The sequence below is a fragment of the Chiloscyllium punctatum genome, chromosome 10 (genome assembly GCF_047496795.1).
Source record: "Chiloscyllium punctatum isolate Juve2018m chromosome 10, sChiPun1.3, whole genome shotgun sequence".
In the NCBI taxonomy this organism is placed as follows: Eukaryota; Metazoa; Chordata; class Chondrichthyes; order Orectolobiformes; family Hemiscylliidae; genus Chiloscyllium; species Chiloscyllium punctatum.
In genome coordinates, this window is record NC_092748.1 from 10,895,879 (window position 1) to 11,018,081 (window position 122,203).

General features: G+C 42.9%; 2 protein-coding genes across 2 annotated transcripts; one reads left to right on the plus strand and one right to left on the minus strand.

Annotated features, from left to right (window-relative positions):
* Positions 1-2,719: 2,719 nt before the first annotated feature.
* On the minus strand, positions 2,720-34,645 carry pofut2 (protein O-fucosyltransferase 2). The gene is made up of 9 exons (XM_072578513.1): positions 34,481-34,645; positions 32,111-32,361; positions 30,343-30,487; positions 15,544-15,654; positions 8,791-8,857; positions 7,945-8,070; positions 6,228-6,408; positions 5,023-5,146; positions 2,720-4,062 (listed from the first exon to the last, which is right to left on the minus strand). Exons 1-9 carry the CDS (start codon positions 34,615-34,617, stop codon positions 3,909-3,911), a joined length of 1,296 nt encoding a protein of 431 aa, XP_072434614.1. The 5' UTR covers positions 34,618-34,645; the 3' UTR covers positions 2,720-3,908.
* Positions 34,646-34,698: 53 nt separating this feature from the next.
* ube2g2 (ubiquitin-conjugating enzyme E2G 2 (UBC7 homolog, yeast)) lies at positions 34,699-82,416 on the plus strand. Its single transcript, XM_072578514.1, has 6 exons — positions 34,699-34,836; positions 51,903-51,938; positions 56,900-56,945; positions 66,796-66,914; positions 67,048-67,188; positions 76,419-82,416. The coding sequence occupies exons 1-6, from the start codon at positions 34,794-34,796 to the stop codon at positions 76,529-76,531; spliced, it is 498 nt and encodes a 165-aa protein (XP_072434615.1). The 5' UTR covers positions 34,699-34,793; the 3' UTR covers positions 76,532-82,416.
* Positions 82,417-122,203: the final 39,787 nt, after the last annotated feature.

Sequence of the window (122,203 nt, forward strand, 5' to 3'; positions counted from 1 at the left end):
CATAGAGGCCATTGCTTGTGATGCCTGGAGATGCTATGTACACCCTCAAGACTCAGCAAAGAGCGAGTTTGAACGAGAAAATAGGAGGCAAAGGATAGATTAATCAGTCTCCAGCAGTAACTCCACCTCCACTTTCTGTGGGAGAATCTGCTGGATAGGCCTAATTGAGACCAGCAATCCTCCAACTGATGAATGCAACCTTGTAAAATCCTCATGTACAAAGAAATGCAAAGAGACATTAGATCCTTGTATATTAGGGAAGAAGAATGAGTTGTGAACTTTAGTGCTATCATTTCCAGCTTTTTTTTTATTTTAGCAAAATTAACAAATCAGTTTTGATAGTCAGTGATTATATCAAGGATCAGAACAGCATGGTGCTCTAACCCATTCATGTCACAATGTACAGAGAACGTCTGGGAATTAATCCCACTGAAAGGCCAAAAGCACAAAGAGCTTCAGTTCTTGGTTTGATTGCTCACAGTGAACTCCAAAATAATGAGATGGGATCAGAACTATCGACTGAACAAGAGGGAAACATGATAGATGGAGAATAATTAAGTCTCCACCTGGAAATGTTATAACTTAGAAGGAAACAGGAGAAAACGCAAACAAACAGTCTAACCTGTGCTAAAACGTACTAAAACTATATATGGGAGCCCTAGAGCAGCCCAGCGAGTATTAGTATTCAAAGGGTGGACCAGATTGTATCAATACTCTGGGACAGGAGAGTCATAGGGTCATACAGTATGGAGGGTCTTACCAAAGAGTCTGTTTCCAAGCTGAACATAATCCCAAGCAAAATAGTCCCACGTGCCTACTCCTGGCCCATATCCCACCAAACCTATCCTATTCTTGTATCTAACCAAATGTCTTTTAAATTTTTTATTTGTACCCCCATCCACCACTTTCTCATTCCACACGTGAACTACTCTGTGTAATAAGGTTGCCTCTTAGGTCTTCTTAGAATCTTTCTCCTCACACCTTAAAAATATGCTCCCTAGTCTTGAAATTTCCTCATTCTAGGGAAAAGACAACTACCGTTAACTCTATCTACACTTCTATAAGGTCACCTCTCAACCTCCTGTGCTCCAGTGAAAAAGGTCCCAGCCTAGCCAGCCTTTCTTTATAACACAAGCCTTCCAAATTCAGCAACATCCTGCTAAATCTCTTCTGAAGCCTCTCCAGCTTAATAATATCCTTCCTATAACTGGGTGACCTGAACTGGACACAGTATTCCAGAAGAGGCCTCAATAATGTCCTGTATAAACCTCAACATGACTTCACAACTCTCCTACTCAAAGGACTAAAAAATGAAGGCAAGCATGCTAAATGCCTTTAATCACCCTGTCTATATATGACGCAAACTTACTTCAAAGAATTATGTACCTGCACCCCTAGGTCCCTCTATTCTATAACACTACCCAAGGCCTAACCATTAATTGTCTAAGTCCTACGCTTGTTTTTGTAATACCTTGCATTTATCCAGATTGAACTCCACCTGCCATTTTTCAGCCCATTTGATCAAAGATTCCTTTGCAATCTTTAGATAACGTTCTTCACTGTCTAGAGTGCCACTAAATTTGGCGTCATCCGCAAACTTACTAACTATGCCTTCTATATGCTCATCCAAATCATTTTTATAAACAACAAACAAGAGGACCCAGACTGATTCCTGTGGAACACCGCTGGTCACAGGCCTCCAGTCCGAAAAGCAAGCCTCCACCATTATTTTCTTTCTTAAGGTGAAGAACAACAAGTGTGACAAGCAGTGCCCTTCTCAGAGGGCAATGCTGCGTGATCGAACAGTAAGGGGGGGGGGGGGGGTAGGAAATAATACACTCCAACCCCTACAGTGCCCACCCTTTCCTGAAACTCGAGGGTTTTGGTGGACACGGTGTTCTCCTTCAGGGACACCTGGGCTCCCCTCCACTATTATTTCTCTACCTGCTGCCGTTAAGACAATTATGGATCTAATTGGGAAGCTCACCCTGAATCCCATGTGACCTTACTTTACTATTTAGTCTACTATGCAGAACCTTGTCAAAGGCTTTTCTAAAATCCAAAATACATCTACTGCTCTGCCATCAATAACCTTTTTGGTAACTTGCTCAAAAAACTCAATCAAGTTTGTGAGTCACAATTTTATTCACACAAAACCATGCTGACTATCCCTGATCAAAAGTTTTGCCTCTCTAAATGTCCATAAATCCTATCTTTTATAATCACTGCCAATAATTTACCGACAACAGGAAGTCAGACCCACAGGTCTATAGTCCTCTGGTTTCTCCTTACAACCTTTCTTCAACAAAGGTACAACCCTCCAGTCAGCAGGTACCTCACCCTGTAGTTATAAATGCGAATATTTCAGCAAGGGGTCTTGTAATTTCCTCTCTTACTTCCCACAATGTTCTGGGATACATTAGATCAGGTCCTGAAGATTTATCTACCTTTATATTCTCTAAGACCTTCCGAACATCCTCTTCTGTAATGTAAACTGTTTTTAAAACATCAAAGTTTATTTCTCTGCTCTCTCTGGACTCCATTTCTTTCTCCACTAAAAACTTTAACATTTTTAAAAAAATAAAATACACATCAGTCAATGTAATGCTTTCCACTGCAACAGCTCAAAGATAGCTGACAGAAGCAACATGTTCACTCCTACAAATGAATACAGTTCATCCAAAAAAACCTCCAAATAATAAGAGCAGTGTAAACACTATATGATATAAATAGCATTTAATATCCCATAATTTATACAATGAAAGTATAAAATACTTAGTGTTTGAGAATTCTTATAGACCAGATGGGTCCTGTTAAGTTAGTTTCAGTAGTTCAGAGTTGCAGTTCTTTCTGGGAGATGATCAGGGCTACAGTGGGCAATTGTGTGACTTTAGTACATCCATACTAAAATCACTGTCTTTTGACTCATCCAAGATCCTGGATTATAAATCAGTCTTGTCTTCTAATTCAGAATATTATCACAAAGACAGCATTTGTAAATTGTACGTCAGTTAAAAAGAAACTGGATGAACTAATGATTGAACCCATTTTTGGAATGTGACAGATTAATTTGTTTGGATTAGTTCTCAACTCAAATATTTCTGAATCACCAACACTGCAAAACTGAATGGAAGAAAATTCAAACTTCGGCCCAAGGGAACATTAAACAAAAAAATACAGAAGCATTAGATTACAACTCAATAAATGACCTCTGTCTGGCTTGGAGAACCTGAAATTATTCAATTTATTAGGCACTAAAGGATTTGTAGGCTCTGGTGAACCCAGAGCAGACACTTAGTCATTTTCATTGATTGCACTACCAGCCAATTACATTCAGCAGTAGTCTCTTTGTTTCTAATACTGAGAGGCTAAGTTTACATTTGTAAAACATGTCTTTTGTATCTACAAGTAGTAATTACCAATGTTGAAGACTTGCCACAGGAAAAAAAAACGAAACTGGCAGAGAAGAGTGTACCCTGGCAATAATATTGTTGTTGAAACCGGTCCAGGGAGCAGTCTTACAGAGATTAAGAGAAGGATGATAAAGCTGCCTCTTATACCTATGTTGAATTTCAGCTCTGTGGGAGCATGAGTAGAGAAATGTCATGCTACTTTGAGAAATTATTTTGTGTTTATCCCTTCACACTCCTGGCAGGAGCCAATGAGGGAAGGCAACTTCATTATCTTTACCCAGCAGCGGTTCCTGCTGGGAAAGCTTGGCTTTGGGATTCTTGCTTCCGTGGCACCAGGGAGCATGTATTTTGATGGACCAAAAAAAAAGCTTTGGAAAATTTAAACTTCAAGGAAGTGGTTGAATTGTAGATAAGGCCTCCTTATAAAGAGTGAGTTTGAATCCGTGATGTCACTCAATATGGTTCAATTCCTATGACAGTGAGAGTCCATGCTGCTCAGTATACAATCTTCCAATGTGTTGGCTGCTCACATTCCTTTTCTTCATCACCACAGAATCTGTTGTATGTGGTTTTGGGATCAAAGCCCAGAATCTCTCGCTCCTCATGGATACGGAATGAGAACGTTGACACTGATGTTCCAATGAAATACCTTCAGGAAAAACAGATGATTAGTTACGGGAACTTTAAATCTGCAGGCACTGATTTGCCAAGCAAAGTAACCTAAAGGAACATAGATCAAGGATGGAGAAATTTCGACATGTAGCACATTATTACACTGTGGAATTCACTGCCAAAAAGGGAAGGGAAATGGATTGAAATGCAATTTTCAAAAGGAAATTAATAAATACTTGGGGTAAAAAAAAAATATGCAGGCACCTTGGACCAATTGTTTAGCTTGGTAAAAGAGCAGTCAAAGATACGATGCTGTAAGATTCCATAGCGAGTACTTTATATTGAATTATAATGGTGCTCTTCCTCTCACTGCTCTACAATCTCCTCTTTCTTATTTCTTAGAAAAACTAATGCATTGTATCTGTGGCTGCGGTCCAAGATCCATAAAAGCACACACCTGCAAAATCCAATCCCAGATCCTGATTGTGGTGAGTGGGTCACAGAGTCATACAGCACGGAAATAGACCCTTCGGCCCATATCCCTCTAAACCCTTCCTATTTAATGTTGTATTTGTAGAACATGTCATTAGCTGAACAGCCCCCAGAATATTGCTAAGACATGTTATACACACAGGGCTTTCCAATTGCAATGCATTGAAAGTCATCATCAATATCTGGAATTGCTGTACGTGACCTGATTCGAAGCCACTTTATGTTCTTACCTTTTTTGGGGTGTCCACACAACATTTATTCCATTGTTACTTACAGCATGCAGTTTGGCTGTGGTGGTTTTGCCACATTATACCAGTGACTTCATTGGCTGTGAAAGGCCTCTGGTAACACAGAGGATTTTAATTCCCTGTTTTAATGAAGCCCTGTCTTTATTCAAAGTTTCCTGAGAGAGTTTCTGATGCTGAGCCAGTCAGAGCAGGTACAGAATTGTGCTAAATTGGCATGATCCAATTGGGCGGCTCATGCCACAACCCTTTGCCGCTACCTGGCATGGGCACAGATCCACTGGTCAATGATTGCAACGCCCCCGTCTTTGTACAACTGTAGTTCCTCCTGGGTCGGTTCAAATCGTAGCATGTTTGGAAGGCGGCGTTTCAGCTCCTTCAGCTCTAGAGTATAAAGATACAAAATGTAGGTGACAGCCAATTCTAGTGGAATCGAAGAAACTGAATGCACACCTTTATCTGAAACACCCTTTTCATTGGATATTAATTTCCTTACATTTGACATTACCGTCATTTTTGTAAAGGAATTGCAATTTACAAGTTTCTTCTGCACCCCAATTTATGTATTTTCAGTTGAATGCTCTCTTATTAAAAGCTTACAGGAGTCATAAATGAGAGTTTCAGACTTTATCATTAAACAAAAAAACCCAAGAGAATTGTGAATGCTGGAAATCAAAGCACCGGAAAAATTCAGCAGATTTGGCAGCATCTGTGGAGAGAAATCAGAGCAAACGATTTGGATCCAGTGACCCTTCTTCTGTTCTGATGCTGCCAGACCTGCTGTGTTTTTTCAGCAATCTCTGTTTTTGTCTGTGATACCATCAAATCCCGGCCTGGCACAACAATAATAAACACTGCCTTTGATCATTAGCATTGTCATCTGGCCTACTGTTCTGAAATGGCCTGGAAGGGTGATTAAATAAGTAGATAATAAGATAAGTTATTTCTCTAGTAGGGAAAGTTCAAAACAAGGGAGCAAGACCTCAGAATAGAAGCCGGGCATTTCAGGGAAGATGTCAAGAAGTACACAATGCTGGGTCAGCCTGAAATGTTCAAAATGGATACCAGTAGCCAACGAAAATGTGAGGATATTAAGGGATAAGGGACCGGGGTGCATACAAATAGAGAAAGGAAATAGATCAGCCATGACCTGACTGACTGTCAGCTGTTCCTTTTAAGTAAGGCAGCCCATCTGCTTTTTTTAAAAAAAACACTTCCCTTCCTGAAGGGTAATGAAATGGATGATGTGGCAAGATTAGATCTCCATCACATAATTGTGTGGGCAAGTGCTGGATACATCTAAAACAATAAGAACGAATTGTGCCCAAAATAAATCCAAGGCAAGGTGGGATTGAGGTTGGTACCATCACAATTGGTGCTGGGCACTTGCAGTCTGGCGAAGTACACAGAGTTCCTTGCCCAGGAATGCTCCATCAACGGTAACAGACCACACCAAGATTATTACCATCCTCATCAGCGTCAGTAGCCACAAACACTTTGTCTAACTTCAGCTCTTTCAACAGGCTGTGAATCTTTTCAGCTGTTCCTTTAATGCTGGGCACATCCTTTCTGTGGCCCCAGATAAAGTCCTTCCTCCGCAGGTGCACACTCAAGTATGGGCCACCCCTGGCAGTGCCCAACTTCACCTGGAACAAATGGAAGAGCTTAGGATCAGATCTGGTGGTGCGTAGCCTACACTAAGAACCATAAGGTTCACAATCACAATGCTCTAAAACAAACTCACTGACACTCTCAATCTCCCAAAATACTTTACAGTTAATGAAGTACTTTCTTTACAAGAGTTGTCACTTGGAATATTGAAAAGTAGAATCATACAGCACAGAAACAGACCCTTTGGTCCAACCAGTCCATACCTACCATAATCCCAAACTAAACTGGTCCCACCTGCCTAATCTTGGTCCATCTCCCTCCAAACATTTAACCATACCTTCAATCTGCTGCTTCCCCTGGCTGTTCATTCCACATATGAACCACACGGTGTAAAGAAAGTTGCCCCTCATATCTTTTTAAGTCTTTCTTCTCCTCACCTATGATTTTATACACCTCCATAAAAGGTCACCCCCTCAACCTCCTACACTCCAGTGAAGAAAGTCCCAGCCTCTCCTTATAACTCAACCCCGCCCCCCCCGCCCCCATTCCCGGCAAATCTTTTCTGAACTCTCTGTAGCTTAATAATATCCTTCCTATAACAGGGCGACCAGAACTGGGCACAGTACTCCAGAAGAGGCCTTACCAACATTCTGTACAACCTCAACATTTAATTCCAACTCCTGTATTCCAAAGTGTGAGCAATGTAAGAAAGCATGCTAAATGCCTCCTTAACCACCCTGTCTACATGTGATGTCAAAGAATTATGTACCTGAACTTCTAGGTGTCTCTGTTTTACAACATTACCCAAGGCACTACTTTTAATTGTATAATTTGTGCCCTTGCTAGTTTTATCTAAATGCAACACCTCACATTTATCCAAATTAAACTCCTCCTACCACCCCTCTGGCTATTGACCCAATTGATCAAAATTTCTTTGTAATCTTGGATAATCCACTATACCACCAATTTTTGTGTCATCTGCAAATTTACTAACTATGCATTCTATAATCTCATCTAAATCATTTATATAAAATGACAAACAAAAAAGAGGACCCTGTACTGATCTCTGTGGAAAACCACTGGTCAAAGGCCTCCAGTCTGAAAAATAACCATTCACCATTACTGTTTTGTGCCATTAATCCAATTTTGTATCCAGTTAGCAAGCACACCGTGAATTCCGTGTGATCTAACTTTACTAATTAGTCAACGATGCAGAACCTTGTCAAAGACTACTAAATTCCAAGTAAACAACATCTACTGTTCTGTCCTCATCAGTCATCTTGGTTACTTCCTCAAAAACTCAATTGAATTTGAGAGACACAATTTTCCTGGCACAGTTGCATGCATAGTAAAATAAACAAACAGGGGTGAGCTAATGACCAAATATTTTGCTTTTAGTTGTCAGTTAAATATTGGCCAGAATACCAGATTCTTTTTGGCATGGGGAGAACTGATCATGCCTTTAATTCACAGGGGAAAGGATATAGTTCAACCCATTGTGTGCCCTGTGCCAAGTTTTTGTCGATCCTTCAAAGTGAGGCAATTTGTTGCAGTACTTAATTGCAGCTCACCTTCATCCTTGTCCAGTCCTCATTGTAAATAGTCTTGTCCAATTCATCTGTAGAGTTTAGGTATGTTGCCCTAAATTCATCGCCGGCCATACGTAGATGTTTGCCAAACACCATGCTTCTCCGAGCCTGCAAAGAAAAAACCAAAACCGTATTTGCGCTTTACAGCTTTGATCACTATGTCAGGACTTCTGAAATAGCTCAGATATGTTGGAAAAGTGACATGCACAGCAAGATCTGACAAAACCAATCCAATATAAATGACTGCTTATGATGGATATGTTTATTACAAGTTTAAAACATAAAACACAGCAAATTTTTGTTGCTGGATTCTTAAGTGTAAGAATCGTGTGGAGATCTGTGGTGTGATCTGAGATGGTCTCAAAATATCTTAGGAGGATGAATCAAGGAGCACAGCCCAAGGAACTTAATAAAAGCAACGCCAACATCTTACATCGATATAGCATTTCACAGGAGTAATATTAAACAAAACTCGACATTAAAGACACATAAGATATTAGGAAGGTTTTAAGGAGATGCTTCCAGCTGAAAAGAGGTTAAGGAAGGGAATTCCACAGCTTAGCTGAAGGCAAGTCCTCCAATGGCAAAGCAAAGGAAAACAAGAAGGTACAAGAGGCAAGAATTGGACAAAGGCAGAGATCCTGGAGGGCTGTCGGAAATTGTTATAATGACTGTATGTTTGAATTATGCAGACAGTGTATAATTCAAACAAAGTGCTAAGCCACAGAAAAGGAAGATTTCTACTACCCTATGAGTTTAGGAAAAGTCTCTTTTCTGGACTGTTGCTGCTAAATCTCCAAATTTCATCCACATGAATACAATACTCACATCCCAGTAACTTTTGCCTGCATAATGGTCATGAAGTAGGTTTTCTGCTCTGTCTAACATTACAGACCTAGAACATAATCAGATGATATCTGGTCAGGAATCCTTCTAACATGTAGCAAAATTCTAAAATGACAAGAATTTGGATTTCCAGCTCCCCTTACAGCACAGTTGGGTACATCAGGCCAAAACCAATACAACATTTACAATCTAAAGAATGAATTTTCATTCATACAGCACCTTTGACAGCCTCAGGACATCCCAAAGTGTTCGGAGTCAATAAAGTACATTTGAATTACAGTCAACATTGATGTAGGAATACTGCCAGCCAATCTGCAAAAGAGGCGTCAGCAGACCAGAAAATGATAAATAGTTGGTCTTTTGATGGAGGTTTGTCCAAGAACATATTGAGGGGCTCCACTTTTGAGGGCCAATGGAAGATCGAGTCACAATAGCACTGGAGAAAGAACTCAAACTGTACATCCAAAAGAACCATAGGGAGTTTAAAAGAATGACAAGTGGACTAACACTGAAAATGGTAGAAATTAAGAAATCTAAAGTGATGGAGATCAGAGGCTAAAAGTAAGAGGAGGGTTATCTCACAATGAACCTTTTACTATCTGATGCCCGGATACGGAAACAGTATTGAGACCTTGCAGAGGGAATGCTTCACTGGGAGTTGAATGTTTTTAAGGAGTGTTGCAATAGAAAGAGGAAATAAAGTTCCATGGCAGTAGATATTTACTGGAAATGGCAACCTTGTGGTAATGTTTCTGGAATAGTATTCCAGATGCCTGAACTCATGCTCCAAAGACATATTCAAATTCCACCATGGAATTTCCACTCCACTGTCACGTTCACCTGGTCCAACTCCAATTCCTTCCTTTCTCAAACCCTCTGTTTCCATTTTTGGGGATAGGCTAACTACCAGTATCTACTACAAACTCACCGACTCTGTTGCCTTGACAATACATCCTCACACCCAGTTTGCTGTAAAGACTCTATTCCATTCTCCCAGTTCCTCGGTCTCTGTCACATCTGTTCCGATGGTGCCAACTTTGACAAGGGAGCCTCTGAAATGTCCACCTTCTTCCTCAACCAAGGATTCCCCAGCACTATGGTTGACAGGGCCCTCAGCCAGATCCAATCCATTTCTCATACTCTGGCCCTCTCATCTCTTCCACAACAGTGATAGGGTCCCCCCTAATCCCTACCTCCCATCCCACTAGCATCCACATCCAGTGGATCATAGCCTTCCCAAGGGCCCATTCCCTCCAAGACACCCTGCTCCACACCTCCCCCACCAACAGCCCCTTCCCCTGTAACCAAAAAAGGTGTATTACCCGCCTGTTTACTTCCTCCCTCCTCAGTATCCAAGGGCCCAAACACACCTTCCAGGTGAAGCAGCACTCTATGTGCACTTCACTCAATCTAGTCTACACATTCGATGCTCACAATGTGGTCTCCTCTACACTGGTGGAACAAAGCGTAGACTGGGTGACCACTTTGCAGAACACCTCACATTGTGTCCACAAAAAAGACTGAGCTTCCAGTTGCCTGCTAATTCAACACACCATCCTGTTCCCTGGCCAACATCTGTCTCAGGCTTACTGCAGTACTCCAGTGGAGCTCAGCGCAAGCTGGAAGAACAGCACCTCATTTTCTGTTTGGGAAACTCTACAGCCTTCTGTACGTAATATCAAATTCAACAACTTTAGGGTTTGAGCCTCTCTCACGTCCTTACCCCAACTCCCACACATCAAGTCTTAATATTACACACAATCCATTGTTAGCCACTAACAGTCTCCATTAATAGCTATTCATTCTCCTAGCCTGACTGTTATTCACTCCTTTGTCTGTCCAACTGTTCTTATCACTGTTTGGGCTCTTCCTTACCCCCTCCTACCACCCTATCTTCTGCTTCAAAAAAAAACATTATCCTAGCTACCATTAGTTTGGAGGACCAAAAACGGTAAACTGATTTCTCTCCACAGATGCTGCCAGATCTGTTGAGCTTCTCCATCTTGTCTGTTTTGGTTCTCCCATGGCAACTGCTGAATTCAAGTTCAATGAATTTAAATAAATCAGGAATAAAACATTAGCTTCAATAACAATGCTCAAATGAAATGACTGAAAATCCATCTGATTGACTGACATTCTTCTGTCATTTGAAGGGTGTTCTGAAATGTCCTGGCAAGACACTTAATTCAAGATGTGTTTAGAAATGGACAATAAATGTTAGTCTTGCCAGTGACATCTGCGTCATAAGAACAAATAACAAAACAGTTTAACCATGGAAGAGATGTCAGACTCTATTCAAAGTCAAAGGGGAGATGACACCAAGCAAATGGACATAGCCAAAGTTAAGGAATGATAGCTGTTTGTTAGACTTGGGAGCTTGATGAAATTAGTCATATTCCACCCAGGCCTGCACTCTGATAAAAGGTACCTGAAGAAAGGACTTACTATTAACAGCTCTAGGACTGCTGGGGAAAAACGAACATGCTATCAAAGCTTCTTGTCTTGCAATTTATCAGGTCAAGGAGCAAGAATGCCAAATTTCAAAGGTGCCAACAATTTACATTATATGGGAAAGTAGGCAGAATGGTTGACAAGGCAGAGGTGGGTACTGCAGATATTGGAGATTAGAGTCAAGATTAGAATGGTGTTGGAAAAGTACAGCAGAGGTCAGGCAGCATCTGAGGAGCAGGAAAATCGATGTTTCGGGCAAAAGCCCTTCGTCGGGAGATGGTTCACAAGTTGACCTTGATTGGTCAAGGAGTTGCCATGGAACCTGCACTAGGGACCTCTTATACCCCACACTTTTGTTTAATTTTTTAAAATGTCCTTTTTCCTACAGAGGACAGGTTGCTGTCAATGAATATATGTACTCTCCACTTCACAGAACACCAATGTTCTTTCTGCAAAAAAATACTCAGTTTCCAGTTGCCTGTCACTTCAATACCCCACCTTGTTTGCTGGCCAATACCCCTGTCTTGGGCTTTTTGGAGTGCTCGAGCAAACATACTGTCAGCCCCACTGATGATCTTATATCTGATGTTAGTGTAATTCTTAACACATTCAGAATTGTTCAGCAAGTGCTGTCTGATCACAGAAGCATATCCAACATTAGATATTACAGAGTCACAGAAGGACAATTCAGTCCATTGTATTTTCATCAATCTCTCAAAGAGTAGCTTACCTAGTGCCATGTTCCTGCCTTCTCCCCATAACCTTGCATATTGTTCCTTTTCAAATAATCATCTAATTCCCCTTCGAATGCCTCCACTATACTCTCAGGCAGTACATTCTAGACCCTAACCACACTCTGTATGAAACAAGTTTCTCTATGTACTATTTGTGCCCTCTTGTTCTTGATCCTTTCTTGAGTCAGAACATTTCTCTTTATTTACTCTGAAGTATTCAAAATCATGAGGGGTCTGGATAAATTACATTTCCTCTCAGCCGTCTCTCTTCCCACACTCCCAGCTTCTCCAATCTCCCTTTATAATTGAAATGCCTCCTCATCCCTCAAACCATTCTGGTACATGTCTTTTGCCCTTGCCCCAATGCCTTCACATCCACCCTAAAGTTCGACATTTCAAACAGAATGCAACACTCCAGCCAGTATCCAACTAGCACCTTATAAGAATTCAACAGAACCCCTTTGTTCTTGTACTCTATGCACCTGTTAAGAAAGCTATATGCTTTGATATTTCTTAACCTGCCCCTATACTTTTAGTTAGAGTCATAGAGATATACAGCACGGAAACAGATTCTTTGGTCCAACTCGTCCACGCCAACCAGATTATCCGAAATTAATCTAGTCCTATTCTGTGTCTGAATTTTCCTTTTTTTTTTGCCAAGGGATGCGTTTATGGGATGTTACTAATATTAGAACAGTTAATGAGTAATAGCTATTGTACTTCTTATTCTGTTACATTTCCAATAGAATAAATCATTTGAACTTCCCCTTTCTTTGGTTGTCCTTTATGTAAATTTTGTTCTGCTTAATGTCAAGTAGTTTGAACAGTCGCATCACATCGGGAACAGACACTTCCCATCTGCCTTTAAAATAAGAAAACGTTAGGGTCTAGGCTATCTTCTGAAAGTATTTTGAGGGGGTCTGATCTAGTCTATAACAATCTATATTGCTATTTTCCATTTTATTAAATGAATGCTTACTTAGTTCCCAAGTCTGCTATTGTTACACTGTATCAAAAAGCATTCTAGAAATCCGCAAACAAAACATCAAAAAAGTCCAACATTTCCTCTTAGAAAATCCATGCTGACTCTCATTAACCCACATTTTTCAGAATTCTGACAGAGCAGAAAGAGGCCACTCAGCCTATCAAGCCTGCACCAACCCTCCGAAAGGCACCAAGACCCAGCCCGAGCCCCCTACACTGTAACCCTGCATTTACCATTGCTAATGCACCTAGGTTGCACATGCCTGGACACTATGGGCAATTTAGCTTGGCCAACCAACCTAATTTGTAAATCTTTGCATTACAGGAGGAAAGAGAAAAACCCGGCAGAAACCCACACAGGCAGTTACCCAGCAAGGAATTCAACCCAGGTCCCTGGTGCTGTGAGGTAGCAGTGCTAACAACTGAGTCACCAAGCCACCCAGTTTGTCCTTGTTATTATTAATTTTTGTTTTTTAGAAGTTTTGCAACCCCTAAAAATAATCTGACTGGGACATAATTGTTTGGCTCATCCTTACACCCTTTTTTGAACAAGTTGTAACATTTGAAATTCTCGAGTACTCAGGAACTACCCATTAATCTAGCAAGAAAAATTATTGCTAGTGCCTCTGCAATTTCCATTCTCATTTCCCTTGGTATCCTTGGACTATTTTCATCTGGTCTCAATGCCGTATCTATTTTAAGTACAGACAGTCTATCCAATACCACTTCCTCAGAGTCTGAAGCCTTCCAGTGATGATAACTGGAGTAGCACTGTCTTCTTTGATAAAGACAGCTGCACAATAGTCATTTAATAGTTCAGCCATGCCCTCGGCCTTCATGTGTAAATCGCCTCTTTGGTCCTTAATTGGCCCATTCACCCTTTTACTATTTGCAACCTGTAGAAGACACAGGATTTTCTCTAATGCTGGCAATGTCTTTTCTTACTCCAGGTGAAAGGGAGGACTGCAGATGCTGGGGATCAGTGTCAAGATTAGAGTGGTGCTGAAGCATTCCTGATGAAGGGCTCCTGCCCGAAACGTTGATTTTCCTGCTCCTCGGATGCTGCCTGACCTGCTGTGCTTTTCTAGCACCAGACTAATCTTGACTCTTTTCTTACTCCCTCTTGTTTGCTTTTCCATCACTTTTATAACCTTCTACATTCAGACTTGTTCCCAATTGTATTTTTTAACCTGAGCACACTTTAATTTTCATCATAATTTCTACCTCTTTTTTCCATCCATAGTACTCTGAGCTGGTTTGTTCTACCCTTTCCTTGCAAGAGAACTAGAATCTCAACGGTGCCTGAACTGTCTCCTCTTTGAAGGTCCTGTCAATTTCAAACATTTGTCTCCAACTTGTTTGACCAAGATCCATTTTTACCCCACTGAAGTTGGTATACCCCTACCGGATTATTCTTATCCTGGATTGTTCATTATCCTTTCCTGTAGTTACCGTAAAACTTATGATACAATAATTGCTTTCCCTCGAATGTTTCCCACTGACATTTGATCGACCTAGACCATCTTATTCCCAACAACTAGGTCTAGCAGTGCTTCCTTTCTCACTATACTGGTACACATGTAAAAAAACACTCCCAAACAAGCTCCAGGAACTCCTGTCACCCTCTGTCCTTTACACTACTACTATACCAAGTCTATAATTGGATAATTTTCTGGCAAATTTATTCCTGTATTTCTTTCCCACTAGTTAGTGGCTGAGCGATATAATAAGGTTATCTTTTTTGTTCCTTAGGTCAAGCTAAATTGGTTCAGTCCTTGATCATTCTGGGACAACCCCTCTCTCCAGCTTTGCAACGCTCCCACCCTTCCACATATTTCTTAACACCTTGAAACAAAAAATTCAACACAGACAGGGGTCTCTGGTACAGCTAGATCATATTTGCGTACTGCTGAAAAGAAAACACATTTTGTCAAAGCTTTTCATCTTGCACTCAAAGACAATTCACAAGAAAAACTAAATGGGAAAATAACATCTGCAATTAGCATGCCTGCAACTCAATCTTACGTACCACACTCCCTTTCATTCACAGACAGCGCAGTAACCCTGATAGACTTTATAATTTTCTCCCTTACTCTGACCTCATCTATCAACCATTCTCTAATCTAGTGCCGCCTTCTTCTCACGGCATTTCTCTCTGATATCATTTCCTGATACTCGCACCCCCTCCCTTGTTTATACCCTCGCCAATGGCACAAGCAAAATGTCCTGTAAGGATCTCAGTTCGGGCTCTGTTCAGGTCCCATCTCTCCTTCAGCCAGTTCCAATGTCCCAAAAATCAAAAAAGGTCTCCCACTTGCACCAACTCTCTAACTACGCGTTCATCTGACTTACAATCTTATTCATGCGCACGTCACACTTGGAGTAATCCATAGATGATACTTTGGAGGTCCTACCTGCTAACTGTGTACTTGGCTGCCTAGTTCTGATTGCAGTACCACATCCCCTTGCTATTTGCGTCTTTGGTTCCATGCTGGACTATCACGGCTGGCTGTACCCATAGAAACAAATACATTTTGCAGCCCTTCAGTTCTGGTCACTCACTCACTGTGCAGTGGTGTTTTTCAGAAGAACTGGCACCATGATGGAAGCTGAGCCTTGCACAGACACGCAGGCAACACCGAGGCCTCTTGTCTCCTCATGACCCCAAAACCAGCCCCTGTCAAAAAGGAAACAAATGCAACGGAGGTTAGTGGCACAATCTAAGGTTACACCAATTCCTCTACTATCTTTGATTTCACAGATCCTGACCTCCACAACATGGTCAGTTTAAAATAACCAGCTTCGCATTATATATCAGTTAAAAAGACAAAAATAAAACTTGCATTTCTACAGCCCTTTTCTTAACAATCCAAAGCACTTCACAGTTCATGAAGAACTTTTTAAAGTCACTGTCATAACGTCGGAACTGTAATTGGCAAGTTATATGATGCTTGTTTCCACAAGCAGCTATGTCACCCTGACCAAATCTTCAGTGATATAAGTTGAGAGATGAACACTGGGCAGGACATTAGGCAAAATTCTCCTACTGTGCACTTCACAAAATATGGCTGTGGGATCTTTCTCATCTACCTAATAGCAGACAAGGACTTGGGTTTTATGTCTTATTGGAAATACTGCACCTTAGAACAATAGAAACGATACAACACAGAAGAAGGCCATTCAGCCCATCTGGTCCATACCGACCCAGGCACCCTTTCTAATCCCATCTTCCTGCACACGCCTCATAGCCCTGCAGTTTGGACTATTATGGGGCAGGGGAAGGTCGTTTTTTTTATATATAAAAAAGAAGAGTTCAGGGCCTCTGCATTCACCACCAACTCGGTCAATGAATTCTAGACACCCATCACTTCCTGCATTGGTAAGACCACTTCTGGAATATTGCATTCAATTCTGGTCTCCCTGCTATCGGACAGATATTGTGAAACTTGAAAGGTTGCAGAAAAGACTTACAAGGGTGTTGCCTGGGTTGGTGATAGGGGTTTAAGATATTGGGAGAGGCTGAATAGGCTGGGGACATTTTCCCTGGAGCATCGGAGGCTGAGGGGTGACCCGATAGAGATTTTAAAAATCATGGATAGGGTTATTAGTCAAGGTCTTTTTCCCATGATAGGGAATCCAAAAATACAGGACATAGAGTTAAGGTGAGATGGGAAAGATTTAAAAGGGACCCAATGGGCAACTATTTCATGCAGGGGATGGTGATTGTATGGAAGAGCTGCTAGGGGAGGTGGTGGAGCATGATACAATTACAACATTTAAAAGGCATTTGGATGGGTATAAGAATAGGAAGGGTTTGGAGGGATATGGGTTGGGTGCTGGCAAATGGGGCAACATTGGGTTGAGATAACTGGTCGGTCAGGAAGAGTTGGGGCAAAGAGTCTGTTTCCATGATGTATATCTCTATGATGTATGTTGCCCCTCAGCCTTCTCTGTTCCAAGGAAAACAATCCCAATCTCTCCTCATAGCTAGAAATCTCCAGTGCTAGCAACATTCTAGTAAGTTCTTCTCTCATTTCTTTACAGCAATTACATCCTTCCTGTCATGTGGTGACCAGAACTACAAACAAATACTCCAGCTTCATTTTCTCGACAGCAGTTGCAGTGGGAGGAGCAACAGCGAGGACCAGAGGCCTGATGGGAAGGTAAATCTAAAGTATAAAAACTTACCTCGTGTATAGGCAGAGCGCACGCTGAGCAAAAGCGGACATGGGTGAGTAAAGTTATATAAATTTGGGCAGTTGCTTTACCTGAAACACTACTCAGGTAGTGTCTCCCACCTACCCTCCACCTCTCACCAAAAGTAAATGGTTCTGTGCACCAGATTGGTAAGGTGACGGGTTTTTATGTTTTGTTTAGTTTTCAGCAGTCTCGGGAATTTAGAATAGTGGGAATGGATGGTAAGGCAGTTGAATGTTCCTTCTGCAGAATGTGGGAGGTAAGGGTCACCACTAGTGTCCCTGCTGACTGCATCTGTGGGAAGTGCACCCAACTCCAGTTCCTCGAAAACTGCGTTAGGGAATTGAAGCTGGATGCACGCTGGATCATTTGGAGGCAGAGGGGGTTATTGAGAGGAATTATAGGGAGGTAGTCACACCTCAGGTACAAGAAGGTAGATGGGTTACAGTCAGGGGTTGGAAAGGGAACTGGCAGGCAGTGCAGGGATCCCCTGTGGCCATTCCCCTCAACAACAAGTATACTGTTTCGGATACTATTGAGGGGGATGTCATGGCAGGGGTAAGCAATGGGGCACAAGTCTCTGGCACAGAGTCTGTCCTTGTTGTTCAGAAGGGAAGAGGGAAGAGGAGCAGAGCATTAGTCATTAGGGACTCCATAGTTAGGGGGAAGGTTCTGTGGGAACAAGAGACACTAATGGTTGGTGTGTTGCCTCCCAGGTGCCAGGGATCATGATGTCTCTGATCATGTTTTCGGAACCCTTGAGGGGGAGGGAAGCAGCCCCAAGTTGTGGTCCACATAGGCACCAATGCCATAGGTAGGAAGAGAGATGGAGATTTAAGGCAGAAGTTCAGGGAACTATGGTGGAAGTTTAGAGCTAGAACAAAGAGTTGTTATCTCAGGTTTGTTGCCCTTGCCTTGTGCTCGCGAAGCAAGGAATAGATTGAGAGAGATCGAGAGAGAGAGGTAGAGAGAGAGAGAGAGAGAGAGGTAGAGAGAGAGAGAGAGAGAGGTAGAGAGAGAGAGAGAGAGAGGTAGAGAGAGAGAGAGAGAGAGAGAAAACACGTGGCTACAGGGAAGGTGCAGGAGGGTGGGTTTTGGATTCCTGGATAATTGGGATTCTTTCTAGGGTATGTGTGACCTCTCCAAACAGGATGGTCTTCACCTGAACCAGAGGGGTACCAATATCCTGGGGGGAAATTTGCTAATGCTCTTTGGGAGGGTTTAAACTAATTCAGCAGGGGGGTGGGAACCTAAATTGTAGTGCCATTGTACAGGAGGTTGAGAGTAGTGAGGTCAGAAGTGACATTTCAAGATCGCAAGAGAGCACCAGCAAGCAAGAAGTTGGTTTGAAGTGTGTCTACTTTAACACCAGGAGTATCCAGAGTAAGGTGGATGAATCTGCAGTATGGGTTGGAGCATGGATAGGAATGGTCATTGCAGGTTCTGGAATTTAGATGTTTCAGTAAGAACAGGGAAGATAGTAAAAGAGGGGGTGGTCTGGCATTGTTAGTCAAGGACAGTATTATAGTGATAGAAAGGATGTTTGAGGACTCGTCTACTGAGATAGTATGGGCTGAGGTGAGAAATAGGAAAGGAGAGGTCACCCTTTTGGGAGTTTTCTATAACCCTCCGAATAGTGCCAGAGATGGAGAGGAAAGGATAGTAAAGATGATTCTCAGTAGGAGCAAGTGTGACAGGGTAGTTGTTCTGGGGGGCTTTAACTTTCCAAATATTGATGGGAATACTATAGTTAGAGTACTTTAGATGGTTCAGTTTTGTCCAATGTGTGCAGAGACTTTCCTGACACAGTATGTAGATAGGCTAACAAGGTGCAAGGGCACATTGGATTTGGTATTGGGGAATGAACCTGGCCAGATGCTAGATTTGGAGGTAGGTGAGATTGACTAGAGTAAGATTAGGGCCAAGCAAGGATAGTAGTGGGCAATTGTGCGTGGAGTCAAAGGAGATAGGGGAAGCGTTAAATCAATGTTTTTCATCCGTATTCACACTGGAAAAAGACTATGCTGTTGAGGAGAATTCTGAGGTACAGGCTACTAGAATAGATGGGATTGAGATGCATAAGGAGGAGGTGTTAGCAATTCTGTAAACTGTGAAAATAGATAGATCCCCTAGGCCGGAGGGGATTTATGCTTGGATTCTCTTGGAAGCCAGGGAGGAGATAAGAGTGTCTTTGGTTTTGATTTTAATCTCGTCATTGTCTACAGGATAGCAAATGTTGTTTCCTTGTTCAAGAAGGGGAGTAGAGACAACCCTGGTAATTACAGACCAAAGGTAAAAATCACACAACACCAGGTTATAGTCAAACAGGTTTAATTGGAAGCACTAGCTTTGGGAGCACCGCTCCTTCATCAGATGGTTGATGAAGGAGCAGTGCTCTGAAAGCTAGTGCTTCCAATTAAACTTGTTGGACTATAACTTGGTGTTGCGTGATTTTTAACTTTGTACACCCCAGTCCAACACCAGTATCTCCAAATCATATTTACAGACTAGTGAGCCTTATTTCGGTTGTGGGCAAAGTGTTGGAAAGGTTATGAGAGATAGGATTTATAATCATCTAGAGAGGAATAAGTTGATTTGGGATAGTCACAGTTTTGTGAAGGGTAGGTCATGCCTCATAAACCTTATTGAATTCTTTGAGTAGGTGACCAAACAGGTGGATGAGGGTAAAATGGTTGATGTGCAGTATATGGATTTCAGTAAGGCATTTGATAAGGTTCCTCACAGTAGGATATTGCAGACTATACAGAGGCATGGGGTTGAAGGTGATTTAGTGGTTAGGATCAGAAATTGGTTACCTGAAAGAAGACGGGGTGGTGATTGATGTGAAATGTTCATCCTGGAGTTCAGTTACCAGTGGGTACTGCAGGGATGTGTTTTGGGACCACTGCTGTTGTCATTTTTATAAATGACCTGGATAAGGGCTTAGAAAGATGGGTTAGTACATTTGCAGATGATACTAAGGTTGGTAGAGTTGTGGACAGTGCCAAAGGACACAGATAAGCTGCAGAGCTGAGCTGAGAGGTGGCAAATGGAGTTTAATGTGGATAAGTGTGAGGGGATTCACTTTGGAAGGAGCAACAGGAATAAAGAGTACTGGGCTAATGGTAAGGTTCTTGGTAGTGTCGATGAGCAGAGAGATCTCTGTGTCCATATTGCCACCCAGATTGATAGGGTTGCTGAGAAGGCATACAATGTGTTAACTTCTATTGGTAGAATGATTGGGTTTCATCGCCATGAGGTCATGCTGTAGCTGTACAAAGCTCTGGTGCAACCGCACTTTGGAGTATTGCTTACAGTTCTGGTCACTGCATTGTAGGAAGGATGTGGAAGTTTGGAAAAGGTTCAGAGGAAATTTAGTAGGATGTTGCCTGATTTGGAGGAAAGGTCTTATGAGGAAAGGCCGAGGGATTGGAGGCTGTTTTCATTAGAGAAGAAGTTTGAGAGGTGACTTAATTGACACATACAAGATAATTAGACGGTTAGATAGGGTGGATAGTGAAAGCCTTTTTCCTTGGATGGTGATGGCTATCACGAAGGGATATAGGTTTAAATTGAGGGGTGATAGATCGAAGACAGATGTCAGAGGTAGTTCCTTTACTCAGTGTAGTAGGGGCATGGAATGGCCTGCCTGTAACTGTAGTAGACTTGCCAACTTTATGGGCATCTAAATGGCCATTGGATAGACATATGAATGAAAATGGAATAGTGCAGGTTAGATGCCCTTCAGATTGGTTCCACAGGTCGGCGCAACATCGAGGGCCAAAGGGCCTATACTGCGCTGTTATGTTCTACGTACTCCAGTTGTAGCCTCACCAATTTCTTACACAGTTTCATTATCACATTCCTACGTTTGAATTCTAAACATCTACCAATGAAGGAGAGCATCCAACATGTGTTTTATAGTCCTATATATATATATATATATATTCCCATTTATTCCCTTTTACTGTTTGACCTCCCTAAATACATTACCTCACACTTGTCAGAGTTGAACTCCATCTGCCACTTTTCTATCTACTTCACCAAAATTTCTACTTCATTTTGGAGCTTACAGCTATTCTCTACACTGTCCATTACATTGCAAGTTTCCCAATTGTATCCCCTAGTTCAAGTGGAAATCATCAATGTATAAAACAACAGCAGGGATCTAACTCGATGTTATGCAAAACATTTGAAACAGCTTTCCATTTGCAAGGGCAGCTACCAACCAATCAGCATCCTTTGTTTCCTGTTACCAAGGCAATTTTCATAGTTTTCATGGTAATAGAAGCAGAAGTAGGCCATTTGGCCCATCGGGCCTGCTCCCCCATCATGGTTGATCTATCCATCACCTCAGCTCTTCCTACCTGCATTGTCCCCATAATCCTTAATTCCCCTACCATGAAAAAACCCAGCCAACTGTGTCTTGAATATATTTAATGAAGCTGCTTCTACTGCATCCTGGAAGAACATAGCAAGCCAAGCAGCATCAGGAGGTTCATAAGTCAATGTTTCGGTTGTAACCTTTCTTCAAGACTGGGAGTGGGTGTGGACGAAGCTGCAGATAAAGGGGGAAGCAGGGGAAGGGTGGTGAAGTGGGGATAGGTGAAGGCAGGTAGAGGGTACGACCTGGTTGGTCAATGGGAGGAATTAATCCGGTTGGTGGCAGGGAGCAGTGGAAGGGAGGGGGAGGGGCTGGGAAGGGAGTCGAGCGATAGAGTGGGAAGTTATTTGAAATTGGAGGACTCAATGTTGAGTCCTCTGGGCTGTAGGGTGCCCAGGCAGAAGATGAGGTGTTGTTCCTCCATTAGGAGCTGTGGTTTGTCTTGGCAATGGAGGAGGCCAAAGATGGCCGACCAGACTATTTTAATCCCCCCCGACCATTCCCTTTCTGACACGACTTTATCTGCAGCTCCCTCCATGAAGATCTGGACCCAGGGAGGATGGGGGAGGTGGTCTCTCTGTTCCATGATCGGTCAATAAACACTTGCAATCAGTCTGGTCCTTTAAGACTTCACACGTTATTTCTCGTATGGCCGAGCACAGATTGTCCAGAAACAGAGGTTAAACACTTCGGTGTTCCTCAGAGGAGCTGCTCACATGGCTTAAAAACAGACATTTTTATACTTTTCTTTAAGAAAGGTACAAGCCATAATCATATAGTACATTCAGACAATTACCAATCAATTAACAAAATAGCTTTATTGACAGCAACTCAGCCCACTGATATTTCCTGGGAACCAACTTTGTTTTCCAACCCTTAAGCCACTCTTGGCGCACAAAACCAAGTCTCTGTACCTGGACTTGAAGGTTAGTTAGGACGGCCAGTAATGTCTTATCTAGTCATTTCTATGCTGTAAAAGAAGCATTGTTTGCTAATCTTTGTTGAGGCAGACTATGGTTCGTTAATTACGCAGCTTTAGCAGGGTTAAAAGCCATTTTATGCAGCTTTAAGCAGAATTGTCAGTTTGCAGCCTAGAAGCCATTTTGTCATGTTATTTGCATTAAGAAGCCATTCTATTGCCACCTAAGTTAATAAGAGCATGTATTAAGTGGTTGTTCCCGACGACGAATTCTCTCAGCCTGTATTCAGGTTTCAGATCCTCATCCACATCCACCCCCCAGCCCTGAAGGAGGGTTACAGCCGAAACGTCGACTTCTTCACCTCCTGATGCTGCTTGGCTTGCGGTATTCCTCCTGCCTCCTACCTTTCTACTTTGGATTCCAGCATCTGCAGTATTTTTTTTGTTTCCACTGCTTCCTTGGGTAGACAATTCCATATTTTCACTACTCTCTGGGAAAAGCAATTCCTCTTCATCTCTGTCCTTCGGATCCAATTCAGCACATGGCTCTGTACGCCATGGGCTTTTACTTTTTTGACCAGTCTGCCACATGGGACCTTGTCAAATCCATGTAGACAATATTTACTGCGCTACCCTCATCCATCCTCCTGTCACTTCCTCAAATAATTCAATCACATGTGTAAGGCATGACCTTCCCTTCGCAAAGTCATGCTGACAATCCCAGACTAGTCAATGCCTTTCTAAGTGACAGTTTATCTGATCTCTTGAGATTGTTAGAATCAATTTGCCCAGCACTGAAGAAAGACTAAAGGGCTAACAATTGTTCAGCATTTCCTTTGTGTCCTTTTTAAAGAACAGAACCATGTTTGCATTTCTCTAGTCACCTCACTTGTATATAGTCAAGTTTGGAAAACAATCCTCAGGGCATCTGCTATTTCATCCCTGACCTCCTTCAACATCCTAGGGAACAATCCATTCGGCCCTGGCAATTTACCCACTTACAAGAATTTCAACTCTTCTACCATTTCCCCCCTCGTTAAGATTTATTTTGTTCAGTATTTCACTTTGCTGTTCTTGGATTACTTTATCTACATCATCCCTTTCCTTTGTGAATACAGAGACAAAACCATTCATTTAAGATTCTTCCTATATCCTCTGCACCTTCACACAAGTTCCCTTCTTCATCTCTGATAAGTCCCACTTTTTCCTTAACTATTCTTTAGTTCTTTATATACCGATAAAACATTTTTGGGTTTTCCTTTATCTTGTTTGCTAATATTTTTTCATGCCCTTTTGTTGATTTCCTCTTTTTTTTTGAAACCTGATCTCGTATTTTCTATTCTCCTCTAGGTTATCCGCAGTGTTGAGTAAAAGTTTTGTAATACTGAGAGCTTTCTTTTTCTGTTTAATCTTCCCCTATATTTTTCTAGACAACTGTGAGAGTCTACATTTGGCAATAACATTCTTATTTTTGATCAAGACATGCCTGCTTTGTGCCCCAGTGGCCTCACATTTTATTGCCTCCCACTGTTTTCACACAGATTTATCCTGTAGTGCCCTGTCCAGTCCACCTCAGCCAAATCACTTCACAGTTTTGTGAAATCTACCTTCCACCAATTAAAAACTTTTATTCCTTATTGATCTCGTCCTTTTCTTTGACCTGCTGTGCCTTTTCAGCACCACACTCTCGAGTCTGATCTCCAGCATCTGCAGTCCTCACTTTCCCCTAATTCATCTAATCTTATTCCTGCTGTCACTAGCACATGGCAATGGGAATAATCCAGAGATTACTACATTTGAGGTCTTCCACTTTAATTCATTCTCTAACTTGCTATATTCAGTTTTCAGGTCCTCATCCTCTTGTTCACCTATACCATTGGTACCCCCCCACTGGTTCCAGAATGTCCTGCAGCCACTGTGTGTCATCCCTGACCTTGGCACCAAGGAGGCAACAGGATTCACACCTGCAGCCACAGAATTGCCTGTCTGTACCCCTTACAATTGAATCCCATAATCACTGCCATTCATTTTCCTCCCCTTTCCGTGTAGCAGAGTCACCCGTGGTGCCATGAACCCGAATGCTGCTGCCTTCTCCTGAGAGACCATCCCCCTCGACTGTATCCAAAATGGTATATTTGCTTGAGAAGGGGGATAATTACAGATGACTTGTGCACTTCCTCCCTGAGCCTATTGCTTTTACCATTCCCTTTCTGCCCATGTAGTCCTCACCTGCAGTGTGAATGCCCTCCTAAATGTGACATTCTCAGCATCGCGGATGCACCACCAACAGCTGCACCTCTGAAAAGTGGTTAGCCAGTAGTTTCAGCTGGACAGACCTCTCGCACACATAGTCTTCAGAGGCACCAGAAGTGTCCCTCATCACCCACACTGCACAAAGGGGAGCACACCATGGGTCTGAGGTCTCCCATCGTGACTTCTCTCTAGATTAAGCGAGTTACCCCCTTTCAGAGAATTTAGTTAAGCTCGGGTCTTCCTTCATTTCAAACTCTTATTACAATCAATAGTCCCTCCCTTTTTTTGAAGCTGATATATTATGCTTTAAAAATGAAGAAAATACTCTGCTGGTATCATTTACCAATTGGCTGTTTCTGTTGGGACTGTGTCACTTTCTTAAGTGCGCAGACTGAAACTGAGCAGCACACTCAAATTTTCAGCTTTACCTACTCCCTGTTTTTAACCCAAATCCAAAGCGCACTCGTTTAGCCAAGCAGTACTGCGGCTCCCTCCTTTTTAATAGGCCCCAAAAACAACGCTCCTGAACTGGATCAAACTAGTTGTTCAGTTAACCACCTGTGCCTGAGAGTGATTCAGCTGACTCCTACTTCAGAAATGTGGCTAAAACTACACCCAGACAGAGCAGCTTTTAGTTACTAGATTAAAAAAAACTAACTTGTCTTGAAGATTTAGGCCTGAAATTAAAATTCATTACCACTTATCCTTGATATTCCCTGTTTTCACCCAACTCCCTTTTAACCCAGCAACACACACAGTGCAGCAAGCAGCACTATGCTTCCTGCTTTTTATAGGCATCAATAACAATGCTCCTGAACTGAATCAAGCTAGTTGTTCAGTTAACCCCCTATGTCTATCTAGGCACATACAAGGAAAGGGTCATCATAATAATACTTGTTATATCTTACTGTAAGTGGGCTGTCACAACTCCAATACTAAAAACTTCAAATGTATTTCAATGGCTGTAATGCACTTCAAGACACTATGAACTTAAACGTTACATTATGCATAAAACAAATCTGGATAGGAGTAAATCAGTGATACATAGTAAATGTTGCATACTTTGATAAACTCGTTGCTTGTGCTCCCCCATCTCCAACAGTTTGTAAAGTAACAGCACAGGACTGTGTTGCATGTTACTATGAATCAACAAAAGAATAAGCAAGTGTCGCAGATTTTAAGTTACAAATTTATACTTAAATTCTCAGCCAGTTCCAAAAGACATTTATGAAGTTCTCTGTAATAACTTCACCTGGACCAGCGATCATGACAGAAGAATTTATACATTAAGTTGCAATATCAGATTTTCTGCATGGATTTCTCAGCATCTGAAAGCAGGAATCCACAAAACCATCTAAAGCCAGATAATGGTTACATTCACTGCACTCAAACTGGGAAAGGAGTATCAATATCACCTTTCACAGTTGTGTGAAGCTTTTCCCCTGTTTTAAAAGCATCATTCTGCTTCCAGAAATGTCTTCGCACCTTTCACCCATCTCAGGACAGGGCTGAGCTACAACAGACATTTCTGCAGAACTGCCCAGGCAGTGAAAAAATTAGGATTACTCAGACTGCCCTGAAGACTGCTAACATTACATTGCTATTGATTTCTTTTTAGAACATAGAACAGGACAGGCCCTTCGGCCCATGTTGTTGTGCCAAGCAATTTTTTAAAATCTAAGATCAACGTAACCTACACACCCTTCAATTTGCTGCCATCCATGTGCTTGTCCAGCAGTCACTTAAATGTCCTGACTCTACTACCACCGCTGGCAGGGCATTCCACATGCCCACCACCCTCTGTGTAAAGAACCTACCTCTGATATCTCCCCTATACCTTCCTCCAATCATCGTAAAATTATGACCCCTTGTGACAGCCATTTCTGCCCTGGGGAAAAGTCTCTGCCTATCTATTCTATCTATGCCTCTCATTACCTTGTACACCTCTATCAAGTCACCTCTCTTCCTTCTTCTCTCCAGTGTGAAAAGCCCGAGCTCACTCAACCTCTCTTCACAAGACAAGCCCTCCAATCCAGGCAGCATCCTGGTTCATCTCCTCTGCACCCTCGCTAAAACATCTACATCCTTCCTATATGAGGTGACCAGAACTGGTCACAATATTCCAATTGTGGTCTAACCAGCATTTTGTAGAGCTACAGCAAAACCTCACGGCTCTTAACTCAATCCCCCTGTTAATGAAAGCCAAAACACCAAACGCCTTCTTAACAACCCTATCAACTTGGGTGCCAACTTTGAGAGATCTATGTATGTGGACCCCAAAATTCTGCTGTTCCTCCACACTGCCAAAATCCTGTCTTTAAGCTTGTATTCAGCATTCAAATTCGACCTTCCAAAATGAATCACTTCACATTTATCCAAGGAGAAATTCATCTGCCACTTCTCAGCTCAGCATTCCATCAATACCTGTTGTAGTCTGCAACAGCCCAAAACACTATCTACAACACCACCAACCTTTGTATCATCAGCAAACTTACTGACCCACCCTTCCATTTTTTCTTCTAAGTCATTTATAAAAACTAAAAAGAGCAGAGGCCCAAGAACAGATCCCTGTGGGACACTACTGGTCACTGACCTCCAGGCAGAATACTTTCTATCCACTACCATGTCTTCTTTCGGCCATCCAATTCCATATCCAGACAGCCAAATTTCCCGACTTCCCATACCTCCTAACTTTCTGATGAGTCTACCGTGGGGAACCTTATCAAAGGCCTTACTGAAATCCATATACACAACATCCACTGCTCGACCATCAACTTATCTCGCCACATCCTCAAAGGACTCAATAAGGCTTGTGAGGCATGACCTGCCCCTCACAAAGCCATGCTGAATATCTTTAATCAAACTATGCTGTTCCAAACTGTCATAAATCCCATCTCTCAGAATCCTTTCCAGTACTTTGCTTGTGATGAATGTAAGACTGACTGATCTGTAATTCCCAGGGGTTTGCCCAATTCCTTTCTTGAACAGAGGAACAACATTAGCCTCTCTTCAATCATCTGGAACTACTCTCATGGAGAGCGAGGATGCAAAGATCATTACCAGAGGCGCAGCAATCTCATTCCTCACTTGCCATTGTAACCTTGGATTTATCTGGTTCAGCCCTGGAGACTTACCTTGATGCTTCTCAGAATTTCCAGCACATCCACTTTCTTAATACTGATCTGTTCAAGTTTATTAACCTGGTCCACAGTGTTCTTACTATCAACAAGATCCCTCTCTCTCTACTGAGTACTGAAGCAATAAACTCAATTAGGGCCTCCCCTACCTCTTCAGACTCCAGGCACAAGTTACCCTCACTATCCCTGATCAGCCCTACTCTCTCTCTGATCATTCTCTTATTCCTCACATATGTGTAGAACGCCTTTGGATTTTCCCTAATCCTTCCTGTCAAGGCTTTTTCGTGCCCCCTCCTACCTCTCCTCAGTCCATTTTTGAGTTCTTTCCTAGCTACCCTGCAATCCTCTAAAGATGTGCCAGATCCTTGCTTCCTCAACCTGAAGCAAGCTTCCTTGTTCCTCCTGACGAGAAGCTCTTCTCTTGTCATCCAGGGCTCCTTCACCTTACCACTCCTTGTCTGTCTCAGTGGGACAAAGTTATCCAATACTTGCAACAAGTGCTCCTTAAACAGCCTCTACATTTCTGTTGTGTGTTCCCTGTAGAACAATTGTTCCTAATTTATACACCAGAGCTCCTATCTAATAGCACTATAATTTCCCCTCCCCCAATTAAAAACCTTCCTATTCTGGCTGTTTCTATCCCTCTCCAGGGCTATAGTAAAGGTGAAGCAGTTGTGGTCACTATCACCGAAATGCTCTCCCACCAAGAGACCTGACACCTGGCCTGGCCCGTTGCCTAGCACCAAATCCACTATGGCCACTCCCATAGTCGGCCTATCTACATATTGTGTCCAGGAAGAATTCCTGATTCACCTGACAAAATCAGCCCCATCCAGACTATCTGCACTAAGGGGGATCCAGTCAATACTGGGGAAGTTGAAGTCATCTATGACAACAACTCTGTTACATCTGCACGTTTCCAAGATCTACTGTCCAATCTGTTCTTGCATCTTTCTGCTGCTATTGGGGGAGAATCTCTGGAAAACACCCAATAAAGTGACTGCTCCTTTCCTGTTACCGCCTTCCACCCATACTGACTCAGTAGCCAAACCCTCCTCAACAACCACCTTTTCTGCACTCTCTAATTAATAATGCTAGTCCCCCTCCTCTTTTACCCTCTTCCCTCCTATCCTGTTATTTTTAAAAGATCTGAACCTTGGAACATCCAGCAACCGTTCCTGTCCCTGTGATGAGTCTCCATTATGGTCACAACATCGTAGTTTCAAGTACAGATCCATGCTGTAAGTTCATCACTCTTATTCCTGACACTCCTTGCATTGAAACAGACACACTTTAACCCATCCCTTTGCCCTATCAACTGTGTATCCTTCCTGACAGACTCTCTGCATTCTATTTCTGCCCGTTCAACAATTACCCTGTCCCCTGATCTGCAGCTCTGGTTCCCATCCCCCTGCCAACTAATTTAAACCCTCCCAGTGCTCTCATAAATCTCCTGTCCAGGACATTGGTGCCCCTCCAGTTTAAGTGCAGCCCATGTCCAAGTCCCACCTTCGTCAGAAGGTACCCCCAATGATCTACGTATCTGCACCAGCCCTGTAGCCACTTGCTCCCTGTTCCTCACCTCACTAGCACGTGGCACCTGTAGTAATCCTGAGATTACTACTTTGCTTATCCTGCTTTTTAGCTTCCAACCTAACTTTTTGGATCCACATCCCTTTTCCTAATCATGTCATTGGCGCAAATGAACACCACGGCTTCAGGCTGCTTACCCTCCCTCGTCAGAATCTTGTAGAATCGATCAGAGATATCCAGGACCCTGGCACCTGGGAGGCAAAATACCTTACGTGAGTCCTGGATTCTACAGCCACAGAATCTCCTGTCCATTCCTCTAACTATTAATTCTCCTACCACTCGCGTTTTTCTGTTCTCACCCCTTCCCTTCTGTGCCAGAGTCAACTCAGTGCAGAGACCTGGGCACTATGGCTTTCCCCTGGTAGGTTCCCTTGTAGATTATCAAGTAAAATGTGAAAGAGATATATATAAAAATTGAGACTGCAAGATAAGCGATTATACCTATAAGGCATTCTGATCCTCAAATACCAGTCTTGGACCTGGTTTACAAGTATTACCTTTTCATATGTTTATGTATCATGGCATGTGTAATACACAATAAACCTGCAAGATCTGGTGTTCAGTATACAAAAATCTCATTTTTGAGCAAAACCTCACCTACCAACAGTGAGACAATGCAATTGCCACTGATTAGCTTAATCTGTTCTTCACAGTTAATTCAATAACTGTGCTTATCACCCATGTTGGACTTCCTTCCTGTTCAAAGTTGGAAAAGGCACAATAGGCTTAATGCTTTATAATTCTGTAAGCTGTGTCACACAAATATGATGGACTCCAAGGCTGCAACGTAACATCAGATTTCTGCCTCATTTAACAACAAAAAAGGAAGAAGATTGTGCACTCTATTGGGTTTCCATATGAATTAAACAAGTCTGAAAATACCTGTAAAATCCCTGCTCGTCATTCCTGTAGGGAAGATCCTCAATACAAAGTCGCTCATCTACCTTTTCCTCCCAGTGCCCTTCTGTCCAGCCTTCTGCATATCCCTGCAGAACATAGATTTGCTGGATGAAGGGGCCACCGGACTCTGAGTGAGTGAGAGAGAGAGAGAGAGAGAGAGAGAAATTGTAAACAGAGAAGAACTGAACAAACATTGCATCATTCAAGTTTAAATGCACTGTGAAAGTCAGTGACAACAAAATCAATAGCACCTCTCAAAAGATAATTGGATCAGTGCTTGAAAAGAAATAAAATTTCACGGCAACTGGGGCAAGAATAGGTTTGAGAGATCAGTATGCTACCCTTTTCCAGGAACTGCCACAGATATAATAGGCTTAATGACTCTCTTTGCTGCTGTAGTATTCTATGATTTCATGGAATCAAGGATTGTCGGGGTTGTGGTTTGGAGAATGGAGCCATGACCCAAGAAGCAGTAGTCCTAAGGTGATGCTTGAGTTAATATTTTTCCCGTTAGCTAGCCTTTTTAAATGGTTGATATCTAAATTACAAATAATACAGAGCACATAAATAGTCCATTAATTTATGCTGGTGTTTATACTTTGTACAAATCTCTTCCAACTCGATCATCTCATCTCAGCCTCTCAGAATACCTTTCTAAACAATTTCTCTCATGTATTTATCTAGTTTCCGTTTGAAAGCATATTCAGTATAAATGGAACAACCAAGTCAAACACTAGTCGTCATACTGTGCTTGAAAGGGTAGATGGAAGTAGCTATAATAGGAACTTTCAAAAGGTTTAATGTCATATATATGGACAATGATAAATTTTCTGATCTATGGGGAAAAAGCACAGAGTGGGCCTAATTGGATAGCTCTTTCAAAGAATTGGCACAGGCACAAGGGATAACTGGCCTCCTTTGATGGTGTGTACCACTCTCTGAATTTGTTTTCCAGCAAGGCTATAATTAAGAGCCATAGTTGGCATGAGGTGGTCATTCTTGCGAGTTGAGTGACATCATAGAACATCAATAAGGAACAACATGTAATGTGCTTAGACCTAAGTCAGAGCAGAGACCAGGCATTCCTGAATGAACGAACTGCTGGATTTGTTTTTATACAAATTCCTCTTTTCCCTTTTCTCCAGTGATTTGCCTAGTTTTTGGAATTCTATTTTATAATCTGCCCTCATAGCACTTAAACTCGATCTTTGATTGCCAGACTAGCATTGTAACTCCTCCACTTTAGCCAAGAGTTTTAACATTTCCCAGTCGAGCTGATTCAGTGTATCACAATTTTGACTGCACTTCAGTTTATGAGAGATATGGTATTTTCATTCCAAAAACAGTCATAGTTCAAAGTCTGACTTGCAATATAGCCTAAATCAAACACGTATATAGACTAAGCAATCAGGTTAAAAATATGCAAGCATGCAATAAAATTAGACTGAATTAAAAGGGAACAGCAGAGTGGTAGACAGGATATAAAAAGACCGTTGAATTAAAATGAATACTGCCATTCTTACATTACAGGCACTGTGATACATATAATGTCATTATTTAAGAACTTAAAGGACCTAAATATGTCAAGAATAGAACTGTATGCCGAATAGAACATTAAAATAGACTCAAACTTATTTGGATTTTTTCATTCAAGAAAGATTATTCTTCCTGTTCATCTTTTACATTTGTCCCATACATAGCATGTTCAGAGTAATCAGAATGTCCTAAGGCAGATTATAGTACAAGGTACCTGCAATAAATTGCTCATGTTCAATGACAGGAATGTTCTTGTTTAAGCTTGGCACGTCAAAAAATGCAGACCAAGGAATGCGAACTTGTTTAAGACCTTTGCTCTGCCAATGATAGAGATGCCCCCAGGGAGGAAGGACCAGCACCCAGTCTTCACTCTTCAGCAGGGTGTCCATTAATCCAGCCATACGGAGATAGACATCTCGACGAAGATTAAATCCCTCTGGTGGATTCACATCATATAATAAATATCTAAAAGGACAAAGAATATTTCTATGAAACACAATATTTAATATCTTTTGTTATTAAGAGTCACAAAGTGCATTGTAATCGATTATATTTCTCCAGTATCAGAAAATGAGTGGGTAAGGGTGGGGTGAATGAGATGAAAATGGTGGAACAGAATAGGTTGCGTGTGTTTAATTTCACCATCTCGTTAGTAGTGATGGTACTGCACCACCTCCAGGAGCTGCAACTGCGGTGTGACAAGGTAAAGATAGTTAAAGTTAATTATAAATACTTGTCACCATAAACGAGGTCTGATATAAATAGGCAAAACACTTATACAATTGAGCTGAATCGACCTCATTTTCTTTAGATTATATCCCTCCTAGCATTTTGGTGCTCCTTGTCATTTTTATTACTAACCATAAACTGGGAGAACTATCCTACAGAACACACAGAATAGCCCCATACAGTAGTCATTCACCATACAATTTCCCACACACCACTATATTTGGTTATCCATCTCTCACCAACAGGACAGAATCCTCAAATGCTCTCCCTTCACACTTCACTTCAGCTCTGATGAAGACTCTCCACGGATGCTGCCTGACCCGCTGTGATCTCCAGCATTTATTCTTTTCAGGAGAAAATGTACTATGGTTTTTGATTTTTTTGAACTTCCACAGGTTACCTGCAGCAGTTCAAGGTGGCAGCTCACCATTACCTTCTCAAGGGCAACTAGGGATGAGCAATAATTCTGGCCCAGCCAGCGACCTCCATATCCCACAAACTAATTGGAAAAAGGTGGCAGCAGAGTGGTGCACAGACAGGCAAGTGCATCCCTTGAAGTTCTCAACATTGAATAAAGACCCATGAATTCTCATGACAACACACATGTACACACCATCCTCACCAACTGTGCTACTATCACTTCCCCACCGGTACCTCCATACTCCTCCAAACGCCACACAAGTCCACCATTCTGCAATTATACCACCACTCGTCCAAACTACCCCAATCCTCACCATTGCCCTTGCCTTCCCACACTATTGCACTTGCCCCGAAATACTGTCAACACCAAACTCATCCCACCACACCACTCTGCTGTAGAATATTATTGTCCCTTCCCACTGTTATTACTGCCTATGGAATGTCACTGTTCCTTCAAACTCCTGGAATTCACTCGCTAACAGTATCATGCGTCGATTTGCAAAAGGCAGCTGGATACAGGCAATTAGTGCTCGTCCAGCCAGCAAAACCCATGCGCCACATTCGTGAAAAGAAAATTACCTGTGAACTATTATCTTATTGCTCCTTGTTAAGTGTTACTGTCTCTCTCCAACATTAATAGTGTCCATGTGGAGTACTATTTTGTCCTTTCCCACCATTATCACTAGCCCCATTGAGTGTCATCGTCCTTTCCCGCCATTATTACTCACCCCACTGGGCGACATGGTCCTTTCCCGCCATTATTACTCACCCCACTGGGCGACATGGTCCTTTCCCGCCATTATTACTCACCCCACTGGGCGACATGGTCCTTTCCCGCCATTATTACTCACCCCACTGGGCGACATGGTCCTTTCCCGCCATTATTACTCACCCCACTGGGCGACATGGTCCTTTCCCGCCATTATTACTCACCCCACTGGGCGACATGGTCCTTTCCCGCCATTATTACTCACCCCACTGGGCGACATGGTCCTTTCCCGCCATTATTACTCACCCCACTGGGCGACATGGTCCTTTCCCGCCATTATTACTCACCCCACTGGGCGACATGGTCCTTTCCCGCCATTATTACTCACCCCACTGGGCGACATGGTCCTTTCCCGCCATTATTACTCACCCCACTGGGCGACATGGTCCTTTCCCGCCATTATTACTCACCCCACTGGGCGACATGGTCCTTTCCCGCCATTATTACTCACCCCACTGGGCGACATGGTCCTTTCCCGCCATTATTACTCACCCCACTGGGCGACATGGTCCTTTCCCGCCATTATTACTCACCCCACTGGGCGACATGGTCCTTTCCCGCCATTATTACTCACCCCATTGGGTATTGTTGTCATTCCCCGCCATTATTACTAATCCCCTCCGTTATGAGTGCCCCCTGCTGAGATTATTACTGCCAGTCCGTTACCTGCGTTGTTGAGCCACCGAAGCTCCGTTGCCGCCGGTCTGCCCGGGGCTGAATGCTCCCCCGTGCCCGTAGAATTGGCCGCCAGCGAGTGCCGCCATGCCAAGGAGCAGACACAGGCCAGGGGACAACAGCGCCATTTTTGCCGCGTCCCTCAGTAAAGGAGGGGGCGGGGCGGAAGGGGTCGGCGGTGCGTCGCTGAACTCCCTCCCCCCTCCCCAATCCCATCGCCCGACCGGAAGTAGAGGCGGTGCGTCGCTGTAATCGGTCCTCCGTCCTTGCCCCTTCTTGCTTGACGTCGTCAACGGTCGCGGCGATGGCAGGGACAGCGCTGAAACGGCTGATGGCCGAGTACAAGCGTAAGTTTGGGGGGGTGGGGAGGGGAAGTCCCCGGGACCGCGCATTGGTGGCGGCCGCTGTCCTGCGGGGGGGGATGGATCCACTTAAATAGCTCATGAGAGATAGGCAAGGCCTTGGGTTTGACTACAGACACGGCTGACCCACAGGGATTATGAATAGGCCATCCCTCTCCTGGCCAGGCCAGTCTTAGACCTTCAAGAGGGGTGAGAGTGACCCAAGGCTAAATCCTCATGACTGCCAGCACATTTATAATCACTCTTGTTTGCCATAAGTAAGATCACAAACTCCACTTTAAATTGAGCGCTGTGGCTAAAGAGGCCAAAGTTGCTAAGTAATCAAGGGGCAAAAGGTGGAGTGAAAATAAATGCAGCACCTATTACTGGAGGACAAAGTGCTGGGGAAGCTAATTGGGTTAAAGATTCATAAGTCCCCCCCCCCTTGGAGGAGGGAGCTGCAACGACAGCGGATATAAAAATCAGAACAACTGCAGATGTTGCAAATCAGAAACAAAAACAGATTTTTATGTTAGATTCCCTACAACGTGGAAACAGGCCCTTTAGCCCAACAAGTCCACACCGACCCTCCGAAGAGTAACCCACCCAGACCCATTCCCCTACGTTGACCCCTGACTAATGCACCTAATGCTATGGACAATTTAGCATAGCTGATTCACCTAACCTGCACATCTTTGGCTTGTGGGAGGAAACCAGAGCATCCAGAGGAAACCCACACAGACACAGGGAAAACGTGCAAAATCCACACAGATAATTGCCCAAGGCAGGGATCAAACCCAGGACCTTGGTGCTGAGAGGCAGCAGTGCTAACCACTGTGCTACTGGAAAAGCTCAGCAAATCTGGCAGCATTAGTGAAGAAGAATCAAGAGTTGATATTTTGGGTTGAGTGACCTAACCTCAGAATGGGTCACTCAATCCAAAGCATTAACTCTTGATTTCTCTCCACAGATGCTGCTAGATGCTGTGCTTTTCCAGTAATTTCTGAGATAGTGAATGAAGCGCTAGTGACCTGAAAAGCCCAGGAGGATTGGAAAACTGCCAATGTAACACCTTTATTCCAAAAGGGAGGGAAACAAAAAAAAAGTAACTGTAGACCAGATAGCTTAATGTCTGGTATTGGGGAAAACGTTAGAGTCTGTTATAAAGAAATTAATAGTATTTTTGAAGTTCACAGTCTGATCAAGCAGAGTCAGTGTGGCTTCATGATGAAGAAATCATGCCTGACGTTTACTAGAGTTCTTTTGAGGAAGTAACAAACAGTGTAAACAAATGGAAAACAGTGGATTTAATATATTTGGATTTTCAGAAGGTGTTTGATAAGGTATCATGTATTAGGCTAATAAGACTCCATGGAACTGGAGGGTGTGTATTAGCATAGATGGAAATTGGCTAACTAATATAAAACAGAGTTGGGTTAAGGGAAGCACTTTCTGGATGGTAATCTGTAACTAGTGGAATGTCACATGGATCAGTACTGACACCATAATTATTTACTATCTGTATATTAATGACCTGGATGTGGGAAGTTTGTGGATGATACAAAAATAGCTGAGGGATGAGGATGATATAAATAATCTGCAGTGGGATATAGGTAAGTTGAGTGAGTATGCAAAACCTTGACAGATGGAATATAATGTGGGAAAATGTAACGTTACGGAGTTTGGCAGGAAGGATAGAGAAGCTGAATATTATTTAAATGACATAATTACAGAGGAATTTGTGAGCCTTCATCCATGAATCGTGAAAAGCTAGCATTCTTGGTCAGTTGCTATTAGGAAAAGCAAATGGAATGTTGACCTTTATTTCAAACGGAGTGAAGTATAAACGTAAAAGGTCTTGCTAAAACTGCACAAGACACCAATCAGACCACAGCTTGAATACAACAAATAGTTTTGGCCCCTTAGGTAAAAAAAGATAATCTGGTATTGAAGACCGTCTAGAGAACCTTCGCTAGACTGATATCAGACCTGAAGGAATTTTCTTGGCTGACTTGGTTGAATACATTGGGCCTGTACTCATTGGAATTACGAAGAATGAGAGGAGACCTTATTAAAACATGCATAAGATTCTTCAGGAACTTGACAGAATAAAAGTAGAAAGGTTATTTCCCTTTGTGGGAGAGTCATAATAAGAAATCACACATTTTAAGACAGAGAAGGAATTTCTTCTTGGAGGGTAGTGTATCTATGGAATTCTACTGCAGATGGTTGTCAAGGTTGCTTCTTAAGAATATGCAAGGTAGCCTTTTAATCTGTTAGTAAATCAAGAGTCATGGGGGAAATGTAGGAAAGTGGAGTTGAGGATTATCAGATCACTCATTGAACGGAAGAAGACTTGATGGGCTGAATGGCCTAGATCCTTTACATCTTATGACTGCAGCAACTTTGCAAGTTGTCATGTTATAGAGCCTGTATCCACAAAACACATTACAAGTTTAATTCTGCAAGAAAAGCTTAATTTAAATAGCTCCATTATAGACCTCACGATACCTAGTAGCACTTTACAGACAATGAGTTGCTTTTGAAATATATTGTCACTATATTACACAGCAAGTAATTTCATGCAGCAAGTTCCCACATGCAGCACAATTGTAACAATCTGTGCTTTACTGACAAAAGAAAGCAAAATATTGTCTATGCTGGAAACCAAGACAAGTAGTGATGGGAAAACTGAGATCTGGCAGTGTCTGTGAAGCGCAAATTTTTTTTATTCACTTGTGACTCATGGGACAGATTCTGTGAGACCAGCTGAGTACTTTTTTATTCTTTCATGGGATATGGATATCCACGGCTAGGCCAGCACTTGTTCCCCATCCCTAGTTACCCTGCATGTGCTGTTTGTAGATCCACAATGCCTTTTGGGAGGGGGAGGAATTCCAGGATTTTATCCCAATGACACAAGGAATGGCGATGTCTGGACTTGGAAGGGAACTTGCAGCAGTTGGTGTTCGCATGTATCTGCTGCCCTTTCCTTTCCAGCTAGTAATAGTCATGGGTTATAAAGTGCAGTCTAAGGATTCTTGGTTAATTTCTGCAGTGCATCTTGTAGCTGGCACATACCGCTGCTACTGAACATCACTGGTGGAGGAAGTGAGTATTTATGGGTGTGGTGCCATTCAAGTAGTCTGCTGTGTCCTGGATGCTTTCAGGCTTCTTGGGTGTTGTAGGAACTGCATTCATACAAGCAACTTGAGAGTATTCCATCACTCTTCTGACTTGTGCCTTGTAGATTTTAGATTAGGTTAAGGGTGGAAAGGCTTTGAGGAGTCATGATGTGAGTTGTTTACCATGGTATTTATTACCTCTGACCTTTGTTTTAGACACTGTGTACTTGTATGGTTAGTCCAGTTCAGTTTCTGGTCAATGGTAACCCCCAGGATTTTGATGGAGGGGAGGGGAGTTCAGTGTGATGGCAATGCTGTTGAATGTCATGGACAGTGGTTAGATTGTTTCTAATTGGAAATGGTCATTGCCTGGCATTTGTGTGAAGTGAATGTTACTTGCCAGTTGTGAGCCAAAGCCTGGATATTGTCGAGGTCTTGTTGCGTTTGGACATTGACTACTTCATTCTCTGAGGATCAGTAAACGGTGCTGAACATCATACAATCCTTGGCGAACATTTCCAATGACCTTATGATGGAGGAAGAGTCATTGATGAAGCAACTGAAGATGATTGGGTCTAGAACACTGCCCTGAGGAGCTCCAGCAGCGATAGCCTGGAGCTGAGATGAATGAATTCCAATAACCACAGCCCATTTTCCGATATTTCAGTTCCTACTCCAACTGGTGGAGAGTTTTCCTTCTGATTCCCATTGGCTCCAGTTGTGCTAGGCTCCTTGATGCCTCACTCAATTATATGTGATCTTGATGCCAACTCTCACCTCAACTTTACAATTCAACTCTTTTATCCATATTTGAATGAGATCATGAGAATAGTGGCCCTGGCAGAACCCAGGCTACACATAAGTGAGGTGTTTATTGATAGCAAGTGCTGCTTGATAGAAAGCATCATTAACAGTACAATCACTTTACTGCTGATTGAGAGTAGACTGATTGGGTAGTAATTGGCCAGGTTGGATTTTTCCTGCTTTTTCTTTACAAAACATACCTGGGCAATTAATGGAATTAATGAATCAAGTGATCATCAACAGGAATATTAGTTCTGTTTCTATCTCAACAGATGCTGTCTGAATAATTTACTATGATCAATTGACAATAGAAACAACAGACAAAATGGGCTAGTGTTTATGTAACAAGTAATGAAAAGAAAGATGTGACCAAAGAAGGTTTAAATAGGAATAACAGAATCGTTGCTAATTCCTGATGTTTGGAGGAGGTGAAAATGTAGCCGTGCTTATGATCTGAAATGGTCAAACTTAATGTTGAGTCCAGAAGGTCGTAAAGTGCTGATTTGGAAGTTGGGGTGCAGAGCTGTGAACTGATATTGAATTTCATTAGAAAAATGTATGAGGTTGAGGACAGATTGGGAATGGAATGGAGAGAAGAAGTAAAGTGGCAGGAAATCAGAAGCTTATGCCATACTTGTGGACAGGATGAAGGTATTCTCAAAACAACTGTTCATACTGTTTAGTTTGCTCAGTGGAGAAGACACTATCATGATGTGTGAATACAGCATACTAAATTGAAAGGAATGCAAGTAAATCACTGGATTTGGAGAGGAGGATAGTGTTTTTTAAAAAAAAAGTTGAGAAAATAACTGCATGTGTTGCATCCTCTGCTTGCAAGGGAGTGATTTGGGCTTAGACCAGGGTGTCACAGAGGGACTAGTCCATTTTAAGGATGTTGAAAGGAAGAAATTCAAGAGAATGATCTCTTGAAAATGGAAAGGGAACTCTGGGTAGTTCTTGGAGAGAGCTGAAAGGGGTGAGACTTGTTTGGAGGCTGTCGAGAGAAATCTTCAGTTGAGGCATGACATAGACCTTTCAGGAGTACAGAGGAGGAATTGTGTCCTTCCAAGAAGTTGATTGGTTGGTAGTGAGTATGGTCAAGGTAGTTGTGGAACTCAGTGAGCTAATAATGGATGTTAGATTAGAGTGGTGCTGAAAAAGCGCAACAGGTCAGGCAACATCCAAGGAGCAGGAAAATTGACGTTTCGGGCAAAAGCCCTTCATCAGGAATAGAGGCAGGGTGTCGGCAATGGAGAGATAAATGAGAGGGAGGTGGGGGTGGGGATGAAGGTGACAGGTCAGAGAGGAGGGTGGAGTAGATAGGTGGAAAGGAAGATAGACAGGTGGGACAGGTCATGAGGGTGGTGTTGAGCTGGAAGGCTGGAGCTGGGGTGAGGTGGGGGAAGGGGAAATGAGGAAACTGGTGAAGTCCACATTGATGCCCTGGGATTGAAGTGTTCCGAGGCGGAAGATGAGACGTTCTTCCTCCAGGTGTCGGGTGGTGAGGGAACGGCGGTGAAGGAGGCCCAGGACCTGCATGTCCCTTGGTGGAGGGGGAGTTGAAATGTTGGGCCACAGAGTTCCCCCACCTCACCTCTGGTTTCCAGCATCTGCAGTCCTTGTTTTTACCTACTAATGGATGTTGGTTAGTAACCTAGCAGAAATGAAAATGTGTAAGTTGAGAAAGGGAAGAGTTTCTGATGAATAATATGATGTTGAGACAAAAGTGGAAATTGGAAAGTTGAAATTTTGAGAAAAAGTAAGTCATGCGAAGATGTGAGGGAAGGGACTCAAGTATAAATATTTTGCATATCCTGTGAAAGAACTAAGAACCACATGATACCCAAAGCAGCATCCTTTATATGTGAATGTATGAGTAAAGTTAAAGAGATCATTGCTCATTATGAGTACAATTCAACTCATCAGTTGACATGTTTTTGTGATGCTGGTTGAAGAATAGTTCAACAGCAGGGTAAGAGGGAGAACTCATTCAATCTTCGTTGAAATAGTGTGATGGGATATTTCAGGTCAATTCATGAGGGCGGAGTTTAAAATCTCATCTGAAAGGTAGCATCTCTGACAGTACAATGTACTTCTAGCACTGCACAAGAGTTCCAGTCTGGTTACATTCTGAAGTGGGGCTTGAAGTTACGATCTTTGGATTTTGTAAACCTCTATTAAATCTCTCAAGCTAGGTATTTCAATCGTTCCGTATAATTGAAGTCCCCATTCCTGGAACTATTCTTCTAACTGTGTTCTCCACTGTCCCAAATTGCTTCACGTTCTTTCTAAAGTGTGGTACCCTTGTCATTCATATTGCTTCAGTTGTGTCATCTTTGAAAACAGGACCCTGGTTCAGTGGAACTTCCTTAATTATTACACCTGGATGATTGAGCTTAAGTTCGGGAATGGATCTTGAATGTGTAAGGGTTCTGACTTTGAGGTCGAAGTGCTACCAACTGAGCCACCACTGACGTGCAGTTGTTCGCAATAAGTGAAGTACAGAGAATTATTTGAATAAATTCTGGGTCAGTTTTGCAGAAGTTGCTGGAGAAATTCAGCAGGTGTTTAGATCAGAGTGGTGCTGGAAAAGTACAGCAGGTCAGGCAGCATCTGAGGAGCTTATCCAGCACCACTCTGATCTTAACTTTGGTTTCCAGCATCTGCAGTCCTCACTTTTGCCAAATTCAGCGGGTATGGCAGTATCAACACTAAAGAGTCATATTGTATTTAAAACATTAACTCTGTTTCTCTCTTGCTAGGTTTCTCCAGCATTGCTTGTTTTTAGTTCAGATCTCCAGTATCCAAAGTGCTTTGTATTTATTTAATTCTATTCTGTGTGATTCTTGTAGCTATTGCTTTCTGTCACCAGAGGGTGCTGCGGTTCCTTGCATGATCTCACAGTTTATCAAACCAGCCCTGTAAATGACAGATGCCATCCTTAATTCTATTGCAGACTGGTTTATTTCAATTTTACTCAGAGCTGTATCATCCTAACATCTGTTGTTTAACCTGCTCGTGCACCGAAGTACGATATATTTTGCTTTTGGAGGTGCTGGTGTTGGACTGCAGTGAACAAAGTTAAAAATCACTCAACACCAGATAGTCCAACAGATTTATTTGGAGGTACAGGCTTTCGAAGTACTGCTTCTTCATCAGGTGGTTGTGGAGCAAGACCATAAGACACAGAATTTATAGCAAAAGGTTACTGTGTAGTGCGGCTGAAATATATTAAACAAACTTAGATTAAGTCTTTCATCTTCTAGAATGGTTTTGCTAGTTTTGGTTCGTTAATATGTAAATCCCAGAACTCTTTTAAGTCACATTCTCAAGACAACTTCAGGTTTCTAACAAAATGTGTCATCTCAGCTCAGACAATGCATTAAAGATGTGAGGTTAGAGTTTGCCTGTGTCTCCATCTTGAGTCAGACTGGTTCTATTTCTAAAGTGGGATTTGCAGAATCTTAGGTGGACTGACTATAGGTTATGCATTTTTTTTGAGCAAAAATAAAATTCTGAAAATACAGATTCAACACATAAATTTATGTGTGTGTTTGTGTGTGTGTGTGTGTGTGTCTAGCCTTGGCTATCAGCCTCTGCTCGGCCACTTTGCGTTGTTGCTTGTCCTGAAGTCCGCATTGGAGGATGGTCACCCAAAATGTCCGAGGCGGAATATCCTGTACCACTGAAGTGTTCTCCAACTGGGAGGGAACACCCTTACCTGGTAGTTGCACGGTGTCTGTTCATCTGTTGTCATAACATCTGCTCAGTCTTGCCAATGTGCCATGCCACAGGGCATCCTTGCCTGCAGCATATGAGAGAGACAACATTGGCCGAGTCACGTAAGTCCCTGCTGTCTACGTGGTGGGAGGCATCCCCACGTGTAATGATGGTCTCCTTGTTGACAGTCTGACATGTCTTGTAGTAGCTGCCGTGACAGTGTTGTACGGTGTTATACTCGATGTTGTCCTGTAAGCCGGGTAGTTTGCTATGAAGAATGATCTGTTTGAAGTTTGGTGGTTTAAAGGCAAGCAGTGGAGGTGTGGGGAAGGTGTTGGTGAGGTGCTCATCCTCCTTGATAATGCATTGCAGGCTGCAAAGAACATGGCATAGTTTTTCGGTTCCCGGGAAGTACTGGACAATGAAGGGTACCTTTTCGGTCGCAACCCGTATCTGTCTCCTGAGGAGGTCATGACGGTTTCTCGCTGTAGCACGTCGGAACTGGCTGTTGATGAGTTGATGCCGTTTTGAGGGCATCCTTGAGCACCTTCAGGTGTCTGTCACGTTCCTCAACATCTGAACAGATCTTGGTGTGTGCATAGGGCTTGTCCATAGGGGATCGCTGTTTTAATACATTTAGGGTAGAAGCTAGAGATGTGCAGCATTGTGAGGTTATCCGTGAGTTTGTGGTAGAGTGAGGTGCTGAGGTGCTCATCCTTGATGGAGGAGCATGTGTCCAAGAATGAGACAGATTCTAAAGAGTAGTCCATGGTACGTCTGATGGTGGGATGAAACTTGTTGATCTCACTGTGTAATTGTTTCAGTGACTCCTTGCCATGGATCCAGAAGAAAATGTCATCAATATATCTGGTGTATAGTCTTGGTTGGAGGTCCTATGCAGAAAAGAAATCTTGTTTGAACCTGTGTATGAAAATGTTGCTATATATGGGGTGCAAATTTGATCCCCATGGCTGTTCCGTGTGTCTGGATGAAGAACTGGTTGTCAAAGGTGAAAATGTTGTGGTCGAGGATGAAGTGCACAGTTGTTGCACAGTGCTCAGAGATTGGTAGTTGTTGGTATTGAGTACTGAGGCTGTTGTCACGATGCAATCATTGTTGGGAATGCTGATGTAGAGTATTGGCACATCCATTATAACGAGGAATATTCCCGGTTCGAGTGGTCCATGGGTGCTGAATTTCTGTAAGAAATCTGTAGTGACATGACAGAAGCTGGGGGGGGGGGGCCCTTGTACAATGGGTTTCAAGGTACCTTCAACATAGCCAGATAGGTTCTTGCACAGGGTCCCATTGCCTGATACGATGGGACATCCTGGTGTGTTGACTTTGACTTTGTGTATCTTCGGAAGGCAGTAGAGGTCACCTACATGAGAAGTACAATGAAGGAGCTGTGATATATTTCCAAGTCAGGATGCTGTACATCTTGGAGAAAATCTTTCAGATGGGGTGGTGTTCCAATGTATCTTCTGACCATGTCCTCCTCGGTGGTAAAGGCTGAGAATATTACTGAACAATGCCAGATCTTTCATATATCTCAATCATACTCTAGACAAATTCCTTCTTTCTAATCTTGTTTTCTCCTGTTAAATGTGTTTGAACTCTATTATTCTGATTGTGATTCTGATATATTTTGTGGTAGCAGTGTCTGTAATAACCTTTGATTGTCCAGTAGAGATTAGAGTGATCTCCTAGAACTCAAAAGAATAAAAGGCCATTCCTTTCCTCCCTCACTTTCTCTGTCTTTGTCACGCTGAGGCTGAAATGGGGATAAATGATAACTGTCACTAGATCCTTTTTTTTGTTCTAAAGCACACACTCCTGCATTCTGACATCTTTCTGTAGAGGTCATAGAGCCATAGAGATGTACAGCATGGAAACAGACCCTTCGGTCCAACCCGACCATGCCGACCAGATATCCCAACCCAATCTAGTCCCACCTGCCAGCACCCGGCCCATATCCCTCCAAACCCTTCCTATTCATATTCCCATCCAAATGCCTCTTAAATGTTGCAATTGTACCAGCCTCCACCACTTCCTCTGGCAGCTCATTCCATACACGTACCACCTTCTGTGTGGCAAAAGCTGCCCCTTAGGTCTCTTTTATATCTTTCCCCGCTTACCCTAAACCTATGCCCTCTAGTTCTGGACTCCCCCCACCCCAGGGAAAAGACTTTGCCTATTTACCCTAGCCATGCCCGTTATGATTTTATAAACCTCTATAAGGTCATCCATCAGCCTCCGATGCTCCAGGGAAAACAGTCCCAGCCTGTTCAGCCTCTCCCTATAGCTCAAATCCCCCAACCCTGGCAACATCCTTGTAAATCTTTTCTGAACTCTTTCAAGTTTCACAACATCTTTCCGATAGGAAGGAGATCAGAATTGCACACAATATTCCATCAGTGGCCTAACTAATGTCCTGTGCAGCCGCCACATGACCTCCCAACTCCTGGACTCAGTACTCTGACCAATAATTTGGATATAAACTAAGAATAGAAATCAGTTGAAATCTAATACCAACAGCAACCTTGACTCCTTCATCACAGGAAAATGTTCCAAACTTGTATATTTTTATTTATTGGAATTATTTCTGTGCAAATTGGAAAGAGGAAAAGAGCTTGCATTTATTTAGCAACTTTCACAATGTTTTGACTCACTTTACAGCTAGCAAAGTATTTTTGAGGTGTGATCATTGTTTTTACCCTGTTCCTTGCAATATGTCAATGACTGCAGATGCTGGAAACCAGATTCTGGATTAGTGGTGCTGGAAGAGCACAGCAGTTCAGGCCGCATCCGAGGAGCAGTAAGATCGACGTTTCGGGCAAAAGCTCTTCATCAGGAATATTCCAGCACCACTAATCCAGAATATTGCAAGGAACAGTCAGCTAATTGAAGCACGGCAAGCTCCCACAAAAAATACTAACAAGATTAACTTTTTCAGTTTTAGTTGAGGAATATATGTTGACCAGGGACAATTTACTTGCTCCTCTTAGAGACAGTGACATGGATTTTTTTTTTGTATCCACCTGAGAGATCAGACTCTGTTAGTTTAATATCTTAGTTAACAGATTGGTCCTTCTGCAATATTGCTTCATTCCTGTATTGGACGAGATAATGAGCTCCAGTTCCTTGAGCAGGATTAAACCCAACACCTAACTCAAAAAACAGGAAAATAGATAAGCTACGTGATAAGGTGAAGTGATAGAGTATTAAAACTAACATCTCTGTAAAATTACCAAGTTTGGGCTTGTGCTTTTTTCTGTCATTAGCGTATATAATGTTTAATTTGGGATTTGGAATATGCACCTGATATTTCACCTTTAGGCTTTGAAGTAAAGGAGTGATTGTCATTCTTTTGGTGCTGTGTTTCCTTTTGAGACTACAGTAGTCTTCTGAACAAAAGCTTGTCACAGTTGGTGATTTACAGAACTGTAATTCTATCAACAGAGTTTAGATCTGAATCATTCTAAGTGATGGAAATGTTCCAAACATCATACTTGAAAATTCAGTTCAATATCTCATCATTTCACCAGTTCTTTTGTGGCCAGGATACTATATGACTACACTGTCAAGACAGATAACCCTAAGTAAACTAGTCCTGTGTGAGCTACTGACTTTTCCCCCACAATAGCAGATAATCTGACCTGCCCATTGTTAGCAAACATTTAACATGTGGTTCCACAGTTTGGGATTAAGGTTCAATTTCAGCTCCCACGCTTTTAGCTAAGTTATTGTACTGGATGCACATCTAATATTTCTTGTTCACGGTGAGTGCTGACTGTGGTTTTGAAGCTCCTTTGAGCTAGAAGGGCTCTGATTGCCAAATCCTGATACCTGCCTCCGTCCAGCTCAGGATCCTGTTGTACACAACTCTGATGCTGGTTATATTCCCAATGGGTGAGGCCATTTTGGGGAACAAAAATGCAACTGTGGGGATAAAAGCAGGGAATGCAAGCATACAACACCAAACAAGAACATAAATCTTGTAGATTAGTTTTCAGTCTGTGTGTAATCCTGCATTGCAATAAACTCAACTGTTCTGTGCTTTTCTGTCAATCCCCATGACATTACAGACAGTGAGTGAGGGGGATGATTGACTTAACTATTATTTCTAATCCATTTTGTCTGGTTCTTGCTATTTTTTCAATTTAAGGAAACTGTAGTATTTGCTGGGAAAATTATTAATGAAACTGGTAGAATGCTTAAATAAATGTCAAATTAAAAATTTCACAATAGCATAATCTTTCTGGCCTGCTTAGGGCACAAACATAAACTCTGAAAAGTGGGTTGATGCCATCCAAGGCCCAACGTTTTTTTAATTCTGCAAATCTGACTTATTTGAATTCTTATTGTGACAGCTGTTTGGAGAACTGAAGTTCTGGAACTGGCCACGAGCTGTTTACATATTTGAATTGGCTTCTTTGATCATGTGGTTACATTGAGTAACTCTGCACTGTTGATTGAAAGGACTGCTGTGTGTCAGGTTAATAGGTTGAGTGGTTCAGTAATATGCTTTATTGTTAATCCAGCTGTTTGAGTGAAGCTATTATTGTAAACTGGAACTCGAGGGTAGGTGAGTCACGCAAAACCAAATGATTTGCCTTGGCAGTCATTACAAAGTACTCAGGCATTTCGTGATTGTCTACTCTCCTCCAACATGTATTGAAGAATATAAGGTGAAAAATTCCTCATTTAGTTTTCACAAGAACATTGTACACACTCCCAACAACAGGAATGTACAGTCACATCATTCTCCACCCCTTCTGCATGAACTTAATAACATAATGAGCCAGAGTAGGGCATACTGCAATAGGCCCCCTTAGTTTGACTTTCTTTTCCTTGCTCTTCAGCTAGAAATTTTTTTTACATTGTAACTTGCTGACATATGTGCTCATAAAAATGCAACATGGATAATGTTAGGACCCTAGTTAATACAGCACTTGTGGTTTATCTCTTTAACCGCTGTGATTTAAAGATTGAGAAACAGGCGATCAGAGGAGAAGGAAATTGGTTGAATTAGAGTCGAAAGATAAACAAAGATGGTTGGGGGAATTAATTGTTTCTTTTTTTTCTCTCCCTAAATACAAAGGGAATGTAAGAAAAACTTTAAGATTTAAAATGTAAAAATCCTCAGAAGATTTTACTGCTCAAAGGAATTAGAGTCCACAGTTACACAATACCTTTAAACTGCTGACAGAGCTCACTTACACCTTAACATGTACAGAGGAACCTCGATTATCTGAAGGACATCAGCAGGGAGTATTTCGTTGGGTTAATCGAATCCCAGATAATAGTTTAGCCAAGCATCGGGACCATGCGATCTTGCTGGATAATCAGAAATTCGGGTAATCGAATGCCAGATAATTGAGGTTCCTCTGTATATTTTAAACTCAACAGCCTTGTAGAATGCCCACTCATCTGACACTTTGATGCATTCTGTTTCTGTGGTTTTTCTTTTAAGTTCTAAGGCACTCGAGTCTTCTTTTCCTTTGTCCTGACTCTTTTGGAGATTGCTAAACTGCACTGCTGATGTTTTAGGTGTTTTAGCTCTTTGAAACAATCCTGTCCACACACTGACCTACTGGATGGTTCTGCCTTGCTAAAAGAACTTTTCTTGATCTCTGTCTTCCTCTGTCAAAGGAGACTTTGTTGCTAAGCAATGGCAAAATATCTCCTTGTTTCTATCCATGGTTTCTAAAACACAGAACTATTCACATTGGTGGGAGGAGGGGGGTGTTTACATACATGTAAATGAAATGACCAAACTAAATAGATAACCGTGAACACTCTCAGAAATCAAAAATTACATTAAAACTATGTCTACCCTTCTAATCAGCAGTGTATAAATACAATTCAATCTTGAACCTATACATGTTTAAGTCTAATAAGCAATTGAAACCCAAATTTCTAAATAATTATATATAATTAACCAATACCATAGCCGTCACTGTTGCAGTTTAGGAAATATAACAGCTGGTTTACACACAGCAATGTTAAATCGAGCTGGAACCAGATACTATAATATGAAAGTAGATGTGAATCCTTTCCTTTTAGTTTATTTGTGCAATGCAGCATTGCATATGTCTTCCTCTTACTATGACCCAATTACCCAATGTCCCAGACATGTCTGTTTAGAATTCTTACACAAGTATCTCTTTATACCTAAATTAGTTCATTTAGTTATATTCAAAAATCAATAATGACCTTTATTGTCATGCGCACTTAAATGAGTGTAGTGAAAAGTTTATAATGTTGCCTTATGGTGTCATCTTAGGGCTAGGTACAGATACTTTGTGTTGTTACAGAATTGAAATAGTAGAAAAAAATAGACGAGTGTGGGAATACAGTTTAAAAAGTATCTTCAAACTACTCAAGTTATTGTCCTTTCTCGTTGGGTCTGTACCCACTAAACTTTAGAACATGAGGCCTCACTTCCTGCACGTGCTGACCACTGCCACAGACTCGCTCCGTCTGGTCAGCCTGGGCCTGGTCTGCTCCCTCTCCAGGCTCCAGCCCGCAACTCGGCTCCCAGCTCAAGCTGCATTAGCCCTGCTACCACTCCAGTCTCCAGCCATGACTGGCTTCCAGGACTCGGCCCGCGTTCGCTCTGCTCCCACTTTGGGCTCCAGCCTTGATTGGCTTCCAGGACTCTGCCCATGCTCGCTCTGCTCCTGCTCTGGCCTCCGGCCGCAACTCGCTTCCCAAGCTGGCCTGCTGTGTTCTCCATTCCCTGCAGGTAGGGTAGTTTAAGAAGTTAAAAGTTGGGCGGGGTGGGGGCGAGGGCAAGAAAAGCTGCAGCAAAGGGGGGGAAAGAAAGAGAAAAGCAGATGAGCAGATGGAGCTCCGGCTGGAGCATGCTACTCTGTCACCATCTTGAACAGAGTATTCAGCTTCTTAAAACGTAGTGCATTGGTAGTGTCCCTTCCTCTGAGTCAGAAGGTCTCTGTTAAAGTACCAACTGCCATGGAAGTGTCCTAACATGTCTGAATAGATTGGTTAAAAATAGTTTTTCAGCTTAAAGGGGCACCATACTAAAAACAACATTTTGATCAGAAATTTATGGAAGTAAAATGTAAGTGTGCTGACATTTATTCTAGCCCATGATTCATCCACCAGGTGCTGAAGACTTCAAGCATATGAGAGGGAGGCAGCAGCGTAATAGTAGTGTCACTGAGCCAGCAACCCAGAACCCCAGGCCAATGTTCTGGGATCAGGAATTTAAATCTCATGATGGTAGATGGTGGAAGTTTGAATGAAATAAAAATCTGGAGTAAAGCATTTTCCTAATTAACTATTTGCAGCCATTTAACCACTGTTTGCCACAAAAACCCCATCTACTTCTCTTTCTTTATTGTGTAACCTGACAATGAGATGGAAAGCTGGAACGTTTTCTCCGCAATTGTCTTACTGTTTTCTGCAAGAGACTGTGTGTGTGAATTTGATATACTGTGTCATCTTGTTCATTGTTAGGACTTTTATTTCTTCGACTTGCGTATTTGGAATTTTTTGAGTCCCGAGAGCAATATGTTTTTGGTTTGCTTGCCGTTGCCATGTTCAATGTTAGGCAGTAGAATCTGACTTTGGAAACTTAGACAAAGTACGTAATTGATCAATCCCTTCATCTGTGTATCCTTTTCCTTGATAATGCCATTAACAGCAACTCCAACAGAACAATGAGATAAAGGATAACTAACCTGTTTTGCTGATAAATATTTCTCAAGATACCTGTGGCATTTTCTTGTTTTATTTTGAAATAATGTCTTGTATTCACCTTTTGACAAGTAGTCAAGGCTTCATTCAAATGTCAACACCTCCGACAATACAGCACTTAATACTTAGCATGATTTTATGCTCATGTCTCAAAAGTATGATTTGAGCCATTATCCTTCTGAATTGGACGTTGAGTGTTACCAGTAAGCCCTGAATGATCATTCGACTTATGAATTGTAGAGATCCTGTGACAGAACCTTGATAAAACCTCTCAACATTCCCATTCAACCTCTCTTACTTTCTCTTACAAAGATGGTTTTGAGACACCAGTCTAATATGCTGTTAATTCCAGGAGCCTCCATCAACGAAAAATATTTCAGTCTGACCTTTTGTCAGATGTCTTCTGATTAATCCTAATGATACATAACATAGCCTTTGATTATTTATAATATCAGTGCCTTAAATAAATAATGCTTTTAAAAGCAAATTATTTGCATTCTTATCCAGGAAGCCAGTTGGTGATATGTATTTACAGAGTTACACATTATAAACCTACATCTCCTTACCCGATCCCACCAGTTTTCAGTCTGTATCTATTTTATAGAAGCTCAGATGAACTTTAGTTAATACTCACCACCTGCATACAATGAAATGTATTTAATGTAGAATTAGCACTTTTTACTGGAGGTGAACAATCTTGTCATCTCTTGGAAAAACTCTCATGTACATTTCTTGGCAGTCTCTGGATTTGTTCATGCCTCATTAGGCACCAGAATATTATGTTTCCTTTGGTCCTCAGAAGCAGCTTCAATTCTGAAGGAATTTGTGGAGATGCTGTTCATGGCATCATCAATTTCCTTAAGCATTCTCGTGTGTCTGAGTGCCCCACGGGCATTTTAATACCTTGAATTTTCTTCAATACATGCTCGACTGACCTCTCAATACTGTGGATTCCCGAGGCAATAAAGATGGATCTAGATTTGACCACAGTCTTTGTTTTTGACAACAGCGTTGAAAAATTAATTCACCATACCTGCCTATTTCAGGTCATAATATTGCCTCGTCTCCCCTAAAGGATCCTACTTTAACAGTTTATTTAATCTTTTGTCGCATAAACAGCCCTTTTTGAAAACAGCTATTTGTGTTGGCAGGGAGTAAATGTTTATACACAGCAAAGTCAAAAGTTTCCTTACTTGGGATTGCACCAGTTTTTTTTTCAGTTTTATGGCTTTGTGACTGCTCAGCTACGTCATGGGCCAGATGTAGAATTCAACTTCCTTTCCTATGTCCTATTAGACTATTTCTCTCCAACCTCAGAATTACTGGCCTTTATTGCCTCGTTATGAAATTCTGCTCTTTTCGTACAGCTTTACTAGTATTTCCATATTTTGCGAGTATTTTATCTAGGTTTCCCCTTCCATCTGTCAACCTACCTGATCACCTGGTTTTTCTTTTCTTGTTTGTGTGGCTAATGTTTATGGGCATTGGAAAGAGCAGGTGACGTATTCTAAACATGCAGCTAACACCACCATATCATAGAAACCTGCTGTCTGAATTGTATTTTAAGCAATATGCTAATTTTTCTTTTTCATTCAACAAGTTTTTGTTTAAACTATGAATAATGATATTGTTCAGAAGTACCGGGTAGCAGGGCACAGAAATTCTCAATGTAATTGCCTTTGTTATGTTATTTTGCAGAATTGACACTAAATCCTCCAGAAGGAATTGTAGCAGGTAAGAAATTCTGCATTGTTTAATTTCCAATCAACTCCCTGTCTCCACATGTCTGAAGACAGTAAATTGCATTAATGTACTATTAAGAAAAATGTGTAGTAATCATATCTTTGAGTGCATATTCCACTCTGTGCATATAATATTGAACCAGATTCTTCAAAATTCACGGTAGGTTGTTATGCATTTCTCATTAAATAAAAAACTGCATATTTCACAATAACTTCTTCAAACTTAATTGTAAAAGTATTTCTTGTCTTTAAGTTTTATTTTAACTTGTTGTCACATACTCCTACTGTTATAACTTGATGTACTTGCCAGGAGTCATGAAAACTTAGACCACATTTAGCACACCGTGAATCATTTTGGTCACTGTATTGCAAAAAAGGATATAAAAGCACTGGAGAAAAATGTACAGAGCGTATAAGTTCAAAGTTTGTGAGAAGATTTGTAGCTCGTTGTTATGGTTCTGTTCACCGAGCTGGGAATTTGTGTTGCAGACGTTTCATCCCCTGTCTAGGTGACATCCTCAGTGCTTGGGAGCCTCCTGTGAAGCGCTTCTGTGATCTTTCCTCCGGCATTTATAGTGATTTGTATCTGCCGCTTCCGGTTGTCAGTTCCAGCTGTCCGCTGCAGTGGTCGGTATATTGGGTCCAGGTCGATGTGCTTATTGATTGAATCTGTGGATGAGTGCCATGCCTCTAGAAATTCCCTGGCTGTTCTCTGTTTGGCTTGTCCTATAATAGTAGTGTTGTCCCAGTCAAATTCATGTTGCTTGTCATCTGCGTGTGTGGCTACTAAGGATAGCTGGTCGTGTCGTTTCGTGGCTAGTTGGTGTTCATGGATGCGGATCGTTAGCTGTCTTCCTGTTTGTCCTATGTAGTGTTTTGTGCAGTCCTGTATGGGATTTTGTACACTACATTGGTTTTACTCATACTGGGTATTGGGTCCTTCGTTCTGGTGAGTTGTTGTCTGAGAGTGGCTGTTGGTTTGTGTTCTGTTATGAGTCCTAGTGGTCGCAGTAGTCTGGCTGTCAGTTCGGAAATGCTCCTGATGTATGGTAGTGTGGCTAGTCCTTTGGGTTGCGGCATGTCCTCATCCCGTTGTCTTTCCCTTAGGCATCTGTTGATGAAATTGCGAGGGTATCCGTTTTTGGCGAATACATTGTATAGGTGTTCTTCTTCCTCCTTTTGCAGTTCTGGTGTGCTGCAGTGTGTTGTGGCCCTTTTGAATAGTGTCTTGATGCAACTTCTTTTGTGTGTGTTGGGGTGGTTGTTTTCGTAGTTTAGGACTTGGTCTGTGTGTGTGGCTTTCCTGTATACCTTTGGGGTGAATTCTCCGTTCGGTGTTCTCTGTACCATCACGTCTAGGAATGGGAGTTGGTTGTCCTTTTCTTCCTCTCTAGTGAATCGGATTCCTGTGAATGTGGCGTTGATGATCTGGTGTGTGTTCTCTATTTCTGTGTTTTTAATTATTACAAAGGTGTCATCCACATATCTGACCCAGAGTTTGGTTTGAATTTGCAGTAAGACTGTTTGTTCTAATCTTTGCATTACCGCTTCTGCTATGAGTCCAGAGATGGGTGAGCCCATGGGTGTGCCGTTGATTTGTTCATATATTTGGTTGTTGAATGTGAAGTGTGTTGTGAGGCACAGGTCCAGTAGTTTGAGTATGCCGTCTTTGTTGATGGGTTCAATGTCCTGTTGTCTGTTCTGTATGTCCAGCAGGTTGGCTATTGTTTCTCTGGCTAGGGTTTTGTCGATAGAGGTGAACAGTGCCGTTACATCGAATGAGACCATAGTTTCTTCCTTGTCTATGTGTATATTTCTGATGATGTCCAAGAATTCCTGTGTTGATTATATAGAGCGTCTGGATCCGCTGATCAGGTATTTCAGTTTCTGCTGTAGTTCTTTGGCCAGTTTGTGTGATGGTGTCCCTGGTAGTGATACGATGGGTCTGAGTGGGATGTTTGGTTTGTGCACTTTAGGTAGTCCATAGAATCTGGGGGTGTTGTTGCTTTCAGGTTTCATTCTTTGTAGATCAAACCTGGTTATCTGTCCGTTTTTTTTTTCTAGGTTCCTCAGTGTGTTGTTTATCCTATTGGTGAGCTGTGGGGTGGGGTCAGACTCCCTCTTTTGGTAGGTGTTGGTATCTGCAAGTAGTTGTTGCGCTTTTTGGATGTAGTCTGCTTTGTCCAGGATGACCGTCATTCTGCCTTTGTCTGCTGGTAGTATGATTAAATTGTAATCGTTTCTTAGTGATTTTAGTGTTTCCCTCTACTTGGTGTTGAGGTTATGTGTTTGTCTTTTCCTTGTTATCAGAGGTACGATACTTTGTCTCACTGTTTGTTGTGTCTCTTCTGTCGGTCCATTATCCATTATAAGTATTGGGAAAAACTTAACAGGTTGGGTTCTTTTCTCTAGGAAAGAGAAGCTGAGAGGTGACTTAATAAAAAGTTTTTTAAATTTTAAAATTATAAAAGCATAGAGTCATAGGGATGTACAGCACGGAACAGACCCTTCAGTCTAATTCATCCATGCCAATCATATATCTTAAATAAGTCTAGTCCCATTTGCCAGCATTTGGACCCTATCACCCTAAATCCTTGCTATTCATATACCCATCCAGATGTCTTTTAAATGCTGTAATTATATCAGCCTCCACTACTTCCCCTGGGATTCATTCCATACACGCACCACCATCTGCATGAAAATGTTGTCCCTTAGGTCCCTTGTAAATATTGCCCCTCTCACATTAAACCTATGCCCTCTTGTTTTGGACTCTCCCATCCCAGGGAAAAGACCTTGTCTGTTTACCCTATCCATGCCCCTCATGATTTTATAAACTTTTTAAAGCTCACTCTTCAGCCTCTGACACTCCAGGGAAAATGGTCCCAGTCTATTTAAGCCTCTCCCTATAACTCAAACCTTCCAACCTTGGCAATATCCTTGTAACTCTTTTCTGAACCCTTTCAAGTTTCACAACATCCTTTCTATAGCAGGGAGACCAAAATTGCATGCAGTATTCCGATAGTGGCCTCACCAATGTCCTGTACAGCCGCAACATGACCTCAACTCCTATATTCAATGCAGTGACCAATAAAGGAAAGCATACCAAACACTTCATTTACTAGGTAAAAACAATGACTGCAGATGCTGGAAACCAGATTCTGGATTAGTGGTGCTGGAAGATGAAGGGCTTTTGCCCGAAACGTCGATTTCGAAGCTATTTGGATGCTGCCTGAACTGCTGTGCTCTTCCAGCACCACTAATCCAGAACCTCCTTTACTATCCTACCTATCTTGCGACTCCACTTTCGGAGGTCTATAGTACAATCCCAAAAAAGTGGTCTTCGCTTTCATATTTCTCAGTTCCACCTAAATAATTTCCCTGGATGTATTCCCAGGAGTATCCTCCCTAAATACAGCAGTAATGTTATCCTTGTCAAAAACACCACTCCCTCTACTCTCTTGCCCCCCTTTTCAATCCTTCCTGTAGCATCTATAGCCTGGAACATTAAGCTGTCAGTCCTGTCAATCCATGGGCCACGTCTCTGTAATTGCCATGATATCTCAGTTCCATGTTCCTAATAAGTATAGATGTTGAAGAAATGTTTTCACTTGTTAGGTAGTCCAAATCTATGTCATGAATCTAAAATGGTCATTATTAAATCTAACCTAAAAATAGAAAGTGCTGGAGAAACTCAGCAGGTCTGGCAGTATCTGTGGAGACAAAAACGATTAATGTTTCAACTCCAGTGAGCCATCATCACTGATGTCTAGCTGCTGCTAGACCTGCTGAGTTTTTCAAACAATTTCTATTTTTTGTTTCAGGCTTCCAGCATCCACAAGTCTTTTACTATTAAATCCAATGTGTAAATCAGGAGAATGTGGAATATATTCTTGTTATGAATAGAAAGCATAGATATCTTTTAACAAAACATTTTGATAGATTGAGCCATTTTCTCTTCAGGACAGGAAAGTTATCTTGTACAGAGTTGAAAGAGACTCCATCTGTGAATAATCTGTAAATATTATTTACATCCTGCTGATTGCCATGTGGTAACTTGTATTTTCCTGTCGTATGCCTGGACAACATGTCAAAGACAAGTGGAATCTTCCAGTTAAAGCGGATGAGAAGGCAGAGGGTAATCGGATCATAGTGCAAAGGCACGCATTCTGTTCTCAGTTTTACGTTTTCATTGTAAATTCCAATGTCCTCAGCTATGATAGGAATTGCCTCATTAAGCCTGTTATACACTAACTGTGTTTTCCTTTGGTGCCATTGAGACCTAGCTCCTCCAGTTAACTCGTGACTGATCTGCATCTTAACTTCATTAAGCTATCTTGGGTTCTGTGACCCTTAACTTTTGTTCTGCAAGGGTATTATCTCAGTCTGTTTAAAATGTTGAATTGATCCTCAGTCTTGACAGTTTTTAGAGAAGTTCTAGGTTTCCATTATCTTTTATATGACCAAGTACTACTTTACATCAGAACTGAGCTCCTCAGCTCGAGTTTTAAAGTTATTCTTCCTTGTTCTGGACTCCCCTAGCAGGGAAAATAGTTTCCCTCTTAAAACTTGTCAAATCTTTTAATCATCTCAAACACCTGAATTCAAGGAATGCTCGGGACAATTGGTTGAGAGTATTTGGAAAAGTTGATAGGAAGATACTTACAATTTATGATTAGAGGTTATCGTTTTTGCAAAGTAACAAAGTCATGCAATCAATTTCAATTAAACGTAGAAATGCCACGGAATAAAAGCATTGGTGGATGTACTGATGTATTTTATGTTTATTGGCAAATTCCCCTCTCATGACATATCTTCCAATCACCATACAAGAGATCCATTTGTTTCCCAATGAGGTTTCAAATTAATTTACCAATCTTGTTGCAGCTAGGTGGTAACTGTCTTTCACTGGATTTTGGGTTTATAACCAAGTGATTCTGTTTCTGCCATTCGCAGGTCCCATCAATGAGGAAAACTTCTTCGAATGGGAGGCTTTGATCATGTAAGATGAAAAGTGTTTTTCATCCCGTTCCTTTGTTCCAATTAACTTTTCTAGTCAGTGTTTTGCTATTGGTGATTTTTACAGGGTCAGAACAAAACAGCTAGTGGACACAGTTGTGGCTTAGTGGGTAGCACTGTTGTTAATGAGAAAGTTGTTGGTTCTAATACCACTCCAGAGAACTGAGCATGGAATCTGTGCTGCCAATTCCCAGTGCAGTGTTGATAGAACAAACTCTCTTAATGCACCTGGGTGGTGCTCAGCATGCTTGATACCCAGCACCCCAGAATACTTGTCTCTAATGTTCTAGTGGTGATTAATTATCCTTAATTCAAAGGAGGACTCTTTCAGAAAATTAGATACGTTGTGAGGCTGCTTCATATTACATAATATCTCTCTCCTCTGCAGTGTCAGGTTTTCTGCTCCTGAAGCCCTCAATCATGTCTTTGTTACCACTAGACATGGCCTATACTGTCACATCTTTGGCCAGCCTCTTGCTTCCTGCCCTAAATTTGAGGTCATCCAAAATTTTGTTCCTAATGTCCTTACTCATACCGAGTCCTGTTCACTCTTTTGCTTGTGAGCTGTGCTGATTCCAGTTGAGCAACGTCCTGACTTTTATAATTCACAGCCTTGTTTTAAAGTCCCACCAACTCTCTTGTTCCTGTAATCTCCTCCAGCCACAAAGCAGTCAGTGTCTGTGCTCCTCAAAAACTGGCCTCTAACATCCTGAATTTTAATAGATACCATCTTCACTTGCCTTGGCCCTAAGCTCTGAAATTCTTTCTTTAACCCTCCCTGTCTCCTTTTCCTTCTTTTAAGGTGGTCTTTAAAAGTTTGTTGTAGTGCAGCCTTTGGTCACATCCCATAGTCTCCTAATGTGGCTAGCCTAATTGTGTCTGTGTAACCATTGTTAATTGTTGTAAACAACCTATCTGGTTCACTGATGTTCTTTAGGGCAGGGAATCTGCCGTCCTCATCCAGTCTGGCCTATGTTTTATTCAAGACCCACAGCAATCTGTGGGTTGACTTCCACCTGTCCTCTGGGCAGGTGGAGATGAGTAGTCAGTGCTGCCCCAGTGAACAGTATGAATCAGCATCTCACAAACGAATATTTTAAAAATTGGCACCTTTCAGGAGAGAGTATGGTACAGTCGTCTTATCATTGAAGTAGTAACTCATGGGCTGGAGCTAATGTTTTTGGTGCAGGGTGCAAATTCACAAATGCGAGTCTAATGGTGACCCATGAAATCATTCGTGAGTCTTTTTATTTTAAAACAATTCATGTCCTGTTAGGGAAGGAACTTTTCCATCCTTGCCTGCCCTACATGTGAGTTCTGACACACAGCAATGTGGCTGAATCTTAACTGCGTGACAAGCCACTTAGATAGAGGGGTATTATGGATGGGCAATAAATACTGGCTTCTACATCCCATGAAAGAATGAAGAAAAAATGTTGATGGCCTTTCATCATAAAATGCTATTGATTGACATGTGTCCCTTCAGAAAGGTCTGGCAGTTTTATTGCAGGTGGAATGGGCAATTGGGAAGCAAAGTTGTCTACTAACAGTGTCTAAGTAGGCCAGAAATCTTGATTTTTTTTTCTTTTCTTATTGCGCATCTCTTGACCTTTTTCCCCAGTGAATCCCAAGGCTGGCCCTTCGTGGCTGAGTTATAATAACATCTGCATGTCTGCTTATTTTATTTCAGCTGCATTTAAAACAATTTTCATGAGCTTCTCATCCCTTTCTTGTGGGAAAGGGAGGGGAATATTTCCATTTGTTGATCTGGAGTAGTGTGATCAAGATGAATTAAACGTTTGGAAATCCCCATGTATTTGGCTGAGCTTATGGTTTGCTGATCTCTCCCAACTGTGTTTATATAAACATAAAAGAAAAGGACTAAGATGGATTTGAAGAATAATTATCTGTTCTACAACCTCAACAAGGGCTGTTTCTTCATTCCATGACTTTAGCTAACATTGTTTCAATTGGGACAGTGTCTGCACTCTTTGGAAATAATCCATATCGTGGTTTTCAGAAGCATCTTGGCTGCCATCCCAATGACTTCTACTTCCCAATCCTCAGATTCTCTACATGTTTTGGCAATATTAGAACCCTCCTACTCTAATTCTTGATAGCCACCGTTGGACCAAGTAAGAGGGCAAGATGGAAAGTAATACTTAATTGTGGAGGTATCTCTTTGGTATGAATAAAAAGATGAATATTTCTTAACTGGTGAAATACGAGAAATGTGTATATCTATAAGGATCTGATGTCCTTGTGTCTGAAGCAGAAAAAGTCACTGTGCAGTTTCAGCAAACATTTAAGATGGCAAATAATCTGTTAGTCTTTATTACAAAAGATTTACAAGGATGTTGCCAGGGTTGGAGAATTTGAGCTATGGGGAGAGGCTGAAAAGGCTGGGGTTGTTTTCCCTGGAGCATCGGAGGTTGAGGGGGTGACCTTCTAGAGGTTTACAAAATTATGAGGGGCATGGATAGGATAAATAGACAAAGTCTTTTCCCTTGGTCAGCGAGTCCAGAACTAGAGGGCATAGGTTTAGGGTGAGAGGGGAAAGATATAAAAGAGACCTAAGGGGCAACGTTTTCACGCAGAGGGTGGTACGTGTATGGAATGAGCTGCCAGAGGAAGTGGTGGAAGCTGGTACAATTACAACATTTAAAAGGCATTTGGATGGGTATATGAATAGGAAGGATTTGGAGGGATATGGACCAGGTGCTGGCAGGTGGGACTAGATTGGGTTGGGATATCTGGTCAGCATGGACGGGTTGGACTGAAGGGTCTGTTTCCATGCTGTACATCTCTATGACAATGATTCTATGAGAGTAAAGTTGTCCTATTTGTAGTTAAATAAGGGCTTGTTAAGAATTGTGATGCCCAGATTTGTTCATACTGTTTCAGCTGAAGCCAAACATGTTGATATCATAAACTTCCTCCATTATTTAGCTTCTGATAGAAGATATTTTGCATAATGAATATAGCAGCACAAAACAGTCTATGTGGCCCAATTACTCCATGCCATTGTTCTGCTCCTCACAAGCCCCCTCACACTATTCTTTCTCTAACCTTATCTGAATAATCTGCTTCTCCCCCTTTTATGTTTATCCAACTTATTAACTGCATTTATGCCACCTGCCTTTGTCACGTTATTGGTAACAAGTTTTCCATTGTAGCCACCTTCTGGATAGAAAAGCTCCTCTCTGAATTCCTTATTGGATTTATCAGGTTTTAAATTATTTGTTGCCTCTAGTTTGGATTTTCCATGTGGAAATATTTTCACTTCACTAAATCTGTAGGTAGTATCAAAGATCTCTGTCAAATGAATCGCCAGCATTCTTTTTATGCAAGAAAAAAACTCCAATTTGATCAGACATTCCTCATGAGTGTAATCTTTTGATTTTATCATCTTATAATTATTTTGCACTGTTTGCAGTTTGCTTTCTGTAATAATCCAACCAAACCTGCTTACACATCCTCCCAGTGTGATTTGACTAATATCCTACAGAAGCTGAATGTAACTTTGCCACTTTTCAATTTTATGTGCATTGAAATAAATTCCAGTGCTTGTTTTTTGTGACTTTATTAACCTACACTTTCGGTGATTTTTGTATCTGTATCACAATCCTTTAGCTCCGATAACCAATTTAGATTTTGGAAAGGAGTTGAGCAGATATATTTGTAGCATCCAGGTAATGATTAGGCCTGATGCTGTTTTCTTGTCCTTGCTTTGCAAACATTGTAATTCAGTTGCTGATTCTGGACATTTCCAGAGCTGTTGCTGTCAATGGAGCCTCAATTATGTGGCACACCTTCACTGGCCAGGTCATAATCTCTCATAATGAATATGTAATGGCTGTTTTTGTTCTAAAATGTATTATTTGTTGACTTGTCTTGCATAAAAAATAATCATCAAAAACAATTATTTGAAAGCGAGAGAGTGCTTTTAACTTTAAAAGCTCTAATTTCAAGGCTTTTTAAGCCCTTTCTGATCCTGAAAACTGAAGTGGGCGGAGATTGAAGTCTTATCTGAAGTGACTGGGTGGAACAGAAATGCAGTTAATGAGGGAGTACATTTAGGTTCCTTCGCAAGAAGGGGTTTCAAAGGCTCTGGCCGGGATTCTCAAAGCCAAAGCTGTCTTTTAATGGAAACTTTGTTCCACATTGGCAGTAACTTGAGATGTTTGAAGTAAATATACATATGTGATTGTGAGGGAGAGGCTGTCCTGCAGGGGGGTTGGAGTCTCGCGTTCAGTTTTAGGCACCTTTCTCCTTGAGAGAGATTTTGGCTTGGGGAGAGAATGTAGTGCAATTGACCAGAATAGTACAGGGATGTAGAAAGGATACGTTACAAGAACATGTTTTGCAGACCAGTCTACAGAAGCTGTAGGTGTAATCTAACTGTGTTTAAAATTAAAAATTCGATCAGGTAGATAGAGAGCTGGGTTATGGTGGGTGGCTTGTGTGGAACAAGAAGGCACAACCTTAGCTATTCAGTTAGGACTGACGTCAGGAAGCACTTCTTCCAACAAAAAAAAATTGAGAACTGTCTTCCCTCAGGAAGCTGCTGTGGCCGAGGGCAAATGTAAAATTTCAAAATGTAGTGTATATATGTATGTACACCATATATACTCATATGCGCAAACTGTGATGCATTTGCCACACTTCACTTAATTAGAGTGGTGCTGGAAAAGCACAGCAGGTCAGGCAGCATCCGAGGAGCAAGAAAATCGACGTTTTGGGCAAAAGCCATTCCTGATGAAGGGCTTTTGCCTGAAACGTCGATTTTCCTGCTCCTCCGATCTGCCTGACCTGCTGTGCTTTTCCAGCATCACTCTAATCTAGACTCTGATTTCCAGCATCTGCATTCCTCACTTTTGCCGCACTTTACTTAATTGACTGTCAGATGTTTGCTTTTCAACTAAAAGGGCCATATGCGGTCATTGTGGAGTCAAGGATCCAAAGTTTGTTTTGTTAAGGTATTTGTTAATGGTTCTTTTGCTTATGGATACTGAAATAACTGCCGTTCTCCTGGGAAACAGTGGGATTACTACCATTGCTCTGCAGTCATCCATTGTTGGCCAAGGATCAAGTAAATGCTAATTTAAAACCATAAATTTCTCAGACTTCACGCATTGAAAATGTCCTTAACATAGGTTGGAAAAAAATGGTGATTTCATGACCTCATAATGATGTCAGAAAAAGTCATAGCCAGTCAATTCCTGTAATTGTTATATTGTGTGTACCGTGTCTTGGTTGGTAGTCCTTTCACCTTGAAGAGCTTTGGAAGGCACTGTTGGGAATGTACTAGATAAAGCCTTGTCGAACCTCTGGGGTATGTGAGAAAAATCTGATGTCACTCTTTCAAAGAAGATCCGGGGGTTTACTGTCCCTCAATCTATACCGAGAAGTAGATTATCGTTTTTAAACCACGCTTTTGATTGTGGGAGCTTTCCTATGGAAATTAGCTGCCTCACTTCCTATGTTAAATCAATGACTGCATGTCAAATGTTTAATTGATCACAGAACACTTGGGACATCTCAAGGGTCAGGAAAGATACTGTGCAAGTGCAAGTTGATAATTACCCTTATTCAGTCACTGCAGCCAATTTTCATACCAAAAGGTTCCAGAAATACCTTAGGAAATCATTTTCGGTGTCATTGGTTGAGATTTAAATGTTTCCAATGCACAAGGAAGACACTCCTAATCTTCTGTGAATGGTATAATGTGGCCTTTAATGCAGTGTGAAAAATAGATGCAGGAATGGCCTCGTGGGACAATACTTTAATACCACGAATCCATTGGCTGAAAGTTTTTTTTTCCTTCCCCCCCCCCCTTACTCAAGCTACTATATAAGATCTATTGTATTGTCTAACAAACTAACTGTTCAAATGCAGCAGCAGTACTCTTGTACTACTGAGCCCCTATGACCAGGTTGGTCCGTGGGTGGAAGGGAGGGGAAGGGGCGAGGAAGGGAGCCAGGAGATGGGAATGGAGTTTGTTTGAAATTGGAGAATTCAATGTTGAGTCCTCCGGGCTGTAGACTGACTGCCCAGGCGGAAGATGAGATGTTTTCCTCCAATTTGCGATGTGGTTCGTTTTGGCAATGAAGGAGACCAAGGATGGTCATTTGGAAAGGGAATGGGAAGGGGAACTGAAATGGGTGGTGACTGGGAAGTCTGGGTCAGCCTGCACTGTTCCCTAAGTTTACTTTTGGTCTCCCTGATGTGGAGAAGACCACGTATGGAGCACCTGATACAGTAAACAAAGTTGAAAGAGAGGCCTCCTTCATTGCCACAATGAACCCAACTGCAAATTGGAGGAACAACACCCCATTTACGCCTGGGCAGCCTACAGCCTGGAGACCTCACCAATTGTGTTATCCAATTTCAAATAACCTTCCTTTTCAACCTCTGATTCCCTTCCCAGCCCGTACCCCTCCCTTCCACCCTTCCCAGCAACCCATCATATTCATTCCTCCCATTGACCAACTAGATCATACTCTCTACCTGTCTTCACCTATCCTTACTTCACCACCCTGCCCCCACCACCCCCTTTATCTGCAGCTCCCCCTCACACCCATCCCCAGTCCTGAAGAAGAGTTACGCCCAAAACATCAACTTCTCCACCTCCTGATGCTGCCTGGCCTGCCGTGTTCACCCAGCCTCCTGCCTGTTTACCTTGGATTCCAGCATCTGCAGTTTTTTGTCTCCGCCCTTAACATTAAAGGCCAACATACAGACCGCCTTTGTAATTGCTTCTTGTACTTGCATATTAACTTTGAGTTTATTTAACGCAAGCATCCAAATCCCTCTGAACTCCTGCATTTAAAACCTTGTGTCCATTTAAAATAAAAATTCTTCACTTCTATTTTTTCTTTTCACAATGCACACCTCATGCCTGTTAACCCACCTCTATCACTTTTCAACCTCTTTGTGTCAGCCTCATAGGCAAGTGTCCCATGTAAATTTGTACCATAAGCAAAAATGGATCCATTACTCTCCGTTCCATAGCAGTATCTTTAGCACCCACCTGAGAGGTAGGCAAAAGCTTGTTTCAATGCTCCAAACTCCTGAAAAAGCAGAACACTCTCAGTTTTTCATTAATTGCCAACATTGCAGTGCTATTTAGAATACTACCCCATAGTGTTACAGCTACAGAGAAGAAATGTAAGTTGAAATATTTTGAGAAGCAGAAGAATCTATACATTACTAGTTAATTATTTTTTTTAAGTGGTGATGTATGTGGTCTTGGTGATGTTTGCATCTTGGAACAACGGGAGGCCATTCAGCCGCAAAACGTGTTCTGTAATTCACTTGTCATGACTGACCTGTATCTCAACTGCCTTTTCTCCAAATCCTTTGTTGTATAACCTGTCCGTACCTTAAACATTTCTAAACTCAAGGCAAGGAGAAAGTGAGGATTGCAGATCCAGGAGATCAGAGTTGAGAGTGTGGTGCTGGAAAGACACAACAGGCCAGGCAGCATCCGAGGAGCAAGAGAATCTATGTTTCGGCACAAGCCCCTTCATTCCGGATGATTGATTCTCCTGCTCCTCTGATGCTGCCTGACCTGCTGTGTCTTTCCAGCACCACACTCTCGACACTAAACTCAAGGCAATTCAAGCTTATCCGATCCAATTTGTCTTCATAATTTAACCTTCTCACCCCTGGTGTAATTGTGGTTTAATTGCATTCTATCCTGCCCTTCACTATAGTAATGGAGAGAGATAGGAGGAGACAGTGTGGGAAAGTATTTAAATGGGGGAGGGGGAATTACAAAGCTATTAGGCAGGAACTGGGGCACCTGAGATGTTCTCAGGGAAATGCCCAACAGAAATGTGGAGGTTGTTTAGGGAGCACTTGCTGATAGTGCTGGACAGGCTTGTCCCACTGAAGCAAGTAAGGGATGGTAGGGTGAAGGAACCTTGGGTGACAAGTGATGTGGAACATCTAGTCAGGAGGAAGTCGGAAGCTTACTTAAGGTTGTGGAGGCAAGGATCAGACAGGGCTCTACAGGGTTACAAGGTAGACTGGAAGGAACTGAAGAATGGACTTAAGGGAGCTAGAAGAGGGCATGAGAAAGCTTTAGCAGGTAAGATTATAGAAAGTCCTAAGGCATTCTACACTTGTGTGAAGAACAAAAGGGTGGCCAGAGTCAGGGTAGGGCCAATCAGGGACAGTGAAGGGACTTGTGCCCGGAGTCGGAGGAGGTAAGGGGGGTCTTTAATGAATACTTTGCTTCAGTATTCACTACTGGGAGGGACCTTGATGTTTGTGTAAGGACAGCATGAAACAGGCTGATATGCTCGAACAGATAGATGTTAAGAAGGAAGATGTGCTGAAAACTTTGAAAAACATAAGGATAGAGAAGTCCCCTGGGCCAGGCAAGATATACCCAAGGTTAATACAGGAAGCAAGGGAAGAGATTGCTGCATCTTCGACGATGACTTCTATGTTGAAAATAGTCACTGTCCACTGGAGTATTGCCAGATAACTGGAGAATAACAAATATTATTCCCTTGTTCAAGAAAGGGAATCAGGATAATCCTGGGAATTGCAGACCAGTCAGTCTTATGTCATTGGTGGGCAAAATATTGGAGAGGATTCTGAGAGACAGAATTTATGATTACTTGGAAAACCATAGTTTGATTAGAGATGGTCCTCACAAAGCCATGCGGACCAGGTCATGCCTCACAAGCCTTATTGAATTCTTTGAAGATGTGACAAAACCCATTGATGAAGGTAGAGCAGTGGATGTGGTGTGGTGATGTGGTATACATGGATTTTTAAAAGATGCAGAAAAAGATCAACTTTTAATATGAGAGCTCTGTTCAAACGTTTGGTAACAGCGGAGAAGAGGTGGTGCATGTGGCTGATTGTAGCCGCTACAGCAATGATAGGTACATCTTCCTGAAATCTCCTGAAATACCAAATTTGATTTAGATGTGTTGGGTATGTTCAGGACATAGTGAAGTCTCTAGGTGAGTCTGCCTGTTCATCTCATTTGAGGAGAATGGTTACAGTGTGGCAAATCTTGTCTGATGGCAAGATGAAATACAAGAATCTGTTTGGCCGTGGAGTGTCTCGCTGTGTTAGAAGTGTTTTCATGCAGGTGGATGTTATTAGTTTTGGCAGCACGTCATTACAGCTTCTCTGCTTTCTATGCTGACGACATTACTCCTTTTTTAAGGACATAATTATGGGTGTAGTTTTTCATTGACGTTTTGAATAGGTGAATAAATAGCAGTGACCTACTTAAACCATGACTGAAAATTGCAGTTAGTCCTGTTGATGAAAGACTTAATGCATTTGTGCTCTCAATTATCTATTCCTATGGCTTCCTAGTTTACGTGTTGGTGATTAATCGTAACATTCTGACATATTCTCAGTAACGCAACCTGTCCTGCAAGTCCATCGTTCTATGATATAGCTGGCCTTGAGTCAGTTCATTCTCTAAAAGGGAACCAGCTCACACATCGAGCTGAATGTTTGGTTGGGTGTGAAAGAAATATCTGCACTGCTTGATTGACAATAATATCCCGGCTGGAGCCTCGTTATGATGCCCTTCCAAGGGTTATGGTGCCCTTCGCACACACAGGTAATGATGTGGCAGACTTAGAATAGGCTTGATGGCCTACTCTTGCTTTCTGATTTTTGCCTTCAATGGAACCAAGAAGCAACTCCAGTTGGGTTTTGCTACATTGAAAATAAAGTACTTGAAGCTGAGGTCCCAGTAACTTTAAACAGTGATAGGAAGGGAGAGGAGGCCTGGATATGAAACGTGTGCGTAATTATTGAGCCATAAATTGGCCTCTCTGTTTTGTTCCTAGGGGCCCGGAAGACACCTGTTTTGAAGGCGGAGTCTTTCCAGCTATCCTGAGTTTTCCGCATGATTATCCACTGAGTCCACCAAAAATGCGTTTCACTGGAGAGATGTTTCACCCAAATGGTAAGTGCTAATTTTAGTAGAATGCTGGTGAGAGTGTCTATGCAATGAGTTGCTTTGTGCAATGTGCTTTGCAAATTGTCTATCCAGTGCAATCTGCTGCCTTTCCTGTTTGACCATTGTCCTGTTGTTGCAGTTTACCCAGACGGGAGGGTTTGCATCTCGATTCTTCACGCACCCGGCGATGACCCTATGGGCTACGAGAGCAGTGCAGAACGATGGAGTCCTGTTCAAAGTGTTGAGAAGATTCTCCTTTCGGTCGTGAGCATGTTGGCAGGTAAAGATCAGTGTGGATTCTGCTACTGACCAGAATTAGAGGAGGCTGGAGTGAGATTGTGTTTATAGTTGAGTCCTAGATGTAATGTGGGTTCAGCATTATCTTGTGTTTCAAGAGAATAATCCTGTTTGTAGTGGTGTCCTCTGCCCACACCATAAGCCTGGTGTAAGAAAGTTAAAATACTGCAATGAAATGTTATAATTATTTATTAATCATTTAGCACAATCTGATGACATTCAGCCAATCATACTTGTGCTCACTCTCTGGAAAAATGATTCTGTTAATCCCATTGCTTTGCACTCTCTCTCATCTGTGCAGCCCTGTAATTTTTAAGACAAGATCAATTTTCTTTTCAAACTTAGTTGTCTTAAATCTGGCCATCTGAAAGCTGCCATATTTTTTTTTAATTCTTACTCAATGAATGAAGTAAATTACCATTATTTTATTTGTCTACATATTGCATTGGCATGATGGATCGCTGGCCTAGTTAAGGGCCTTGTGTACCAGTCTTTTCCTGCATTTTGGTCTGACTGATCTTTAGCCCCAGCCACTCGGCTCAACCGTAAAGCTAGCGAGGTGCACTGTCAATTATATTTTTAAGTCTGCCTCCACCACTCTTTAACCTATTGTATTCCAGATTTCAATAGCTCCATACATAAAAATAAAAAATTCTTTCTTTGCTACTTGTTTTAAATTTATCCTCTGATTATCACCCTTCCTACCAATGTAAATTGTGTTTTTCTACAGTCACCAATTATCTAAACAATTCATTTATTTATTGTTCATAAGATATTCAGACATACAAGTTATCATTTTCTTAGATACCAACAGTGACTACAATTAAAACATTAACCACAACATTTAAATAAATTGAAATGATTATTTTAAATAGTTTGAATTGACATAACATTGCACTGCAAAAGGCTCACATAATGCTTTTTAAAGTTCATATTTGGGAAATGCTAGCCATCGCTTGATAGAGATAATGAGGCACTTTTTTTTTGGACTGCTGCTGTCCTTGTGATTTTTTTTTTATTTCAAAAATATACTTTATTCATAAATGATTTGATGGTCTGTACATTGGATCATGCCATACATATGTCCATATTTACAAACACAGATTCGACTTTATTCTTGTCCTTTACAATCCTGTGCATTTTTTCAATCTTGTATATATACACATATATTTGGCTGAGGCATCAGCAGAGCCCAAAAAAACGTCTGTATGGGCCCCCTGTTCTTCTTTCGGCAGGCCGATCTTACACAGTGGTCTTTCCCCACCGCGCCTTGGCGGCAGCTGCCCCAAGCTTCAGCGCGTCCCTCAACACGTAGTCTTGGACCTTGGAATGTGCCAGTCTGCAACACTCGGTCGGGGTCAACTCCTTCAGCTGGAAGATCAACAGGTTTCGGACCGCCCAGAGAGCGTCCTTCACCGAGTTGATGATCCTCCAGGCGCAGTTAATGTTCGTCTCGGTGTGAGTCCCGGGGAACAGGCCGTAGAGCACGGAGTCCCGCGTCACGGCGCTGCTCGGGACGAACCTCGACAAGCACCACTGCATTCCTCTCCAGACTTCCTCTGCATAGGCACATTCCAGAAGGAGGTGTGTGACAGTCTCGTCCCCCCCGCAGCCACTTCGAGGGCAGCGTGCGGTGCGGCAGAGAGTCCGGGCGTGCATAAAGGATCTCACAGGCAGAGCCCTTCTCACCACCAGCCAAGCCACGTCTTGGTGCTTGTTGGAAAGTTCTGGCGATGAGGCATTCTGCCAAATGGCTTTGACAGTCTGCTCAGGGAACCGCTCGACAGGATCCGCCCTCTCCTTTTCCCGAAGGGTCTCAAGGACGCTACGTGCTGACCACTTCCTGATGGACTTGTGGTCAAAGGTGTTTTTCCTCATAAATTTCTCCACGAAGGACAGGTGATACGGAACGGTCCAACTACTCGGAGCGTTCCGCGGCAGCGAGGCCAGGCCCATCCTTCGCAACACCGGGGACAGGTAGAACCTCAGTACGTAGTGACACTTGGTGTTTGCGTACCGGGGATCCACGCACAGCTTGATGCAGCCACACACAAAGGTGGCCATCAGGGTGAGGGTGGCATTGGGCGTGTTTTTTCCCCCATTGCACCGGTCTTTGTACATAGAGTCTCTTCGGACCCGGTCCATCTTTGATCTCCAAATGAATTGGAAGATGGCCCGGGTGACTGCGGCGGCACAGGTCCTGGGGATAGGCCAGACCTGTGCCACATATAGCAATACTGAGAGTACCTCACACCTGATGACCAGGTTTTTTCCCGCGATGGAGAGCGACCGTTGCCCCCATCTGCCTAGTTTCTGTCTCATCTTCCTGATCCGCTCCTCCCAGGTCTTGGCGCACGCCCCAGCCCCCCCGAACCAAATACCCAGCACCTTCAGGTGGTCAGTCCTGACGGTGAAGGGGATAGAGGATTGGTCGGCCCAGTTCCCGAAGAGCATGGCCTCGCTCTTGCCTCGGTTTACCTTGGCCCCCGAGGCCCGTTCGAACTGGTCGCAGATGCACACGAGTCTGTGCACGGACAGCGGATCCGAGCAGAAAACAGCGACGTCATCCATGTACAGGGAGGCCTTAACCTGCAGGCCCCCGCTGCCAGGAATAGTCACCCCTCTCAGGCTCGCATCCTTCCGGATGGATTCGGCAAATGGCTCTATGCAACACACAAACAAGGCGGGTGAGAGGGGGCATCCCTGCCTGACTCCAGATCTTACAGGGAAGCTATCTGATTCCCACCCATTGATTGAGACTGCACTGACAATGTTGGTGTAGAGCAGTCTGATCCAATTTCCGATTCCCTCCCCAAAGCCCATTTTGGAGAGGACATCCCTCATATATGTATGCGATATCCTGTCAAAGGCTTTCTCCTGGTCAAGGCTGATGAGGCAGGTGTCCACCCCCCTGTCCTGCACGTAGGCGATCGTATCCCTGAGGAGTGCGAGACTCTCAGAGATCTTCCTGCCCGGTACAGCACAGGTTTGGTCCGGGTGGATCACCGATCCCAGAGCAGACCTGACCCGGTTGGCGATGACCTTTGACAGGATTTTGTAGTCTGCATTTAACAGTGAGATCGGTCTCCAATTTCTAATTTCCTCCCTCTCCCCCTTCCGCTTGTAGACGAGGGCTGCTGTCCTTGTGATTATAGTTACCCATGGTGCTAATAGGGAAAGAATCCTAGGAATTTGACCCAACAATGATGAAGGAACTGCAATTATATACCCAACTTAGATGATGTGACTTGGAAAAGATCCTGCAGATGGTGGCATATTTGATAGCCTAGGTGACAGAGTTTGTGAATTTAGGAGGTACAGTTGATAAATTCTTAAAAAGTTACTGAAGTGCATCCTATTGTTTGCACGTACTGCAGCATGGTGTATGGTAATGAAAGGAATGAATATTTAAGATGACATCAGGGTAGCCTATTAATGTATGTGTGCATCTCCTGGGGATCCACCTCTTCCAAAACACTGTAAATTAGTCTCCTGGGACCTTGTAGGGGAAAGTCACAAGGCTTGAGGTTTTGAAAAGGTAATAAAGTGGCTGAACAGCTGGGAGTGTGGGTCCTGTGAAATTTTAGAGCAGTGTTGGACGTTGGAAAGTGAAGCTGAGCCCATAGTGAACACCTGCTGGAAGAGATAGGAAGAGGTAAGATTTTAAAAGGTCATTTTCAAATTCAAAGGCAAAAATCAAAAGCGACAAAAGACTGGTACAAAGAACCCAAACCATCCAACGACAACTGGAGGAAGAGAAAATATGGATGGACCTGGAACACACTGCCACCTGGTGCTCAAGGATCTGCAACTACAACATCTAAAGCAAACAGTGCACTGATGAACCGGAATTATTGGGTGCACAAAGTGTGTGTTGTGTTCCGGAACTAATACAGGAAATAATGAATATATGTTTCTGAATGGCTTGGGCTGCAGCATTATGTGTTCAGTGATGCTCCAAGAAAATGTCGTCTTATAAGAAGGAAAGTGATAAAAAGTTAGAGTTGGGAAAGGGGAAAGCAAATAGTTCAGAGTAAACACCTGAGAAACTGAATGGAAGTAAAACTGAGAAAAGGAACTGGCTGCAGGGAGGGAAGTTAACATATGTTGTATGTACTAGAAATAAAAGTGAAAAATTAATTGAGTGGAGAGAGTAAACTTAGTGAGGGTAAAAAGGTTTCCAAGGAAGAAAGGAGTAAAGACAAGCTGAAGGAGATGGCTGTAAGCCTTGAATTAGGAGCTGAAATGCATAATCTCAAAATAGGCACATTACACATAGCATATCATTTATTAGGTTTATGGATTTGGAGATGCTGGTGTTGGACTGGGGTGTACAAAGTTAAAAATCACACAACACCAAGTTATAGTCCAACAGGTTTAATTAGAAGCACACTAGCTTTCGGAGTGTCACTCCTTCATCAGGTCGTAGCAGAGGGCTCAATCCTAACACATAGAATTGATAGCAAAAATTTACAGTGTGACGTAACTGAAATTATACATTGAAAAATCCCTTGATTGTCTATTGAGTCTTTCATCTGTTTGAATACAGTGATAGTTTCACTTCTTTCACGTGTAAATCACAAAACCTTTTTTAAAACGTTACATTCTCAGGTTAGCTGTTAACAATGGTGATATGTTGAAGGTGTTAGCCCCATGTGTTCTCTATCTATGCCATGATGTTTAGATTGATTCTAATCTAAAAAGTGAGATAACGGAGTTTAAAAGAATTCATGCATTTTTTGAGCAAAGTACAGTGTAACTGCAAGTACAAATTCAACCCACAAAGCATGTGGGTCTTTGTCTGTCTGTGTTGTGTGTGTGTGTGTAGTGAGTGTAGAGTGTCTTAAGTCTGTGAGGGTGTGTGTGTGCGTGTCTGGGGTGGGGGATTGTGAGTGTCTGTGAGAGAGTGTGTATATGTGTGTGCATGAGTGTAGAGTGGTCTAAGTCTCAGAGGATGCCTGTGTAAGTGTGTGTGTGTGTTTATGTAGTGTAATGGTGGTCACCTGTAATGTGACATGAACCCAAGGTCCCGGTTGAGGCCCCCCCTCTGGGTACCGAACTTACCTATCAGCCTCTGCACGGCCACGTTTCGCTGCTGCCTGTCCCGAAGTGCACCTTGGAGGATGTTCACCCGAAGGTCCGAGGTCGAATGTCCTGGACCACTGAAGTGTTCCCCAACTGGGAGGGAACCCTCCTGTCTGTTGATTGTTGTGCGGCGCCCATTCATCCGTTGTCGTAGTCTTTGCTCGGTTTCCCCAATGTACCATGCCTCCGGGCATCCTTGCCTGCAACGTATAAGAGAGACAACGTTGGCTGAGTCACATGAGTACCTGCCATGTACAAGGTGGGAGGTGTCCCCACGTGTAATGGTGGTATCCATGTCCACACTCTGACACGTCTTACAGCGCCTACCGTGACAGGGTTGTATGGAGTTGTCCTGAGAGCCGGACAGCTTGCCAAACCTCAAAAGGATCATTGTTTGTAGCATGGTACATTGGGGAAACCGAGCAAAGACTACGACAACGGATGAATGGGCACACACAACAATCAACAGACAGGAGGGTTCCCTCCCAGTTGGGGAACACTTCAGTGGTCCAGGACATTCGACCTCGGACCTTCGGGTGACCATCCTCCAAGGTGCACTTCGGGACAGGCAGCAACGTAAAGTGGCCGTGCAGAGGCTGATAGCTAAGTCCGGTACCCAGAGGGGGGGGCCTCAACCGGGACCTTGGGTTCATGTCACATTACAGGTGACCACCATTGCATTATACACACACAGACACTCCTACACACACGGGGACACGTATACACAGACACCCACACACACCCTACAGCCAGACACCCACACACAGGCATCCTCTCGGAGACCACTCTACACTCATGCACACACATATACATTGTCTCTCACAGACACTCACAACCCCCCCACCCCAGGCACACGCGCACACACTCCCACACTTGCACATGCACCCCCTCACAGACTTAAGACACGCTACACTCACTACACACACACATACACTCTCTCTCACACTCACAACCCCCAATCTAGACAGACAAAGACCCACATGCACGCATATACATCTGCTTTCTGAGGTGAATTTGTACTTGCAGAGTTACATTGTACTTTGCTCAAAAACTGCATGAATTCATGTAAAACTCCGTTATTTCACTTTTTAGATTAGAATCAATCTAAACATCATGGCATAGACAGAGAACACAGGGGGCTAACACCTTCAACATATTCTGGATTAGTGGTGCTGGAAGAGCACAGCAGTTCAGGCAGCATCCAACGAGCAGCGAAATCAACGTTTCGGGCAAAAGCCCTTCAGGAATAAAGGCAATGAGCCTGAAGCGTGGAGAGATAAGCTAGAGGATTGTCTAGCTATCACCATTGTTACAGCTAACCTGAGAATGCAACTTTTAAAAAAAAACGTTTTGTGATTTACACATTAGAGAAGTGAAACTATCATGGTATTCAAACTGATGAAAGACTCGACAGACAATCAAGGTATTTTTCAATGTATAATTTCAGTTACATCACACTGTAAATTTTTGTTATAAATTCTGTGTGTTAGGATTGAGCCATCCACTACCACCTGATGAAGGAGTGATGCTCCGAAAGCTAGTGCTTTTCCAATTAAACCTGTTGGACTATAACCTGGTGTTGCGATTTTTAACTAGGTTTATGGAGTTAACTTAGCATAATTGCTTTTCAATTTTGCATTCCTGTTGGCCAATTTATAATCTTCCCAAATATCTTCTGTAGCATGTTTTGAATATGTTCAGCAGTGTTGCTTATCAGTGGTACAACAGTTAGGCAACCATATTCTGCTTGCTTCAGTGTTTTGGGCATTTAGTTCAAAGGCAGAAGACAATATGTGTAAGGAAATGTTTGGATTGAGCAGGACTATTGTAGTTTAGAAATGTTTTGCCCCAAATTTAGACTTTGTCATTTAAAAGTAAATACTCTAGAACCATACAATATGACAGCACAAAGGCAGGGCATTCGGACCATCGTACCTGGGTCAGCCCCTTGGAAGTGCTATCCTCTTCATCCCAATCCTCTAAGTCTTTGTCTACAGTCCTGAAAGCTTTTCTATTTTCATCTTAAAAATTGCTATTGAATTTGTTACCATCACGCTTTCAGTCCATGTATTCCAGGGCACATTTACTTGTAAAGAAAAGTTGTCGTAACACCCCTGGTTCTTGTGCCTATTGCTTTAAATCTGAGCACTCTGTTTAGCCACTAGAAATAGAGTCTGCCTATCAACAGTAATTAAACCCTCAATAGGAGATTGATTAGCAAGGTTAGATCTCACGGAATATAGGGAGAATGAGCCTTTTGGATTCAGAACTGGCTCAAAGGTAGAAGACAGAGAGTGGTGGTGGAGGGTAGTTTTTCAGACTGGAGGCCTGTGACCAGTGGAGTGCCACAAGGATCAGTGCTAGGTCCTCTACCTTTTGTCATTTACATAAATGATTTCAATGCGAGCATAAGAGGTACAGTTAGTAATTTTGCAGATGACACCAAAATTGGAGGTGTAGTCGACAGCAAAGAGGGTTACCTCTGATTACAACAGGATCTGGACCAGATGGGCCAATGGGCTGATAAGTGGCAGATGGAGTTTAATTCAGATAAATGTGAGGTGCTGCATTTTGGGAAAGCAAATCTTAGCAGGACTTATACACTCCATGGTAAGGTCCTAGGGAGTGTTGCTGAACAAAGAGACCTTGGAGTGCAGGTTCATTGCTCCTTGAAAGTGGAGTCGCAGATAGATATGATAGTGAAGAAGGCGTTTGGTATGCTTTCCTTTATTGGTCAGAGTATTGAGTACAGGAGTTGGAGATCATGTTGAGGCTGTACAGGACATTGGTTAGGCTACTGTTGGAATATTGCGTGCAATTCTGGTCTCCTTCCTATCAGAAAGATGTTGTGAAACTTGAAAAGGTTCAGAAAAGATTTACAAGCATGTTGCCAGAGTTGGAGGGATTGAGCTTTAGGGAGAGGCTGAACAGGCTTGGGCTGTTTTCCCTGGAGCGTCGGAGGCTGAGCGGTGACTTTATAGAGGTTTACAAAATTATGAGGAGCATGGATAGGACGAAGTCTTTTCCCTGGGGTCGGTGAGTCCAGAACTAGAGGGCATAGGTTTGGGGTGAGAGGGGAAAGATATAAAAGAGATTCTGTTCGCCGAGCTGGGAATTTGTGTTGCAAACGTTTCGTTCCCTGTCTATGTGACATCCTCAGTGCTTGGGAGCCTCCTGTGAAGCGCTTCTGTGATCTTTCCTCCAGCATTTGTAGTGGTTTGTCTCTGCCGCTTCCGGTTGTCAGTTCCAGCTGTCCGCTGCAGTGGCCGGTATATTGGGTCCAGGTCGATGTGTTTGTTGTTAGAATCTGTGGATCCTGGACCCAATATACCGGCCACTGCAGCGGACAGCTGGAACTGACAACCGGAAGCGGCAGAGACAGGCCACTATAAATGTCGGAGGAAACAGCACAGAAGCGCTTCACAGGAGGCTCCCAAGCACTGAGGATGTCACCACGACAGGGGACGAAACGTCTACAAGACAAATTCCCAGCTCGGTGAACAGAACCACAACAACGAGCACCTGAGATACAAATCTTCTCCCAAACTTTGAATATAAAAGAGACCTAAGGGGCAACTTTTTCACACTGATGGTGGTACATGTATGGAATGAGCTGCCAGAGGAAGTGATGAAGACGAGTACAATTGCAACATTTTAAGAGGCATTTGGATGGGGATAAGAATAGGAAGGGTTTGGAGGGATATGGGCCGGGTGCTGGCAGGTGGGACTAGATTGGGTTGGGAGATCTGGTCAGCATGGACGGGTTGGACCGAAGGGTCTGTTTCCATGCTGTATATCCCTATGACTCTAGACTCTATATGTTAAATCTCTCCTAATCGTCTGTGCATCAAAGATGGCAATTTCTGTTTCCAATCACTCCACTTAACAAATTCTTCATCCTTGGTTTCACATTGGTAAGTCTGCCTGTTCACCATCCAAGGCTTTGTCATGATGCTAGATTGAGATGCCCTGATTCGGGCATAGGTTTGCCCTCAGCTGCAATACTGTGATTTAAGTTTAGCTACATTTCCTTGCACTTATGTACACCTATTAAAGCATTCTCCTAGATCTTTGGTTGCTATAATTTTGTTTGGTCTTAATGTTGCTTTTTTTCTCTCCTTTCCACAGAGCCGAATGATGAAAGTGGAGCCAATGTGGATGCCTCAAAAATGTGGCGAGATGATAGGGGACAGTTCTACAAAATAGCCCAACAAACAGTGCGGAAATCCCTTGGACTGTGAGCAGAGAGCCCTGCAATTGTATAGGATCACCTGAAATATTTAATGGTTCTTTGCACCTTGCAGTTTGTCTCCTGCTTTCCATATCCAAGGATAAAGTTAGGATTGCCGTTTTTCTTTCCAGCTTGTATTAGGATAGCCCACTTAATGGTCTCTGTTAAAACATAAGCGGACAAAGCGTGGCTTTCATGGCTGTTATTATTTTCCATTTAATAGTGGTGGGACTTACTTGGATGAAATAGCTGAAGGGATAAAATAACCTTCCCACAAGAGGGTCCAACTGTTTCTCAGTGAGTGTTTTTTTTTCTCTGAAGCATTGCTTTTAATGAAATCAGGTGTGGTATTTCAATTGGACTGGTGTGTGCAGTTTCCAAAGACTTTGCATCTTAGTCCTGCCTATAGAATAGAAGACTCAATGCCATAACATTTGTTTCATCTTAGTTGAATGCAAACAAATTCCGAGGCTCAGGTTCGAATGGGAAGTTTGTTTTGTCCCACTCGTTTGGACATGCTTTTGCAGCAGACAATGAAGCAGGGTACTTCCAGCAAGCTTTTCTTAATCATTAAAAAGATAAGGGAAGCGTGATACGGGATCTCATTCACTACATGATCAGGGTACCCTCCTATCTCTATCCAGCACTTTCATTTGTTCTCGTTAATGTTTTCTAGAATATTTTGGCCCTTTTAATGGAGTGAAATAAAAGCGAGAAGATATTAGAGTTTAAAAAATAACAAAACAGCATGAATGAACTTAGTGAAAGTCTGACAACTCCCAACCATGGAGAGCCCAAATACCATCTCAAATGGGTTTTATGCTGTTTCCTGCCTGTGCGTGTGGGGGTTGATCTGCATGTGAGAGTCGGTTTGACTGTGTGTGGGCCAGTGGGTGTGTCAGTCAGTCTGACTTCCTTTGCTCACCAGTGGCAACACAATCTGAAGAGGCCAAAATCTTGTATTCTTAGCATTAACTTCAGATCCAGTCGATATTTATAAACGTACTTCTCATTCTTGCACCCGCTTCCTCCTTTTAAGAAGCAAGCAATGTACCCATCTAACTGGTAGTTGACACTGAAGTGATTTTAACCCACGTCTTTGAATGATGCTGGTTTTAATCTGCAGCCTCACTCGCTGGACAGAATGTCTTGCTGCCACTCCAACCTCTCACTATAGCAAACTATCTGTTGTTTGTATAAAGCTTCCCCCACTTCAGGCTGCCGCAGCCAGCCACATGAAATATGTACCAGTGTTTTTTGACATTCCTCTTGTCTGTCACATAATATATATAACATGGTCAATTTAGAGGTCAGGTAAGAAGTAGCCTGTGTTTGTGGGAAAAAAGGGGTAATGACTTCACCAGAACTTTGGGGGATTCTCATGGTATAAAGAAACTAAAAAGAGCAACATCAGTAAATATGCTGCCACAGAGCCCATACCTGAGGGACAGTCACTGTGGTTTCCAGTTGTGGCAGCACTATCCATGGATTGTTTGGGGCAGTGGTCTACAAACTATTTTAGTTTAAGTACTCTTTTTTCTAATGGGTTAATAATCAGGGACCACCCATTTAAATTATAATGCTATAAACGCTTAATGCAAAATTCATCAGTATCCTCTTAAAAGAGCAACCAAATTTTGCAACGCTTATTGAGATTGGTGGTGCGAAAACTTTTCCCTGTTCAGCTTGAAGTCTCACCTTACAAGTTCAGGAACATTTCTGTTGAAGACTTCCCAACAATTGACAGCAGTGGGATTAGGTTCGGTGACAATTTTGGAAACAAAGCCACTATTTTAGGTGTTACCCTCACTGGCCACTGCCTTTGAGCACAATTGTTAATTGGTTTGGGATTTTTCCTCCCCTATTTGCTATTTATGGCCTTTCTATAATGGATTGTCACTGGTATGCTGCCTGGTATGTGGCATTTCTGCCACTAGGATGTGACCAGTACCCAGGACTGTGACTTTAGCTCAAGTCCAATTACTGGTGCAGCTGCTGTATTCAATGAATAAAGCTCAGCTTGATTAGCGTTTTAGCTCTCTGTGCACGGCTTAGGTGGCTGCTCCACTCTCCCTTCCCAATCCATTTTCAGAGATGCCCCAGCCTCTGTGCTGCCGAACAATCTTTCCTACATGTCCCACTGATTCCAGGACCCAATACAGAACTCTCCAGAGTGTGAGTTTGCAGTTGAGCTGGTCAAACAGGCCAAGAAAATTAAAATAGGAGTAAAGAGTACTGGCCTGACCTAGACCATTGCAGCAGTGGATTGTTTGTATTATCGTGCAGGCTCTCTAGAAAGTCTCTGTGGGACAGATCCTAGTTTGAGGATCACTGGTACCAGGTATTAGTGGCCAATAGGAATGGGCCACTCCTTTTGGTTACTAGCCTGACCCTAGTGCAAATTGGTCAAAATTGCATTTAACATATCGTTCAGAAATGAATCTTTTAGTCCGTGCCCGTATTTATATTCTATACAAGCCTTTCCCCACCTTACCCAATCTAATCTTATTGGTCTATCCTTTTATTGTTTTTTTCCATTGTGAACATATCCACCTTCCCTTTAAATGCACATGTGCTATTTGCATCAGCTACTCGTTGTCATGGTGAATTCCACATTCTCATTACACTCTGGAAGTTTTTGCCGAGCTCCATATTTTATAGTGATTTAAATATTTGAAAAATGTCACCCTGCTTCTCAAAGACTCAGTGGTTAGTACTGCTGCCTCGCAGCGCCAGGGTTCCGGGTTCAATTCAGGCGACTGTCTCTGTGAAGTTTGTACGTTTTTCCTGTGTCCGCGTGGGTTTCATCCGGGTGCTCCAGTTTCCTCTCTCAATCCAAAAATGTGCAGGTTAGGTGGATTGGCCTTGCTAAATTGACCATAGCGTTCAGAGACGTGTAGATTAGGTGCATTAGTCAGAGGAAAATGTGGAATAAGAGGGTTAGGGGAATTGGTCTAGGTGGGTAACTCTCCGGAGGGTTGGTTTGGACTTGTTGGGCCAAATGGCCTGTTTCCACACTGTAGGGATTCTAATTCTATAGTTAGCTGATTGAGGGTGGCAAGTAGAAAGTAGTTTGTTGTGCAGCTTGGTTGTATCTCACCCTTGGAACTTGTTGCTGACAATTGGCGCAAAATATCACAGCAATAATTTTTTTTTCTGACTGCAGTCAATTTAAACATTTACTTCTCTCGCTCTCAGCAATTCAGGTTTTCAGGTGACATGAGTCATTCAACAGTAATGAATATCTTGGTAATGTGCTCTTTGAGGAGTGAAGTATCAGACCAGTCCTAGAATCTAGTAACTGAAGCAGCACTAATTCCAGCTTGTCATCAGCAATACTGGTAATCACAGGAGATTGAATGGGAGTTAAACAGTCAGTTTGTGTACACAACACTAGTAGTGACAGGCTCATGAAGTTGGTGAAAAGGCTTCTAAATCTGTGACTGAATTACAATGAAGTTTTTACTTGGATATTTGGGGCAATAATGCTAATTAAGATTTATTGAAGTATTGTGTTAGAAGTTTAAGGATATGCTGAAATTTTCAGATTGTACTGTATTTCAGGCTGAATGATCGACAAACTTTGTAGATCTAGGAAAATTATATTCTGGGAACAAATTTCAAAATCGGCCTGAATGGAGGTAGTTAAAAAGCATGTCTGAAAGGGCTGCTTTTTTACAGATTCAGCCAGAAATGATCGGGCCCTTCGTCATCCACTTCCACAGTCCACACAAGAAATGTGCAATGCAGGAATAGGAATACAACGCCTGTCAGACTGAAAACTGGACTAGTCATTTCAGGATTCCGATACTGTGTGGGCATTATAGTTAATCTGGACTCCATGCCTGGTGAGCAATGTGAAAGGACTTGTATCTGTTCACTCCAAAAATCAGAGGTGCAGTGATCGGAGCCAGTCATCATGTGCCCCCCACACTTCATTAAGACAGGAGTAGGCGAATTAGCCCTTGGGTCTCGTTTACTATTCAATTACAGATATGTCTTGACTTCATTTACCCACCTTGATTCCATATCCAATATCCTAAACTAAGAAAATCTATTAATCTCACTTCATAATTTTTCAATTCACATTCCCCAAACAAGAAATCAACGATTTTTGAGATCATCACAAAATCTTTAATAAAAGCCTTAATGTGTGTGTTGTGATAGCTGGTTGTGACTTCTATATTCGAAAACAAAATATTATACCTGTGAAACTAAATTTCATTGCAATATGCCAATATTTTAAAATAAGTTTAATTGCTCTGGACTCACACTTGCACTTGTACAGTGTCACAAAATCATAGCCCAACTGATCCGCACCAACCATTTTATCTGGAGTCATGGCCCCCATATACATCATGTTTCCTGAAATTTAGTGTTTAGATTAGATTAGATTACTTACAGTGTGGAAACAGGCCCTTCGGCCCAACAAGTCCACACCCCCCCCCCCGCCGAAGCGCAACCCACCCATACTCCTACATCGACCCCTTACCTACACTACGGGCAATTTAGGATGGCCAATTCACCTGACCTGCACATCTTTGGACTGTGGGAGGAAACCGGAGCACCCGGAGGAAACCCACACAGACACGGGGAGAACGTGCAAACTCCACACAGTCAGTCGCCTGAGGTGGGAATTGAACCCGGGTCTCTGGCGCTGTGAGGCAGCAGTGCTAACCACTGTGTCACCGTGCCGCCCAGTGTTGTTTCTTATGGAAAATTTTTGCTACTTTATGGTGACCAAATGGACTGTAACCTACAAATGGTATAATTTAATCCCTTTTATAGATAGTGTCATGAGATAATTAAATTAAAGCTGCATTAATAACATGCAGAGGTTACAGTTCATTGAGTTACAGAATTCACAGTATAGGAACAATCTATTTGGCTCAGTCTGCAAGTGTTTATACTACATGTGATCATCCTTCAATTTTATCTGACTCTTTTTAACATATTTTTCAATTCCTTTCTCCTTCATTTATTTATCTAACCCTATGTCTCTGGCATTGACCTGAATCACTCCACTCTCTAGCAACTAATGATGATTCTGAAATATTTTAATCTGTCCAATGTGAGTATTCTCAAGGTGAGAAAGAGTTGAACTGGAAGTGTTGTAATATAGCCAGACATCTCCCTAGCTTTATTTCTGTGGCAATTCAGTTCTGATAGATGTTACCATTGTAACTTACTATTTTACCTAGTTTGATTTGAAACTAGAACTGAACAAATTTGCAGTGAACTTTGCACCGTTGATGGATTTTCTGTTCTCTCTTAATGTACTGCGGAAACATTACTGAAAGGAAAGTTATCTGTAAAACAATCTCTGGGATCCAAAAAAAGTCAGGATGTTTTTGAAGGGAGGGCGAGCAGGGTGATGGGATCATCCATCACTGTACAGGTGAGAAGCAGTGGCTATTTATAAAAGAATTGGGGAATCACCTAGTGTTTTACGGGCAAATCTGTAAAGTTAAGCAGTCTGTGCTCCCTTTGTCCTCTGTCTTGATGAGTCTAAAATGAGGAATATTACGTTCCCTGTGCTGTTACTTTGCAGCAACATCTTGCATTTGTGCAGCACCTTTAAGATACTAAAAGCACAAGGGAATGCAATGATTGCTGAGGCAAAGGAGGAGATATTAGGAGAGTGATCAAAAATTGGTCAAACGGAATTTAAGGAACAGTCTTAAAGTGCGATAGCCAAACATATCAATATTCACAAATAATTGGTTCAGATGGAACCATTGTTTGCTTATTCTATTGAAATCTATTAAAAGATGGTTTTATCTCATATCAACTTCTTGGCTGGTTTAGATACCCAACAATGAAAGGTTTATTTTTCTCCTGTGTAAAAATGTATACTATATATAAATAAAATAAAATTTCTAGATGCTTCCTGAACCGAATGGTTTGATGAGTTTTGTATAATCTCTTAATTTTCTCAGCTATGACTAACATTTGCTTCGGATTTATTCATCTTTTGTTTGTCAAAGGAATGTATAACCTGAAGCCTGTTTTCAGTAGGCTGTACCTGCTGGATTGAGGGAGCACTTCATTCTTCCCCCAACACCCTGTACCAACTTAGATTTGCTCTGATTCTCATTCTGAAAAGTCAGAACTAACACAGATTCACAACTGGTCTGCAACTGGATTGAATGTTTCACAGCATCAGAAAAGGGTGGCACTGGAAAAGCACTGCAGGTCAGGCAGCATCCGAAGAGCAGGAATTCCTGATGAAGCACTTATTTGCGAAACATCGTCTTTCCTGTTCCTCAGATGCTGCCTGACCTGCTGTGCTTTTCCAGCGCCACACTTTTCAATTCTGACTCCAGCATCTGCAGTCCTCACTTTCCCCACAGCATCAGAAGATACCTGGTTAACACAGGTTTTTCTACATGTAACAATCCACGTCATTGTTTTGACAAAGCACGGAAGGAATAAATTGCTCTAGACTTTCAACGTTCCTTAAAGGTCAGCATTTCTAGGCTATGCGCATAAGCCTGTTTACTGATTTCTTATTCGGAAACAAAGTCGTCAAAGTTATTAAGAGTTCAGTTTTGACCTGCTCTCTAGAACAATCCAGTCAGACCATTAGAGTGGTGCTGGAAAAGCACAGCCGGTCAGGCAGCATCCGAAGAGCAGGAAAATTGATGTTTCGGGCAAAAGCCCTTCATCAGGAATGCAGCATCTGCAGTCCCCACTTTTGCCTACTCTATCCTATCGCCTTGCAAATTCATTTCCCTCAAGTTCCCACTCAGGGAAATGACTGAACATTCAGTTTATTTGGAATTGAACCTTCCATTTAACATGAGGTTAAGCTAACATTAGTTATTTAAAATAACATTAGTCCTATGTAAGATTCTATTTGTGTGAAGACTTGGAATATTTTGAATATGATCAGATAAAAAGGTAAATTAACCATTGTCCTAGTGGACATTAGCACTGCTCTCTCACTAAAGAGACAACTGGTAGTGGTTTAACCTGAGGGTCACCATGTCTCAGGAAAGGGGAGAAGTTGAGAAGGCAGGACCTTCACAGTAACCCGAACAGGAATTTAATCCACACTGTTAGCATCACTCTGCATTGCAGACCAGCCACCCAGCCAACTGAGCTAACTGACCACCTTAATTCAATAAAGGTTGCACAGTCAGGCATAGTCACACTCATCAATTTGCATCCAAAAACACAAGTATGTTATTCATGAAACAAGAAAGTGATGTTAATCCTGTCAAAGAACAGACTATGATTCAAATATTGTGTACACATTTTGGCATCATAGTAATGCTGATGAAACTATATCACTAAGATGCAAATTTGAGATAATTGCAGAATTAAATCAAAAAGAACTTTATGAAAAAACGTCTTCATGTACTAGTGAAAATATGGATTTCTCTGCTACAAACTGTTATTGAAGCAGAACTTGTTAAAGTTGCACTATGAAGAGAAATATTTAATGGTTATAAAAGTGAGCAAATGAATCATATTAGATTAGCTCAATTAATTTGAGCTCTTTAATGGGAAAATCTCACATCCCCAAAGGCAAGGCAACCACATCCTGTCATTGGTGGTTTGTTTAGACCAATTACAAAAGCAATTTGTGTTTTGAAAATTTGCAAATGCTGTAATCATTCTGAAACAATGATCTCATAAAAAAGTGGACTATTTTGATATTTTCTCTCTGATGGGACATTGATTTTCAAACTTTTCTTTTTACAACCATTAAAAACCCTTTGGATAATCTCCAGTCCGGTCTTCTGTGAGATGGCCATTAAAAGGAATCTATGACATTAGTATAGCCACATGCATAACATACCAGTTCTAATATGGAAACTTATTGATATTTGGAAAGCCTTTATGGATTCCTCAAGTGTCAGTCATCCCAAATTAAATATGTGCGTGGTAGAAGGTGAGATTGTAGTTTAGTGGTAAAGTCACTAGACATTCTGGCTGATGCTTCAGGAGCACAGGTTTGTTATGGTGAGCAGGCAGATAAGTGGAGCTGAGGCTACAAAAAGATCAGCCATGATCTTATTGAATGGCAGAGTGGGCTTGCGGGACCAGATGGCTTACTCCTAATCCTTGTTCTTCTTTTCTGCATCAACCCCAGTAGCTAATGAAATTTTGAATTTAGAGTTTGAATCAGTAATGTTGACTCTAAATGTCATAAAAATCCATCTGAATCACTGATGTCCATTCAGGGAAATCTGCTGTTCTGACTTGCGTGTGACTCCAGACCCACAGTGATGTACCTGACTCATCACCAACCTCAATGAGTTGTGAAAGGCAAATTAGGGATGGGCAACAAATGCTGACTTTCCAAACAACTCCCAATGTCCCATGAAAGAATAAATGTCAAGGTATAAGTGCTCCCAAAATATAGTTAAAAATAATTAGAATGTAATAAATGTCATTCAGTTCCATCATTCAATTAAATATAGATTACAAGATTGATTAATCGTAAAATGCATCTAATTAGCTGTGAAGTGTGTTGAGTTTGGAGCTTGTGAAAGGGGCTATATAAATGCAAATGCTATCTATACAATAGCTCCTACCTAATGACCTGATAATTATTGATTAACCTGAGCATCTGCAATCTGTGACATTTACCAGTGTTAATGCAGGTAGTGGGCACAAGGTGAAACAAAATCACATGGCCTGATGAGTTACGACTGAAATTGTTCCGGTATTAATCATTCATTGGCACACAACCATCCTCCTGTTTTTATAGCACATTAATGACAATTTAGTGTGAATTTTAATTGTGACATTGTTTCAAGTGTGTCTGTGGAAATGAATAACACTAGATTAGTAAGGCTGTGTCTGGAAAGAAGGATAATACTTCCAAGCGTTTAAGAGTCTGAATGCACCAACTGTGTTATATTCGGAGAAAGTGAGGACTGCAGATGCTAGAGATCAGAGCTTAAAAATGTGTTGCTGGAAAAGCACAGCAGGTCAGGCAGCATCAAAGGAGAAGGAGAATCGATGTTTCAGGCAACGTCGATTCTCCTGTTCTTTTGATGCTGCCTGACCTGCTGCGCTTTTCCAGCAACACATTTTTAAACTGTGTTGTATTGCTGAGGGCTAGGGGTTCAGGTGCAGTTTAATGTTATTCCAAAAACATTTGAGTGACTTAGGGATTTTGGCTGTTTAAGTTAAACCTACTTTAGTGGGACGTGTTTTTTTTTCCAGAGATTTTCTGTTGCATTTTAGCCTCTTGCATAGTTTTCAGTAAAAACCATTCACTGGGTGTGAGCGTCAGTGACTAGGCCAGTGTTTATTACCCAACCCTAATTGCTTTTATTTTGGAGCTGTCTTCTTGAAATGCGTCAGAAGTCGCACAACACCAGGTGAACCTGACTTCACCTGATGAAGGAGTCGCGCTCTGAAAGCTTGTGATTTCAAATAAACCTGTTGGACTACAACCTGGTCATAGAGTCATAGAGATGTACAGCATGGAAACAGATCCTTCGGTCCAACCTGTCCACGCCAACCAGATATCCCAACCCAATCTAGTCCCACCTGCCAGCACCCGGCCCATATCCCTCCAAACCCTTCCGATTCATATACTCATCCAAATGCCTCTTAAATGTTGCATTGTACCAGCTTCCACCACATCCTCTGGCAGCTCATTCCATACATGTACCACCCTCTGTGTGAAAAAGTTGCCCTTAGGTCTCTTTTATATCTTTCCCCTCTCACTCTAAACCTCTAGTTCTGGACTCCCCAACCCCAGGGAAAAGACTTTGTCTATTTATCCTATCCATGCCCCTCATAATTTTGTAAACCTCTATACGGTCACCCCTCAGCTCCAACGTTCTCAGCAAGCGGCCCAGCAATCACTCCTCTAGCTTCCCACAGAGTTCTTGGGTACACCTGATCAGGTCCTGGGGATTTAACCACCTTTTAAAAGTTTCAAGACATCCAGCACTTCCTCCTCTGTAATCTGGACATTTTGCAAGATGTCACCATCTATTTCCCTACAGTCTATATCTTCCATATCCTTTTCCACAGTAAATACTGATGCAAAATATTCATTTAGTATCTCCCCCATTTTCTGCGACTCCACACAAAGGCCGCCTTGCTGATCTTTGAGGGGCCCTATTCTCTCCCTCGTTACCCTTTTGTCCTTAATATATTTGTAAAAACCCTTTGGATTCTCCTTAATTCTATTTGCCAAAGCGATCTCATGTCCCTGTTTTGCCTTCCTGATTTCCCTCTTAAGTATACTCCCACTTCCTTTATATTCTTCTAAGGATTCACTCGAATTATCTTGTCTTGACGTGACATATGCTTCCTTCTTTTTCTTAACCAAACCCTCAATTTCTTTAGTCATCCAGCATTCCCTATACCTACCAGCCTTCCCTTTCACCCTGACAGGAATGTACTTTCTTTGGATTCTTGCTATCTCATTTCTGAAGGCTTCCCATTTTCCAGCCTTCCCTTTACTTGCAAATATCTGCCTCCAATCAGCTTTCGAAAGTTCTTGCCTAATACTGTCAAAGTTGGCCTTTCTCCAATTTAGAACTTCAACTTTTAGATCTGGTCTATCCTTTCCCATCACTTTTGTTGTGTGCCTTCTGACTTTATCTACCCCAGTTCAACACCGGCAGCTCCACTTCTTGAACTGCAGCCGTCCAACTGATGTAGGTGCACCCAGAGTGTTGTTAGGAAGAGAGTTCAATGATTTTGTTCCAGCAATGATGAAGGAACAGTGATATGATTCTAAATCAGGATGGTGTCTATATGGTGGGGAACATGCAGGTGGTAATGTCCCCTTGCAACCGCTGACCTTCTATAAGTTAGGTGTCTTGGTGTTGTCTATGGTGAGTTGCTGCACTGCAAATTGGAGATTGTACACAATGATGGGAATGAACGTTGAAGGCGTTTGATAAGGTGACATTCAAACAGGCTGCAAAACAAATACACAACTGCTAGAAATCTGAAACAAAAACAGAAATTGCTGGAGAAACTCAGCAGGTCTTGCAGTATCTTTGTAGAGAAAGCAGAGTCAGTCACCCTTCAAACAGGCTGTTTCGTCCTGAAAGATTTTGAGCTGCTTGAATGTTGCCAGACTACACTCATCCAGGCAAATGGATAGTCTTCCATCACACTCCTGAATTGTGTCTTGTAGATAGTGGGCAGGCCTTAGAGAGTGGGGAGACAAAACAAAACTGCAGATGCTGGAATCCAAAGTAGACAAGCAGGAGGCTGGAAGAACAAGGGTTACACCTGAAATGTTGACTTCTCCACGGCCTGACGCTACCTGGCTTAGAAAGTAGGGAAACAAGTGCCCGCAGAATTCATAGCTCTGACCTCTTCTTCCAGTCACAGTATTTATATGGCTGGTCCTGTTCAGTTTCAGGTCAATGGTAACTACTAAGGCCATTGAATGTCACGGGGTTAAAAATCACACAACACCAGGTTATAGTCCAACAGGTTTAATTGAAAGCATACTAGCTTTCGGAGTGTCGCTCCTTCATCAGGTGATTGTGGAGGACACAATTGTAAGACACAGAATTTATAACAAAAATTTACAGTGTGATGTAACTGAAATTATACATTGAAAAATACCTTGATTGTCTGTTGAGTCTTTCATCTGTTCGAATACGATGATAGTTTCACTTCTTTCATGTGTAAATCACAAAACCTTTTTTCAAAAGTGGCATTCTCTGTCTAGCTAACACCCATTGTTGCAGCTAACCTATGTGTTGTAGGTGTTAACCCCCTGTGTTAGCCCCCCAGAGAACACAGGGGGCTAACACCTTCAACATATTGTCTAGCTAACACCCATTGTTACAGCTAACCTGAGAATGCAACTTTTTAAAAAAGGTTTTGTGATTTACACATGAAAGAAGTGAAACTATCATGGTATTCGAACAGATGAAAGACTCAACAGACAATCAAGGGATTTTTCAATGTATAATTTCAGTTACATCACACTGTAAATTTTTGTTATAAATTCTGTGTCTTACAATTGTGTCCTCCACAATCGCCTGATGAAGGAGCGTCACTCCGAAAGCTAGTCTGCTTTCAATTAAACCTGTTGGACTATAACCTGGTGTTGTGTGATTTGTAACTTTGTACACCCCAGTCCAACACCGGCATCTCCAAATAATGTCATGGGGAAATGGTTAGATTCTCTCTTGTTGGGGATGGTCATTGCCTGACACTTGTATGACATGAATGTTAGTTGCCATTCTTCAGCTATGCACGTCATCTATATGTTCAGAGTCACAAATGGTGCTGAATATTGCACATTCTAATCTTACGCTGGAAGGCAAGTCTATTGATGAAGCACCTGAAGATAGTGGGGCCTAGGACTGTACCGTGAGGAGCTTCAACTGAGATGTCCTGTAGTTGAGATGACTGATCGCCAACAGCCACAATTATCTTCCTTTGTATGGGGTATGATTCCAACTAGTGGAGATTTTACCCTCTTATTTCCATTGACTTTAGTTTGCTAGAGCAGTCACTTACCACTGTCCCCTCCTTATTGAGGTTTATAATATTGTGAGGGGCATGGAAAAGTTGAATAGCCATGGTCTTTTCCCCAGTGGAGGGGAGTCCAAACCTAGAGAGCATAGGTTTAAGGTGAGGGGAGGAAGATTTAAAAGGGACCTAAGGGACAACGCTTTCCACACAGCGTGGTGTGTGTAAGGAATGAGTTGCCACAGGATGTGATATGAAACTGGAAAGGGTTCTGGAAAGACTTACAAGGATGTTGCTAGGTTTGGAGGGTTTGAGCTAAAGGGAGAGGCTGAATAGGCTGGGCCTCCTTTTCCTGGAACGTCAGAGGCTGAGAGTGACCCTTACAGAGGTTTATAAAATCTGGAGGAGCATGGACAGGGTAAATAGACAAGGTCTGTTCCCCAGGCTACAGGAGTCCAAAGTTAGAGGGCATGGGTTAATGTTGAGAGGGGACAGATTTAAAAGGGTCCTAAGGGGCAAGTTTTTCATGCGTGTATGGAATGAGCTGCCAGAGGAAGTGGTGGAGGCTGATATAATTACAACATTTAAAAGGCATCTGGATGGGTATATGAATAGGAAGGGTTTAGAGGGATATGGGCCAAATGCTGGCAAATGGGACGAGATCAGTTGAGGATATCTGGTCAGTATGGACGAGTTGGACCGAAGGATCTGTTTTCATGCTGTACATCTCTATGACTCCAGCTGAAAATCAAAGGCAGTATCTTGACATTGCTCCAGTTGGTGCAGCCTCCAGTAGATTACAGAACTGTCACTCTACCTGGTACTGAACATGGAGTCTCTATGCTGAAAATATACTCTTGAACCCATGAAGGAAAATCTGTGCAAACGTAACACTTAAAAAGAAATCTTCATTTATTCTGCTTTTGGTCAATGCCAGTTATTATTTTACCCTTTGGCAGGATGTGGGTATTGCTGGTAAAGCCAGTATTCAGTATTTATTGCTGATTAATAATTCCCCTTGTGAAAGTGATACTAGGCTGCTGCCAGTCATAATTGCAGCTCAAGTGTAAGGGCAGATCAGGAGCCTGCTTTACCATTTAATAAGATTGTGGCTGACCTGATTGTGACCTCAAATACGTTTTCCTGTCTATCCCTGGTAATGTTTCACTCCCTTGCTTATGAAGAATCTGTTCACCTCTGCATTAATATTCAAAGGCTCTCTTACCACCTTTTCGGAAAAACTGGAGTTCCAAAGATTCGTGACCCCCTGTGAAAATGTTATTTTTAATCTCCTCGCTATTTTTTGATGAGTGGTGCCCAGTGCGATTAAGAAAGGAGTTCCAGCATCTTCATTCAGTGACAGTGAAGTGACAGTGACAGTGATAGTAGTTGCAAGTCCACATGATAAGTTGCTTGGAGAGGAACTTGCAATCAGTGGTGTTCCCTTGCATCATTGTTTGAGCCCTGTGAGTCCTAAGGGATATAACTGTATGACTAGTCTTCAGCAGTTGGTGAGGGAACCAACAAGGGCCAAACCTAGTAGAACCCTGTCCCCACTAGTCTGCAGTTGAATCTGTTCTTGACTGTATGGATACAAGTGACCACTATACCGTCCTTGTAGAAACTGGATCCTGTCTTCACATTCCTCCGTCGTGTGGTACTAACACAGTACTGAATTAGACAGATTTCAAACGGATCTAACAACTCAAAGTTGAGCATAAATGGTGGACCATAAGCTGTAGCAGAACTGTATTCAAACATGATCTGTAGCCTCTTGGTCTAGTAGATCTCCTGCTCTACCATTACCTTTAAGCCAGGTGACCAACCAGGGTTCAGTGAATTGTGCAGGAGGGCACACTAAGAACAACACCAAGAAAATGAGATGTCAACCTGATAAACCAACAACAGTACTATTAGCATGTGCTATCTAAGACTAAGAGATCCCACAACCAATAGATGCAATCTAAGCTCTGCAATCTTGCCACATCCAATTGTGAATGGATGGTTGAACAAAATAACAGCACAGGAGGGGGTTCCTTATTTATCGACATCTACAATGAATATTAGAGCTCAATGCATCAGTGCAAAAAAACAAGGTTGAAATGTTTCCATCCATCTTCAGCTAGAATTCTCAAGTGGGTCATCCATCTCAGTCACTTCCTGAGATCCCCAGCATCACAAATGCCAATTCACTCTGTATGATATCAAGAAACAGTAGAAGGGACTGGAAACTGCCAAGGCTACAGATTCTGACTCATTCCAACATTAGTAGTGACCACCTGCACTCCAGAATTTGCTGCAGCCCTGACTGAGTTGTTCCAGTACATTTGCAACTCTGGTATCTATCTGGCAATGTAGAAAATCTCCTAGGTATGTTCTGTCCACACAGAGCATAACAAATCATGACCCCTTATAAATGTAGCCCACGCCACCTTCTCCAGGGCATCCAGGGATGGGCACTAAATTCTGGCCTAGCCAGCAGCACCCATAAGAAGCTAAGAAGTGACACATTTCAGATGTTAAGAAGGAATTTCTTCCGAGAAGCTGATGAACTTTTTGAATTTTTTAGTCCACAAAGGGAGGCCAAGTTCTTGTATATGTTCAAAACTGAAATAGATGGATTCTTGAACGAAAGGAGAGAGAAGGGTTTGAGGAAAAGGTAAGGAAATGGAGAGTTGAGGTCAAGTTGTATGTTGGTCAGGGATAACTAAGGGGTAGATTGGTCCTGTGGGCTGGGGAAAGGTGTGGAATAGCTGCTGACATGGAGATTTTCTGTGAAACAGCCAGGATGTAGATCTGCACCCTGATTAACATTCAACAGTGAGAATCTTTGCAGCTGAAGATTTTAGCTGTCCCTCAAAGTGCCATTCTTCAGAAACTGAGTTATCTGACGTTAGCTTCTCCTCTGTCAGATCATTGACAGCTGAAACACAGCCTTATCTTTTGTACACAGATGTACATTAAAAGATAGGGGCTCAAATGTTTATAACATCATGAAAGAAATCATTGAAACCATTTCACCTCCCATGGTCCTCCAATGCAATGTAAAGAACCCGGATATTCCATCATGTGCTAATACCCTCCTTCCTAGTCCTTGATGTAGTTTAAAGACATAATAAGATTTGATTCTTTTGGGTTGCGTGCCTCATCTGCTTCTTCTTTGCAATATCAAATAGTTTGATGTTCCTCACACTGAAGTGAAGGAAATCTGACACCTCCCAACACCGACAGTTGATACCTGCACCTGCAATATATCTGCATTCAGCACAATATCATTAGTTCAGATCTGGGAGATTAAAAGCAGAAGTGCATTTCTATGCGTCCTGTCTGAATCCTCTCCACCCAACTCCCTGAGAGCGTCTGCCTCTGTGTGGAGGAAAGGATTCGTATTTTTAATGGACTTTCACATAAACCACAACAATAGTGGTTAAGCTTATGATGGTACTTAGACTGAAGCTCTTTCATCTAAAACTGAAACTGAAATCCACTTGAAAATCACCAAGGAGAAAAAAATTGCTTAACACTAAACACCCCAACAAAGTGATTTTCTTCTCGTTATTCTTTCGTGGGATGTAGATGCAGGAGACAAAGCCACCAGCATTTGCTTCCCATTCCTAACTGATCTTGAACTGAGTGGATACTAGTTACATCCAATAAATCAGGACATGAAAGGGGGGGAGGACTCGTTACAATCACCAGAGAAGTGATACCAAATAAACTATTGGATATGTGGGGTGACAACGCCTGAGCTCCTGACGGACCTGTTTCAGGGACTTGAGATTTATTTATTTTAGTTTCCCCAAATTCCCCAGCTTCGTGAAAGATTACTTTAGATTGGAAAATTGTAAATGTAACTCCTTTATTCAAAAAGGCAGACAGAAAACTGGAACTACAAGAAGTAAAGAAGTGTTGTGACAATTATATAAGGTGTTGGTGAGAACATACCTGGAGTATTGTGTCCAGTTTTGGTCTCCTTACTTGAGGAAGGATGTGGTGGCACTGAAAGCAGTTCAGAGGAGCTTCACCAGGTTGACTCCAGGGCTGAAAGTGATGCTGTATGAGGAACTGTTGAATAGCTGGGCTTGTACTCACTGGAGTTCAGGGGAATGAGAGCTGTATAAAATACTAAAGGGGATTGATCAGGTGGATGTTGTACAGATGCTCCCCCTTGTGGGACACTCTCAAACAAGAGCTCATAGACATAGAGTTAAAAGGATTAGATTACTTACAGTGTGGAAACAGGCCCTTCGGCCCAACAAGTCCACACCGCCCCGCCGAAGCGCAACCCACCCATACCCCTACAACTACCCCTTACCTAACACTAGGGGCAATTTAGCATGGCCAATTCACCTGACCTGCACATCTTTGGACTGTGGGAGGAAACCGGAGCACCCGGAGGAAACCCACACAGACACGGGGAGAATGTGCAAACTCCACACAGTCAGTCGCCTGAGGCGGGAATTGAACCCAGGTCTCTGGCGCTGTGAGGCAGCAGTGCTAACCACTGTGCCACTGTGCCACCCACTAATTCTCTCATAGGGTTGTGAATCTGTGGAACCCACCGCCCCAGAGTGCAGTGGGGGCAGAATCAATCGACAGATTCAAGAAATAAATAGACATGTTTCTGATGAAAAGCAGGATAAAGGGCTATGAGGAGGAAGCAGGAATGTGGAGTTGAGACCAAAATAAGATCAGTCATGATCATGTTGAATGGCATAGCTGGCTCAAAGGGCTGAATTGCCTTCTCCCACTTACAAGCCAGTTACTTTAACATCTGTCATAGGGGACATGTTAGAAGCCATTATTAAAAATATTAAAACAGTGCACCTGGAGACATTCAAGGTGATCAGGCAGAGTCAACATTGTTTTGTGGAAATTGTGGGGAAAGGGAATTTGTGCTTAAGTAGTTTATCGGATCTCTCTGAGGAAGTAACAGGTGTGAGGAGAAAAGTGAAAGTACTGACTTCAGATTTCCAGAAGGTTTCTGATCAGGTGCCACATCCAAGATTATTGCAGAAAATAAAAGTTCACGTTTAGTAGGCACAATATTGGCATGGAAAGAAGATCGAGTGTAGTGCTAGAAAAGCACAGCAGGTCGGGCAGCATCCAAGGAGCAGGAGAATTGACGTTTCGGGCATAAGCCCTTCATCAGGAATGAAGCTTGTGGGCCAGGGGCTGAGAGATAAATGGGGCGGGGGTGGGGTTGGAGGCAGGGGGAAGGTAGCTGGGAATGCGATAGGTAGATGAAGGTGGGGGAGAAGGTGATAGGTCGGAGAGGAGGGTGGAGCAGATAGATGGGAAAAGTAATGGACAGGTCAGGAGGGCTGTGCCAAGATGGAAGCTTGGGACTGGGATAATATGGGGGGACAAGAAATGAGGAAACTGGTGAAATCCACATTGATCCTGCACAGTTACAGTGTCCAGAGGCGGAATATGAGGCGTTCTTCCTCCAGGCATCGGGTGATGAGGGTTTGCCGATGAAGGAGGCTCAGGACCTGCATGTCCTTGGTGGAATGGGGGGAGGTGGGAAGTTGAAGTGTTCAGTCACAGGGCAGTGAGGCTGGTTGGTACAGGTGTCCCAGGGATGTTCGCTGAAACAATCCGCAAATAGGCATCCTGTCTCCCCGACATAGAGGAGTGCAACGGATACAGTAGATGACAAAGGTAGAGGTACAGGTAAATTTCTGTCGAATGTGGAAGGATCCTTTGGGGACACCTGCATGGGACCCAGCAATACCTGCCTCTTTGGCCAGTACATGGAAGTTACACCGGCATCACACCCCACCTGTTCTTCTGCTACATCGATGACTGTATCAGCACTACCTCATGCTCCTATGAGGAGGTTGAACAGTTCATCAACTTCACTAACACCTTTCACCCCGACCTCAAGTTCACCTGAACCATCTCGGACACATCCCTCCCCTTCCTGGACCTCTCCATCTCCATCCCCGGTGACTGACTAACCACAGACATCTATTACAAAGCCCACCGACTCCCACAGCTAGCTAGACTACGCCTCCTCTCACCCTACCTCCTGTAAAAATGCCATTCCTTATTCCCAATTCCTCCACCTCCGCTGCATCTGTTCCCAGAAGGACCAATTCCACCTTAGAAAATCCCAGGTGGCCTCCTTCTTCCAAGATCATAAATTCCCTTGCCACGTGGTCGACAATGCCCTCCAGCGCATCTTTTCCATTTCCCACACCTCCGCCCTCGAATCCCACCCCTCCCAACGCAGCAAGGACAGAACCCATCGGTCCTCACTTTCCACCCCACCAACCTTCCCATTCATCGCATCATCCTCCGCCACTTCCACCACCTACAAACAGACCCCACCACCAGCTACATTTTTCCCTCCCCACTCCATCAGCGTTCTGGAGAAACCATTCCCTCCGCCACTCCCTCGTCAGATCTATGACCCCCCCTCCCCCCCCACCCACCAGTGGACACCCCACTCCTAGCACATTCCCCTGCCACCAGAGGAAGTGCAAAACTTGCGTGTACACCACCCCCTTCACCTCAGTCCAAGGGCCCAAAGGATCCTTCCACATCTGACAGCAATTTACCTGTACCTCCACCAATGTCATCTACTGTATCTGTTGCACCTGATGTAGTCTCCTCTACAGGGGAGACAGGATGCCAACTTGTGGATTGTTTCAGAGAACATCTCTGGGACACCCGAACCAACCAACCTCACCGACCCGTGGCTAAACACTTCAACTTCCCCACACTCCCCAACTCCACCAAGGACATGCAGGTCCTGGGCCTCCTCCATCGCCAAACCCTAATCACCTGATGCCTGGATGAAGAATGCCTCATATTCCAACTCAGGACCTTGCAACCACATGGGATAAATGTAGATTTCACCAGTTTCCTCATTTCCCCTCCACCCACATTATCCCAGTCACAAGCCTCCAACTCGGCACTGCCCTCTTGACCTGTCCATCACCTTTCCCACCCATCTGCTCCACCCTCCTCTCCGACCTATCACCTTCTCCCTCAACCTCCATCTACCTATCACATTCCCAGCTACCTTCCCTCCAGCCCCACCCCACCCCATTTATCTCTCAGGGCCCCCGGCACACAAGCCTCATTCCTGATTAAGGGCTTATTTCCAAAACGTCAATTCCCCAGGTCCTCGGATGCTGCCTGACCAGCTGTGCTTTTCCAGCGCCACACTCACGACTCTGATCTCCAGCATCTGCAGTCCTCACGTTCTCCCGTGGAAAGATGGTAAGCTAGTTAACAGAAAATAGAGAACAGGCAGCACTAGGTCATTTTCAGGTTGGCAAACTTTGTGTGGTTTACCACAGGGATTAGTGCTGGGACTTCAACCATTTACAATTGATATAAATGACTTAGATGTTGAGACTGAAGTTAGAGCTGCTAAATTTGTTGATGAGACAAAGATAGATGGGGAAGTAAATTGTAAAGAGGCCATAAGGAGGCTGTAATGGATGAGATCTGGTAAACGGAGTATGATGTGGGAAACATTAGCCATTTTGACAGGGACAAAAAAACGAGAAATATTATCTAAATGGTAAAAGATTGATCAGTTCTAAGATGCAGTGGGACCTTGTGCATGAATTGTAAAAGATTAGTTTGCAGGTGCAGTAAGGAATTAGAGAAGCTAATGGAATGTTCTAATTTATTGTGAGGGAAAATGACGACAAACATACGGAAGTGGTGCTTCTGTTATACAGGGCATTGGTGAGCCTACATCTGGAAGAGTTTAGTCTCCTTATTCATGGAAGGACGTATATACATTGGAAGCAGTTTGGAGACGATGAAGACTGATACTTGGAATGGGTGAGTTGTCTTGTGAGGAAAGGTTGGACCTGTTAGGTTTGTATCCACTGGCGTTAAGAGGAGTAAGAAGTGACTTGGTTACAACAGTATTAGATCCTAAGGGGCCTTGATGGGGTAGATATGGAAAGCATATTGCTCCTGTGGAAGGATCTAGAACCAGGGATTACTTTAAAATGAAAAGGTTACCCATTTGAGCCAGAGTCCAGGGGATTTGTGTTTTCTCACAGATGGTCATGACATTTTGCAACTCTGTTGTGCGGAAGTTGGTGGAAGCAGAGTCTTTGCATATTTTGAAGCCAAAGGAAGATAGATTATTGATAAGTAAGGAGGTAAAAGTTTAACAGAGGTAGGCGGAAATGTGATTTAATGAGATCGGTGATGTTGTTGAATGGCAAAGCACGCTTGAGGGACTGAGTGGCCTATCCTACTCCCAAATTATATGTTCATGCATCACAAAGACTTTGTGGGTATCTGTAGGAGGAGGTTGACCAGATTATTAACAGGGATGAGGGGCATTGGCTATTTAGAGACTGGAAAAGGTAGGATTACTCACCTTAGAACAGAGAAGGTTAAGGGGAGACTTCACAGAGATATCCCAAATTAAGCAGAGTTGTGAGAGCATGTACAGGAAGAATTTTTTTTCGGATAGCAAGGAGTGTTGGTAATCAGGGGACATGGGTTTGAAATATTTAGCAAAACAATCCAGCACAAAGGGGAAATTATTTATGCAATAAGTTGAAATCTGAAATGCACTGTTCTGAAAAGAGTGGCAGAAGCAAATTCAGCTTTCAAAAGGGAATTGGGAAAAAAAATAGCTTGGAAAAGGGAAGGGTGGAAGTGCTTGGCTTGGAAAAGGGAGGGGTGGAAGTGCTTGGCTTGGAAAAGGGAGGGGTGGAAGTGCTTGGCTACTGGGGAAAGAGCAGGTGAGTGCAACTAATTGGAAAGCTCTTCCAATGTGCTGGCACAAGCATGATGGAACGAATGGTATTCTGAGCTGAATGACTGATTGTTCATTTATCTCAGCACTGGATGGAAATTGATATGGGATATGTACTATGCTTTGTAAAGAACATTGGTCATATCTATGATTGGATTAACTGGGTACAGGAGCTATGCTCTCATCCTCCAGCCATTGTGACACTATCCTGGTCTTGGATTAGTAACTTGCTGCTCAGCGTGTATGGTGTCTATAGTTGTACCAGGGAACCAAACTGAAAGTTCTGTCCTGCAGGCTGCATTGGGCTCCCTTGCTGGCCTTTTCAGATTAAGGGTAAGTGTGTAAAAGGGTGACTTTTGCACACAACTCATAAATTACCTGCTCATGAGAAGCAAGGGTTAATGTCAGATCACTTCAGCTGCACAGGTTTCTCAGGCCACATCCCTCCTCCAGCCTGGGGCCATGACAAGAGGCATTGAAGAACAGGAAATTGAAAGTGTTGGAAGTGGAAACTCGTTGAGCTTTAACAAGATGGATAGAGCCAGAGTTCAAAGCCAAAAGATGAAAATTATACATCACAGTACACCCCCGCCCCACCAGTCACAGTGAAGATAACGCCTTTCTGTACTATCAACAAGTGAATCGGTCAAACTGGAGAACATTTTAGTTACTTGCATTATTAATACTATTCAAGTGAACTGTTGATTGAACTGTTGCCATGCACACATGTGAGTATGAACTGCAGGTGGTTAACATCTGAAGCCTCAGACTAGCCCAGGGAGGAATAGGGGAGAGTTCATCATCGGAGCAGGTAGGAGAGTCACAATCCCTTTGGTGTTACGATAGTTTCAAGATGGTGACAATTTGGAACCAGATCAAAGCCTTGCAGAAGGCTTGGCAATCTGTTACCTACACCAGGCAGGTGAGTAATACTGGCCAGCACTGAGGAGTGTTCACTGAGGAGAGGAACATGATGAATCTTGAGATTAGAGGTAGAAGTTTGATTAGTCTGGATCATGTTGGCATAAGTAGGGAAGATGTGTTGGATAGGCTAGAGGTTATTAAGGTGGGCAAATCCCCAGGACCGGATGGGATTTATCCCAGATTGCTGAGGGAGGTGACAGAGGAAATAGCTGGGGCCCTGACAGATATCTTTGTGGCATCCTTAAACACAGGTGAAGTGCCGGAGGACTGGCGTGTAGCTTATGTTGTCCCCCTGTACAAGAAGGGTAGTAGAGATATTCCGGGTAACTACAGACCAGTGAGCCTGATGTCGGTGGTGGGGAAGTTGCTGGAGAGGGTCCTGAGAGTTAGGATCTATTTATATTTAGAGAAGAATGAGCTTATCAAAGATAGACAACATGGTTTTGTGTGGGGGAGATCATGCCTTACCAACTTAATAGAGTTCTTTGAGGAAGTGACCAAGTTGTTAGATGAAGGAAAGGCTGTTGATATTATATTCATGGACTTTAGTAGGGCGTTTGATAAGTTTCCCCATTGTAGACTAATAGAGAAAGTGAAGTCACATGGTGTGCAGGGTGTTCTAGCTAGGTGGATAAAGAACTGGTTGAGCAACAGGAGCCAGAGAGTAGTAGTTGAAGGGAGTTTCTCGAAATGGAGAAAGGTGACCAGTGGTGTTCCACAGGGGTCAGTGTTGGGGCCACTGTTGTTAGTACTTTACATAAATGATCTAGAAGAGGGCACTGTTGGTATGATCAGCAAGTTTGCAGATGACATAAAGATTGGTGGAGTAGCAGAAAGAATAAGGGACTGTCAGGGAATACAGGAGGATATAGATAGACTGGAGAGTTGGGTGGAAAAGTGGCAGATGGTTTTCAATCCAGACAAATGTGAGGTGATGCATTTAGGCAAGACTAACTCTAGAGTGAATTATACAATGAATGGAAGAGCCTTGGGAAAAGTTGATGGGCAGAGAGATCTGAGAGTGCAGGTCCATTGTACCCTGAAGGTTGCTGCACAGGTGGATAAGAGTAGTCAAGAAGGCATTTAGTATGCTTGCCTTCATTGGATGGGGTATTGAGTATAAGAGCTGGCAAGTCATGTTAAAATTGTACAAGACATTGGTTCGGCCACATTTAGAATACTGTGTACAGTTCTGGGCGCCACATTACCAAAAGGATGTGGATGCTTTGGAGAGGGTGCAGAGAAGGTTTACGAGGATGTTGCCTGGTTTGGAAGATGCGAGCTATGAAGAGAGGTTGGGTAGGTTAGGTTTATTTTCATTAGAAAAAAGGAGATTGAGGGGGGACCTGATTGAGGTTTACAAAATCATGAAGGGTATAGACAGGGTGGATAGAGACAAGCTTTTTCCCCAGGGTGAGGGATTCAATAATGAGAGGTCACGCTTTCAAGGTGAGTGGTGGAAAGTTTAAGGGGGATACATGCGGCAAGTACTTCACACAGAGAATGGTGGGCGGTTGGAACGCATTGCCAGCAGAGGTGGTAGAGGCAGGCATGGTAGATTCATTTAAGATGTGTCTGGACAGATGCATGAGAAGGTGGGAAGCAGAGGGATACAGATGCTTAGGAATTGACCAATAGGTTTAGACAGTACATTTGGATCGGCTCAGGCTTGGAGGGCCGAAGGGCCTGTTCCTGGGCTGTAAATTTTCTTTGTTCTTTGCTCTTAGCATTGGGATCCAGAGGAGGAGATGACTTTCACTGAGGGATGGGATTTCTCCAATGCAAAGCTTTGGTACATTCCCAATGTGCTTTGGTTCTCTCTCATTTTCTACTGCACAGCCCCAAAACAGTGGGCTTCCTTCCCGAAACTTCAGTGACTCTTTACCCTACTTTAAAATGCACCTTAAAACTAGCCCTTTTAGGTTATAGCCCCTAATACCGCTTCGCATGGTACATTGTCAATCTTAAATTGTTGTTGGTTCCATCCCTGCAAGCCAAACTCCAGATAAGTTGGGTTGCCCTACCAATTCCGCTTGGGGGTCTGTATTGATGTAGTCAAACTCAGCAGTCTTGGGTAACCACGAGGAATTCCTCAAGTCTGGCTCTGCCAACCAGCACCTTTCAGTTCTTAAAGTGACAATAGCAAACACACCTGGGGAAAAAAAAACACTTTATTGATTTTGGAAGCGTTTCAGAATGGTTAGAAAATGATTGAAAAACTTCCAAAACTGCACAGTTGCTGAGGTAATTGTAACAAGTCAAACATTGGTAATCTTCACAGGAGGCCAATGTCATTGTAAAAATAAGAACTGGACTGGAAATAGCCAAAAGATGAAATGAAAGCATCCAAAAGACCAGAGGCAAGTTTTGGACTTCCAGGATGAAACAGACTTGGCAAGACTCCTTCTCTTTGAAGTAAAGGGAGCAAATATGAAAATGACCATTGAACATGTTTCCACTTGTGACGGCTATAGCATTATTGTCGACGTATGTCCACCCTCCTACGTCCAATACCATCACTCTACGCTCCCTACATCCTAGCAACCTAATTTTTGTCAGGTTGTAATATGGTCAAAAGACAGGTTCCTGGAAAGCACCATGTGTGCACACTCACTTGACAGTATGCCAGTGCAGCAGAGAGAGACGTAGGACTCCATGCAGATGTTATTCCTCCAATAAGCTCTGATGATTCGACATATTTTGTTACACCGTCCTTGTACAGGTTTGAGTACATAGTAAGGCTGACATCTCCAGATTTGTGATGGAGTTCAGGGATATGGGGTTAGTGCAGACAGGATTAGGGAGTTGAGGTCACAACCAGATCAGCCATTACCTTATTGAATGACCATAAAGGAGCTGAAAGACCTATTTCTCCCCACCATTTCTTATGGTCTTTGTTCTGCCTTCCCGATTTTATTAGATATGTACCACCATGTGCAGTCTCTGGAAGACTTCCCTTTCTTCATCTTTCACTGATTGGTGAGGCCTCTTCTGGAATACTGTGTCCAGTTTTGGTCACTCAGTTATAGGAAGGATATTATTACGCTGGAGAGGGTTCAAAAGAGATTTACTAGGATGTTGTAGGGTATGGAAGGTTTGAGTTATAAAGAAAGGCTGGATAAGCTGGGACTTTTTTCACTGGAGTGTAGGAAGTTGAGAACCTTATAAAATAATGAGGGGTATAGATAGAGTTAATGGTAGTTGTCTTTTCCCTCAGATGGGAGATTTCAAGACCAGGGGTTCACCTCTGGAATGAACTTGCTGAGAAAGTGATGGATGTGGATATAATTACAACATTTAAAAGACATTTGGATAAACACATGTATAGAAAAGGTTTGGAAGAGGGCAGGTGGGGCTGGTTTAGTTTGGGATTATGTTCAGCTTGGACTGGTTGGACCGAAGGGTCTGTTTCTCTGCTGTATGACTCTATGACTGTATGACATGATATTCTTGTTTTGAAAACTGGGATCGTGTTTAAGACTGTAACAGGAGGAGCTACATATCTCCAAATACTTGTGGCAGTGGGAATTATGTTGATGTGAGTGAAGGATAAAATAGTCACTCAGTTTTAATGTAGCTGAATAAAGATCACCTCAGACTAGAACACATTCCAACAGAACAGTCATTCAAAAACCCTAAATCAGCAGAAGATTAGTGTTTGACCAGCCCCGACAGGTTTGAATTTCAACCTAAAGTCTGTGCTGGGTGTTAGAAAGGTCCCTCCTGTATCATATTTCTTGGAGGACTTAAGTCTTGAGGGTTTGCAAGAAAAAATGGATTGTAATTTAAGTTTTGTGGGTATACCGGGAGTGGGTTTCTTTGAAAGATTTCACTCAACAGTGACGATGTACATCTTAATAAAAGTGAAATATTACGGATGCTGGAAATCTGAAGCAAAACCTGAAAGTGCTGAAGAAGCTCAGCAGGTCTGACAGCAATGGGGAGAATGTTATGCAGCAGGAGCAGGCTAGGAGAAGACCTGCATCTTGCAGATTTATAATCTATTCTCCCATATATTTCCGTGAATGTATTGATGACAGTTTGGAGCTTGGCATCGAACATAAGCATTGTCTGCTCGATGAGAGAGTTTGGAATGGTCTTGTCTCTGGACTGGGGGTAATGCAGGGTGAAGATCTCAGCTGTAAGTTTAGCTCTACATCAGCAGGAAGTTTAGTAAGTGTGGGGGGCGGGGGGAATGTTGCAGTGAAGAAGTTGGGGAAGAGCATTGGTACAATGACATAGTTTTGCTTGATCCCAATTTGCACATGTACATCGTGGTCTGAGATTCTTCACTTATAAAGTTCTTCAGTTCTGAAGAGAGGTACTTGAAACATTAACTCTGCTTTCTCTCCACAGATGCGTCCAGACCTGCAGAGTCTCAACAGCAAGTTGTTATTTTTGTTTGCTCAGTATCAGCAGGTTCTTTGTTTGGTTTTATACAGTGGAGATAAATGACTGGACTGAGTAAAACTCACTGCAGTTTTCACCAGCTTCTGCTGTGGCACAAGTGATAGGGACATCCTTGTAGTCCCTCGCTCCAATGATGAGATGGTCAAGCAGGTGCCAATGTCAGGAGCAAGGGTGATGCCATGAGGTCGTGTATTTGTCTTTCTGTTATGAACAGATCATGTAGTAGGCATTTCATGCAGAGGAGAATTCTGTTGGTGGTGGTCTTCCTTATGCCTTCCTTGTGAATGGGTCTTTCCTTCCAACCCTCACATTGAAATCACCAGGGAGAATCTGTTTGTCTGACAAGGGTCAGGAACATGGACAGGGAACTATAACTGATCAAGTTGGAGTAGAATTCCTCTTTGACCTCATCTGCTGCTTTTAGGGTTGGGACATAAACACTGTTGACAATGGAGTAATGCGTCTGAGTTAGTGTGAGCCGAAGGGTCATGAGTTCAATTCTGGTCTACCTGCTGTAGGAAAGGTATAAGGCGATCATAAAAGATTTACAAGGGTGTTGCCAGGGTTGGAGGGTTTGAGCGACAGGGAGAAGATGAATCCTATGTTCCCTGGAGTGTTGGAGGCTGAGGGAGGTGACCTAATAGAAATTTGTAAAATCATGAGGAGCATGGATAGGGTGAATAGTCATGGTCTTTTCCCCAGGGTAGGAGAGTCCAAAACTAAAGGGACCTAATTTAAAAGGGACCTAATTTAAAATTTAAAAGGGACCTAAGGGGCAACGTTTTCACACAGAGGGTGGTGTGTGTATGGAATGAGCTGTCAGAGGAAGTGGTGGAGGCTGGTACAACTACAACATTTAAAAGGCATCTGGATGGGTATATGAGTAGGAAGGGTTTCAAGGAATATGGGCCAAATGCTGGAAATGGGACTAGATTAATGTAGAGCATCTGGTTGACATGACAGACTAAAGTGTCTGGTTCTGTGCTGTACATCTCTATAACTCGATGAGACCTTTGGACTCTCTGAGACAATCAGCTATGGCAAAGGCAATCCATGGAGTTGGCATTCCTTACCTTTCCAGAAGGAGGTGTATCCAGCAGGTTTGAGTTGGATTTTCTGTGTCTCATTCAGGGCAGTGACACCACTGTCACAGTGCCGACATTCCCAAGTGCTTATAGTGGTGTAACATTGACGACTCATACTGCTTGTGCCACCCATTAGGGTCCTGATGTTCCTGCTCCAGAACTTCATTTTGAGGGGTGGGGGATGTCTAGGCATCAGTTCGTTAAAAGTGAGATGGCTATTCCAACTATGACTGATTGTGTGTACAGGGTGACCCCCGTTTCCGTGGAATTGTTTTCTCGCGTTGTCAGTTACCCGCGGTTGACTGCCACCGGAACATGCTATAGAGAACCTTCTGGAATCAAGGACCAGGGGCTGTCGGGAAGGTAGATTTCCCATTAAATTGAGTGGGTTTGCTCCTATCCGCGGTTTCGGGCTTACGCGATAGGTTTAGGGACGTGTCCCACGCGGGTACGGGGGACTACTGTACCTTTATGTACACTATATCGATGATACTCAAGCAGCAAGTCCTGTGGGTGTGCCTCAATGGCAGAATTTCTCCCACCCCAGTTCCTACATTCTGTTTTTGCAAAAATGTATTAAGGGACTTCAGCGGGCGTGACACCGAGTGATGAGGGCGTGTTGGGACAAGTGACCAAAAGCTTGGTCAAGGAGTTGGCTTTTTAAGAAATGGAAGAGAGAAGGAGAGATTTAAGGATTAGGAATTCTGGAGCTTGGGGCCCAGATAGCTGAAGCTGTGCCATCCAATGATGGAACAATTATAATCGGGTAAGAGCAAGAGGCTGGACTTCAGAGAGGAAAGAGATCGCAGGGGTTTGTAGCTTCTGGAGGAGATTACAGAAGGCTGGTGAAATCAGGAATGGATTTGAAACCTAAAAAGGCATTTTAAAATTGAGGCTTTGCTGATCAAAGCCATCATGTAGGGCAATGAGCATAGAGGGTGTACATTACTACAATGATAGGTATGGGTACAAGAGATTTGGATACAGCCGGGTTTATTGAGGGTTTAAGGTAGACTGTTGGAGAGCAGAGCATTGGAACAGACAGGTCTAGTAACAAGGGCAGCAGATAGGTTGAGGAAGTAATAGAGATGGACAATGTTGGCTGTGTTCAAATGCTGCAGTGGCTGTTGATTGCTGTAGTCAATGTTACACTGCTATAGACATGGCTGGGACAATGTGGCCACATTGCAATGCCAGAGTCAATTTTGTAAAGGAAAGGTACAGTAAAGTCACCATAGTCTTACCAGACTTTAGGGCTGCTCTCTCATTCGAGAAAGACAACTGATGGTGGTTTAACCAGAAGGTCACCACACCTCAGGTGAGGGGAAAGGTAGAGAAGGAGAGTCCTTCATGGTAACCTCAGCCAGTGCAGGAATTGAAGTCACACTGCTGAGCACTCTGTATTACAAACCAATTGTCCAGTTAACTGCCCTCTTATCAGTGTTGTCATGCTATATTTGCAATGTAATAACATAGCTGGTGTTGTAATGCTGTAGTCAGTGTTGTATTACTGCAGTTAGTGTTACAATGCTGTAGTCTGTGCTGTCATGTTGTCGGCAGTGTTTAATGGATGGGGTTGTTAAGTTGTGGTTGTGTTGCAATGTCAGAATCAGTGTTTAATGCTATAGTTGATGATGTAACACTGTGGTCAGTGTTCTAATGTCATATTTGTATTCTAATGCTGTAGCAGGTATTGTCATATTGTAATCAGTGTTGTATTGTTGCAATAGTGTCATCAGTTTATAATATTGTTGTAGTTAGTATTGCAATGCTGTGATATTACAATCAGTTTTGGAATGTTATACTTAATGTTCTCATATTAACAGTGTTATCATGTTGTCGTCAGTGTTGTAATGCTAGTCAGTATCATAACGATATCTTCAACTATTTTTCTAATCAACCTGTTAATACCAGCCATGTAATTATACAGCTCTGCAGCTGGTGGGACTTGAATCTGGGCCTCCTGGTCCAGGGACAGGGACACTGACACCGCACCACAAGAGGGCCCTAATATTGATATCTTCAATTATTTTCCTAATCAACCTCAATTGATTGGTATAACATTCCTCTGGAGCAGGTGGGTCTTTAACCCAGACCTCCTGGACCAGAGATAGAAGCTCTACCTCTGTTCCACAAGAGCACCTACTAATGATGTCTTAACATTTTAAAAAATTTATTTGACCTGTTTTTTTTAATCAACCTGTTCAGAAATGTTAGCACACAAAAATACATTAAGGACCAAAGGGTAACTAGGGAGAGGATAGAGCCCCTTAAAGATCAGCAAGGCAGCCTTTGTGTGGAGCCACAGGAGATGAGGGAGATACTAAACGAGTATTTTGCAACAGTATTTACTGTGGAAAAGGATATAGAAGATATAGACCGTGGGGAAATAGATGGTGACATCTTGAAAAATGTCCATATTGCAGAAGAGGAAGTGCTGGATGCCTTGAAATGCATAAAAGTAGAAAGCTCCCCAAGACCTGATCAGGTGTAGCCTAGAACTCTGTGGGAAGCAAGGAAAGTGATTGCTGGGCGTCTTGCTGAGATATTGGTATCATCGATAGTCACAAGTGAGGTGCCGGAAGACTGGAGGTTGGCACTGTTTAAGAAAGGTGGTAAGGACAAGTCAGGGAACTATAGACCGGTGAGCCTGACATCGATGGTGGGCAAGTTGTTAGAGGGAATCCTGAGGGACAGGATGTACATGTATTTGGAAAGGCAAGGACTGATTCAGGATAGTCAACATGGCTTTGTGCTTGGGAAATCATGTCTCACAAACTTGATTGAGTTTTTTGAAGAAGTAACAAAGAGGATTGATGAGGGTAGAGTAGTTGATGTGATCTATATGGACTTCAGTAAGGTGTTCGACAAGGTTCCCCATGGGAGACTGGTTAGCAAGGTTAGATCTCATGGAATACAGGGAGAACTAGCCATTTGGATACAGAACTGGCTCAATGGTAGAATACAGAGGGTGGTGGTGGAGGTTTGTTTTCAGACTGGAGGCCTGTGACCAGTGGAGTGCCACAAGAATCATTGCTGGGCCCTCTACTTTTCTTCATTTACATAAATGATTTAGATCTGAGCATAAGAGGTAGAGTTAGTAAGCTTGCAGATGACACCAAAATTGGAGGTGTAGTGGACAGCGAAGAGGGTTACCTCAGATTACAACAGGATCTTGTTCAGATGGGCCAATGGGCCGAGGAGTGGCAGATGGAGTTTAATTTATATAAATGTGAGGTGCTGCATTTTGGGAAAACAAATCTTAGCAGGTCTTGTACACTTAATGGTAAGGTCGTGGGGAGTGTTGCTGAACAAAGAGACCTTGGAATGCAGGCTCATAGTTCCTTGATAGTGGAGTCGCAGGTAGATAGGATAGTGAAGAAGGCGTTTGGTATGCTTTCCTTTATTGGTCGGAGTGTTGAGTACAGGAGTTGGTGGGTACAGGACATTGGTTAGGCCACTGTTGGAATATTGCATGCAATTCTGGCCTCCTTCCTATCAGAAAGATGTTGTGAAACTTGAAAGAGTTTAGCAAAGATTTACAAGAATGTTGCCAGTTTTGGAGGATTTGAGCTATAGGGGGAGGTTGAATAGTCTGGGTCTGTTTTCCCTGGAGCGTCGGAGGGTGAGGGGTGATCTTATAGAATTTTATAAAATCATGAGGGGCATGAATGTGATAAATTGACAAAGTCTCTTCCCTGGGGTCAGGGAGTCCAGGGCTAGAGGGCATAGGTTTAGGGTGAGAGGGGAAAGATATAAAAGAGACCTAAGGGGCAACTTTTTCACACAGAGGGTGGTATGTGTATGGAATGAGCTGCCAGAGGAAGTGGTGGAGGCTGATACAATTGCAACATTTAAAAAGCATCTGAATGGGTATATGAATAGGAAGGATTTGGAGGGATATGAGCAAGGTGATGGCAGGTGGGACTAGGTTGGGTTGCAATATCTGGTCGGATGGATGGGTTGGACCGAAGGGTCAGTTTCCGTGCTGTACATCTCAATGATGCTATGACCTCTGGACCAGGTGGGACTTGAACGCAAGCCTCCCAGTCCGGGGATCGGGGCACTACCTCTGTGCTGCAAGACATCCCTTTAATGGAGACATTAGTTTTTGTGTGCAATGCATTCAATCTGCCCCAGATTTTGTCCTATTTGTGTTATTGCCTTTCAGAAACTGTCACTAATTTAAACCATATTTGTTTCCACTTCATTTAAGAACTTGTGTTTTACAGTCACCACAGTCTAATTATTACGTGATTCATGTTTCCTTGTGTTGTTCTACATAAACAGTTAAACACAAAATTCAGCTTTATCAAAAATTCACACTGCAGTAATTAATGTTAAAGTAAATTTCTATGCCAGGGATTTTCTCATATAAACACTACATTAATCTTTTATATTATATACACTGTATAAGTTATTAGTGATTTTGGGGCTTGGGTGGAGTAGGTGGGCCCTCGCTGTTGTACTTTAAACGGCATGATGGGAATATTTGAATCCACTTGAAGTGGCATTTGTTTGACATCTCATCTAAAGTTGACACCTCTGACAGTGCAGCACTCCTTCAGTACTCTGCTGTATTGTCAGCTCCAGTCATATGTCCGAAAATCTGCATTAGAGTTTGAGCTCACAATCCTCTGACTAGAGGTACAAGTGCTACCGATGAACCAGGGCTGATAAAGAGACACCGGACTTGCAAAATTAACTCCGTTTCTCTCTGGGAGAAAGTGAGGACTGCAGATGCTGGAGATCAGAGCTGAAAATGTGTTGCTGGAAAAGCGCAGAAGGTCAGGCAACATCCAAGGAGCGGAAGAATTGACGTTTCGGGCATGAGCCCTTCTTCAGGAATGAGGAAGGTGTGCCAAGCAGGCTAAGATAAAAGGTAGGGAGGAGGGACTTGGGGGAGGGACATTGGAAATGCGATAGGTGGAAGGAGGTAAAGGTGAGGGTGATAGCCGGAGTGGGGGGCGGAGAGGTTAGGAAGAAGATTGCTTGGTTAGGAAGGTGGTGCTGAGTTCTCCGACACCTCCAAACAGACCCCACCATCAGGGATATATTTCCCTCCCCTCCCCTATCAGCGTTCCGAAAAGACCACTCCCTCCATGACTCCCTCGTCAGGTCCACAACCCCCACCAACCCAACCTCCACTCCCGGCGCCTTCCCCTGCAACCGCAAGAAATGCAAAACTTGCGCCCACACCTCTCCCCTCACTTCCCTCGAAGGCCCCAAGGGATCATTCCATATCCGCCACAGATTCACCTGCACCTCCACACACATCATTTATTGCATCCGCTGTACCCAATGTGGCCTCCTCTATATTGGGGAGACAGGCCGCCTACTTGCGGAACGTTTCAGAGAACACCTCTGGGACACCCGGACCAACCAAACCAACCACTCCGTGGCTCAACACTTCAACTCCCCCTTCCACTCCACCAAGGACATGTAGGTCCTTGGACTTCTCTGTCACCAGACCATAGCAACATGACGGCTGGAGGAAGAGCGCCTCATCTTCTGCCTAGGAACCCTCCAACTACAAGGGACGAACTCAGATTGCTCTAGTTTTCTCATTTCACCTCCCCCCCACCTTGTCTCAGTCCCAACCCTCGAACTCAGCACCGCCTTCCTAACCTGCAATCTTCTTCCTGACCTCTCCGGCCCCACCCCCACTCCGGCCTATTACCCTCACCTTAACCTCCTTCCACCTATCGCATTTCCAATGCCCCTCCCCCAAGTCCCTCCTCCCTACCTTTTATCTTAGCCTGCTTGGCACACTCTCCTCATTCCTGAAGAAGGGCTCATGCCCCAAACGTCGATTCTCCTGCTCCTTGGATGCTGCCTGACCTGCCGCGCTTTTCCAGCAACACATTTTCAGCTCCGTTTCTCTTTCCCCAGATATTGCTAAGGCTGCTGAGTTTTTCCAGCAAATTTCTTTTTCTGAACCAAGGCTGATGTTGATTAGAAACATCAATGTAATAACTGTGCAACCAGTGTAAATCACATTTCATAAGAAATAACACACCAGTCATAAACTCACCCTGTAATTTAGTTTATTACAGAAACTAGATTTCAGGGCTGCTTCAGGCATGTGCAGAAAAATTTTACTTGAAATAAAAAGTGACATGAAGAATCATTTTGCAATTCCATTTAATTAAGTTCAAAATTCTTGCATTAATTTGCAAATAATGATAGGTATTCATTGCTTTTGATAATGGATTAAAAGATTTAAATGGTATTGTAGTAACAGCTGGAAGTCATTTCCATTTGAACAACTGTTTAGTTCTGTTTTATCTCTTAGCTCCAGCAATTTTCTCTTTAAAGTCAATCTCTCTTGCATGGGTTAATAGCTAACTATTCCTCCCTCCAACACCACTCCAACCACAACAAGGATAGAACACACCCCCCCCACCCCCACCCCCACCCCGGTAACCTCACCTTCCACCCCACCAATCTTCATATACATCACATCATCCTCCGCAATTTCCGCCACCTACAAATAGATCCCACCATCAGAGATATTTTCCCTCCCCACCCCTATCTGCTTTCGGTAAAGACCGTTCCCTCCGCGACTACCTTGTCAGGTTCACGCCCCCCAACAATCCACTCTCCCCCACCGCAGGAATTGCAAAACCTGTGCCCACACCTCCCCCCTCGCCTCCGTCCAAGGCCCCAAAGGAGCCTTCTGCCTCCATCAAAGTTTCACCTGCACTTCCCCACACGTCATTTACTGTATCTGTTGCTCCCGATGCGGTCTCCGCTATGTTGGGGAGACAGGACGCCTACTCGCAGAACGCTTCAGAGAACATCTCCGGGGCACCCGCACCAACCAACCCCACTGCCCCATGGCCAAACACTTCAACTCCCCCTCCCACTCTGCCAAGGACATGCAGGTCCTGGGCCTCCTCCATCGCCACTTCATTACCACCCGACAACTGGAGGAAGAACGCCTCATCTTCCGCCTCAGGACCCTCCAACCCAATGGCACCAACGTGGATTTCACCAGTTTCCTCACTTCCCCTCCTCCCCCACCTTACTCCAGTTCCAACCTTCCCATCTGTCAATCTTCCTTCCCACCTATCTGCACCACCCTCCCCCCGACCTATCACCTTTGCCCCACCTCCATCCACCTATTGAACTCTCAGCTGCCTTCCCCCCAGTGCCACGCCCCTCCCATTTATCTCTCCACTCCCGAAGCTCCCAGCCTCATTCCTGATTAAGGGCTTTTGCCCAAAATGTCGATTCTCCTGCTCCTCAGATGCTGCCTGACCTGCTGTGCTTTTCCAGTACCACCTTCTTGACTCTAATCTCCAGCATCTGCAGTCCTCACTTTTGCATACCTAACTATTTACCTCCATTTTGTTTTCATAGTTAGAGTTGGAAGGGGTTACTTAGGACAGCTTCCATGCATGTTTCCTGGGATGACATGGCAGCTCAGTGATTAGCACTGCTGCCTCACACCGTCAGGAAATGATGTTCGATTCTAGCCTCGGGTGACTGTCTTATGGAGTTTGCACATTCTCTGTGTGATTTTCCTCTATGTGACCTGGTTTCGTCCCATAGTCCAAGATGTGCAGGATGGGTAAATTGGCTATGCTAAGTTGCCCATAGCATCCAGGGATGTGCAGGCTTGGTGGATTAGCCATGGGAAGTGCGGTGTTACAGGGATGGGTTGGGTATGGGTGAGATGCTTTTTGGAGCGTTGGTGTGGACTCAATGGGACAAATGACCTGCTTCCACACTGTAAGGATTCTATGATCCTCTGGACTAGTATGTATGCCAGCCTTGTTTTCTGTGCACAGAGTTTGAGGTTTGCGACCTCATTTAGATTGAGGTGGGCATAATGCAACACCAGTGTATCCACCCTCTTTGCTGATTGTGCCACTGGCCAGAGCAGTGGTCAGGGAGGGAATTTGTTCAGTAAGCCCTGAGTGCTACTTTTGGATTCCAATAGCATTACACCAGAAAAGCTTGGAAAGGACAGAGGGCATTTCAAAAGCACTTCTGTCACTGTAAAGCACTTTAGGATGTCCTGAGTTAATGAAAGACCCTTGTTAAACACATGTCATTCTTCTTTTTTCACAATGTGAAAGGAGCCGGTGTTGGACTGGGGTGGACAAAGTTACAAATCGCACAATACCAGGTTTATTTGGAAGCACTAGCCTTCGGAGCGCTCCTCCTTCACTAGGTAGCTATGGAGTAGGACCGTAAGGCACAGAATTCATAGCAAACGATTACAATGACATGCACATGAAATGATATATTGTTGGGGTGTTTCCTCCCAGTTGGGGAACACTACAGTGTTCAGGGGCATTTGGCCTCAGATCTTTGGGTGACCATCCTCCAGAGTGGACTTCAGGATACGCAACAATGCAGAGGGGCCGAGCTGAGGCTGATAGACAAGTTCGGTACCCATGAGATGGCCTCAACCAGGACCTTGGGTTCATGTCACAATACAGGTGACCCCACTACACTATACACACACTCTCTCTCTTTCTCTCTCTCTCTCTCTCACACACACACACACACACACACGCAGACCGTCTCTCATACACACACTCTCTCTCATACACACACGCATACACACCCCACACTCACATACTCTCATAGGCTTATACTCCATCACATTCACACACACACGTTACGAAGCATGCACACATGCAAACACACACTCTCATGCACACTCACACTCACATGCACACACTCATGTGCAGACACTCTCTCTCTCCCTCTCTCATGCACACGCGCACACACACACACACATATAAATCTGTGGGGTGAATTTGCATTTGCAGAATTGTATTTGCAGATACATTCTATTTTGCTCAAAAAGCACACAACCTGCAGGTAGTCAATGTAGGCAGTCAATCCATATAGCGTTTTATAAATTCCGACTTTGGAAGCAGAACCAGTCTGACTCAAGATTGGGATACAAGCAGACTCTAACCTTACACCTTTAATTCATTGTCTGAGCTGAGATGTCATATTTTTATAAAACTTTAAGTTATCTCAAGTATGTGACTTAAACAAATTCTGAGATTTACATATTAATGAACTGAAACCTGCAACCCATTCTAAAAGGTGACAGCAATCTAGGTTTGTTCAATATATCATTTTAGGTGCATGATGCTGTAACCTTTTGCTATAAATTCTCTGCCTTATGGTCCTGCTCCATGGCGATCTGAAAATGCTCCAAAAGCTAGTGCTTCCACATAAACCTGTTGGATGGTAACCTGTGATTTTTAACTTCTTTTTTTCACAGCAGTTATAAGGTCCTGCGTCAGCTCAATAGTTTAGGTATTGTTTGTTATTTACTGCTTGGCTGTTATAATTACATGTTTACTTTACTCTCTCCCATAAGCTTTTCCCACACCTTTGCTGAAATTATCTGTTCACGCTGCTTTATATTTATACTTGAAAGGTCAGACTTCGCGTATGGGTCTCAATCGTGCATGTTCACAGGCTTTTCTACAGTCGAAGTCTTCACAGATATTTTAAGCAGGCATCACTCAATAGCAATGAGAACAGATGTCTTATTTCCAATCGATACTGAGATCACCTGGAAAAACCTTAGTTTGAACCCAGCTGAGGTCAGAGCGGGGAATAAAAGAGCCTCTCTCAAAAGTACAAAGTCGACCACAGCAGGGGAGTAAGAGGGCACAATATTATCCAAGGCTACAGGAGAGCTGCCCGGCTCTGCTTCAAGCTCATGCCATGGGTTACACCCACCTGACAGGGCAGACCTTTCAACACTTCATGCCGAAGATGGCCCCTTCACTGACACAGCAGTGCCACAGTATTGCCTTGGCAGTGCCAGCCGAGAATAGGTACTCAAAGTCCCTGGAATGAGACTGTTGACACAAAATGTACCGTAATTCAGTGAAAATATTAAACTCCCGCCAGTCTGGTGGGGAAAATTATATTTCTGTCAGGAAAAGTTAAATCATAAGCTGTCTACTTATAGTGTCTTCAGATTCTTCACCCCCTCTATCCCGACAGCAAGTAACAAACCCCTGCCAGGCGAACGAGCAGCATGCAGTTCCCACAGCTCAGTGTGAATCAGTTACCCCTGGCAACCTTGTAGACTGCTCCAGCCACCTAAAGCATCAGTTTTAGTTTTGACCTTCCCAAACATCTGAAGGCAATCTTACAGTTCCCAAAGACACAACAAAATCATGCACGGTTCACTCTTCACTGAATAGAACTGTAAGCTTGAAAATAAGAGACGAACTGAGTTTTGTTTTGAATCAGTACATCGTGCAATCAAATCAGTGTGATTGAAGACATGAATATTTCGTACATTCATCAGCTCTCACGTTGAGAATTGGGGAGACTGGGCGCCTCCTAGCAGAGCGCTTTAGAGAACATCTCCAGGACAGCCGCACCAATCAGCCACACCGCCCTCTGGCCCAACATTTCAACTCCCCCTCCCAACTCTGCCGAGGACATGGAGGTCCTGGGCCTCCTTCACCGCCGCTCCCTCACCACCAGACGCCTGGAGGAAGAACGCCTCATCTTCTGCCTCGGAACACTTCAACCCCAGGGCATCAAAGTGGACTTCAACAGCTTCCTCATTTCCCCTCTCGCACCTCATCCTAGTTCCAAACTTCCAGCTCAGCACTGTCCCCATGACTTGTCCTACCTGCCTATCTTCTTTTCCACCTATCCACTCCACCCTCCTCCCTGACCTATCACCTTCATCCCCTCCCCCACTCACCCATTGTACTCTATGCTACTTTCTCCCCACCCCCACCCTCCTCTAGCTTATCTCTCCACGCTTCAGGCTCACTGCCTTTATTCCTGATGAAGGGCTTTTGCCCGAAACGTCGATTTTGCTGCTCCTTGGATGCTGCCTGAACTGCTGTGCTCTTCCAGCACCACTAATCCAAAATCTGGTTTCCAGCATCTGCAGTCATTGTTTTTACCTAATTACACATTGAGGTTAGAGCTGAGCACAGTGTAGTTCCTCCCTGAATGAACTGACACACTGATTGTATCTCAGTAACATCAATGTTATCCTTAGAAAGTCACAAAAAAGACTCTGCCAAATAATAAGAGCATCATGACATTACTACATCTGCTTCTCTAAAAGTAATATTGTATCTAGGTAGAGACTTCAAAAGCTAACCAGTGTGGTGCTCCAAAACAATTTTCTGCCCATTAAAACTGGCATGCAATTACTGTCTGGAGTATTTGCACATTTCCATGTGACTGCGTAGCTCAGTGGCAGCGCAGTTGCCTCTCAGTCAGGAGGTCCCACTCCAAAGAAAGTAGCACATAATCGAGGCAGAAACGCCGACTGCATTATAACAGAAGTATAGCAGAGATGCTGTCTTTCAGGTGAGTTATTGAATCACGACTCGCATCTACTCTCTCAGGTAAAGGTGAATGGTCCCATGTTGTTATTTACAGGAACAGCAGGTGAATAATCTCCGCTACCCAAGCCAATATTTATTCCTCAGACAACGTAATTAAAGGTAGTTTATGTAATCATTGCTACATAATTATTGGTGTGACAGACAGCCAATTGTCTGCTGAAGTTATATATTATAATAGTGACTACCCTTCATTGATGCTGTGGGATATCCTGAGTTTGTGACAGGTGCTACTGAAATGTAAGTCTATCTTCTTCCATTTCCCATCCCTTCCGATAAAGAAGTACATCTTGATCGAGCTGGACTTTCCCTCCAAAGCCTTTTTGTTCTGTGTTTTAGAAAATATTCCTTCATATTCCCTATCTTTAACTTAGAAGATATTTCAAGCATGACTATAAGATGACATGGATAAATTAAGTTGGCCTCTGTGTTTACTTAATTTGACAGTCATTTAAAGTAAATCTAATATTTAAGATTTGGGGAAAATCCCAATTGTGAATACTTATCAGCATTTGCTTTATTCTGAACTGTGTATCAACAAAGTTGGTTTATCCACAGTTAGCTCAGTTGGCTGGATGGCTGAGGTTATTATGAAGGATCGTCCCATCTCAGCCTCTCCCCTTACCTGTGTTGTGGCGACCTTCAGGTTAAAACACCACCAGTCGTCTCTCTCTATCTTTGGTCTGGTGGGACTATGATGACTTTATGCCCCTGCCCCCACCCCTCCAACCCCCCACCACTGCCCCAACCTCCTCTTGTGCTGCGCAATTCTATATTTAGTTTGGCTCTTTAATTTTGCCCTCATAAAATGAGACCACCTTAATTCATATCAAAATGTTTCAGGTCATTTTGTTACATTTTAGAACCACAATAGGGTGATGTGGTAGTTCAGTGGTTAGTACTGCTGCCTCACAGTACCAGGAACCTGGGTTTGATTCTGTCCTCGGGTGACTGTTTGTATATTCTCCCCCTGTCTGTGAGGTTTTCTTCCCCCCGCAGTCCAAAGATATGCAGGTTAGGTGGATTAGCCATGCTAAATTGCCCGGGGATGTTTAGGCCAGCTGGATTAGCCAGGGGAAATGCAGGATTATAGGGTGGGGTTGGTGAGTCTGGCTGGGATGCTCTTTGGAGGGTCAGATGCAGACTCGATGATCGATCTATACTGATTATATGAACAACAAAAATCATATAGCACAGGAGGCAATTCGGCCCCCATGCTTGGGCTAGCTTTCTTTTAAAGAGCTATTCAATTAGTCTCACATGCCACTCAGTAACATTAATGGCACACAAGTGGCCAATGACCACCTCAAAAAAAAAGGTTCTTAACTATCATCCCTGGACATTCAATGGCATTACCACCACTGAATATCCCACTAACCACATCCTGGGGTTACCAACTTATAGGAATTGATCTGGGCTAACCACATAAATGCTATGGTTCTCAGAGCAGATCAGAAGCTGTGAATTCTGTGTCAAGAAATTCATCTCCTTCCTCCCCAGTGTCTGTCCACCATCTAAAAGGTAGAGGTCATTGATATAATAGAATGCTGTCCACTTACCTGGACTGCAAACGCGCTCAAGAATCTTGACACCGTTCAGAATCTGTTTGATCAGAATCTCTGTAAATATCCATTCTCTCCACATAAAGCACATAGTTGCAACCTATTTATTATTTTTCCATTACAATGAGGATCTTGTGAAGTTCAGAAGAATTAAAATATGTGTTTGTTACTGAGAGTACATACCTGATCATTTGCTGTTTAGTATATTTACTTGGAAAAATAAATTATCCATTGAATGAATTCTCATAGATGTACGAGCAGTAAAACAGCAATCAGTTAGCTTCTGTGCCAAGAAACAATTAGCAGATTGATGAAGCACACACTGTGTACCCAAAGCATGTTAAATCAAAACTTTTATCTCCATTCATTAAATTCAATCAACAACATAAATGTATGGTTATCCACTTTGGTGGCAAGAACTGGAAGGCAGCTTACTACCTAAATGGAATCAATTTAGGTAAAGGGGCAGTACAAAGTCAATGAAGGTAAGCATGCAGGTACAGCAGGTAGTGAAGAAGGCTAATAGCATGCTGGCCTTCATAACAAGAGGGATTGAGTATAGAAGCGAAGAGGTTCTTCTGCAGTTGTACAGGGCCCTGGTGAGACCACATGTGGAGTATTGTGTGCAGTTCTGGTCTCCAAATTTGAGGAAAGACATTCTGGCTGTTGAGGGAGTGCAGCGTAGGTTCACGAGGTCAATTCCTGGAATGGCGGGACTACCTTACGCTGAAAGACTGGAGCGACTGTGCTTGCACACCCTTGAGGGGAAAGTGAGGACTGCAGATGCTGGAGATCAGAGCTGAAAATGTGTTGCTGGAAAAGCGCAGCAGGTCAGACAGCATCCAAGGAGCAGGAGAATCGACATTTCGGGCATCAGCCCTTCTTCAGGAACAGGAGAATCGACATTTCGGGCATCAGCCCTTCTTCAGGAATATCCTTGAGTTTAGAAGACTGAGAGGGGATCTGATTGAGACATATAAGATTATTAAAGGATTGGACACTCTGGAGGCAGGAAACATGTTTCCGCTGATGGGTGAGTGCCGAACCAGAGGACACAGCTTAAAAATACGGGGTAAAACAATTAAGAAAAAGATGAGGAGAAACTTCTTCACCCAGAGAGTGGTGGCTGTGTGGAATGCTCTGCCCCAGAGGGCAGTGGAGGCCCAGTCTCTGGATTCATTTAAGAAAGAGTTGGATACAGCTCTCAAGGATAGTGAAATCAAGGGTTATGGAGGTAAGGCAGGAACAAGATACTGATTAAGGATGATCAGCCATGATCATATTGAATGGTGGTGCAGGCTTGAAGGGCAGAATGACCTACTCCTACACCTATTGTCTATTGCTGTTCAAAGTAAAATGTTATAAACCATTTATTTTCTTTTCAATTGTGTATGTATACGAACATTAACTTAGATAGTAATAAATTTGGGTGAAACCATTCATCTGTGATTACTGCTTTTCAGTGCTCCATACGTCAGAGTAATGGCCAGAGTAAGTACATGAAGTTGGATAATCGGCAGAATATTTATATATAGTAAGGACCTGTATTAATAACCAGAACATTTATATACAGTAAGGCTTGAGATCACAAGCCATACTGATAAACAGCCAGTTGTAAAATGTCAATTAAGTTTGAGTTATCACAATGCCTCCCTTTTGACTAGACTGACACTGTTAGGCTAGTGGAGAAGATGCTGTCTCTCAGAAAACACATATTAAACCGAGGCTCTATCTACTCTCTCAGGCACAATTTTGACGAACATTATTTATTGTTCAATCAAAGCCGCAAATATAATATATCTAGGTATTATTACTTTGGGGTTTGTTGGGTCTTGCTTTGTGCAAACCAGCTACGATGCAATTAATAGTATGACAGTAGCTACATCTCAACAAAGTAGTTTATCAACAGTGAGGCACATTAGGAAGTCCTGAGGTTGTGAAAATTACTGTATAAATGTAATTTTTTGTTTACATAATATTAAATTCAATAATAATTACATAATTTATGGAGAATTCTGACTTTTTTAGCACTTACCTTTCCAGTGTTTATGATTTACATTACTTAGTTCAGCGTGACTAAACACATCTTCCACTTAAATGGCTCGTCTTGTTCTCCATAACCTGCTCAAAATAACCTGCAATCCTTCAACTCCCAATCAATGTCTTACAAACTCAAAATGTCCCTCTCGGACTAGTTGCCAGTAGACATCACTGTCAAGATGAACCATATCGGCGTCTTTGTAATTAAATATCAAAGGTGCCAGGAACAGTTAGCGTGAAAACACAATTAAAATAAAATAATCCCAATAATGGTTTTATTATGATAGTTCCCAACAAAACTTCTGTAAAAGATGTTAACCAGCATTTCCTTTGCAGATATTTGAAATCTGTGTTTCTTTATGAGGACAGAATACAATTAACTTTACTCTTGAGCTGTGTTGGGTTTCTAACCCTTGCCTTTCTCCCCACTCCATGACCCACCCTCACTCTCTCCACTGCTCCCTAACTCTGTGACCCCTTCCCTCCTGTCCACTCCACATTATGGCATCTCCTCTTACGCTCTGCTGCAAATCCTTCTCTTATTCCTCACCCTAATGCTCCTCCCTTACTTCCTGCCCCATTCCACCATCTCTTTAATGATGTCCATTTTGCAGCCCATCCTACTTCCCATTCCAGGTCACCTCCCATGAATTCAGTTCTTTTTCTTTATTCCTCATTCCATGGTCCTCCTCCATCAGATCCCACAGGCCCTGAATAACAACCCACAGCAGTTTACACCACTGATGGATTGCCACTCAGGCTGTAGTATCTGTATAGGACTTTTCATGGGGAATCCAAAACTAACTTAGTGCCCTATTTTCTTCCCTTTAACAGTGCATCTTCTTCTGCTTCAAATGCTTGATCTTTTTTTTCTCCAAAAACATTTAATGCTCTCTGCTTAGTATATTCTATTTGGTGATATACTCTATATTTCGCCTATTCTCTGCTGCTGATCTCAACTTTCATTCTCTCAACCACATCTTTAAATTGATGAAGATTGATTAGGGATAGTCAACATGACTTTGTGTGTGGGAAATCATGGGTCTCAGGAACTTGATTGAGTTTTTTTTGAAGAAATAACAAAGAGGATTGCTGAGGGCAGAGCAGTACCTATGATCTGTTTGGACTTCAATAAGGCCTTCAACAACGTTCCTCATGGTAAACTGGTTAGCAAGGTTAGATCACATGGAGAACTAACCATTTGGATACAGAAATGGCTCAAAGGTAGAAGACAGAGGGTGGTGGTGGAGGGTTGTTTTTCAGACTGGAGGCCTGTGACCAGTGGTGTGTCACAAGGCTCGGTGCTGGGTCCACTGCTTTTCGTCATTTATATAAATGATTTGGATGTGAACACAGGAGGTATAGTTAGTAAGTTTGTTGATGTTACCAAAATTGGAGGTGTGGTGGACAGTGAAGAAAGTCATCTCAGAGAACAAACGGGATCTTGATCAGATGGGCCAATGGGCCGAGGAGTGGCAGATGGAGTTTAATTTAGATAATTGTGAGGTGCTGCATTTTGGAACAAATCAGGAAAGGACTTATACACTTAATCGTAAGGTCCTGGGGACCGTTGCTCAACAAAGAGGACTTGGAGTACACGTTCATAGTTCCTTGAAACTGGAGTCACAGGTAGTTAGGAATAGTGAAGAAGGCATTTGGTATGCTTGCCTTTATTAGTCAGTGCAGAGAAAGTGAGGACTGCAGATGCTGGAGATCATAGTTGAGAGTGTGTCACTGGAAAAGCAGAGCAGGTCAGGCAGCATCCGAGGAGCAGGACAGTCGACATTTTGGGCAAGAGCCCTTCATCAGGAGTGGCCTTTTCCCGAGGGCGCACAGTAGCTCAGTGGTTAGCACTGCTGCGTCACGGTGCCAGGGACCAGGATTCGGTTCTAGCTTCAGTCTGGGTGGAGTTTGGACATTCTCCCCCTGTCTGCGTGGGCTTCCTCCAGGTGCTCTGGTTTCCTCCCACAATCCAAAGATGTACAGGTTAGGTGAATTGGCCATGCTAAATTACCCATAGTGTCCAGGGATGTGTAGGTTAGGTGCTTTAGTCTGGGGTAAAATGTCGGGTAGGTGAATGGGTCTGAGTGGGTTACTCTTCGGAGGGTCAGTGTAGAGTGGTTGGGGCTGAAGGGCCTGTTTCCACATTGTAGGTATTCTATGATTCAGGGTAGGGGAGTCCAAAGCCAGTGGGTATAGGTTTAAGGTGAGAGGGGAAAGATTTAAAAGGGACCTGTAGGGCAACATTTTCACGCAGAGGGTGGTGTGTGTATGGAATGAGCTGCCAGAGAAAGTGGTGGAGGCTGGTACAATTACAACATTTAAAAGACATCTGAATGGGGATATGAATAGGAAGGGTTTAGAGCGATATGGGCCAAATGCTGGCAAATGAGACTAGATTAATTTAGAATATCTGATCGGCATGGACAAGTTGGACCAAAGGGTCTGTTCCCGTGCTGTCCAGCTGTATGACTCTATGACCTCATCAGTGACTGTCCAAAATAATCTTTACGCGATCACAGAATCACAGAATTGTGGTGCAGAAGGAAGCCATTTGTTCCATCGTGCTTATACTGGCTCGATTATCTAGTGCTAATCTTCTGCCTCTTCCCTTTATCCCTTGCATACCATGACGATCAAAAAAAAAACTCATGCCATGAGACCATAAGACAGAGGAGCAGAAATTAGGCCATTTAGCCCATCGAGTCTTTTCCACATTCAATCATGGCTGACAAGCTTCTCAACCCCATTCTCCTGCTTCCTTCCTATAATCCTTGATTTCCTTGACAATCAAGAACCCATCTACCTTAGTCTTAAATATACTCAATGACCTGGGCTTCCACAGCCTTCCGTGGCAATGAATTCCACAGATTCATCACTCTTGGGCCGAAGAATTTTCTCACTATCTCCGTTCTCTTCCCTTTTCTCTAAGGCTGTACCCTCTGGTCCTAGTCTCTCCTACCAATGGAAACATCTTCCCAAAATCCATTCTGTCCAGGCCATTCGGTATCCTGTATGTTTCAATTAATTCCCCCTAACCTAAACTCCATTGAGTATTGACCCAGAATCCTAAGCATTCCTCATTCCAGGGACCATTCTCGTGAACCTCCACCGAACATGCTC

What these genes read in the sequence shown, in the direction of transcription:
- ube2g2 (XM_072578514.1), top strand. Translation starts at nt 34,794, where the DNA reads ATGGCAGGGACAGCGCTGAAACGGCTGATGGCCGAGTACAAGC. An exon ending in TCCAGAAGGAATTGTAGCAG is followed by an intron (nt 51,939 to 56,899) that starts GTAAGAAATTCT and finishes TGCCATTCGCAG; the next exon opens with GTCCCATCAATGAGGAAAAC. An exon ending in GAATGGGAGGCTTTGATCAT is followed by an intron (nt 56,946 to 66,795) that starts GTAAGATGAAAA and finishes TTTTGTTCCTAG; the next exon opens with GGGCCCGGAAGACACCTGTT.
- pofut2 (XM_072578513.1), bottom strand. Translation starts at nt 34,617, where the DNA reads ATGGCGCTGTTGTCCCCTGGCCTGTGTCTGCTCCTTGGCATGGCGGCA. An exon ending in TCGGTGGCTCAACAACGCAG is followed by an intron (nt 32,362 to 34,480) that starts GTAACGGACTGG and finishes TTGTCCTTTTAG; the next exon opens with ATATTTATTATATGATGTGA. An exon ending in ACATGAGCAATTTATTGCAG is followed by an intron (nt 30,488 to 32,110) that starts GTACCTTGTACT and finishes TCACTCACTCAG; the next exon opens with AGTCCGGTGGCCCCTTCATC.